Here is a 141,735-nt window from a genome sequence, read left to right as displayed (position 1 = left end):
TAATGAATCCTAATGTGTTCAGTAGTATTGCCAAATAGATAGATAATATTTCAGTATCAGAATCAGAAGCAGGTTTATTGTCACCGACATATGTCGGGATATTTGCTGTTTTGTGACAGCCATACAGTGCAAGATAGAAAAAAATTACTATGAGACAAAATAAACAAATAGTTCAAAAGAGGAAAAGCGACATGGACCTTTCACAAATCCGATGGTAGAGTGGAAGAAGCTATTCCTAAAACATTGAGTGTGCACTTTCAATAGAGTAGCTCCTTAGCAGCTAGCCAGCTAGTTTAAATGACATTAGCTATGCTAATGAATGAATGACACCTGTTAAACTCATCTCAACATGTCTTTTACATTTTAACCCACCACGGGCAATAGAAAAGTCACTGTTGCAAACAGTGCAGTGATCAACACTGTCATTATTTTTGAGGTCGACTGTAAGGCCCGCCCACAGAGAAAACTGATAGGTCTACTTAGCAGGGGTCCCCAACCCTTTTTGCACTGCAGACCGGTTTAATATTTACAATATTCTTGCAGACCAGCCGACGGGGGGGGGGGGGGGTGAGGGTGTTAATCACTACCGGAATATAGGTGATAAGTCAACTATAAGTCACTTATAAGTGGCTAATACACTCAATTTCGTTTCTAAAAGGGTTTATCTAACGAATTTAATACTAAACATACAGCACATATTTTCCTCGTATGAACATATAAAATCATTGCAACACACCAATATCGCTGTATCAGTGGGAGCTCTGGGCTTGTTTCCCTGCAACAAGACGGTCCCACCGAGGGGTGATGGGAGATAGCGATACTCGAGGGGGGTTCCTTATGTCCAGTCTATTCTGCAATTTAGTGAAAACCCCACTTGCAGAGATATGATGTTGGAAATAGAAGCAACGTTTTCAGTGCTTTCGTGGCTATCTCAGGATATTCAGCCTTGACTTTGATCCAGAAAGCCGGCAAAGATGGTATGTCAAACATACTTTTCAGCCCGCCGTCATCTACAAGCCCGAGGAGTTGAACTTCTTCCCGCGCTGACATGGATGATGCGTGGGTAATGACCTTGCGTGCGTAATGACCTCGTGTGTTTTCAAGTTCAACAGTGCGTGACAGGGAATGAGGAAAGGTGCAGCTGACTCATATCATTTCATATCGCCAAATCATACTGCTTCCTCGCAGCCCAGTGGATGGGGACCACTCTTAGCACGAAGACAGACCAATCAGGATGCCCGCTCCCCCTCTCCCTCTCAAAAAAATCAATTTCCCAGATATTGTATATAATTTCCGGGCGTCAGGGAACAACTATCAATATGCGGGAGACTCCCAGAACTTCCGGGAGAGGTGGGATGTCTGCTGCCTCTAAACAGAAAGCTGCACCATGATATAGTATCATATTTGGCTGATACAGCCTGCCATTAGCTGGAAATTTTCACCAAAGCCTAAATTGCAACATTTTAGCAACCTTTTTACTACAAGGGGTGTGTTTAACATTTTCTTCTTTTCCCTCTTTCAGTAGTTCCTTGGATAACCAGATGACTTTCTTCCATTCTGATAGTCAAGCAGGATCTGCAGATGAGGTAGGTGGTCTTTAAAGGCATATTTCAGTGCAGCCGGTTTGAAAAACTGTAGCTCCCCTCACTGCTTACACTTGGCCTTTATGTTTTCCTGTCATGGTCCTGACTCAGCCCTTTCTGCACTTCGAATGGTCTTGGGCCTGAGGGTTACATTAACTCAGGGAGGCTTTGAAAAGACCCTTCCAACATTTTCTGTTGGAAATTGTATTTTTGGATCCAACCAGCCAAAAAGTAAACCTTTTGTGATGATTAGCTTTAAGAAACGTTAAACCACAGGATGTAATAAATTACATGCAAAATAGGACATCAGGATTGTCATCTCCTGTTCCGTTGTTCCAAAAAACCAAGGAGTTGTGAAACACTTTTAACAAGTGATGAATTTTAATTATGCTTGCAAGGGTTCGAAAAGTTAGTGAGTCTTATTTCACGTTATTGTTTGCTCAGCTGCAATAGACACTCCAAAACTTTGGGCCTGTGGTCACTGGAATTTAGAAGAATGAGGGGGGATTACATTGAAACTCATCGAATGTGGAAAAGCCTAGGCAGAGTGGATGTGGAGAGAATGTCTCCCATAGTGGGGGAGTTTAGAACTAGACAGCACAACCTCAGAATAGAAGAACACCCATTTAGAATGGATATGAGGAGGAATTTCTTTTGCCAGAAGTTGGTGAATCTCCACAGGCTCATTGAGTGTATTTAAGACAGAGGTTGATAGATTCTTGATATGCCAGGGTGTGAAAGATTACGGGGAGAAGGCAGGGGAATGGGGTTGAGAAGGAAATGGATCAGCCATGATCAAATGGCGAAGCAGACTCAATGGGCCGAATGGCCTAATTCTTCTCCAGTGTCTTATGGTCTCAAATTATTTTTCTGATTGTTAGAACACATAGTGGCTTGGTAATTGTTGTGAAAGTTATTACATGCTAACCGAATGGTAGTCCAGAATGTAGCCTGATTAGAGGCCTTCTATTCAAAATTTATAGGCAATTCATTTTGAAGCAAGAGAAAACAGCTTTAATTCATATTGTGCCATTCACAACCTCAACACGTTTTAATTGATTTTCAATAAACTAAGCACCTTCAAGGGACATTCACAGTTGTGACGTGGGAATCCAATGAAAGTGTGCACCTAACAAGGCCCTGTAATGTGCTAACATTCAAATAATCTGTTGATTGAGGATAAGTATTTTTTTAGATTATGAGAACACTCAGTCCTCGTTTATTGCCATTTAGAAATACGTACATGCATTAAGAAATGATACAATGTTCCTCCAGAGTGATATCACAGAAAAACAGGACAAACCAAAGACTAACACTGACAGAACCACATAATAATAACATATAGTTACAGCAGTGCAAAGCAATACCATAATTTGATAAAGAACAGACCATGGGCAAGGTAAAAAAAAGTCTCAAGTCCCGATTGACTCCCGAATCCCCGATAGCAGGCGGCAAAAGGGAGAAACTCCCTGCCATAAACCTCCAGGCACCGACAACTGCTGATGCCTTGGAAGCACCCGACCACAGCCGACCCTGAGCCCATCCGTCCGAAAACTTCGAGCCTCCGACCAGCCCCTCTGATACAGCCTCCCAAGCACCATCCTCTGCCGAGCGCCTTTGACCTTGCCTCGGCCGCCGAAACAAGCAAAGCCGAGGATCTGGGGCTTTCTGCTCCGGAGATTCCGGACCACAGTAGCAGCGTTAGCGAAGCGGACATTTCAGTTATAAACTTCAAACTTTCTGCATAATCACTCAAAGAGTTGAACTGCACGTGCATATAATGAAAGCTGTATAACTCATCTCCTTCCAACTTAGGCCACAAACTTATCAATCACCCCGGCTGTGCACTGCTTTCTGGAGGTCCAAGACACCGACTTCTACAAAGAAGGGATCCATATGTTCCACGACCGCTGGACTAAGTGTGTAAATGTAGGAGGGGACTATGTTGAAAAATAAAAGTGCTAGGTTTTCTAAAAATTTACTTCTTCTACCTTAGGCCACGAATTTATCAATCACCCCCTGTAATTTGTCAATTTTAATGGTCTGTACCTGCAACTGTCTAGTTATAATATGTTTTAAAACTATGTAAATTGGAAATTTTTAAGGAAGTTTCTTGTTTAGTATACAATCCATATATCACTGCAACTCATGCTTTCTGTATATTAGATTGGAAAAAAAATCAAAATATGTCAAGTAATTTCATCAAAGTCAAAGTAAATTTATTATTAAGGTATGCATATGTCATCAGATTCAATTTTCTTGCAGGTATTTACAGGAAAATAAATAAACACTATAGAAATTATTAAAACTATAAATAAAGGCTGGCAACTGATCAATGTACAAAAGAAGACAAATCCTTCAATAAATAAATAATACTGAGAGCGTGTGTTGTAGAGTGAGTCTGTAGTTTGTGGAATCTGTTCAGAGTTGAGGTGAGTGAAGTTTTCCACTCTGATGATTGTAGGGTAGTAACTGTGTCTGAACCTGTGATCTAAGTCTCCTGTATCTCCTGCCCAATGGTAGTAGGAAGAAGAGTGCATGATCTCAATGGTGGGGGTCCTTGAAAATGGGTGCTACTTCTTTGTGGCAGTGCTCAATGGTGGGGGAGAGCTTTGCCTCTGATGGACTGGGCCGTATCCACCATATATACATTATGTAACCATGTATGAATAATATAGCAATTTTCTATAATGTTATATATATAGTGGAGGTCAGCAGACTAACTGAGCTGCAGAAAGTTGTGAAGATCAAAGACGCATCTCGGCTAGTAAGGAAGTACAAAAATAAGTCCATAGCCGAAGCCCTGGAAACTGCTAAGCAATGGTTAACAGCTCTGGCTACCAGACTACAAAGGTACCCTAAGGACGCAGAGGCCATGCGAATAAATGCACTCTTCTCCAAAAAACCAGGAAAAGTATTTGCACAGTTCCAGAGCAACAACATACCAGCTCCTGAACCAACCAAGACAGCAACTGAGGAGTACTGGAAGAGTATATGGGAGAAAAGAACATCACATAACACCAGTGCCCAGTGGCTGAAAGACCAACAACCAAGCCTCTGCTATCTCCCTGAGGAAGAGCCAGTCACCATCACAGCAGTAGATGTCCAGCAATGGGTAGCAAGTATGAAGAACTGGACATCACCAGGGCCTGACATGATCCCCACCGCTTGGTTGAAGAAACTAACAGCATTACGTACACAGCTGTAAGCTCAAATGAACCAGACTCCCACCCTGACTAGCTAACTCAAGGAAGGACAGTACTCATAAAGAAGGAGCAGCACCATCAAACTACCAGCCTATAACCTGCCGATCAACAACATGGAATCTCCTGTCAGATGTCATTGCCTCCAAGCTGAAGAACATATGTGTAAATTCCTGAGAGCTGCTCAGAAGGCGATTGGTAATGGAACCAGAGGTTCCAAATACCAACTACTGGTAGACGAAGCTGTCATGCGAGACTCCAAGACCAGACATATCAACCTAAGCACAGCCTAGATTGACTACCAGAAAGCATTTGACTCCGTGTCCCACACAAGGATCCTGGAATGCCTGTCTCCGTACAAGGTCAACGAGACACAAAGGACCTTCGTCAACAACTCAGTGGGCCATTGGAGGACAATGTTAGAAGTTAACTCTGATGTGGAACTTATCAGGATGATGTACTATCCTAACTGCTGTTCTCTACAGGCTTGAACCCCCTCAGCCAGATCATCTCAAAGAGTGGATATGGGTACAGGTTCAAGAGTGGAGTGACCATCAGCCACCTCCTGTACATGGATGACATCAAGCTGTATGCCAGAAATGAAAGAGACATTGACTCTCTAATCCACCTGACAAGGATGTACAGCAGAGGTATCGAGATGTCAGTTGGACTGGAAAAGTGCAGCCAAATGGTAGAGAAAAGAACCAAACTCATCAAGACTGAAGGAGACGAGTTACCTGAAGGCCACATACCAGATGTATAGGACAGCTACACATACCTGGGGATCCTGCAGGTGCATGGAAGCCACAATGAGGATGCAAGGAAGGCTGCAAGATCCAAGTACCTCCAAAGAGGTCCTAAAAAGCCAGCTGAATGGGAAGAACAAGATCAGAACCATCAACACATTTGCCCTAGCAGTCATCAATAGTGTGCTGGCCAAGGAATGAACTAGAAGTTGCTGACATTTAGACCCAGAAACTATTAACAGTAAATGCAGGATTCCTCCCGAAGTCCAACATCAAGTGACTGTAAACCCGCTGGAATAAAAGAGGTCGGGGACTTGGAAATGTCAAGGCCACCGTCATGGAAGAAATGTGAAACATTTGCCATGAACAGTTATCGACAGTTTGCAATGAAAATCCCAAATATTTTGTGTAGTCAACAATCCAAGGGAGCTCTGGAGCCCTCGGAGGTACAGTAGTGGGAAGGAGAATACTCCGGCCGTCAGGGGCCGCTGTGCGGCGGGAGCGCACTCTGACACGGCCCGGGTCTCGGGGCTTCTCTGTCCGCCGCGCACTCTCGCTGTTTAAAGGGCCCTGACGGTACGGCCGCCCCTTGGCCGGCGATGGCCGGTGTGTCTCAGAGGGAGGTTCGGAAAGCGGCAGACCGGAGACAGAAGCGAGCAGCGGAGGAGCAGAGGGCCCGGATCAAACTGGTTAGGTTCCGGCGTTTCCCTTTGGCCGGTGTCGGCTGCGGGTTGTCTTTGGAAGCTGGGGAAGGAGGGCCGCGGATCGCCGGGCCGCACCGGTTGACTAGACCCGACCCGCCCCGGACAGACCCTCTGCTCTCAGTGCCTCCCTCCCCTCCCTCAGTGATGGGCTCAGTGTTCAGTGTCAGTAACGGGTGGGGCGGAGCCGGGCGGCCAAGGCCTCCTGTTATTCAGACCGGTTCCCCAGCCTCCCAACTTACATCGGTAACCCTGGTCACATCCCCGGGTAGTCGGGGACCGGGGAGGGGGTACTGAGAGGGTGCATCAGTTCTGTAGAAAAGTGGGGAACTGATAAATGTTGTTGGCCCGGATCCCTGCATGAATATTCATTTCCTCTCTGGGGTGGAGCAACTTTGTCGCCTCAACTGCTGGTTAACGCTTGTGCTGGTGTGTTATCCCGAAAGATGAGCCCATTGAAATTATCTCCTGTTCATTTATGAACAAAATATAAAAGGGAATTTATATTTTTGAAGGGAGGAGTAGCAGCGAATGTGGGCAGTGCTCACACTACTATTGTTTATTGCTCCAAGCAATATTAAGTCATATTGAAGTGCTGGAGTTACAGTATAAGGATGTTCTCCCGATGCTGTTATTTTAGGCAGGTAATTTCCGAGATGGACAGCGGACACCAATGGAGAAAGGGATTATTATATATATATCTCCAAGTATGAATACTAATTGATTTGGAGGAAGCCTGCAAGTGATCCTGGGTGTTTCCATGTTGCTCCTTGCCCCAGTCGATGGTAGAGAGACCTGTGGTAGTGGTGTTGGTGTGTCTTAAGTGGTAATTGCAGTGCACTTGGTCGATTACCCTCCAACTGATGTGTTTGAAGGGTATCATTGTCTAGGTTTGCTGATGGTTGCTAATCAAAAATGTCGTGTGGGGATGGGATTCTTTTCCTCTTGATAGCATTGAGATGGTGTAGTTGTTGAATCCGCATTCGTCCAGGCAGGACTGAGTATTCCTGTTTGCAGGTAATACAGAAACTTCATGTTCAAGCATGAGTCTGCCTCTGCAGGATATCCAGCTCCGACTTCACCTTAGCCACAATATTTATGTCACTGTTGCAGTTTAGTTTCTGGCCATTAATGGCCAAGATACTGTGGACTTGCAAAGCCATATAGCACAGAAACAGTCCTTTTGGCCACCTAGACCCTGATGACCAAACACCAGTTTGCACTATTCTCATCACATTCTCATTACGTCAGTTCTCAAATCTTACTATCATTTACGTATGTAGGCTAATGGATCTACCTACCAGCAAATCGTTGAGATTTGAGAGGAAACTAGAGCCCTGGTTTGGGAGGGGAGAGGGGGAAAGAGAGGAGAGTGTAGCCAAAATACCACAGTCACTGGTAGAACATGCAAACTCCACAAGCAGGGTTGCAGCTGGCTCTGTGGAACAGCTCTACTACCTGAACCACCTTGGTGGCACCCCTGATGGAGCTGTGGCCTTTGGCAAGGTTTCAGAAGGTGTTGCGACCCACTTTGATTTGTACTCCAGCACAGTGCTTTCAGAAGATGAGAGAAAGCGTAAATTTTGTGTGTCTCGTTAGTATCGCATTAAGTACTTCTGGGGTGGAAGTAGTTGTATACCCAGAGGGCAATGGAGAGTGAATCTTGATTTGTCACGAGATAGCTCACCCAGAAAAGATGCTGCCTGATGGCATCTTGCTGTTCTGCTAGGTGTGCCCTCTTGGTGGTGGTATTGTTAAGCAAAGATGTATGGATGGATTGGATATGGTAATTGGCTGATTTGTCAGTTTGGATTGGCAACATCTGCACGATCTCCATCAGCACAAGGCTGTGTACTTAACCCCCTGCTCGACTCGCTTTATATTTATAACTGTGAGGCTAAGTACAGCTCAAATGCCATATTTACATTTGCTGATGTGATGACACCACGGTTGTTGGTTGAATCAAAGGTGGTGAGTCAGCATATGGGGGAGATGGAAAATCTGGCTGAGAGGTGCCACAGCAACCTCTCACTCAGTGTCAGCTAGACCAAGGAGCTGATCATTGGTTTCTGGAGGAGGAAACCAAAGGTCCATGAGCCAGTCTTCATCAGAGGACCAGAGGTGGAGAAGGAACTTTAAATGCTTCGGTGTTACAATTTTTGAGAACCTGTCTTGGGCCCAGCATGTAAGTGCAAGTATGAAGAAAGCACTGCAGCGCCCCTGCTTCCTGAGGAGTTTGCGAAGATTTGACATGACATCTAAAACTTTGATAAACTTGTATAGATGTGGTGGCAAATATATTGACTGGCTGCATCGCAGCCTGGTATGGCAGCACCAATGATCTTGAATGGAAAACTCTGCATAAAGCAGTGGATATGGCCCAGTTCACCATGAGTAAAGCCCTCCCCATCATTGATCATATTGACACGAAGCGCTGTCGCAGGAAAGCAGCATCCATCATCAGGGACTCCCCTACCATTTGGGTCGTGCTCTCTTCTCACTGCTTCTGTCAGGAAGGTAGCACAGGAGCCTCAGGACTCTCAGCACCAGGTTCAGCAACGGTTATTACCAACTCAACCATCAAGCTCTTGAACCAGTGGGGATAACTTCACTCAATTTCACTGTCATTGAAATGTTTGCACAATCTATGGACTCACTTGCAAGGAGTCTTCATTTCATGTTCTTGTGATTATTTAATTATTATTGCTTTTTTTTATATTTGCACAGTTTGCTGTCTTTTGACACATTGAATGTCCAAGCTTGTGCAGTCTTTCGTTGATTCTGTTATTAATTATTGAGTATGCTTGCATGAAAACAAATCTCAGTGTTGTATATGGTGACATATTTGTCCTGTGATAATAAATTTATTTTGAACTTTGTTGTGAATGTTATTTGTCAGACAGTCACAGTATGATACTAAATGGGTCTCCCAAAGGGTAATGCAATCATTAATGGATGTAGAATCATGGAATGGTGGTAGACTAAGGGGCCCATTTTCACACTAAGTCCCTACTGATAATCAGCTACTCTTTTACAGTAATTCTATATGAACTCCATTATATATACTGACATCATCAACTCTCCCCACATTCTACACTCCCCTCTGCCCTAGGGCCAATTCGCAATGGACAATTAACCTTCCAATCTGTATGTCAGGATGAGGGAGGGAGCCTGGAAGGTCCTAGGGCAACGTGCAAATTGCACAGGCAGTGCCCAAGGTCAAAGTACTGTAAATTTATTATCAGAATTTGTACATGTCACCATATACTGCCTTAAGCAGGCATTTACAGGAAAATGTATATAATAGAAACTATTATTACAATAGAAATACACAAGAAATAAGTGAAAAACTTACAAACATGCAAAAGAAGACAAATTGCATAATTTTTTAAAAACTTGAGGATATGAGTTGTAGAGTCTATAGGTTGTGGAGAGTAAAGTTCAGGAGGTTGCTGGTTGTAAGGTAATAACTGTTCCCGAACCATATGGTGTGGGACCCAAGGCTTCTGATGAGAGTAGTGAGAACAATATAGTCTGGCGGGGGTTTGTAATGATGAACACTGCTTTCTTGCGGCAACACCTCTTGTAAATGTACATAATGGTGGGGAGGGGACTGAACTCTATCCACCACTTTGTTATCTTTTCAATTCCCGGGCATTGTTTCCATACCAGGCAGTGATGTAACCAGTTAGGATGCTCACCACAGTGCATTTATAAAAGTTCATCAAAGTTTCAGATGACATGCAGAATCTACAAAAACTACGGAGGTCAGGATTGAATCTGGGTCTCTAGTGCTATAAGGCAGCATTTTGTATGATCTGCGCTGCCCAAGATGTCCCTGCGTGCAAGGGAGTTACTGCCCTGAAGAAGTCCATTTACAGGAGTCCATTCATCAAGTTGCATTTTACTATATATTTATTTCTGAATTTATTTATGAATTATTTATTTATGTACATGTAAAGGCAATAAATCTTCATCGTTAAGCATTTATTAAAAAAGCACCAAAATTGTATGAGTAGAATATACTGTTCTTGTACACAGAAAAATTGCGTTTGGTCTTTTATTTGTGGAACACACACATAACACTCATTCCAGGTCAATTAATAATGTTGAATTTTGTGTAAAGCATATCTGTGGCAGTGGTATTGATTACTGCATGAGTGACTTTCTGAGTAGGCAAGTTTGAACCATCTCTGTGGGTGTAAGTAATGCAAGTAACTTTGAACTGCATGAGGGCCAGTGAGAAGGGATTTTAGGAATCATCTTTGGTTAGTTTAGGAGGATTTAAGGATAAGAATTGGTAGGGCCGGCTGGTGGCACAACGACATCGGCGCCAGACCTGGGAGCGGAGATTCCTGGGTTTGAAACTAGTCGGGTCCGCGCCCAAGTACGCTTTCCATCCGTGCTGGGTTGAGTGTTGAGATCGCAACTCGACCTCGTAAAATAAAGGGAAAATACTGTGAAAATGTCTGTGTGAGGAGCGGCTCCCCACAGAGTCTCTCTCTCTCTCCGCGCCTTGTATAAGCCATGGAAAAGACATCATCATGGATACGCAGACGCGCACGCACGCAGGCACACGCCAAAAAAAAGGATAAGCGTTGGTTGTGCACGTGATATTCTCTTGTATTAATGATGGGATCTTTGGCAAGGTTTCGAAAGATTCATAGAAACCAGTCTGATTTGTGCTCCAGCACAATGCTTTCAAGGGATAATGAGAAAGAGTGTAAATGTTAGCTAGTTTATTAGTGTCACAGTTAAAATTTCCAAGGTAGAAATAGTTCTGGTCAAAAGGCTGTGGAGCATGAAATGAATGTTATGAAGCCCTACAAGAATTGTAAATAGTCACTGCTAGGCCTCCCAATTTTGCTAAAAGTATTTATTTTGGAAACAAAATACCATTTTCTAAGTTAGTAAATTGCATTTTTTTGATATTGGCATGTGTTTTATTAATTCTTCCCATCTGAAGCTTGATTATAATGTAAAGTTATTGTAGCCTACCCAGCCCAATGGGCCTGTATCTCTTAAGAGTTAAATTCAATGGAACACATTTATAATTAGGATGGAGACAATTGTGGTAAATGCCTGAGGGGGAAAATATTATGCATCAGTGATTCAATCATATCATTGTTTATACTGGAAATTTTTTTAAATCCTTCGGTGCATGATTAACACTTAAAAATAACTGTCATGTTATCCTTTAATGAGACATTTCTCCCAGCTTTATCTGAATATTGAAACATCAAATGCCTGGAGAACTGTCAATGCCACACGGTGGCAGTGCTGTCGCACAATAAATTACTTGCTATTCTCTACCACTGACTTTTTGTAATAGTGAGTTATAAAACAAACGGGTCTTTGAGCCCAGCTCGCTCATACCGACTAACATGTCTACCTGAGCTAGTCTCATTTTGTTGCATTTGGTCCATATTAGTCCAAGCCTTTCCTGTCCATCCACCAATCTAAATGTCTTTTAAACATCGTGGTTGTATCCATGTCTGTCACTTCCTTTGGCAACTTGTTCCACACACTGAAACACCCTCTGTTTTACCCCTCAGGTTTCCTTAAATCTTTTCCCCTCACACAGTAAATCTGGCTTCGTTACTCTGGGGAGAAGACTGAGACCACGCACCTTATCAATACCCCTTATTATTTATACACTTCTCTATGGTCACCCTTTATCTTACTATGCTCTGGGGGGCGGGGGGGGGGGGGAAGGAGCCTAGGCCTATCCAGTCTGTAAAGCCATCCAGGCCCAGTAATAACCTGTTCAATACCCTTTCCATCTTAATGACATCCTTCCTAGAGCTGGCTGACTAGACCTGCACACAGTATGCCAATGTCTTCTGCAGTTGTATCATTTCATCCCAGCTCTTGTTCTCAATCCACTGATCAATGAAAGCAAATTTTCTGAGATGGCCTTTTTCACCACCCTGTCTGGCTGTCTCTCTACTTTCAGGGAGCTATGTACTTCTATCTCTTGCTCTTTTTTTTAACAACATTCTCTCAGCCTCCGTAATTAACTTCAACTCCTGCCCTGGTGTAGTTGTCAAAAACTGGCCAACACATTGCACTTCCATCTGCGTATGTATGATTATGTATGGAAGGATTCCTGACACAATCTGTAGACAGGCTAACTAGAGGAGAGGCCATACTGGATCTAGTACCAGGCAATGAATCTTGTTAGCTGACAGAAATCCTGGTGGGTGGGCAGCTCGGAGACCGTAATGGGTGTGTAGGATATTCTCCAAGGGGTGGTGGTAGTGGGTACATTAGAGACATTTCAGAGACTCTTAGATGGACACATGGATGAAAGAAAAATGGAGGGCTTTGCAGGAGGGTAGCATTAGATTGATCTTGGTGTGGGCTAGAAGGTTGTACAACATCATGGGCTGAAGTGCTGAAACGTTCTATGTTCTGTACAGTACAGTGCAAATGTCTTGGGCATGTAGATACAGATAGGGTGCCTGAGACTTTTGCACAGTACTGTATATTAGTTAAAATAAAAATGTGGTTGGGAAACAGAAACGAGAGTACTTAGCTTTGTATTAGCTCAGTAGTATTGAGCGTTATTTGATAACTGGAAAGACGTAATATATAATACTGCGCAAATAGCACTCTAGCTATATATGTGTCTAAGGCAGAGTACTATATATATATTGCATAATTATATTTTCAAATTGTATTATAATCACTTGGAAATGTGGAACTTTTTGGCTTCAATATAAAGAGCCTATGTATTAAGTATTACTTATTTCTGCATAGGTACAGAATATCAGTGAAGATAGAAAGGATTCTAAACTGCACTGTCATAAATAAGATTTTAATTGTGGATTGTGATATTTGAAAGATGAAAAGAACTCAGCAGCCTAAATGTTTCTTCTTGACATGCATTAGCTTTGATGGGTATGAAAGTTTGTAAACTTTCATGATTCATTGCAAAAATTGCTCAAGGGAAGAAATTGTGACTTGTGATCTTGGAATGTTCCTTGAGGGCACATTAAGTTGTATAATTTACGTAGATTTAATACTTGTGGGAGAAACTTGACGTGAGCGATGATGAATGATGAACCAGAATTACAGCGACCCATTGATAGAAGGAACTGACTCATCCAGCATACCCTTTAATAGTTCTGTATTACAAGGGTTGAGTTTTCCAGATATGTATTTAATAGAATAAAGTATTCTTCGCATTAGGGATTTTCAAACTGTTTTCTTTGCATTTCAAATGGTATACATTTTAACCATGGCCATAAAGGACTATTGCTCACTGCATTATTAATTTTATATTTATGAAGGATATCCTCAGTCAATCACTCAGTAAGGAGTAGTGTGATTATAGACCATGTTGCACCTTTTTTCTCTGGAGTTATTTATACAGCTCTTACACATTTTTCATCATTGAGTATTTAACTAGTGTGATTGAATCAGTATCAATGGTAATTGGTGATCATGTGTTACTCGTTCTAATGCTCTCTTTTTAAAAAACATCCCTAATTTATTCCCTTGCAGGTGTCGGCAATTCTTCAAAAGCCCGAAGAGCTACGAACAAAGGATGATCTTGCCCTGCTTTCGGCATGTGTTGACACCGTGCAGGAGTTGGAAAAGCGAAAGCAGAAGACTGAGGCACGGAAGAGGAAATTGGAAGAAGTGGGTAATTTGTACAATATTGGGGAAAGAAGAACTAGAAACACATGAGTGGCCATTGACTTGAAATATTCACTGTACCACTGCTGCATGACTAGTGAGATATTTCCAACTCTGCCAGCTTTTATCTTTAGAGATCCTTCAATCTTTGGAGCAATACATGAAGGATGTCCACCTAAAATGTCATCAGTCCATTTCCGTACATAAATGTTCGACCCACTGAGTTCTTGTGTGTTGCTCCAGATTCCAGCATTCTCTTGTGTTGCCTTTCATTCACCCCTTTGTGTCTTTATTCATTCATTTCCCCGAACCTGCTATTGCCTGAATTCACTTCTTTGCCTGGCAGGCATGATCTTTACCCAGAGCCAATTTATATTAGAAGTATAGTTACACAGCTTTTGCCTGGGAAGACCAAATTAATCTGCTCTCATGAACCTTGATATGTTGATTGTTATTAGAACTGTAGTATATGAAAAGAAATGAGTGTTAATTCATTTTTAACATCATAACAATGCCCAGTGGTCAATTAATGGTGTTTGTACCCTGTGGTAGCGCTCTCATCTGTGATTCATGTTACAAATTTGTCCTCATTCAAATGAAGAATCATCTTGGATGAAATTTTGACGTTAAACAAGATTTTGTAGGCCTTTTTAAAATAGATGTCAAGATCTTCCCACATTATTTGGAGAGAGAGGATTCTCCAGGAGTCTCATCTAGTATTTATTTTTCAAGCCACATTATCAAAAACATCAGCTGATTCTTTATCTCTTGGTACTTTGTGACTATGATGTACAGTTATTGTATACCTCAGCTTTGATTGGCTGAGCCCGTGAAATATACCATAACCATTTGTAGATGCACAACCTTTCTTTGCTAGAAATTCAAACTAAAGAATTCTAGAAGGGATTACAATTGGCTCGTTGAGATGATGCATTTCAGTCACCAAACTCCTGTGCTGACAACAGGACCTGTAAAAGTTACAATACACAATCAGTGGCCACTTTATTAGGTGCAGGATTGGACCATGGTGTGGTCTTCTGCTGCTGTAGCCCATCAGCTTTAAGGGTTGTTGTATTGTGTGTTCAGAGATGCTCTTCTGCACGCTACTGTTGTAAAGCATGGTTTTTTTGAGTTACTGTCACTTTTCTGGAAATTCTCCTCTGACCTCTCTCATTAACAAGGCATTTTCTTCCACAGAACTGCTGCTCTCTGTATTTGTTTTAACACCATTCTGTGTAAACTTTAGGGACATTAAAATCCCAGAATCCCAGGAGATCAGCAATTTCTGAGATATGCAAACCACCCCATCTGGCACCAACAGTCATTTCACAATCAAGGTTACTTAAATCACATTTCCGTTCAAGGGCATTGATGTTTCCGTACTAGGCTGTGATGCAACCAGTCATCTATAGAAGCTTGTCAAAGTTTTAGGTGTTCGTCAAATCTTCGCGAACTCCTAAGGAATAGAGGCACTGCCATGCTTACATGTTGGGTCCAGGACAGGTCCTCTGAAATGTTAACACTGAGGAATTTATAGTTGCTGACCCTCTCCATCTCTGATCCTCATGGTTCAGAGGATCTGGCTCATGGACCTCTGGTTTCCTCCTACTTACAGTCGATAATCAGCTTTTGGTCTTGCTGACATTAAATGAGAGGTTATTGTTATGGCACCCCTCAGCCAGATTTTCAATCTCTCTCCTATACGCTGATTCATTACTTCCTTTAATTTGCCTACGATAGTGGTGTTGTTAGCAAACTTAAAAATGGCATTGGAGCCATGCTTAACCACATAGTCATAAGTGCAAAGCGATTTGAGCAGGGGGCTAAGCACACAGCCTTGTGGTGCATCTGTGCTGATGGAGATCATGGAGGAGATGTTATGGCAAATCCAAACTGAATGGGATCTGCACTTGAGGATCCAATTGCACAAGAAGGTATTGAGGTCAAGGTCTTGAAGCTTATTGATTAGTTCTGAGGGGATAATGGCTGTGCTGTAGTCAATAGCAACATCCTGATGTGTGCATCATTGCTGTTGCGATGTTCTAGTGTTGAGTATAGAGCTAATGAGATGGCATCTGCTGTGGGCCTGTTGCTCTGGTAGGCAAACTGGAGCTTCTCAGGCAGAAGTTGATATGTTTCTACCCTGCTGATATAAGACTTAAATAGTTCCCTAGTAAATTGGACTCTTGATCTCATAATCTACCTCATTGTGATCTTGCATCTTTTGTTTACCTCCACTGCTCTTTCTCTGTAGCTGTTACATTTTATTCTGCATTGTTACTGTAGTACCTTGTTCTACATCACTGCACTGTGTAATGATCTGATCTGTGTGAACAGTATACAAGACAATCTTTTCACTGTATCTCAGTACTTGTGACAATAATAACCAATTTGAATTCTATTTCCAAATGAAATATTAAGCCAAGCCCTCTGTGTGCCAATTGCATGAATTGTTAAGCACAAGTAAGAGTTCTCTTGCTTGTAAAAATACATCCTCCATCAACACTAATAAAACTAATTATACTAATTAAACTAATCAACACTAATAACACTAATAAAACTAGAACAAGAGGGCACAGCCTCAGGATAGAGGGGCGCACTTTCAAAACAGATGCGGAGAAATTTCTTTAGCCAAAGGGTGGTGAATTTGTCACCACCTGCAGCTGTGGAGACCAGGTCGTTGGGCGTATTTAAGGCAGAGATTGATAGTTTCTTGATTGGACACGGCTTCAAAGGTTACGGGGAGAAGGCCGGGAACTGGGGTTGAGGAGGAGAAAAACAGAAGGATCAGCCATGATTGAATGGCGGAGCAGACTTGATGGGCCAGATGGCCTAATTCTGCTCCTATGTCTTATGGTCTAATTAATCATTTTTCTCATCTGATGTGTTTTCTGATTTGAAATAGTCTTGTGGGTTTGCCTAAATTATAGAATTAACTAGATTTCTGCAGTGTCTTGGTGACATTTAAAGCCATTGGAGGTGTTAATATTGGACTTTCAAGTCTTCAGAACAAGTTACTTTAAGTGACTCTAAGCAATATGTGAAGTGCTATTCTGTAAGATACTGGTCCAGAGAAGACATGTTAATTCATTATATGTTGCATTATTTTTCTACCTAGGTCATTGATGAACCTGAAGAATTGAAGAGAAAAATTAACCTGCTGGCAGCAGCTATTCAGGCAGCGCAATATTTAGTGATCTATTCTGGCGCTGGAATCAGCACGGTAAGGCAGCAACATGACCAAGCCTGGGGAAAAAAAAGAACTTTTATTTGGAGCTCATGTGTATTGACTCTCAAAGTAATAGTTTGTAGTTATTGTAATATTTGCATGGAAAAGAAAATATCCATTCCTTGTGTGGTTCATTTGCTATCTGAAGAAACCACCAGAGGGCAGTAAAGTACACCTTTCCCCTCAGATGGATGTGACTGATTTGAAAAGGCTTCCATCAATTTAAATAGTATTGAGTATCTATGGAATAACAATACTCAGAGTGGTGTATTTTTCTTTATGATTTGCATAGACATGAAATAATGAAATGCAGGAAATGAGAGCATGACCTTTTGTACAAGAAAACAGTTTATTTTGTTTCGTAGTTCTTTGCTCTGAACAAACTTCAAATCCCTTGACACGGTTCTTATTTCTTCCACAAATTCTTTTCCAATTGCCCTTAAATGCACCATGGTATTCACATCAACAGTTTGTGGAGGTGGGTTTTATTTAATCAGGAATTATTAATGACTAACTTTCGTGGCTCCTATTTTAGGTTTTCCCCACAGATACGGACTTTGATATATCAACTCCACCAAAGCCTTTCATAAGTTTAATGATGGGTTACTGGATTGAAGGGTGCCAGAAGCTGCAACTTTTCAAATTTTCTTACGGTTGTACTTTTCAGTCGTGGAGTGATGCTGCACAAAAATAGTGTGTGCCAACTATCAACGTCGTTCACCATCCATCAGATACATTAATCTGGTATCAATCCTTTTATTTTCATTCTGTCCACTTTCTCATCAACTCAATCCACTTCTATCACTTGCTTTCACACTGGAGGCAATTTACTGTGGCCAGTTAGCCGGCCAACTTGTTTGTCTTTGGGATGTGGGAGGAAACTGGAGGCACAGGGAAAATATGCAAACACTACACAAACAACCCTGGAGCTCAGGCGACAATGGTATGTCTGTACACTAGCCTGTGAACTAGGAAATGGATCTACCAATCTTTGTCTGTATTTTCCTGCTTGGGGATTGGAGGGGAAGGTGAATAGGTCTTTCCTAAGCGGCAGGTAACTGCTTTTCAAGACTTTGTGTAACTGTGCATTTCATCTGTAACCCTCAGTTTAGAACATAGAACATTATAGCACAGTACAGGCTCCCCAGCCCATGATGTAGTGTTGACCTTTCAACTTGCTCTAAAATCAATCTAACCATTTCCTCTTACATTTTCCTCTATTTTTCTGTTCAGTAGAAAAGGTATTAAAGAGGGCATAGGTATTCTGAGATGAGTAAAGGGAAATTAAATTGCTTATTTAATCAATTTAATCCAGGGCATCAAAGGGTATGGGTTGAAAGCAGAGGAGTGGGGAGGACTGGAAGAATTGGATCAGCCCATGATTGAATGGCAGAGCAGACTGGATGGGCCGAATGGCCTACTTCTGCTCCTAAGTCTTATGGTCTTATTCTCAATCACACACTTTGATGTTTCATTGAACACTAAAAGGAAAGGCAAATTTACTTGTACCACTTCAAGCACAAGGCAGTTCAAAGTGCTTTACATAAAACAAGGTATAAAAATCAAATATTAAATTACAGGCAATATAAAGAATAAAATCACACACAAAAATAAATAAAAGTTACAGGGCAAGAGATTCTAATTAAAAGCTACACTGAAAAGGTTTTAAATATTGATTTAAAAGAGCTTAAAGTTGGGGCAGACTTCAGATCTTTTGGAAGGTTATTACAGATACATGGAGCATGGTAACTAAAAGCTGCTTCACCATGTTTAGGTTTGACCCTGGGGACGGTAAGCAGACCCACCCCAGACGACCTGAAAGCTCAGGAAGGTCCATAATGCAGCAAGAGATCAGAGATGTGTTTTGGCCCAAGACCATTCAGTGCATTATAAACCAGTAGAAATATTTTAAAGTCAATCCTCTGCTGGACAGAAAGCCAGTGTAGTGATCTGAGAACTGGAGTGATGAGTTCTACTTTCAAAAAATAGTTTTGTTTCTAAAAGTGAAACTTCTGTTAATTTTTGTTTTTAAAAAATCCAAGCCTAAAACATGGTGCATATAATCTAGGTTATGCTTAGGAGTATGATTTGCATTTGATTTTCCAATCTGGTCTTTAGTTTGAGCAATAAATTTCACTGTCTAATTTCTACCTTAATGTGTTAGTGAATGTCATTCAACCCGAGTGTTAATGATTCAGACTAAATTCTTGATCTCTCCATCTACCTCGCCATAGATCTTTCATCTCCCTGCACTTTCTCTCTAACTGTAACACTATATTTGGCACTTATTCTCTTTTTTTCTTTTTATACTACCTCGATGTATGGAGTAATCTTTCTGGATGGCATGCAAGCAAAACATTCTCACTGTATCTCAGTGCAGGTGACAGTAATAAATCAACCATCAGTTCATTCAGGTTCTACTGTGAGGGAGTTTCCATGCTCCAACCTCTGGAATTCCATCTCCTCCTCTGTTATCTATGCTCAAGTTCCTCCAAAGTTGTCTCTTTAAGCAAATTTTTGATTGTCTGCACAATTTCTCATGAAAATAATTGCTTTATTTAATGCTAAAGTACTTGGAAAATATTTCTTTATTGTAATAATAACATTGCCTTGTTTTTGCACAGGCTGCTTCGATCCCAGATTATAGGGGCCCCAATGGAGTATGGACTTTATTGCAGAGTGGTAGAACAGTGAGGTAAGAAAAATTTCTTTATGCAAGTGTATATTTAATGCCAAATAGCACAAATCAAGTAATGAAGTATGTAATGCGTAGAATATTAGGATGAAAGCATGTATTATCTAGTGTAATTAATGTTGTAATTTATTCTATTTAATGTAAAACATGTCATATTTTGGTAGTATTAGCCAAAAGAAGAATTGGACAATAATTTAGACCATTCAAAGTAAAAATATTCTCAACCTTTTGGTTTATTCAAGCCTTTGGGGTATTTCTTCCAGCACATTTGATACCAGCAGGTGCTATGGTTTAATTCGTAGTAAATTACCAAAGCTAACTCCAGTTCTCTTAACAAGATCTATTTGAACTTTTTCAGATGTGACCTTTCTTTTATTGCCTCTTTAAATCACTATAAACATAATATGTGGGTTGGCTCCAACATTGCCTGAAGTATGAGAATTGAGAGTTTCCAAAGAGTAGTTTTTTCCCTTGTTTTGAGAAGTTGAATATTTGAAGCCACATTCCATCCTATCTGTTAGTGATAATCTGATAAAATCTTCATGATTGTTAACAGTTCAAAGCGACTGAATGCATCCCAATAATGGGTTTGTGCCAATAAGTGTTTGTGTAGCTGCTATTAATTAGGTCAGATGCTGTTTGCCAATATACACTTAGTCTGAGGATTACTATAATATTTAGTGTCTACCCAGCAGCATAATCAAAAGATTTTCTTGGTCTAAACAAAAGGCAACAAAATATAATTGCTTATTATTTTGTTGTTCTGAATATTTTTTGTCTTTGTTATAAAGCACAGGAGACCTCAGTGAGGCAGAGCCCACACTGACGCACATGGGTATTGCAAAACTTTACAAAGAAAAGCTGGTAAGAGCTATAATTTTTTCTTGCATTTCAGCATCTGCTCTTTGGGTCACTTTAGTTCACCTTGATAATTTTGAAGGAGAATTTTCCACCTTACAGAAGACAATTAAGATAGAAATGTCAGTATTATGGTCACATAGGTAATTTTTAAACCTCATTGGCATAACAAGGTTCATAACTGAATTCTAAAAGTGATTATTTTAAGTGAAAGAGGAATAGAATTTTAATTTTCATATCGTGTATGGTAGATTTCAGAATCCCTGCACTGCTTTCGTGCTAGATTAGCATAAGCACCAAATTCACTAAACTAGTGAAAGAACAGCTAAAGAAATAAAGCATTAATACATTTTAGCTAAGAGATAGTCATTATTGAATCATTGAAACCATACTGCAATTACTCCAAATCTGTAGTATTGGCACCTTTCTGGATGTTGGACAACACCATTGCAATTTGCAATAAATTTTGCTTCTGAAAATAACCTTCATGAATCTGAGGACAGGTCCAAAGACATTCCATGTTTGACACAATCCAGGGCTAAGCAGCTTGCTTGATTGGTAATCTATATGCCACCCTAAGCATTTACCTCACCACAATGCCACAGTGACTGTGATGTGCAGCATCTACAAAATTCATTAATTTTTCATGAGTACTTTAGCAGTTTCCCATCCTGTGACCTTTGCCATCCAGAGGGGCAACAGCAGTATATTCATCTGCAAGTTTTCCTCGAGGTTGCACAACATCTGCACTTAAGAAATTTTTGGGTCCAATTATGTTATGTTTGGTGCATCAGTTTGAATATTACCTACAGCCCCCACTCATCCATATGCTGGAACTGGAGGGAGAGGATCAATCTCACTAACCATTCATGTCATTGACCTTGACGGTGGCTGGACCCTTGCAATGACCTCAAAGATTTCAATAGAAACCAAAGCAAAGAGGTGGAGCACATAATCTACTGTTAAACTCTGTAAATGTCCTTGACTGACACAGACTTGAAAATGTGCCTGGGTTTTTTACAAATCCAAACATAAATTTAAAATATTGAAAAAATTGTAATTATAAACACATTAAATGATATGGCAATAGTTAAATCCTTAAATGTAATTCGTCCTTTACCTCTTGATCTGCAAAGCACCAATTGCCTTTGATAAGAATGGGATTTCCAATCATTCCCCAGGTTTCCCTATTGGACTGAAGAGGTGATTTCCCCCCCCCCCCACCCCTTTTTCCTTTTTTATAATGCTGGGCAATCCTACCCAGACTGGATGCTATTTCTAGACTACTTGTGGAACCACTAAATGCAGTAACAAAAACTGTGGTATCTGTCACCTAATGGGCCTTCTCTGTAGTGGGCTAGTGTAAGTTCAGGATTTCCAATGGAGTGACTGAATAACAGTGTTTCTCTTTGAAATTTCAGGCCATAACCAAGAAGATTCACTTGGTGTTTTTCTTTGCCATTGTGTCTTCCAAACCAACAATACTATCTGATTATCCTCATCACTAGTTTTGGGAAATGTATCCTAGAAATGAATTTAGCCTTTTTCCCACCTCTCCATTTAACTGAAATTTTCATTCTTGGTGCCTTTTAACTAATTTCCACTGTGTCTTCGTTGGTCATTCTTGTATTATGATAACCAGAATTAGCCACACAACTTCAGCTACTGCCTGCCTGCTTCATAAATATTTCAATATCTTTCAATCTTCCATTTTGCACTCTACCAGAACCAATGGCTTTCTATGCCTTTTAACATTTTTTGTTATTTTACTTGTCTTTACAGATTTTTGTTTAAACACCCACATTTTAATAATTGTATTTATTTTGTTACTTATTATTTGAGTGAAATCAAAGATTCAGCTTTTCAGTGTTAATCATCACCGACCACATATCATCCCACTTCAACAATCTGTTCAATTATGAAATTTATTACTATCATCCTTTGCTCTAGATGTGGCATTGAACAATTTGAAATTGTTCCCTGTGCATCCTAGTTCTGATGTTAATATGTATTTAAAATCTGTTTTTGTGTTCATTCTGGAAGGCTGGAAAATGCCTATTTAGTTTGGTTTCCTAGTGAATTCTATACCCTTGTTGTTTATTCATGTTAGATATTATTCTAGTCTGTGGGCACAGTATCAACCAAAATGCTTTAATTGTTATTTTTGTTTTGTGAAGAATAACTCAATCAAGTTAAGCAAATCCTGATTTTATTCAGCCTTATTTTTTCTCAGATAAGGCTCCCAACTCCACCCATGGTTCATATGAACCCCAAAGCTCTGACAGTCCAGGTTTCCTGGAAGCCCTGTCAGTGAAGTTCACGTTTTCTTTTATTACTTCATTCTGTTTAGAATTTTGTAGACCTAGAGCTTTGGAAATGTGTTTAAATTTTTGTCCCAAATTAGAAAAAAAAAGAGTACTGGCAAGTTGAGAATATATGCCGATTAAATGCAGACGTCCATGTAAATTGATAGCAGGGCCCAAGTGCTCTACATTAAGGTCTAGTTGTTATAGTAATGACCTTCGTTCCATTAGAAGTGGGAATGTTTGGTCATGATTACTCAAATGTTAATTCTGTTCTCAGCTCCTCAGAAATTGAAACAGCCCAACATTCCAGAAGTTTTACCTCACTCCGTTCAATACAGCCTAGGAAATTGGGATCACATACCTAAGCATTCATTCCCTTCAGAGGAATGTGGCTGCACTCTATCTTAAGTGTAGTTATGGCTGAGCAATTAGTGCTGGTCTTACCGGCAATATCCACATCCCAAAATAATTTGTACTTAAAAATGAGTGATTTTGGTTTTGCTTCCTATTTCATGGAAAGCTGTGGTACACAAAATTAATGTGCCTGTTATAAAATGTGACATTTTACTAACTTTGAAAATTCTTTAAGATGTCAAATATTCTTAATGAAACTCTTAACAATCTATCATGTCAAAGGATTTTTAAAAAATAACATTTTCAGCGCTGGTCAGTGCTTATTAAGCAACTCGTTTTAGAACTGTTTCAGTTTTGAAATGTTAGCTAAGGCAAGTAGTGTCATGTGCAATTCAAATGGCTCCAGAGTTGGTGCTGAAATGACCTAAATTAACTGAATGGAAATGCAACTGTGCTAAAATTACTCTTTAAATTATTTTTAAAATACAAAAATAACAGTGTGCACTAGCTGAGGTTAAGAACAAATAATAAAATATAAACTGGACCCTAAAACATAGGGCATAAATCTTTTTAATTGCTGTTGAATGATTGTAACTCCCTGGTTATTGTTGACAGATGCAGTTGTTCAATGAATGAACTCTTGATAAATGCAACTGATATATCCATCAGAATTTATGAATTCTAGCCCATTTTTGGTATAGAATTAATGCAAATATCTAGTGCCCTTGCTGACTTATTCCTTTTAACATAATTTCCTTTAATTCACTGAAAACCAGCTGATTGTAAGTTAATTCATTTTCAAGATGCAGTGTAGCCATGTCCTGTGAACATGGTTCTCTCTTCCTCCTAGATAAGATCTTACAATTGGCGAGTTCACAAAGTAATCTGTATTGTAAATTTTTGACAGTTTTTAGCTATTTTATATTTTAGTCATTTGTTGCTGGTTAATCTTTCTTGGATTAGCATTTTTGGAAAACAGTTGAAGATGCTGTAGAATGTTAAATTACATTACTTAACTTGTAATTGAAGTAAGGGAAATGCATTGTAAAATAATGACCTCTTGGTTGAGAATACCCAACCAGCATCCCACCCCTGCCCCCACCCATACTGAAGACATCCTGAGACAGTTGAGAGTGATTGTGGCTTGAGCTGGTTTCATTCACTATAAATTGATGTTTTGGCGTCTACCTTTATTGAAAGTTGCACAGTTCATAAATCAATCTTTCAGAACAATATCAGGTTGACATTTGAATACCTTTTGTGTGCTTTTCCGAACCAAACCAGAATTCGTGATTGTTAACAGTTTATGTATTTCTGTTGCTGATTTCCCTTCAGGTGCAGCATGTGGTGTCTCAGAATTGTGATGGGCTACATTTACGAAGCAGTTTACCTAGAAAAGCACTTTCAGAACTGCATGGAAATATGTACATAGAGGTAAGGTAATAGAGGGTACTGAGAGCATATTCTAATGTCATTCTCTCAATCTTTACAATTTATAATTTATATTAGATATAAATGGTCTTTTGTTTATTCTCTTAAGATTAGTTACAATGATCAGTTTGTAATTGTTTTGAGCTTTTGCATGGCCTTTACCACAGCAAGAAGTCAGTTACTGCAGTAGGAAATATAATTGATTTTTTTTTTGAAAATCAGCTGTCTTCAGTGTTCACCTACTTACATTTTTATAATCTCCAGATGGTTATCTGGCTTGTGTATTCATCGTAAATCCTGAAACTGGAGCCAGTTTTTATCCTGTTATTGCTTCAGTTGAGATTAATTAACTTTGGTTACGTGGAGGGAGAAGACGATTGGCATTGAGGGGAATGCTTGTTAGAGTCGTAGGGCACTACAGTACAGAAACAGACCCTTCATCCCTTCTTGTCTATTCTGAACTATTATTCATTATCATCCCATCAACCTACACCTCGGCCATAGCCTTCCATACCCCTCCCATCCATGTACCTGTCCAAATTTCTCTTAAATGCTGAAGTCGAATTTACATCCACTTCTTCTGCTGGAAGCAGGTTCCACAGGTTCCCCTTCAGGTTCCCTTAAATATTTCACCTTTCACCTTTAACCTATTACCTCTAGTTCTAGTCTCTCACAACCTCAATGAAAAAAGTCTGCTTGCATTTACCCTAACTATGTCCCTCATAAGTTTGTATGAATCTTTCTAAATTTTACAAAGCAAGAATATAAAATAGTTTATTTTTCCGGAAAGGATAAAATTGAGTAAAAATGTCAAAAGTGCACTGAAGCAGAAATAATAACAATTTAAGTCTTGGTGATAGAATGGGCCGAACCTTTTACTTTTGAACAATCTAGGAATTACTATTAAAATATTCGCAATCTTGGTAGTTCTGTCACAGTTCCAGTGACCCGAGATTGATTCTAAGCTCCTATGTTGCCTACATGGAGTTTGTGTATTCTTCCTGTGAGCATGTATTATCCCAGGTGTTAACATTTCCTCCCATGTGCCATGCTTGTTTGGGTAGTTGGCTGATATAATTTACCTCTAACATGTATGGCTGGTGGAAGAATTGGTCAGGGTAAAGTGGGGTGGGGGGTGGTGCATCTCATATTTTCACAAAATGATGGATCTGTGCATGGTGGGGTCTATTAGATGTGCAAAGTTCAGAAGTTGCCAACAATAAATAACTGGGCCCAGAACACACTTACTCTTATGACTGGAGTCGTCTTTTTAAAATTTATTTATTGTGTTACACCATGGAATAGACCTCCCGGGCCTTCAAGTCATGCAATCCCCCAATTTAATCCTAGCCTAATCATGGAAAAATTTACAACGACCAATTAACCTACCAACCGGTACATATTTGGACTGTGGGAGGAGATTGGAGTACCCAGAGGAAGCCCACCCGGTCACAGGGAGAACATACAAACTCCTTACAGACAGTGGCAGGAATTGAACCCAAGTAGCTGGTACTGTAAAATGTTTGCTAGCCACTATGTTACCATGCCACCCACAGTGCACAAGTGGACTGGTTCTGCCCTGATCTAAACTGAAACAGATGGAGCAACATACTCACATGTTCCATTTTACCTGTACACGAGGAGAGCAGCATTATCCCTGTCACCCACACTGTTCTGAAGTCAAAACAGAAAATTGCTATTTTTATACAGAATTGGCTTATCAATTATGGATATTGACCATTTGGTAAATTTTATATGTTTAACTTCCTTACTTGCAAGATCAATCGCCATGCATAATAGAGGTGTTAAAAGTCAATCGAAACTTCAAGCTGACAACAGATGAAATTTTGAAGTTAGTAAAGCAATAATCCCTTAGTTGTTACATGTGTTTCACATTCTTCCATTATTCATATCTCACCTATCTCCAGCACCCTCTATTAAATAAAGGCAAGCTATGTTCTGGGTTGATTGCTTACTGCCATTGTCATTCTCACCTTATCTGTCTGCAATAGCCAAGATTGTCTCCGGTGGTGTCACTTCAAAGAGCTCATTTGACCACAACTGCCAGAGGCTGTGCTTGCCTGGGTATTGTCTTTAACCCTTGCCTTACTGTAACTTCCACAGATCAACAGGGGAGTAGCTGAAAAAATTGTTTTCCTTCCTTTTGAGATTTAAAGGATAATTTCAGATTATCCAGCACTGAAACAGGTCCCTCAACCCAGCTCATCCATGTTTACCAAGTGGCCTCCCTAAGCTTGTCTCATTTGTCTGCATTTGGTCCATATCCTTCTAAAACTTTCCTATCCATGCACAGTACCTGTCAATTGAGGGGTGCTTTGCCAACACCTCTCTGTTTCTTATGTGCCCATCAGTTCCATCAGCCACAGAGTATTTCAAAGTTCAAAGTAAATTTGTATCAAGGAATATATATGTCACCATATACTACCCTGAAATTCATTTTCTTGCAGGCATTCACAGTAGAACAAAGAAATAAAATCAATAAAACACTACACACGAAGACTGACAAACAATGTGCAAAAGAAGGCAAACTGCGCTAAACAAACAAATCAATAAATAATACTGGGAACATGAAATCTTCCCTGGGCAATTTTCACGAAATTTAAAAAGTTGTCTTGTAAGATACTGGCTTTTTAAATTTTATGTTCTTCCTGTGTTAAAGAGACTCTGAAACTTCAATGTTTATGGACTTCCTCTTAGCAGAGATATTGGCAAATGTCTCAATATGTTACTTCCTTTCATGGTGTGGTTTTTGCAGGTTTGCACATACTGCTCCCCTAACCGAGAATACATTCGTCTGTTTGATGTTACTGAACGCACATCACTACACAGGCACAATACTGGAAGAAAATGTCACAAATGTGACAGTGAGCTGCGAGACACAATTGTGCACTTTGGTGAAAAGGGAACGCTGGAGCAGCCACTGAACTGGAAGGGAGCAGCCGAGGCAGCCAAGAAAGCTGATGTCATCATTTGCCTTGGATCCAGTTTAAAGGTTAAGCATTGTTTTCCAGAAATTTCCTTTGTCACTTCAGATGCTGAATGAACTTTAATTGCTTTTGAACTTTTCATGCCACACCCCATTGTATATTTTGTACAAATAATTGCTACATAGCTGGTTATGAATAAGGAGCTATCCCATCAAGTCTAAACAATTAAAAATTAGACTTTAAGGATTGTAAAATTGTTTAACAAGAGTACATGCACATATCTGCACAATCTTGAATTGAGTCAGAGGAAACTGAATCAATCAGGGCCTTCAATAGTGAATTAATTAACAGAATTTTCAGAGCGACACAAAAATAGACAATGGGATTACTGAAATAGACTATAGGAAGCCAGAATAAATTCTATGTGGTAAATGGTCACTACTTGTGTCATTACAATTCTTATTAACCTCTTATTCTGGTTCTTTTAGCTAAAGGCTCAGAATCAGTATTCTATAATGTTGTGGTTTGCAACGCAGAGTGTAAGCTTGTTTAAATGACAATCATATTGCCATTTTGATTTGGACAGGACTGTTACTTAACCATCTTGATAGTGGGTCACCTCTATTCGGTTGTGATCATTCTGCATTCTTAGTAAGAGATATTGTTATGAAAGCATACAAATGTTGCCACTTGTACTAGTTTTGGCAACAACGATTGCCAGTTTATGGTAGCTGCAGACTGAATTTTTTTTCTTTTGATATGAATGGCAGTACCACATTCAGCCTTTCATTTTTCCCCCAATGCATTTGATCATGTGATCTGTGCTACCCTCTTGAGCTATTGAGACGCAAACAACAGGAGTTCTGCAGATGCTGGAAATTCAAGCAACACACATCAAAGTTGCTGGTGAACGCAGCAGGCCAGGCAGCATCTCTAGGAAGGGGTGCAGTCGACGTTTCAGTCCGAGACCCTTCGTCAGGACTAACTGAAGCAAGAGTGAGTAAGGGATTTGAAAGTTGGAGGGGGAGGGGGAGATCCAAAATGATGGGAGAAGACAGGAGGGGGAGGGATAGAGCCAAGAGCTGGACAGGTGATAGGCAAAAGGGATAGAAGAGGATCATGGGACAGGAGGTCCGGGAAGAAAGACAAAGGGGGGGGCCTAGAGGATGGGCAAGAGGTATATTCAGAGGGACAGAGGGAGAAAAAGGAGAGTGAGAGAAAGAATGTGTGCATAAAAATAAGTAACAGATGGGGTACGAGCGGGAGGTGGGGCCTAGCGGAAGTTAGAGAAGTCGATGTTCATGCCATCAGGTTGGAGGCTACCCAGACGGAATATAAGGTGTTGTTCCTCCAACCTGAGTGTGGCTTCATCTTTACAGTAGAGGAGGCTGTGGATAGACATGTCAGAATGGGAATGGGATGTGGAATTAAAATGTGTGGCCACCGGGAGATCCTGCTTTCTCTGGCGGACAGAGCGTAGATGTTCAGCAAAGCGGTCTCCCAGTCTGCGTCAGATATAAAAGGCCACATCGGGAGCACCGGACGCAGTATATCACCCCAGTCGACTCACAGTTGAAGTGTTGCCTCACCTGGAAGGACTGTTTGGGGCCCTGAATGGTGGTAAGGGAGGAAGTGTAAGGGCATGTGTAGCACTTGTTCCGCTTACACGGATAAGTGCCAGGAGGGAGATCAGTGGGGAGGGATGGGGGGGACGAATGGACAAGGGAGTTGTGTAGGGAGCGATCCCTGCGGAATGCAGAGAGAGGGGGGGAAGGAAAGATGTGCTTAGTGGTGGGATCCCGTTGGAGGTGGCGGAAGTTACGGAGAATAATATGTTGGACCCGGAGGCTGGTGGGGTGGTAGGTGAGGACCAGGGGAACCCTATTCCTAGTGGAGTGGCGGGAGGATGGAGTGAGAGCAGATGTACGTGAAATGGGGGAGATGCGTTTAAGAGCAGAGTTGATAGTGGAGGAAGGGAAGCCCCTTTCTTTAAAAAGGGAAGACATCTCCCTCGTCCTAGAATGAAAAGCCTCATCCTGAGAGCAGATGCGGCGGAGACGGAGGAATTGCGAGAAGGTGATGGTGTTTTTGCAAGAGCCAGGGTGAGAAGAGGAATAGTCCAGATAGCTGTGAGAGTCAGTAGGCTTATAGTGGACATCAGTGGATAAGCTGTCTTCAGAGACAGAGACAGAAAGATCTAGAAAGGGGAGGGACCCCACTTCCTCCAAACTAAAGGTGTAGCTATGGGCACCCGTATGGGTCCTAGCTATGCCTGCCTTTTTGTTGGGTTTGTGGAACAATCTATGTTCCGTGCCTATTCTGGTATCTGTCCCCCACTTTTCCTTCGCTACATCAACGACTGCATTGGCGCTGCTTCCTGCACGCATGCAGAACTCGTTGACTTTAATAACTTTGCCTCCAACTTTCGCCCTGCCCTCAAGTTTACCTGGTCCATTTCCGACACCTCCCTCCCCTTTCTAGATCTTTCTGTGTCTGTCTCTGGAGACAGCTTATCCACTGATGTCTACTATAAGCCTACTGACTCTCACAGCTATCTGGACTATTCCTCTTCTCACCCTGTCTCTTGCAAAAACGCCATCCCCTTCTCGCAATTCCTCCGTCTCCGCCACATCTGCTCTCAGGATGAGGCTTTTCATTCTAGGACGAGGGAGATGTCTTCCTTTTTTAAAGAAAGGGGCTTCCCTTCCTCCACTATCAACTCTGCTCTTAAACGCATCTCCCCCATTTCACGTACATCTGCTCTCACTCCATCCTTCCGCCACCCCACTAGGAATAGGGTTCCCCTGGTCCTCACCTACCACCCCACCAGCCTCCGGGTCCAACATATTATTCTCCGTAACTTCCGCCACCTCCAACGGGATCCCACCACTAAGCACATCTTTCCTTCCCCCCCCTCTCTGCATTCCGCAGGGATCGCTCCCTACACAACTCCCTTGTCCATTCGTCCCCCCCATCCCTCCCCACTGATCTCCCTCCTGGCACTTATCCGTGTAAGCGGAACAAGTGCTACACATGCCCTTACACTTCCTCCCTTACCACCATTCAGGGCCCCAAACAGTCCTTCCAGGTGAGGCAACACTTCAACTGTGAGTCGACTGGGGTGATATACTGCGTCCGGTGCTCCTGATGTGGCCTTTTATATCCGACGCAGACTGGGAGACCGCTTTGCTGAACATCTACGCTCTGTCCGCCAGAGAAAGCAGGATCTCCCGGTGGCCACACATTTTAATTCCACATCCCATTCCCATTCTGACATGTCTATCCACGGCCTCCTCTACTGTAAAGATGAAGCCACGCTCAGGTTGGAGGAACAACACCTTATATTCCGTCTGGGTAGCCTCCAACCTGATGGCATGAACATCGACTTCTCTAACTTCCGCTAGGCCCCACCTCCCCCTCGTACCCCATCTGTTACTTATTTTTATGCACACATTCTTTCTCTCACTCTCCTTTTTCTCCTTCTGTCCCTCTGAATATACCTCTTGCCCATCCTCTGGGTCCCCCCCCCTTTGTCTTTCTTCCCGGACCTCCTGTCCCATGATCCTCTCCTATCCCTTTTGCTTATCACCTGTCCAGCTCTTGGCTCTATCCCTCCCCCTCCTGTCTTCTCCTATCATTTTGGATCTCCCCCTCCCCCTCCAACTTTCAAATCCCTTGCTCACTCTTGCTTCAGTTAGTCCTGACGAAGGGTCTCGGCCTGAAATGTCGACTGCACCTCTTCCTAGAGATGCTGCCTGGCCTGCTGTGTTCACCAGCAACTTTGATGTGTGTTGCTTGAGCTATTGAGAGTTGCCTTTAATTAAGAAAACTTTTAGGTATTGGTCACAAATACTTGTTGGGTTTGTTTTTTGTCTCGCAATTCAAGTTTGTGGAGAATGAATTTTTGGATGTGTATTGAGTGTTTTGGCCCAAATGATCGTAATGTTTTTCCTTCAGTTACAGATTGAACTTTCATTCTGCAAACAATTAAAATTTAAAATGAGCCAAGTACATCAAGCTACTTTAGTTCATACTAACATTTCTTTGTTTCAGGTTCTTAAAAAGTATTCATGTCTTTGGTGTATGAGCCGAGTCCCTCACAAAAGACCGAAACTTTATATAGTAAACCTGCAGGTAAGAACTAAACTTCTTGTGTAAAGTAGATGTCAGGTTACTTTGAGTCATAAAGCTGCACAAGCTAAACTGGCTAAAGATATCTGATTTCTTCTTTAGAGGTGTGGTTTGTAACATTTTACTGATAACTAGTGTTTGTATTCCAGTGTTTGTATTCCATTAACAGGTGTAAGTTTAAATTTTAGTTTTATAGTTTGAGCACATAGTCTTACTGTCATAATCCAGAATTCTACACTGCCTAGCTAAATATAACAATTATAGTGCCATACTGTCATTTACTTTATCTCTTTAAATTGCTTTTGATTAAAGTTGACCATCACATAACATCAGTTTTCCAACAGTATTGTCGTGGACTATGTTTTTTTTTGTGTGGGATTGATTGTGTGTCCAAAATGGCTAAAAGTGTAATATGCCTTGGGAATGGTATACGTGTGATAAATATTGAAGCCAATCTGGGGGAATCCTTGAAATGGATTCTGTTTTTTTTTGGTCACCAGGTAACTGGAAGTGAACATTTATTTGCTGGTGGGAAAGAAGCAACCTTTGATAGTGACCACCCTCTTATTATTGAACATGGTATACATTTACATTTAATTCCAAGGCAATTTTTAAAAGTCATCACTTAATTTTGGCAACTGTATTTGAATACTGATTGCCACTTTCATATTGGTGAACACTGCAGTGTTAATTTCACTGCAGTTAAAAACATGCTTCAGTGTTTTATCTTTGCTGTGCTTCACCTGCTGCTTTGCCTTTGGACATGCATGCCGTGCATTGCATTGTCAAAGAATCACTTTTCAACATTAGCAGGACTTGAAGCAATGTTGGGCAAGCCCGACCATAAACGTAGAGTTATGTCCTAATTCCATCTCTAACGTTCTGAGAGCTCAGTCAGGTTGAATCAAATGATGTATGAAGTGGTGATGTGCTGGACTCTGAAATGAGTTTAATGCCACTTTCCCTCTTACCAATGCAGTACCATTATAACATGTGACCCTGTCATCAGCTCTCTCAATGTTCGAGGTTCCAGGTACATTTATTATCAAAGTATGTATGCAGTATATGACTCTGAGATTCGTCTTCTCCAGACAGACACAAAACAAAGAAAACACTAATGTATGGAAACCCTTCAAAGAAAAACATTGTGCCCTGTGCACAAAAAAAAACAAATCACATAAACAGCAACAAGAACATCAACCCCCCCACCACACACAAAAAAAACAAATCACATAAACAGCAACAAGAACATCAACCCCCCCACCACACACAAAAAAAACAAATCACATAAACAGCAACAAGAACATCAACCCCCCCACCACACACAAAAAAAAACAAATCACATAAACAGCAACAAGAACATCAACCCTCCCCACCACACACAAAAAAAACAAATCATGCAAATGGCAACAAGAACATCAAACCATCCCCCACCCTGAGCCTGATCTTGCATCAACATCCCTTATTTAGACCTCAAAACCTTATATCTCCTCTTAACAATGTGCTTATTCTCATTACCTCAACACATCACTTTAGAAAATAGCCTGAGAAAAAGTAGGCAATACAGCTGTTCAAGTCTGACTGCTGGGCCATGGCTGATCCTCTAGTTTACACCCCTGCATCCCTAAATTCTCTGACTTCCTTGATGTTCAATATTCTCTGAATGACTTTATCTTCAGAATTCTATTACCAACAGTGGACTTAATTTCAAAAGCTTTACATTTGTTTTAATGCAGTTTAACACACACAAAAAATAGTAGAGTGGATTGTTGTCTTGGTTCATTTATCCCCAGTTTAATGGTAACTTAATTTACCCCTGACAGACTCCTTCTTATTTAGGTCTAAGACACAACTGTGAAGTACCTTGTTGCTTTATATTTTAAAAACACTTTGCAAGCTGTAATTTGGTGCTTCTCTCTCATTTTTTTTTTACAGTGGACACCAAAAGATGATGTAGCTACACTCAAGATTCATGCAAAATGTGATGATGTTATGCAGCTGCTGTTGGAAGAACTCTGTCTTGAAATTCCACCCTATGATAGGTATGTTTCACTTTCACTATTTCTTCCTGCACTTGAACCGTCTCTTGCACCTTCATTTTTTCCAGACTATTTTTACGACGTTTAACTTGAATACACCCTTTCATATCCTGTATGCCCATTGACTCATTCTTAGATCAAAAGATCTCAGACCACTTCCTTTTATTCCTTACATTCCACCACTTATTCCACCATTTCATACAGTACTGTTGAAAAGTCCCATATATAAATATATATATATATAGCTATGGTCCCTGAGACTTTTGCACAGTACTGTGTTTGTCAATGTGGAGTGGAGACAAATTTGTAAATCTGGCAGGAGCAGAAGATGTGGGGAATGGCGAGGGTGGAGTGCCGCAGGAGGGATGTGGGACAGGTGGCAGAGAAGGAATGTCCAGAGTGAGTGGTGGTATAGGGGCAGACACACCCAGCCCTGAGACACCAGGCAAGGTAATTTGATTCCAAACAATTGGTTTATTCATCATTACAGAATGTTTCTCTGGTGCTCGCTGCTCCCTCCTCTCTCCCTTCCCCTTTTCCCAACTATGATTCCCCTCCCCCTGCCCCCTTCCCACTCTCAGTCCACAATAAAGACCCATATCAGAATCAGGTTTATCATCACTCACCTCTCACTGTCATGACATTTGTACAGTGCAATACATAAAATGACTACAATACTATGCAAAAGTCTTAGGCACTCTAGCTATATGTATGTGCCTAAGATTTTTGCACAGTACTGTAGATTTCTTGTCAGTTACCTCTACCAAGTTTTCCCCTTTGTTCATCAAGTGAAACGTCATGTTAGTCAGCATTCTACATTCCCTCGCTTCTTTTCTTTCTGACCTTGTACCTTGCGGTCTTGTTTATAATGAACTTGCCAACCTTCAATATCCCCACCAAATTCCTGGCTTCTATGCTAGCTATAGCCATGTTAGAGCGATTTTTGGGTTTAGGACATATACATTTAGCAATTGACTTTGAGTACCAGTCTTCATATCTGAAAATGTTTTGTGGATTTAATTTGGAGTGCAGCTCAGAGCAATGGGTTCCTAAAAGCCATGAATCTTACACCAGACAATGTTGATTAAAGTTCATTTGGACGTCTGTGGTGTGGATGCAGATGTGGAGGTGTGAAGGTTGTGTGCAGTTTAAAAAAAAAGTATTGTCCATACATTGTAAATATGGAGTTGTCCTTTGGTGTTTATCACATAAAATATCGAGCCGCATGTTGGAGATGCCAGACCTTTTGACCGAAAACGTCTCCGTATGATGGCTGCTGTACCTTGTTTTGTGGAATAAAGAAGCTGCTTTGTATCTACCAGCACTTTTCTCCAGTGACTTCATTCATGCAACAACAAGTTTAGATAGAGTATGGAGTTTCCTCTCTCATTACTGTTGTGCTGTCTTTAAAAAATGATTTAAATGGATTCCTGAAATCAAACGCCACCCTCAGGTACAAAAAACTGAATACTGGAAGAATTTAGTAGATCAAGCAGCATCTGTGAGGGCAAATTGTGTAAGTTGGCATTTTGGGTTGAGACTCTGCATCAGAGCTGTGAAGGAATGGAATAGACTGCCAGCACATACTAGTATGGGGGGGGGGGTTTGGTTGAGGCAGAGGGATGGAGCATTGTGTGGAGGGGTTGGCAGGCAAATGGAGCTGCAGGGGGAGGCAGGAAAGGAGGGAGGGGTGGTCCTGGATGATGGGGGACGGTGCTTGATCGGTAGATGAAATAAAAATGGTGGAGGGAAAGAGAAGAATGAATGGAAGAAGAGTAGGTGGACAGATGAGGGTGTGAGAGAGAAGAGCATGGAGATGTGCGTTATCTGAAACTGAAAAATTGAATACTGGTAGCGTTGGGTTGCAAGTGTGGGTAGATGTAAGATGTTATTCTTCCAATCTGTGTTTGGCTTCTTTGTAACAGTGGAAAGGCTGAGGATGGGCCGGTTGGTGTGGGAGTGGGAAGTAGAGTGAAAATGACATGCTACCGGACTCTCCAAATGCAGTCAAAATGCAGATTCTTCACAAGAAGCTCCTACATGATTTTGCCATTGTACAGGAGGCCCTATTGCGAGCTCAGAATGCAGTAGATCAGGTGTGCCTCAACTGGAAGGATTGTTTCCCGTCTCTTTTGTGTTCAAACTACCCTCAAGAATTTTGTCTTTAAATATTAGTTCCTCTTCACCAAATCTTCTTTTCTTTGATGTTTTACCTCTAAAATCCTGAACTACCTTTTTTGTAATACTTGAACTAAACAGTCACGAGAATATACAGACTTTGATATAACCAACCACAATCCTTTCCTTTGTTATGCAGCTCAATGAGACTGTCCTCAATTTGTTGCACTGTCAAATATCCAGTTACAAACAACATTATCAATGCCAATTACCTCCTCAGATGCATGAGGATGCTTCTCTTCTGCATTTATATGATACTTCTGGGATGTGTTGCCTTAATCAGCACATTCTACTTGTGGACTTTGGCCGCAATCAAAATGTATAACCCTTAGTTAAGCTTTGAACTTTTGATTCTCTCCATCACAAGGATAGCTCACTTCTACCATTATTGCCCAACATGCATCTTCCCACAGCTCACCTGTGACGAAAGTCTGTATTTGAATATGCAGTTGACACAGTACAAATATTTCTGCGGTCACTTGACATCCTGTCGCACTGCAGCCACAAATTTTATTGTTGAAACTCTGTCTATATCCTGTTAAACTCCAAATCCTGTTAACTCATCGCCTCAGTTTGTTAATCACACTGGCTTCCAAGGGTGGTATGACTCAATTTAAAACAATATCTCTGTGTTTAAATCCATTTATTGCATTGCCTCTCCTGACTTGTTACCTCTTTCAGTCTTCCACCAAACCTGATTTCTTGTGTACCATCCTCTTTTATCCCAGTAACAGCAGTGGCTGCTTCTGCTATCAAGGTTCTAACTATGGAAGTGCCTTTCTCTCCACCCCCCCCCCTTTGAGCTATTGATCATATCACCTTTGGATTTGTGATCATTATTTGCTCAAACTGAAGTGTTTCATATTGATTTAAAATAAGAATTTGAGGGCCATTGTAGGGCAACTAAATGATTAAAGGATTTGCTATTTTTAATAGTGGCATTATAAATCTTTTATCAGCTTCTTTGCCTGTATTGCTATTGAAGCCTTCCTTTCATCACTCCCCCACCCCTCACAAGTTGGGGAAGTGAGGCATCTGAATCCAAAGGCAGGAGATCCACCTCTGGTTTCTTGTTCTAATGGCCACTCTTTTGAGAGTGACTGTTAACCCTGGGATGGAGAGGACATTTTACAACTATTATTGTCACTAGACATGCACGCCTTCAGTAGGCAACTTTAGAACACACTCAGCAGCAGAAATCTGGGCCTGCTCTTCCTTCTATACCCTGAGATTGGGAGCAAATGTAGTGGCATCATTGAGGCTGGCTAACGCTGCAAAGGGGGAGCTCACTTGGACCATTCTAATTCACTTACTAGCTGTGGAACTGATGGATTGCTTTGATTTTTTGTGCATGATACTTAGAATGATTAAAACTGAGATGGTTGCCTATTAATATCTGTAAATGACTTTCACTCTTGATCTCTGTTTCTCCTCAAGGTCGAAAGATCCTATTTTCAGTCTAGCTACTCAACTGAGGCCAGGAGAAGAAAACAGTCATAGTCGTAAACTACTAACCAAGGACAGCCCAGGAAGTGTGGGCTCCACTGTCTCAGGTGGTTGGTATGGCAAAGGTTGTGCAAAAGGCAGAAGAAGGAAGAGAGTCTAATCAGGGAATCATGATGCTCAATGTTTACATCTTGAATCTTTTTCCCCTCCTTCCCCATATGAACATCTTTGGGAAGGAGCAGAATCAACAGCAGATTTCTGCAAATCCTGATGCCAGTACTGCAGGGTCAGGAGGCTCTGCTGACCAGAACATCATTCTCACATGTCCCATTGGTTCAGAATACCACCCCTACCTCTTGACATGGGTACCAGTCTGTTAACAGATGATCAGGCTGTTACCAATGCAGTTGGACCATTAAATTTCAAACCAGTGGGATACAATTTTAACATCGTGATATTTAGTTACTGACCTTTCAGTGTGATGTGGAATAAAACGTTCCCAAGAAATATCTTTCGTAACTTGCATAGGGAAGTATTACAGGATTGTGCATCACTTTTAACTTTAGACAAAGTATTGAAAATACACCATTTTTGATTATTGTCCCCTTACTATCGATGAGAATGCTTCTTCCTGTGCACCCTGATCTAAAAGCAATGTTTTTTTAAATGCATCAACACAATGGCTTGGAACAATTAATCTTCCACTGACTATCAGAGAGAACTTTGCACAATTATTTTCAAGCCATGTACTCTAGGTATGTAGCATACATCCACTCTTTTTTTCCTGCAGTAACAACACAAGGTCTAGATGAAGAAGGTGCACTTTCTATCAGTTCTGCACCCACTTTAAAAATAAAAATATCTCCAATTATTGTCCATCATTATTTGTTACAAAATGTATAAGAACTGAGAAAGAACCCAGTGATGTTCTAAAAATTTTCAATGCAGTCAGTTTATTTATTGTGCTCAAGGACCAGAATGAGCAGAAAATCTAGATCTATAATGGTAAATTGTTTTTTTAAAACATACAAAGTAGTGTAATAATGACTCTCACCAAACTCAATTAGTGACTTCCTGATATATCAGCCTGTTCTTTTATTGGAAACTAACAACTTGGTCCAACCAACTTAAACTAAAAGCACTGAAATTATAGCTGAGTGCCAAAGTAGCTTTTTTAAGTATAATAACTTGTGTCAGAAGGCATTACTTGTACAATTACAGTTTTATCTGCAGAACACAAACTTTCAACCACTTTCCATCGGTCATGGCATCAGAGCAGGTGAAGCAGAAAACCTGTTTATAGCTATTACGGTGCTCTGAAAGATTAGTTTTAAAGTTTAGAGAATAAATAAGATAAATCTTGAGTATATTTGCACTAAAATATATTTCAATTTACAATGCCATTTGTATGTCTTTGTTTACTTTTATTACACATTTGGACTACTTTGTGAATTTTCGGTCACCACTTTTACACAGGGATTTTTCTAATGATTGCTCGCTTTTCTAGTCTTACTAATATTTCTCATTGTTAGAGATCTCTGGTATGCTTCTTTATGGTTTACTGTGACGTTTCAAGCTAAGCTGTTGATGGATTGATCGATTAACAGCGACTTACCAGCCTCGCCTAATGCAATCCTTGATTTTTTTCAGCAGATAACTTGATACTAAATCATTATTATCTGTAGCTATGTAATAGGGATTGTTGTATGTATTTCATCAGGTTAAGCAAGGCACTTGCTAATGAACGCAAACTTTAAAGTAATACAATAATAAAGATAATTTGCAATGGGAGACAGGGGTATCCTTGTAAAAATGTTCTGTTAATAAGTATGAATACTGGAACATGGGAACTTTTGGATGAAGTTTTTGTTTGAGATCCCTAATTCTTCAGTTGTGTTGAATGCTTCTGTATGATTAGCCAAATCCTCGGGTCCAACAGTATGATTGTCTGGAGCAAAATAATTCTCCTTAATCATACTTTCTCTTTACAGTATGCTTTTTTATCAAAGAATCTTTGTTGCTCAGCTCTCGATTGTCCTTTTTCTTGTTCCAAATTGCAATGGAAAAATTGCTGTTTTGGGATCAATTTCTTAGCCATGAGACAACATGGAATGTTGTGGCTTATTTTTTAATACAATTTAAATCATATTTTACACCTAAACTATATGTGTAAAACGGGTATTTTTTTTGAGCTGTTAAATGGATTGAGTGTTGCTGTCCTGGCAGTTTAGGAACAAATTGAGAGTCAATATATCTAAAGTGATTTAATAGATTAAATGGTAAATAAAAAGCAAAATGCTGAAAATGCTCATCTTCTGAAATAGAAACATTAAATGCTTAAATCTCAACAGTGAGTGGATTAGATATCAATGTCCTGGAAATAAATGAACAGATAAATATAATATGTTGACTGTAGGCACTGCATTGACTGGAAATATCCTGCCAGTAATCAACTGGGAAAATGTGTATAGTATTAAAAGTTGCTGCTGTTTTTATCTGATTCTCTGGGTCATTTTTAAACACTTCCTGGTGGGTTAACCAATTCCGGCAAAACCTCAGTGTCTTCATGCATCTGATAACTTTATAGGTGAATTAACGTTATAGGTTAAAAAATGATGCGAAAGAGCTTTTGGCAAGGTTGCCAGGATGAGTTATAGGCTGATAAAGAGTTTGATAGAACCCTGGCCTCTGTCTTAAATGTGTTTCTGGGTTTGGTTTAAAAATGTTCGGCTTCCCAGCATTATCAATATATGCTTTCAAATATGCAAAAACAAAAGTAAGGTTCAAGTTAAGTTATACATTTGACAACTGAATTGCTCTACTGCTGTATCATTGGTAATGGGTTTGTCTTTCATATTTGTCAAGTGAAAAGGGTAAATATTTTCAAATGTAATATTTTCAAATGTGTGCCTACAGAATCCCTAACATAATGTGTATGATGGGATTTCATTCTCCAGAAGCACGAAAACTGAAAGTGCTGGGAAATGAACATACAATTAGTGACTTGCTGGTAGCCCAATTGTGGTTGCACTTTATTTAATACAAGTTGTTAATCATATTGCAACTGTAAGTATCATTTTTAAATAAACTAAATAGAGAGCTTGCATTTTTTTGTCCAGTGTAAATTATTTCTGTTTTCAGCTAGTGTAATCTGCATAAGTTTTTGTTTAACTACTTAAGCTGATAGCACATTCCATGTAACAAGTTGTCGCCTAGTTCGCCATTGAAGGCTGGCAGGATCCCTACTGGGAGTGTTTGATTCCTCTCCTAATTAATTAGCTTCAGATGACCCTGTAATTACAAACATGATTGCAGCCACAGATCCCTAGATGAGACCGGATGTCCACTTGGATGATTCGCTTTCTCTTATTGTTTTGTTCAAAATTAGCTGGGATGACCGTGGTGCAGAATGATCCCAAGTTCGAATCTGCCCGGCTCCTTGCACACTTTCCATCCATGCTGGGTTGAGCAACTTGGCTTCGTAAAAAAAAAAGTCAAATGCTATGGAAGTGGCAAATAAAAGCTGCCCGAAAAGGAACAATGACCACCATGCTGCAGTGGTTAGTGCTGCTACTTCATGGCTCTGACTTTGATTTAAATCTGACCTTGGCTACCGGCTGCACTGGAACTTTCCCATTGGGTTTTCCCATCATTCTTACCTGGCAAAGACATGCTGAGTGGGGGCGGGGGGGAGGGTTAATTGGCCTTGATAAATAGAAGGAAAAAGGAGTGCTACAAGATGAAGTAGATGGGAAGGCAAACATGAGGAAATCTAAGGCATCACCAGAAGAGGCTTCGCAGTTTTAATTCCATGTCCCATTCCCATTCTGATATGTCTATCCACGGCCTCCTCTACCGTAAAGATGAAGCCACACTCAGGTTGGAGGAACAACACCTTATATTCCATCTGGGTAGCCTCCAACCTGATGGCATGAACATTGACTTCTCAAACTTCCGCTAATGCCCCACCTCCCCCTCGTACCCCATCCGTTAATTATATGCACACACATTCTTTTTCTCTCTCTCCTTTTTCTCCCTCTGTCCCCCTCACTACACCCCTTGCCCATCCTCTGGTTTCCCCCTCCCCCTTTTCTTTCTCCCTGGGCCTCCTGTCCCTTGATCGTCTAGTATCCCTTTTGCCAATCACCTGTCCAGCTCTTGGCTCCATCCCTCCCCCTCCTGTCTTCTCCTATCATTTTGGATCTCCCCCTCCCCCTCCCACTTTCAAATCTCTTACTATCGCTTCCTTCATTTAGTCCTGACGAAGGGTCTCGGCCCGAAATGTCGACTGTACCTCTTCCTAGAGATTCTGCCTGGCCTGCTGCGTTCACCAGCAACTTTGATGTATGTTAGATGGAAAGGAATGGGATTCATGTAGATGGATGCCAGATGTTGGGTAGACATGGTGTGCTGAAAGACTTGTCCCATGTTGTAGCAATACAGTGCGGAGTAGGACCATCTGGCCCTTGGAGCCAGCAAACCCGCAACTCCGACTTTACCCTAACCTACTCACGGGACAAATTGCAATGACCAATTAACCTACCTGGTACGTCTTTGGAGTGTGGGAGGAAATGGACACATTCCACAGGGAGGATGTATAGAGACCTTACAGATGACACTGAAATTGAACTCCAAACTCCAGAATGCCCTGAGCTGCAGTAGCGTCTCACTAACTGCTACGCTAAGGCAAGGCCTTTTGAGGAATTGGCCCCTAATGTTTTTCAGCAGTTTTATATGGTAAGAGTAGAAGAGAAAAGCAGATGAAGAAAGTCCATTCATTCCATTAAACGTATTGCTTTACAGCATATTCTTTCTGCTGTAATACACATGATGTTCTCTCTATTTAATAGAAAAAGTTCTTTTGATGCAATGTTCAATCTTCACCAGCACAAAATATATGAGCAAATACTTCTGTCCCCATACTTGGACCTATTTGTTCTGCCACCTGCTATTTTCTTTTGCAGCAATATGCAAAAAGTTGGAGGAACTCGGTGGGTTAGGCAGTGTCTACGGATGGAAATGGACGCTGACATTTTTGGGTTAAGACCATCAAGATTGGTGGGGGTAAAGACAGGAGTTTTCCTGTATAAGAAGGTAGGGCATAGGGAGGGGGGTGTAGTGGAGCATGAGGTGATAAGTGGGGGGAGGAGCTAGAGAGAGAAAGATGCAAGAAGCTGAATGGTGATAGGTGGAATTGACAAAAGGCTGAAGATGTAATCTGATAGGAAAGGACGGTGGGTTATGGCATAAAGGGAAGGAGATGAGGGGAATTGGTGGAAGGATTGTGGAGATGGGCAGGGAGGGGAGAGAAGATTAGGTGATGGGGCTGGTGGGTTAAGGGGGAAAAAGGAGGTTGGGGGAGTGGTTACTGGAAGTTAGACAAATCAATGTTCATGCTGTCACCTTGGAGAACACCACAGTGGAGCATAAAGCTCTGTACCTCTAATCTGCCTATGCTGTCAACTTGGCAACAGAGGAGGCTGTGGACAGACATGTTGCTGTGGGCATTAGAAGTGGAATTAAAATGGCTGTCCACTAGGAGAGCCCATCTGCTATGGCAGCTGGAACAGAGGTGATCAACGAAGAGGTTTTCCCCAATCTCAATGCTGTAGATGCAGCAGTAACAGGATAATCATTTACAATATATGATGGGTTCACATGTGAAGGACTGTTCATGGCCTTGAATCGTAATACTGAGGCAGGTGTAACTAGTGTGGTTGAAGGGATTAGTACTTGTAGGGGTGGGAGGGGGATTGGCAACACACAGAAAAGGGAGTTACAGAGAGGAGGGGAAGATGTACCTTGTCATGGGATCCCATTGGAGGTGGTGGAAGGTGCAGAGAATGAAATGTTGGATGTGCAGTCTCTTGTGATGGTGGGTGAAGAACTGGGGTAGACATATAGGAAATAAGAGGCATGCAACTAAGGTATCTAATGATAAAGGGAATGTAAAAGGAGAACATATCTGATGTCATGACTAGTTGGAAGAACTGAGAAAAATTGCATCCTTGCAGGTGAGAGTGGGATGATCTGTTTTCCAAGAAGGAGACAGGAATCAAGAGGTGTTATATATGGAACAAGTGAGAGCAGGGTTGAAGTTGGCAGTAAAGTTAATGAAATTGGTGCACTCAATACAGGCGATTGAAGCAGCACCTATGACATCAATCTGATGAAATTGATGAGCTCCAAGTGTCTCTCTCTGCCATTTTGTTTCCCTTTTTCTTCCCACCCAAATTTAATTTTCCATATTATTAAGTCATCTTCTGCTCTCCTTTGAGGCAGCCTTACGATATTATTGTGAGAGTAGAAAAACAATCTCTAAACCAAATAACACACACAAAATGCTGGAGGAACTCAGCAGACCAGGCAGCATCTATGGAAAGAGGTACAGTCAACATTTCGGGCCAAAACCCTTCAGCAGGACTGGTGAAGAGTCTCGGCCTGAAACATCGTCTGTATTTTTTTTCCATAGATGTTGCCTGCCTGCTTTGTTCCTCCAGTATTTTGTGTGTGTCACTTGGATTTCCAGCATTTGCAGAATTTCACATCTCTAAACTAAGGATGTGAAAGAATGCCATGAGATGGTTGGGAACATAAACTGAAGGTTATCATCAAATCCTCATTGATCTTTCAAGTGACTGAGCAAACCCCTTGGTCACTCAATCCGGATTCATATCCACCTAGATCTAGTCATTTGATATTAACACCTTCCCACATACATGTGGTGTTTATCAGAGATCAGTTCTGCTGTGAACCCATTAGTCAATATCAGTTCTCACATGTGGCATTTTCCTTCCATAGCATTTATAACATTCATATTGAATTCCTTTTTTTTTCATTTTATTTTTATTTGGATAAGGGATTCACAAATATCATGTACTTTTTCACACAGATAACCTTTTCCATTTTTTTATATGTATAAAACTATAATTATTTATACATTCTTAAGTACACATTGAGATGATATAAAAGGAAATTAGACACTTAAATAGATAATTATGTACTGTGGTAATTCTAATCTATTAGGCTAAGTAATGGTATTAGTTGTTAAGAAAAATGGTACTAATAGTTTCCATATAACTCCTCTGGACCATTTCCACTGGTCCAAAATGTTGTATATAAGCCTATGTAACAACCATTGTAGGTGTTTATATCCTAATTTGTTCATGCTTGCTCCTGCCCGCAGACATAATTATCCAATCCCTATGTACTTATTTACTTAATTTTTTCATTTTTTATCCCTTTCCCAAATCTTTCTCTTTACTTGTGTTAATTCTCTATTTTCCAAAAGAAAACCAAAAAAAAGACATTTAGACTAGGGGTGCTTACGTTAGCAATATTACTGTGTTGATGAGAAGAGCAGTATAAATCATTAGGAGAGTCATCTAAAGTCTGCTCGCATTGGGGTTATATATTCAATCCATTTATTCCAGATTTGATAAAATTTTTCTTTTTGAATTCTCAGGGAGTAAGTCAACTTTTCCATTTTAAATATTTCCAAGATAATTTCGTGCCAATCTTCTAATGTAGGTGGTATTGGATTTAGCCACTTTCTAGTGATTGATTTCTTACTTGCCGCTAAGGGCCTGCAGCAACTTTATATCTTCCTTCTGTTCAAAAAACAATACATGCCCCAAATAGAGCGTCTCAAAGTTCAGAGGTATCTGGGACCTAAGTACCTTAACTAATGTTCTATGAATACCTTCCCAATATAGACTTAATTTAGGGCAATCCCAGAAAATATGAAAATGATTTGCCTCCTTTGAGCCGCACCTTCCCCAACACGTCATGTTTGTATCTTTATATTTTTCCTGATATGGGGTCTTGAAGTATCTTATAATGTTTTTCCAACAATGTTCTCTCCAAGTCAAAGAATTAGTCGAGGACCATTGAAAGCTGCAGATTTTCCCCCAAGCCTCCTCTGAAAGTACTAACCCCGCTTCTTTCTCCCACTTCTCTTTAATATACAGTGAATTTACATTTTTAGCATGGGAGAGTGCATTATATACTCGAGAAACTGATTAACTAGGTATTGAACTGCAAGCCGAATTCAGAATCTTGAAAAATTCTAATTCTACTGTTGATAGGTCTGTATATCTACAACTCTGGTTAACATAGTTTCGTACTTGAAGGTACCTAAAAAAGTCATTATGTTCTAGGCCATGTTTGTCCTGCAGGATTTGGAAACTTTGTAATACTCTTTTATCTATAAATGAGAGGTAGGTTGTAAGACCTTTCTTTATCCATAGCTCAAATCTTTTATCTCCTCTGTTGGGAAGGAATTCGATATCATATGCACACCATCTAAAGAGTTTTAACATGTTATTAATTCCACATGAATTAACCACCTTCTGCCATACCTTTAATGTAAGATTTATCCAACTGTTTTTAAATTTTTCCAACTGGGCCATCAATCCCTTGTCAGCTATTGAGGCCTGTAGAGGAAAATTGTCAACTAATCCAAATTCTATTTCCTTCCATCTAGCCTTATATTCCCTATTACACCAATATAACAGAGGGGTTATCTGTGAGGCATAAAAATAATTTCTCAGGCAAGGAAGAACCATACCTCCTCCTTCCTTCCCTAACTGTAAGGTGTTATCGAATTCTAGGTTTCTTTCCTTGCCAAATGAAGTGGGAAATCCATTTGTCCCATTCCCTGAATTGATTATCATCCACCTCCACTGGTAAAGTACGGAAAAGATACAATAACCGAGGAAGAATATTCATTTTTATAGTATTTATCCTTGAATTTAAACTTAAAAAGGGGATAAGATTCCATCTATGCATATCTGCTTTTATCTCTGAGATTAATGGCCCATAATTTACCTGTGACAGTGTTGTAAGATCCTTCGGCAGGGTTATTCCTAAATATTTTAATGATTTAGCTTCCCACTTAAGATCGTATGTATCCTGCAATTTTTTTGGATGGTGTATAATTTAGGGACATAACCTGCGTTTTCTTTACATTTATTTTATAACCTGATATTTTCCCAAAGTCATCCAACAGTGTAAACAATCCTATAAATGATTTTTCTGGTTCACTCAGATAGACCAAAACATCATCTGCGAATAACGCCACTTTCTGTTCAATTCCTGCCACCTTGATACCTTTTACGATTTCGCTCTGTCTTATTAGTTGGGCAAGTGGTTCAATATATAGCGCAAAAAGGAGAGGAGAAACTGGGTATCCCTGTCTAGTGCTTCTCTCTAAAATGAAGGAGTCAGAGAGGTCCCCATTTATCTTAATTCGGGCTGTAGGGCTGTCATATAGAGTCTGAATTACTTTAATAAACTTTTCTTGAAAGCCGAATCTTCCTAACACTCTGTATAGGAATGTCCAACTAACCGAATCAAAAGCTTTCTCAGCGTCCAATCCTACTACCATTGTCTCTGTCTCGTTCTTATTAACCTGTTCTAATATGTGCAGAGTTCTCCTTATGTTGTCCTGTGTTTGTCTTTGTTGAATAAATCCAGTCTGGTCTAAGTGGATTAGGCCAGCTAAAAGCTTTTCCAATCTGTGTGCTAATATAGATGTAAATAGTTTGTAATCTAAATTAAGAACACTAATTGGCTGATAATTGCCACATTCTAGTTTATCTTTACCCTCTTTAGGAATAACTGAAATAATCGCTTCTCTCCAGGAAGGTGGAGTTTCTCCTCTCTGCAAGATCCAATTAAAAGTGTTAAGTAGTAATGGGGCTAACTGTGTCTTCAGGGACTTGTACCACTCTGCGGTAAACCCATCAGAACCCGGAGACTTTCCAGCCTTTAACCTAGAGATGGCCATGTTCAGTTCTTTGACAGTTACTGGATCTAATAAACTTTCATTTTGTAAATCTGTAAGTTTAGGTAGATCTAAAAAATTCAATACACTGTCTATATAGGGCTCATTGGGGGCCCGGGGTTGGGAGTACAGCTCTCGATAATATGTTTCAAAACTCTCTTGAATTTTCCCTATTGTACTCTCCACAAGCTTTGTCTTTGGATTCTTTATTTTATGAATTGTATTGTCTGCTTGTTGTTTTCATAATTTATATGCTAATAATCTAGCTGATTTACCTCCTACTTCATAATTCTTCTGTCTCAGGTAAAGAAAATTTCTTTGAATTTCCAATGTATAAATATCGTCAATTTCACTTTGCAATTTCCTAATTTCCTGTTTTCGATTTGAATTACTTTTGTTGCTATCAACAACTTGAAGTTGTTTTAATTTTCCTTGAAGGTCTGCTAATTTTTGTGCATTGATTTTTTTTTCATGTGAGTGGTAATGGAAATAATTTTCCCTCTTAGTACAGCTTTCATTGTATCCCATAAAATCACTGGTGATGTTTCTTCCATGTCATTAAGGTCTTGATATTCTTTGATTTCTCCCCTTAATCTCTCATTACTTTCGGGTTATTGAGTATATGTGAGTTTAGCCTCCATAGTGTTTTCCTCATTTTCCTTTCCAGGATTAGAGACATAGAGACTGGGCTATGATCCGACAGATCAATTGTTGCAATATTACAGTTTTTTATCCTGAGTCTATCTGTATTAAAGATAAAGAAATAGTCTATCCTTGAAAAGGCTGAATGAGGGAAAGAGTAATGTGTACAATCTTTACTAGTAGGGTGTAATTCCCTCCAGACATCTATAATTCCCAACTCCTCCATCAATGAATTCATTTTCTGAGTCAGAGGTTTATTCTGAGTAACTATTCTTGAAGAATCTAATACAGGATTTAATCTAATATTAAAATCCCCTCCACAAATTACTACCCCTTGAGAACTGACCATTAGGTCAAAAATGTGTCTATAAAATGACCATTCACAACCTGGAGGAGCATAAACATTCAGCAATGTTATTTCTGTACCTTCTATTCTTCCTGTGATTTTTACCAAACCGTCCTTCTGTGTCTTTCGTCTCTGAAATATGTTCATAATTAAGAGTACTTGATATTAAAGTAGCTACCCCTCTTTTGTGACTCAATTTATATGATGAATAAAATACATGCTTAAAGCCCATTCTTTTTAATTTTCCATGTTCAGATTGGCTCATATGTGTTTCCTGGAGGAAAGCTATTTGTGCCCTCTCTTTTTTCAATTTAGACATAATCTTATTTCTTTTAATTGGATTCAAAACCCCATTAACATTATAGGAAATTATTTTTACCAATTCAGTTTGCATTTTTCTCTAGTAGAAAAAAAACTCTCCTTTTCTAACCAAACAGTAAGCAATCCCTTCTCAACAGTAAACCAAGACATATAACCACACCCTAGACATTTTTGAATGTGTAACATTTGAAAATTTTCCCCGACTTCCAACAGTGAGGCCTAAGCACCGACCCGCCTCAGTTCAGAGGGATAACCTCTATCTTTGGGTTAGAGGGCCCTCAGCAGTTTGAATAATCATAGAGAATTTTCTCCTATTTATGTCTCGACCAAATTGCTATCATTCAAGTTATTCCGCCTAGTTTATTTTCAGTTACCAGTTTTCATTTTACCTTTAAGTCCGATTTACTCTTTTCAGTCATTTCTCTTAATTAATCTGTATTCTCTGTACATTCGCGTCTGAATATTTGCAGCTTTTCCTTGTAGTTTGACACTCTGGTTCGTGTGGAGCGTCCTCGCCCCACTGACTGCCACGACTTCTGCCGAATCCTCTCCAGTAGCAACTCCGGTTGGGTGATAACTTTAATAGGTAGTCCCCGGTCTGCCAGGTCCAATGTTGCCTCCTCCACCGTAGCGTAAGTTTTTGTCCCTTTGTCGTAAAAGACTCTCAGCCGAGCTGGATACAGGGTCTGGAATCTGATGTTGTTTTCCTTCAGGACTCTCCGTGTTTCCGTATATTCCTTCCGTCTGGCAAGAATCCCCGGTGCGTAGTCGTGGTCTAAACTGATTTTACAGTTGTTCCACATGAAACCTTTATTTTGCCTTGCCCTTTTAAGCACCTCTTCCTTCGTTCTGTAACTGAGAAATCTGACCAGAATCGATCTGGGCTGGGCGCCTGCCGGAGGCTGTGGAGCCAACGTGCGGCGAGCTCTTTCTATCTGTCAGTCTTTTGCGGCCGGTATATCAAGGTTCTCGCTAAGCAGCTTCTCCACGAAGGGAATCATCAATCCGGGTTTACCTTCAGTTCCTTCGGGAACTCCGTAAATCCTCATATTTTCCCTTCTTGAGCGGCCTTCTTGATCTATTAGTTTCCACTGGAGCTGGTCTTGCAGCTTCAGCATTTCTGCTATCACTTCCTCGGCGTTTTGTAGCTTCTCTTCAATTCCAACAATCCTCGCTTCGGCTTCATCTATCCGCGAGTTAGTTTTTACTATTTCTCCTTTAATATCTTACAGCTGTTTGCTGTTATCTTGTCAGAACTCGCGAATCTCTCCGAGAATCAAAAACAGAGTCACCGATTCCCCCTCATTATCTCCGTCCTGGCTTGCTGTGGGGGAGCTAGGCCCGTCGCCTTGCTGCGTCTCTTTATGTTTATCAGCCTTCAGAGCAGACTTTTTAATCTTGTTCTTAGACATCATCCTTGCCCCTTTTATTAATATAGTTATGCAATATTAAGTATTTGTCTAAATTCGATTTTGGGGCAGTTTACCTTTTTTGTCGAGAGACCTTTTCCTTACGCCGCCATTCCCTTGATGACCCAGAAGTCCCCCCATATTGAATTCCAAACTGCTATATTAGTAATATATACCCACAGTGACCACTTTATTAGATACACCTTTGCACCTGCTTGATAATGCAAATATCTAATCAGCCAATCATGTGGCAGCAACTCAATGCATAAAAGCATGCAGACATGGTCAAGAGGTTCAGTTGTTGGTCAGACCAAATATTAGAATGGGGAAGAAATGTGATCTAAGTAACCTTGACTGAGGAATGATTGTTGGTGGCAGACTTAGTGGGGTTGAGTATCTGAGAAACTGCTGATCTCCTGGGATTTTCATACACAATAGTCTCTAGAGTCTGGGGTTTACAGAGAATGGTGCAAGAAACAAAAAGCATCCAGTAAGCAGCAGTGCTGTGGGCAAAAACGGCTTATTAATGAGAGACGTCAGAGAAGAACAGCCAGACCAGTTCAAGCTGACATGAAGTTGACAGTAACTCAGGTAACCATGTGTTAGAACAATGGTATGCAGGAGAACATCTCTGAACGCACAACACATCAAACCTTGCAGTGGATGGTCCACAGCAGCAGAAAGCCTCCAACGCACCCTGAGCGGCCACTTTGTGAGGTAGAGAAGGTTCCTAACAAAGTGGCCACTGAGTGTATTTGTGTCCATTTTTATTTTAACATTGATCAAAGCATCAGCTGCTTTTACAGGAGTTATTTTATTCCCAGAACTGCACCCCAAGCTTAATTTGAACGTTTGTCAACCAGCTTCCCCTTGGGCCTTTTGATCATCAACTGGATATAGTTATCTGGATCCTGTTCATTCTTCTCCTAAAGAACAGGATAATTTTTCTTCTTAATGTGTCCCTTTGGTTATTTTCTGAGAATTTATATCTGCAGCTGTCCTATTTAACAGCTTGAGACATTATATTTCCAGAGAGCTCTGCAAAACTTCTGTCTGCACGGCCATAGCTTTGTCTCAGTACAATAGGAAAAGTAATTAGACTGATTGATGACCTATAAAAATTCCGCTGTCCCAAAGAGGTAAACTAAAATTGCATTCTGTATTAGCAAAAATTCATCAAGTGGACTGCTGAAGTGTTCACCCTGTGAAATATACAAGTGGAATTTAAAGCAGAGAATTGTAATGTCATCGCCTTAGAACTGGGGATGAGAAGTTAAATGTCACAGCTTTGGGATTATGGAAGTCTGTGTGTTTGCAAAGAAGGGTGGAGGTAATTGTTAAATGCATGCGATCCATGGTTTTATATGTAAGGGGTTTCTTCTTTCATGTTACTTGCTAAGGCTAATAAAATGGCTTCTTTGTAGTGTTATAATAAAATGGCTTCTCTGTAAAGTTAACTGATGAGGTAATGTTCTCTGTAGCAGGATGTTTGGGTTATAATTAGTGATAATGAGACTTGTATTCATTTGCTAACCGATTGGGATAGACGTTATTCTTTCTTGTGTATCTGAAAGCTGTTGTTTGCTTGGGATTTGAGGGAGAAGAGAGAATACGTGGCTTGAGGACCCGCTGGGCCTGGGCTCGAGGTGGGAGCCCAGGGGTTGACGACGAGCGAATGAGGTTCAGCGAAAGGGAATCCGTGAGCTCCAACGTTTGTGCACCGGACATGTTTATGAGATTATTGGCGCCTTTTATTTGTTTTCCTTTTCTTTTATTTCTCTACTAACCTCATACTTAAATATAAAGGTTCAAGATTCAAGATTCAAAAAGCTTTATTGTCATTCTAACCGTACATCAGCTCTGCAGGGCAGAATGAGACAGCGTTTCCCAGGAGCAGTGCAATCATAACATAACAAATGCAACACTAAATAATAAACATAACAATAAATAGTAAAACACAACAGCCACCTGTCAGTTAAAATCAAGTTATAAGTGTCCAGTGCAAGTTAAAAGTGTCCAAAAGCAGAGTCAGGTGGAGCAACTATTTAGCAGTCTGACTGCCTGTGGGAGGAAGCTGTTTAGTAGCCTTGTGGTTTTAGTTTTGATGCTCCTGTAACGCTTGCCTGATGGTAGAAGAACAGCAGTTCATGGAGAGGGTGTGAGGGGTCTTTAATGATGTACCATGTCTTCTGAAGGCATCGACTCTGAAAGAGGTCTTGGACAGCAGGTAGGGAGACCCCAATAACCTTCTCTGCTCCCCTAACCACCCTCTACAAGGCTTTTTTGTTGACAGCACTGCAGCTGGAGTACCAAGTTGTGATGCAAAAGGTCAGCACACTCTCAACCATGCCTCTGTAGAATGTAGTTAAGATGTTAGTGGGGAGTGATGCTTGTTTAAGCTTCCTCAGAAAGTGCAATCTCTGCTGGGCCCGTTTCACAATCCCAGTGGTGTTCCTGGACCAGGTGAGATTGTCCGAGATCTGCACCCCAAGGAACTTGATGTTTTCCACTCTCTCCACTGTGGAGCCACTGATGCTGAGGGGTGCGTGCTCAGGCTGAGACCGTCTGAAATCGACAATCACTTCCTTGGTTTTGGTGACATTAAGCATCAAGTTGTTATCACTACACCAGCTCTCTAGGTGTTTGACCTCCTACCTGTACATTGTTTCATCATTTTTGCTGATGAGCCCCACCACTGTGGTATCATCAGCAAATTTAATGATCAGGTTCTCCTTGAATCTGTCTGCACAGTCATGTGTTAGCAGTGTAAACAGCAATGGGCTAAGCACACAGCCTTTTGGGGATCCAGTGCTCAGTGTGATGGAGTCAGAGATGTTCCTGCCAACATGGACTGACTGTGGTCTCTCTGTCAAGAAATCCAGAATCCAGCGACACATGGCAGTGCTAAGGCCAAGCAGCGACAGTTTCTCCACTAGTCTCTGCGGGATGATGGTATTGAACGCTGAACTAAAATCAATGTACAGGATTCTGGCATAAGTGTCTTTGTTGTCCAAGTGAGAGAGAACTGTGCGCAGTGTGGTGGATATTGTGTCCTCCGTAGAGCGATTTGGACGATAAGCAAACTGTGAGGATCCAGCTTTGAGGGGAGGCTGGCTGTGATATGAGGCTTGACAAGCCGTTCAAAACATTTCATCACTATGGGGGTCAGGGCAACGGGATTAAGATAAAATCTTAATCGTTTAACTGCATATTGTGACTGATTGTTATTTCAGGGTACTGATGTTACACAGGGGACACAACACGCAGACCCCACCCAAACAAGAGTGCTAAAGTTTGGCCGGGTAGGGGGCGCCACCCCCGAGATCATGCCACTAGATGCAATGAGTGTTACATATAAATAGAAGCATAAGACAATAAAAGCATAATGCTAATCTTTAAACCTGTCCTGCCTCATTTAGATTGTTTGTCCAATTCTTGAGCATGTTGAGGCCTAAAATGAAGTACAAAGGAGGTTTACAATGTGATACCAAGGATAAATGATTTAAAAGATGGCTAGTTTAGAGTAATTTGGAGTTCAGTATTGAGTGCGTTGAAATTGGCATTGGTGATTAGCCGATTCTGACTGACCAGAAGAGAAATATTGTGGAGGCAACTGAAGGACCAAGAGCTTATGCAAGGCCGCATAATTTGCAAAGAACTGCTTGAAAAAGCTGCAAGCAGTTTCAATACCAATTCTGAAAAGCTAATTTGGATAAATGCACGAAAAGGAAAAGTATTGAGTTGTGCCTAAGGAATGGTGGAATCAGACTAATTAGATCCTTTGAAAACCAAGTTTGGATTCTGCCACTACACTTTTGATGGCCAATTTACTAAAAGACCTCTAACAAGCAAACCTTCTCTAAACTTTTACTTTCGTTCTTGTGATTATGAATTTATGCCTTCATCCTTTTTAATGATTACCACAACTTCTCATCATTTTGAACCCCATTCAGAATGCATCACTTAAAATATCCAGCCTCTTGAGTCTGCTCACACCAACAATCTCAACCTACACTCAGTGTAGGGTGCGTCTTGTAGCCGCTGAGAGTATGTTTGTGGTCTTCGCTGCTGTAGATCATCCACTTCAAGGCTTGATGACATGCTGTGCATTCAAGGATGCTCCGCCACATCTGCTCTCAGGATGAGGGAGATGTCTTCCTTTTTTAAAGAAAGCGGCTTCCCTTCCTCCACTATCAACTCTGCTCTTAAACGCATCTCCCCCATTTCACGTACATCTGCTCTCACTCCATCCTCCCGCCACCCGACTAGGAATAATGTTGCCCTGGTCCTCACCTACCACCTCGCCAGCCTCCAGGTCCAACATATAATTCTCCGTAACTTCCGCCACCTCCAACGGGATCCCACCACTAAGCATATCTTTCCCTCCTCCCATCTCTCTGCTTTCTGCAGGGATCGCTCCCTACGCGACTCCCCTGTCCATTCATCCCCCCCATCCCTCCCCACCGATCTCCCTCCTGGTACTTAACCTTGTAAGTGGAACAAGTGCTACACATGCCCTTACACTTCCTCCCTTACCACCATTCAGGGCCCCATACAGTCCTTCCAGGTGAGGCAACACCTCACCTGTGAGTCGGCTGGGGTGATATACTGCATCCGGTGCTCCCGATGTGGCCTTTTATATATTGACGAGACCCGACGCAGACTGGGAGATCGTTTTGCTGAACACCTACGCTCTGTCCGCCAGGGAAAGCAGGATCTCCCAGTGGCCACACATTTTAATTCCACATCCCATTCCGATTCTGACATGTCTATCCACGGCCTCCTCTACTGTAAAGGTGAAGCACCACCCAGGTTGGAGGAACAACACCTTATATTCCATCTGGGTAGCCTCCAACCTGATAGCATGAACACTGACTTCTCAAACTTCCGCTAATGCGCCACCTCCCCCTCGTACCCCATCTGTTATTTATTTATATACACACATTCTTTTTCTCTCTCTGCTTTTTCTCCCTCTGTCCCTCTCACTACATCCCTTGCCCATCCTCTGGGCTTTTCTCCCCCCTCCCCCTTTTCTTTCTCCCTGGGCCTCCTGTCCCATGATCCTCTCATATCCCTTTTGCCAATCACCTGTCCAGCTCTTGGCTCCATCCCTCCCCCTCCTGTCTTCTCCTATCATTTCGGATCTCCCGCTCCCCTTCCCACTTTCAAATCTCTTACTAGCTCTTCTTTCAGTCAGTCCTGACGAAGAGTTTTGGCCCGAAATGTCGACTGTACCTCTTCCTATAGATGCTGCCTGGCCTGCTGCGTTCACCAGCAACTTTTATGTGTGTTGCTCGTAATTCCAGCATCTGCAGACTTCCTCGTGTTTAAGTCTCAAGTATATTTGCACTTGCATGGATATAAACTTACATTGCCATTTGTAGGTTCTTGTTCTACTTATCTTTACCGCAGATTCGGATTGCATGAATTTTCAAAACCGGAATTTTAACGAAGGTATTTTCTAGCGAATGGTTTCAATACTAGTTTCCCATCTTGCTCATTGTTAGAGCACTGTTATGTTTATTTACGATGTGCTAAGATAAACATTAGAAGGATTGATCATTTAATAGAAATTTTCCCCACCTTAATGCAATCCCTGTTCTTCTCCATTCAGCAATTCCCTGAGAAACCCAAAGTATATTATGCAGCAGCGAACAAGAATTATATCTGTATTTCATCTGATAGAGAGCTTCACTTGCTGGTCAGCAGGACATTTAAAGTAGTTTTTCTTCAAACAATTTGTCTGGACTAGTACTCAGTTATGGACTTTGACATGAGAACATGGTAGGTTTTAAAAGTGGGGAGGCTTTTTTCATTTAGTTAATTTGCCCTGGAAGAGAGCTGTCTGTCAATTGCTGAATACATAAAGCCATGAAAATGCAACTAAATGTCAGGGTCCACTGGAGTGATTGTCCAGAAGCCAAGAGTTTTCTGAAGTCGCTCTGTATGTTTACAGGATGCTGTTGACCTCGACTTTGTTCCTTGTTTAAAATCACAGTGGGGGGAAAGTGCTGTTTTGGATCAGTCCATGAAATAACATGGACTGCTGCAGCTTGCTTCTTTCGCAATTTATATCAGTTCTTACATGTACTGTATAAAAGGATTTTTTAGTGGCAATGTAAATTGAGCATTGTTGTGGCAGTTAATAAGAATCAGTGCATCAAAACCAGATGAATGGACTAAATGAACAAAAAAGCAAAGTCCTCTCAGTGCTGAAAATGGTTAATTTGTGATGGTAAATGAGTGGATTGGAGGTCAGTATTCTGTAAGTGAACAACTGAATGAATGTACTGCGTGTTCTGTTAATGATGACTGAGTAACAGCATGCTGGATGAAAGCATTTGAAACATCATACCAGTGAATGAGGGGGAGAACTGTGTGTTCTATTAAAGGATTATGATGTTTATGTCCAAATTCTTGGGATTTTTTAAAATTAAGCATTGCTGCTCTTTTATGATCTTGCCTATGACCATAAGATATAAGAGTCAAATCAGGCCACTCGGCCCACTGGGTCTGCTCTACCATTCAATTATGGCTGATTTATTGTCAACGCAAACACGAGGAAAACTGCAGATGCTGGAATTTCAAGCAACACACATGAAGGTTGCTGGTGAATACAGCAGGATGCAGCTGGTGAACCTTTCCCCCACCTCCCCCTCGTAAACAATGCCCCACCTCCCCCTCGTACCACATGCGTTATTTATTTATTTATTTATTTATTTATTTGCACACACATTCTTTCTCTCTCTCTCTCCTTTTTCTCCCTCTGACCCTCTGAATATACCCCCTGCCCATCCTCTGGGTTCCCCCCCTCCTTGTCTTTCTCCCTGGGCCTCCTGTCCCATGATCCTCTCATATCCCTTTAGCCAATCACCTGTCCAGCTCTTGGCTCCATCCCTCCCCCTCCTGTCTTCTCCTATCATTTCAGATCTCTCCCTCCCCCTCCCACTTTCAAATCTCTTATTAGCTCTTCCTTCAGTTAGTCCTGACGAAGGGTCTCGGCCCGAAACGTCGACTGTGCCTCTTCCTAGAGATGCTGCCTGGCCTGCTGTGTTCACCAGCAACTTTGATATGTGTTGATTTATTGTCAACCCCATTCTCCTGCCTTCTCCCTCTACCTTTTGGTACACTTACTAATCACAAACTTATCAAGCTGCACTTTAAATATACCCGATGTCTTTGTCTCCACAGCTTACCTGTGGCAATGAATGCCACAGATTCACCATCCTCTGTCTAAAGAAATTCCTCCTCATCTCTGTTCTAAAGGGATGCCCTTCAATTCTGCGATTGTGCTCTCTGTTCCTAGACCCTCCCTTTCCATATCCACTCTATCCAGGCCTTTCAATATTTAAAAGGTTTTAATGAGATCTCCTCTCATCCTTCTAAACTCCAGGGGGTTCCGACCCAGAGCCATTCAGTGTTCCTCATACGTTAACCCGTTCTTCCCAGGGATCCCGTAAACCTCCCCTGGACCATCTCTAATACCAGCACATCCTTCCTTAGATACGGGGCCCAAAACTACTCACAATACTACACACTGAAGCCTTGGCTTTTCTTTTATACTCTAGTCCTTTCACAATGAATCCTGCACCAGGACCCCCAAATCCTTTTGCCCTCTGATTTCTGAACCCTCTCCCCATTTAGAAAACAGTCTATGCCTTTATTCCTTCTACAAAAGTGCAAAGCCATCATTTCTCTATGCTGTATTCCATCTGCCACTTCTTTGGCTATTCTCCCAACCTATCCAAGTCCTTCTGCCTATTCTCTGCTTCCTCAACACTAAATGCCACTCCATCTAATTTTGTATCATCTGCAAACTCAGCTACAAGGCCATCAATTAATATATATCATGAAAAGTAGTGACCCCAATACCAACCCCTGGAGAACAGCATTTGTCACTGGCAGCCAATCAGAAAAGGCCGCCTTTATTCCCACCTTTTGCCTCTGACCATAAGACATTGGAGCAGAATTAGGCTATTCAGCCCACCTCGTACCAACTGAGCCTTCCTGCCTGTCTTTTCGATACAACGTATAAACTTTGATGTTAAGCTCCCAACATCGTGCCTTCTTTCAGCCACGACTCAGTGATGCCCACAGCATCATACCGACCAAACGTTAATTGCGCTGCAAGTTCGTCCACTTTATTCTGTATTCTACATGCATTTAAATACAACACCTTCAGCTCTGCATTCTTTGCCCTTCTGAATTTTGCCTCTGTAGGACAATTTAACTCTTTGCTCTGTTTGCATTTGAACCCAATCGTTGGCTTGTCCATCCTTCCATTCGTATTACAACCATCATCTACTTGTAAACCTGCTGGCTCATCCTCAGCTCTATCATACTGGTTTCCATCCCTCTGCTATATTAGTTCCACTGAGTCTGCTAGTTCTATACATGCTATTAAACTATATGTGTTCAGATACAATGGTTGGATTCCTGCATTCACCACCCCTCTTCTCAAGTTTGTCTTCATGTTGCCTGGTTAAATTCTTATCGTCTTCTAAAGTTTCAATCTTATTTTTTATTATGGAGCTTAACATACATACATGAAACCCTTTTTTTTTAGGTAATTTCTACCTTAACAGTAAGTTTTCAGTTCATTATTAAAATATAACTTTTCTGAATTAACATGGATGACCAAATAGGATATTATTTTTCATTAGGCACGCTTATTGCTACCGCCTAAGAATGCAGCTTTTAAACATGCAAGTGTAAGGCAGCCATAGCGCTCTTACTTGAACTGTAAGTTTGCTCCCTGTTGCTAGAGAGGAACAGTAAAGAGCAATCTCTCCCCAGGGTTCAACAATTAGCTTCAAACATGAACAAAATTGTGACCTAAAAGGAAGACGTATTTTGCCGTATCCTTTCATTCAAGTCTGCTTTTAAAATTACAATTGTGCTGCAAATGAACACTGTGGAGTTGGTGGTGATCAATTAGAAGGCAGGATGTCCTTCCTCACTTCCACTTTATTATCAGACTTGCACAGCGATCGCAGCTCTGAGTATGTGCTAGCAATCCCAGTGGCGGGTGTGGATCCCACGACTAACTGCCAGCACATGAGAGAAAAAGAACTATTCCATTGTCTCCGCTGTGTAGGACAAAAGACAGATGAAGTAATTTGACTTGACTTTCTAACTTTTCGTTCATTAGCAACAAAAAAAAAGAAAATGAGCGTCTTTTTCCAGCTACAATTTCTGCTCGGTGAGTCGGTTTTGCGGTTGCTATTGTCTAGTGAACAGAGAAATAATTCTGTACAGAGATAATTATTTCATTCTTTATAAAGCTCTGTATTAAGTTATGAACTGTTACAGGAAGTGAACATTGAAAATAGGAGGAATCGTAAAACTATATTTTCTTCTTTTTAGCTAAACTTTTGTAGAAGTGATATTTGCTACACTTAATACAGAGCCCTGATGGGTGCTTCGTCCTTAGTTTTGAAATTCACTTTGAGGGTACGATAGATACTGAATTACGAAGTGTGAAAAGGTTCTTATAAATATCCTTTACACTTATAAACATTTCTGATTACTCAAACTTTAATGCGTTTAGTTTAAAGAAGTTTAATGTCAACACTTCAGTTATGAGTGGGAAGAAAAATCAACCTTTATCTGCTGAGTCGTTCAGTACAAATTATTTTGTCAGCTGGACGAGGTTGCACTGAACAGATACACACAATTACAGATGGATTTTTCTTGATTGCACGTCAAAGTATTTCATGCAATTAATTGAATGCAAATTTATTCGAGGTAAAGGTTAAACATGGCCATAATTGAAACTTTGAGTGTAACCACCAGAACAATTTTGGAAGAAATAAATATATATTCCAAGTAACAGCATCTATTAGCAGTAATCCTTACAAAATAATGCTGGAATGAAATTGACGGTAGCATCAGCCACGTACATAGACATTATCTAAAGTCACTTTAGTTCTGTGCACTGCATATTACTGTGCATTAAGCTGAGAAAGATCAATTGTCAGCATTAATTATATATAAGGATATGAAGGAGCATATTCAGGCCACCATGCATACTTTTCACTTATAAAACCATGTTTGATCTTTTATCTCAACACCACTTTCCAGCATTTAACCAATATCCTGATTCCCTTAATATTTAAAAATCTGTCAGTTTGTGTCTTAAAATATAATTTAACAACTAGTCTTGCACAATCATCTTAAATGCAGAATTCACTACACCCTCACTGAAGAAATGTCTCATCTCTGTCTTGAAATGTCAACACACGTTAACTTCAGATTGCGGCTCCTGGTTCCAGACTCCCAAGCCAGAGAAGCACAAACTCCTCATCTACTTTGTCAAATCCCGCAAGAATTTTGCAGAGATCACCTCATTCTTCTTATTTGTGATAATGTGATCCTATTTTTTTTAATTTCTTATACTGAACATCAGACTCACTATTCCAGGCAGCAATCTGCTGAACCTTGGCTGCACTCTCACTATTACAAATATATCTTTTGTTCGAAGGGAAATCAGCTTGCACACAATATTTCAGACGTGGTTTCACCAGACCATTGTAGAATTGAATAAAGGTGTCTCTGCTTAACACTCAAATCCTCTTGAGTAAAGGCCAACATACTGTTTACCTTTCTAATTGCTTATTATGTCTTTGAGTGATTCATATACAAGGAGACACAGGTCCCTCTGGACCTGAATCCTTTCATCATTTAAAAAAAATTATACCTTTCTACTGTTACCAGAAAAGGAAAATTACCTTACATTTTCTCACTTTATTTTCTATTTGCTATGTCCTCAGCTGTAAACTAAACCTATCTATGTATCTATGAAGTCTCTCCATTCCTCTCATGAAGCGTACTGCCTGCTGGTGTTGTATCATCAGCAAACTTGGAGGTGTTATCCATCCGAATCATTAAACTAAATCGTAGAACAGTTGGGGTACCAGCATTGATTCCTGTATTCCCAGTATTTATAGACTCATAACACAAAATGATATTATTCCTCTGTTGTTTATCTATTAACGAGTTTTCAATCCATGCCAGTATATTATGAGATGATGATGGGACGATGGGATGATGGAACTTTTGAGAGACTTTGAGACTGTGCTGTAGTCTGTTCTTATCAAATTACGGTATTGCTTTGCACTGTTGTAACTATATGTTATAATTATGTGGTTTTTGTTAGTTTTTAAGTCAGTTTGCCATGTGTTTTCGTGATATCATTCTAGAAAAACATTTTTATCATTTCTTAATGCATGCATTACTAAATGACAATAAAAGGGAACTGCGTGTCCTCATAATCATAATATATATTACCCTCAATTAGTATACATTATCTTTAATTATCACTTGCGTGATTTTTATTGAAAATCAAAAATTCTTTTATCATATGCTTTTATACCTTCCCTCTGCTAGTTATAACCTTAAACACATCTAATCAAACATGGTTTTCCTTTCATAAATCAATGCTAATTCTGCTCAATCCCCTCATTTTTCAATTGCCCTGTTCTAAATCTGTAATAGATTCCAACTCTTTCCCAATAATGAATGTTAAGCTTCCTGGCTTATCGTTCCCGATTTTGTTTTTGTTTTCTTTCTTTCTCTTAAGTACTTGGACTATATTTGCTACAAAGGAAAATCCCAGTCACTACAGAATTTCAGGCATTGCATCACAACATAGTCAGGCATTTTCCAAGTTTGATTTCAGTCCCATTCATTTCCCAAGTACTATTTTCTTAACATAGTATTACTGCCCATTTCCTTTCAGCTTTTCACTAACTTTACACTAATGGTTTTTGATTATTGCCAAAATCTTTCTGTCATCTTTTATCCCTCCAAATAATTCCTGCTGTTTCATTCTAAAAGACTCACAATAACTTGAACACTTCATTTTAAACATATCTACAGCAGTTTTTACAATATATTTTTATGTTTCTTGCTAAAGCTTTCTACTTTCAGAAGTTATTTCAGAAGAACTGATCTCTCGTGGGTTAAAGCTTAAATTTACAATTTTATTAACCATTCTGTAAACGTGCATGGAAGTGAAACTTGCTATATTACAGGGGCAAAACTGAAGTGTATATCAATGTTCTCCTCTTACAGTGTTGGCTCTATTTGCTGCCTGCCAGCTCCAGAAAGGTGAGTACTGCATATCATATCATAGGTTATAAGCAGCTTTTAAAATTGCTCTCATTTCTTTCCTGACGCTTTGACAAATACTTGCAACTTCAGTGGTTAGTGAGACCAAATTTAAGTTGATTCATGAATTTGACATCTGTGTTACAGTTGAGTCACGTGACTTGGGAAAGTTTGAGGATCTTAGTTCTCATTGAACCTCATTGAAGCCTTGACGTGGACTAAGGAATAAGAGCACAAAAGATGCAGTACTACATTTTAGGTATCGTTAAAGACAAAGTCTAATCTTCCAATAAGAAGTGTTGCTTATTGATAGGTTGTACATCAAAAAGATATTTACTTTAATGGGAGGATCTAGAATGACGGGTCGCTGTTTAACACACAAGGGGATGCCCAGCTAAGAGAGTGATGAGACAAAGTACCTCTTCGTGAGCAAAATGCAAAAAATGGTGGAGGAACTCAGCAGGTCAGGCAGCGTCTTTAGAGAGGAATAATTAATTTAAGGCATCCGTTAGTCTTGTGAGACCGTGGATCTGCGCCTGTAAAGTCTTCACTCTCCAGGGTGCAGGCCTGGGCAAGGTTGTATGGAAGACCAGCAGTTGCCCATGCTGCAAGTCTCTCCTCTCCACGACACCAATGTTGTCCAAGGGAAGGGCATTAGGACCCATACAGCTTGGCACCAGTGTCGTCGCAGAGCAATGTGTGATTAAGGGCCTTGCTCAAGGACACAACACGTTCCCTCAGCTGGGGCTCGAACTCACGACCTTCAGATCGCCAGTCGAATGCCTTAACCACGGCCATGTGCCCACAGAGAGGAATAAACAGTGGCCATTTCAGACTGAGACCCATCAGCAGGGCCTCTTCCAGAGTCTTTCTTTATTGACTTTATCTCTTACATCCGTCACACACATGAGGATTAAAAATCTTTACATTACATCTCCGTCTAAATGTGCAATGTGCAATCATAGCAATTTATAATAATTTATAATAAATAGAACAGTCAATGTAACATAGAAATACACTCAAATCAGCATGTTAATCCGTCTGATGGCCTGGTGGAAGAAGCTGTCCCGGAGCCTGTTGGGCCTGGCTTTTATGCTGCGGTACCATTTGTCAGACGGTAGCAGCTGGAATAGACCGTGGTTGGGGTGGCTCGGGTCCCCAGTGATCCTTCGGGCCCTTTGTTCACACCTGTCTTTGTAAACCCTTTCCTCAGAGGATGATAGAAACGGAGCTTTGAATATTTTTACAGTGGCGGCAGAGAAACAGGAGAGTGACAGGGAAAGGCAGGAACGTGGAGGACCAGAGGGCTCAAAATGTCCCAGTGGCCTATTGCTGCTCATAACTAGCCTGTAATCATATGTAGTTTCATTTTCTGAGTAAGTTATGCATGACTGTGCTAGAACTGTAGTTTAGGTTCAGTTTAGATATGCTGGATAAAGAGGGAGCCAACGTAGTGAAATCACCATTGACGTCATCAAAGCGATTAGACTTGTTGTTGACCTAGATAAGAGAAAAATATTGTATATCTTCTCATTACCAGTACCCTTTCACCAGCCACAAGGGCTGTAATACGTGACATGTACATGCATCAGAGAAACATAAGGATCTTATTAATGCCTAGCTCAAAATTACGTCTGAGCAATGTATACCATTTTATTCCTTGGAGAAATAGTCAATTGCTGCATTGAGAATGTATGTAGAAGACAAGAGAAATTTGGGAACTGATAAGGCATCGTAATGAAACTGACAATATGTACAACAGTTAAAAATAACTTACACGGGAAGGAAAATACACGAAAGGAAAATTTACATTCATCATATCTTCCTGTTTGTTTTTCTGGTAGAAGGCAGGAACATGTGCTGGAAAATTCCACAATCATTTTGATGCTTTGAAAGTAATTGAGTAAAGTGCTGAGTTTCCCTATTTCAGGAGTTGTCTGTAGGCTGGGAATGCTACAAAGCTGAAGGAAAATAAACTGTCTAAGTGAAAATGTGAATGAAGTATTAAACAGATGTTTATTTACATTTAGTGGCCATGTTATTAGGTACAGGAATGGAACCCAGCGTGACCTTCTACTGCCGTAGCCCAACCGCTTCAAAGCTCGACGTGCTGTGCGTTCAGTGATGTTCTTCTGCACACCACTATTATAACACATGGTTATTTGAGTTACTGTCAGCTTGAACCGCTCTGGCCATTCTCCTCTGACTTCTCCTATTTTCGTCCACAGAGGTGCTCTCACTAGGTGTTCTTAGTTTTTTTTGCATCATTCTCTGTGTAAATGTTGTGCGAAATAAAAAAAAAATCCCAGGAGATCAGCAGTTTTTGAGATACTCGGAAAAAAAAACCAACGATCAATCCACGGTCAAAGTCACTGAGATCACATTTCTTCCCCATTCCGATGTCCGGTCTGAAAAACAATTGAACCTTTTGACCCTGTGTGCTGCTTTTGTACATTGAGTTGCTGCCACATAATGGGCTGGTTAGATATCTGCATTAACGAGCAGGTGGACAGGCGTACCTAATAAAGTGGCTTCGGCATGCGTGTATTGACAATATAACAGTTTGGGATTAAATATGAATGTTATAAATGCTTTGGTAGAAAAGTGTCACATTGTGGGAACTAATATTGAATAATGGGTTCACAGCAGAACTATCTCAATAAAAAGCAAATGTCAGGCAAGCCTGCATCATTCCCCAACCCTTCTCAATCTCCCTCGCTGCATTATTGCCTTAAACAAACCTCCTTCGGGAGAAGAGCTAATTATCCAAACTATTGGGAAGGTTTTTAGCCAATGGTGATGATATGCCATTGTGAAGGATGTAAGAAATAAAGTCAATTCAATTCAGTTCCACTGCTCAGATTGTCCAGACCTTGTTTGGGATGCAGTGTTCGGACAATATTTGCATTTCGGCACCCTCAGAAGCCAAGCTTCAAGCTCCTGTGGGCATTTTTGCAATAGTTCTTAAACTCAGCATCTGTAAGATGAGGGTCCACTGTCAACCTGTCCCCAGTGCACTTTACTGTCCTGGGACAACTGAGGTTCATGGTGAGACCGTGCAAGATGCAGACCACCTCCCAGAGCTCAGGATTCACCTCTTGGCTACGGCAGACCCACCACTACCTTTAATGTGCCAGGATAGTTTTTTTGGCTGATTATGGAGGACTTGATAATGAAGACTTTGAGCCTGATATAAAACAGAATCTGCTAGATAGCTATGATTGCAACCTTTACCATTTGCTTCTGAGAGCTGGATTACTTACAGCACTGGAAAGTTTTCACTAATGCCCTCTAAATTCTCCTGGAGGTATAGGGAACCAGAAACAATGTCTTCTTCCTGGGCAATCAGTCCAGAATTGAAAAAATAGCTGCTTATTTGTGACACTATTCCAATTAATTGGGGCAGGAAACTGTTGCTGAAGAGGTTTGAACTAGTGTCAGTCGCGTGCACTTGTGTGGCCATTAGATGCTATGCAGCTCTTAGAGCGAACAGTTTCTAAATAGTGTCAGTCGTGTGTTTTTGTGTTCATAAAGCAGTGATTTTTGTCACTGGTAGTTCACAAGAAATAAGCAATAAGGCAATTTGGAGCTGTTTTGCTCACTGAAGCTTCAAGCATTCAGGCTTGGAGATGCCAGAAACGGCCATGAGTGAAAATTAGACGATTTCACTACTTCAACAAGTTAGGAATGAGAAAGGTATCGACAATTATCATGAATGTTACAATGAAAATGAAGATTTGGAGGATGCAATCATTGACAGCATTTTATGAAGGCAGCCCATTGTCTGCACTAAGTGTCTCTGCTGATTTTGTTCATTGTGTACACTGGATGAATTCCTTCATCAGTAAATATTAGAAGCTAATACACAGTTTTATTGTACTGTAGTACTAATGGTAGTGTTCTAATTTGTTCTGTATTTCAGTTAAATGCATAATTTGTTACTCAGTTTGGGTCCTTATACCTTTTTACCTTCCACTCATTGAGATGGCTGCTTAACTGGGCCAAAATATACTGCTCCCGATTAACTGGAATCCACTGTAATAACATGTTAAAATGTCATATCTTATCTACAGCTGAACATTCCAAATCTGAGCTTGACTTATTTTAGCACAATGCAGCTTGAAGTTATTTAGATAACTTCTCTAGGCAAGTTTGATGCGAACTTTTTTCATCAAGAACCTCACCTAACATGAAGAGTAGGACATTGTTAGCAGCTTCCTGGCAGTTGAAAATAACTCTGCTAAGATAAATCCCAGTTTCCTGGACACTGGTTCATTTCTACGTGTTGCACTCTGTCCTTAGGTGGTGAAATAGTGAAAAAGATTTGGTTTGCATTGCTTAATGTAGAGAAGGCCTCCTCTCGCTCTGATTGTTATTCAGGAAGGATACAAGCTGATAAAAATTATTGTCGTTGACTGTCAGTTCTGGGTAGTTGATATTTTAGTTCCTTTTGGTCACAGTCCCATTTAAACATTGAGACCATCCTGTTCAGTGGAAAGAAAGATTTCAATTTCCTCTGTTTTGAGCATCTCTGATTGTAGGTATCATTCAGACAAACACATATCTTTGGGAATTGTAGATGAGCAATCATTGAATGTTTAAACAAAGGAAACTGATAACAGGAATGATCTATAGGACACCAATTGTCCTGCACTTTTGAACAGGATATGCCTGAGCAAGTTTCCACATTATTGGATAAAGAGAGGCCGTGTAACTGTACTGGAATAGCATAGGCAGAGGAGAGGCTTGTTCTGGAGTGCTAAAACTGGAATTTTGTCCAGTCCTGTGGTCTTTGCAACATACAGTGCTCACCACCATTTCTGGTCATCACATTGAGTGAATCAAATGAATTGAAAGTTAGCTGCTGCTCAGGAGGAAGCCAAGCCAAATCAGATCTTCATTTCTTCTTGCCAATAGTTCAGCCTTGTGTTTAGCACTCACCTTGCTGAGTTTCTTCCATAAAACTCTTTCAAAGTTTAAGGTAAATTTATCACCAAAGTGCATAGATATGTTGCCATATACTACCCTGAGATTCATTTTCCATAAGACCATAAGACATAGGAGCAGAATTAGGCCATCTGGCCCATTGAGTCTGCTCTGCCATTCAATCCTGGCTGATCATTTTTCCTTCTCCTCCTCAACCCCATTTCCCTGCCTTCTCTGCGTAACCTTTGATACCATGTCCAATCAAGAACCTATCAATCTCTGCCTTAAATACACCCAATGACCTGGCCTCCACAGCTGCATGTGGCAACAAAAACCACAAATTCACCACTCTTTGGCTAAAGAAATTTCTCTGCATCTCTGTTTTCAAAGGGTGTCCCTCTATCCTGAGGCTGTGTCCTCTTGTCCTAGATTCCCCCACCATGGGAAACATCCTTTTCACATCTACTCTGTCTAGGCCTTTCAACATTCAAAAGGTTTCAGTGAGATCCCCCCTCATCCTTCTGAAATCCAGCGAGTACAGACCCAGAGCCATCAAACGTTCCACGTATGATAACCCTTTCATTCCAGGAATCATCCTTTTGAGCCTCCTCAGGACCCTCTCCAATGCCAGCACATCTTTTCTAAGATGAGGGGTCCAAAGCTGTTCACAATACTCAAGATGAGTCCTCACCAGTGCCTTATAAAGCCTCAGTATCACATCCTTGCTCTTGTATTCTAAATTCATGAGGGCATTCACACTAGAACAAAGAGATACAATAGAATCAATGAAAAACTACCCACAAACAAAGACAGACAAACAACCAATGTGTAAAAGAAAACAAACTTTGCAAGTACAAGGAAGGACAAATAAATTACTTGCCCAGCACCATTTATGACTAGATGTAATAGTTCAGTGTAGCTTTGATCCGACTCTTGGTTTTAAGACTGCTCAGCTCTGTCTATTGAATGTTGTCTTGCAGCTTCGCGAGGCTGCTGCTTCAGAATGCTTAGAGTTATACCTGCCCTTCTACTCTTCTTATTCAACCACAGTTGTGTCCCTGATTCGATTGTCAAGTTAGAGCGAAGCAATCAGGTTACAGATTGTAGTGCTGTTGCAGATCGTCTACTGTTTCTCAAGGACGCCCAGTTTGGAACTGCCAGATTGGTTCTGAGTCTATCCTGTTTAATGTGATTATCATGCCACAAACACCAAGGAGGGTGACCTTGGTGGGAGGATAGGACTTCGCCTCCACAAGGACTCTATGGTGGCCATTTCTTCCTGTGCTATCCTGGACAGGTGTAATGGCAGCAGAATACTTATCAACATGAGAGTAAATCTACTTGAACGTAAGGCAGCTATGTTCTTCATGAATGGGCTCACCCAGTTAATGATGATGTCACCAAGCCACTATTGGAGATGGACATTGAATTCACCCACATATAGCACAGAATTTTTGTTACTGTCAATATTGCTTCCTCTGTTTCCACGTATATCTATTTCAAACATTAAATGCTGCATGAGCAAATCACCTGAAATCAAAACTTAGAGAAAGTAGTCTGTGTCAGACGTGAAATTTTAAATTTGAAATGAGTTGAGGTTGAAGTAACACAAAGCTAGATGAACTATGTAGTAAATCTCCTTTGATTGCCTTTTTCCAGTTCTGTTCCCTCCCCTGCAGCCACCGGGGCTACTCTGTGGCTGCTGTCAGTTGTGGCTGAAATATATTGACTAAAATAAGTTATTGTGAGATGTAAAAGAGACCGGAGAGATAACTTCTTCACAGAGAGAGCAGTGAGTACCTGATATGAGCTGTCAGAGGAAGTGGTCACGCTGGGCACAGTTGTAAAATGTAAGAGACATTTGGATAGGTACATGGAGGGTTAGGGCTTGAAGGGTTATTGGCAACTGGAAGGATACTATAAACAGGAGGAAATCTGCAAATGCTGGAAATCCAAAGCGATATGTGTAAAATACTGGAGGAACTCAGCCAATCAGGCATCATCTGTGTAAATGAATGAGCAGTTCACATTTTGGACAGAGACCCTTCTTCAGGATACTATGGTTGGCATGGACCATTTTAGGCAAAAGGCCTTTTTTCTGTGCTGTATGGCTCTATGACTTTACGAACAATTTGTGGGATCACCCCATTCCTATTTTATGTCCCATCTTTCAAATTCAATAGTATCTCAACATAGAGTATTTAAACCTATGGTAGCTGTCAGAGTAAGTCTCACATCCTTGTAGCCTGTACCATCCCACATGTCCATCAAATCCCCAGGATTCTCCTGCCCCTCAGGAATATAGATTATTAGCACATCGCTCTGAGATGTGGGGGAAATCAGAGTATCTAGGGTGAACACACATAGTCACAAGGGAAATGTGCAAGCTCCAACAGACCGGTATTTGTGGTTGAAATTTGATCCCTGCACCTAGGCAAAGATCGTTGAACTTCAGGAAGATGTTCCACCTTTCTTTCGAACTTCAATCACTGTTATTTCTTTGATTCCATCTGCAACAGAACAATTTAGACATCCGGGTGAGACCTCAGACTGGAAAGGTCTGTGAAGTTACAAGCAATTTTCATACTCCTAATACCGATCAGGATCGCCTTCGAAATGTGTCATCCACACGTTAAAAATAACTCTCAAAGAAAATGAATCATATGTCTAGGCATACAAAACACCAGAACTCATATGGTTAACAATGAAGGGCCCCAGAGGAAATTCAAATTGCTGTATCTGATGAGATCAAACATAGAATTTTATTGGAAGTAGTGATCACAATGAACCAGATGGAAGTTATCTGAACAATAAAAAAGGAAACAGAGCTATTATGTGACAAGGATCCTTGATCTATGACAGAAGATTTATTTTCATATACAGGATGTGAGCTACGCTGGAAACACCAGCATTTATCGCCCATCCCTCATTGCACTTGAGAAGGCAGTGGTGAGGCATCTTCTACTACTGCAGTCTATCTAATAAAGCTACTCCCACGGTGAAGGATGCGTTCTGAAATGTGGAAGGAGTGTTAGGGGAAACTATAGAAATAACTAGAAGAATACTTGAGGACAATTACACACTTGTGGATTACGTTCTTCCTCTTGTGCTCCATAAAAACTGAGAGGCAGGGATCACAAAAGTTGCATTGAGTTTGTAACAAATGTAAATACTAAATTCAGAGAAAGATCATTTCACTTTTAGTTGTGGTAGAGAAAATAGGACACTGGCTGCATCACCAGCTGGTATGCAGGGGAGGGGGGCACTGCATGGGGGTGGAATAAACTGCAGAGAGCTGTAAGCTTAGTCACCTCCCTCATGAGCACCAGCCTCAGTAGCATCCAGGAGATTTTCAAGGAACAATACCTTAAAAAGGCAGTGTCTATCATTAAGGACCCCCATCACTCAGGTCATGCCTTGTGCTCATTGCTGCCGTCAGGAAGGAGGTACAGAAGCCTGAAGGCACACACTCAATGATTCAGGAACAGCTTTTTTCCATCTGCCATCTGATTTCTGAATGGACTTTGAACCCATGAACACTGCTCGCTACTTTTTATATCTACGTTTACACTACTTATTTAATTTAACCATTTAATAAATACATAATTACTGTAATTACATTTTTAATATTATTATGTATTGCTGCTGCAAAGTCAATAAATTTCACAACATATGCCGGTGATATTAAACCTGATTCTGATTTTGATAATATTTTACTGGAGCCAATGTTAACTCAAGATTACTATTTCCGTTTGCTGCATTAATTTTGGTTTCTTGCAATTTATTTAAGAAATTTCATTTACTACCTGGCCTGTTTTCATTGGTTGATGCAGAGCTACTGCTTGTCTGTAACTTTAACTGTAACTTCCTCCCGTTCTCTCCTCAGCCATTGTCTCAGCCCGAACAAACTCTGTATCCTGTTTGGCTCTGGTCAGTTTTCACCCTCCTTTTCCCTCCATCAAAACAGTGTCAGATTTCATTTCTGTAGTTTCATGTTCACCCGCACGTTTCTCAATTCCCATCTATTCCCGGCTCTTTTGGCTGACATGTAAGTTAATTTTTCCAAAATTCTGTTCTTCCTCTCCTAACCTATATCTAGTCACACATTCCCATTTTTTAAAATGTTTTATATCAGATCCCCATGTAACTTTAGAATTATGATTTTGATTCTTGTAGTAAACAACCCCATTCCCATACCTCTGCCCTCCATCTCTCTGTAACCTCTTCCAGACCTATCACATTCTTCTTTGAAATCTCTCTTTCCTTAACATGGTCTCCATCCTTTCTTTCATTCCTTCAATCCGATGAAAACATGCCCCGTCCTCCTAGATTGCAGCTGTTGGAATTCTCTCCTTTGACTTTCTCATCTCCTTAATCTGCCTCCATCCATGCCTGTGCCGAACTTTTTGCTGAACTCTCCTAATCTTTCCTTATTTTGTTTCATCTCTACTTCTGTAATTGTGGTGCGTGGCCAAGTGGTTAAGGTGTTGGTCTAGTGATCTGTAGGTTGTTAGTTCGAGCCTCAGCTGAGGCAGCGTGTTGTGTCCTTGAGCAAGGCACTTAACCACACATTGCTCTGCAACAACACTGGTGCCAAGCTGTATGGGTCCTAGTGCCCTTCCCTTGAACAACATTGATGGTGTGGAGAGGAGAGACTTGCAACATGGGCAACTGCCGGTCTTCCATACAACCTTGCCCAGGCCTCAGTCAACATCGAAAATCGATGGAGAGCCAAAGAAGAACTTCTCCAATCAAACCCTCTGGAATCATCTTAGGATACTGACCTACATTATAGGTGATCTTCATATAAATACTGTAACACTGTTATCAGAATGTAATCAATATATGTCTTGCTCATTGAATTGAACTGACTTTATTTCTTACATCCTTCACATATATGAGGAGTAAAAATCTTCACGTTACTTCTCCATCGAAATGTGTCCTGTGCAATCATAGTAATTCAAAATAATTTATAATAAATAGAACAATCAATGTAATATAGAGTACACTCAAGTCAGCGTGAGTTCATCAGTCTGACAGTTTGGTTGGAGAAGCTGTCCCGGAGTCTGTTGGTCCTGGTTTTATGCTGAGGTACCGCTTCCCAGATAGCAGCAGCTGGAATAAATTGTGGTTGCGATGGCTTGGGTCCCCAGTGATCCTACGGGCCCTTTTTACACACCTGTCCTTGTAAATGTCCTGAATCATGGGAAGTTCTTAACTACAGATGCACTGGGTTGTCCAAACCACTCTCTGCAGAGTCCTACGATTAAGGGAGATGCAGTTCCCATACTAGGCAGTGATGCAACAATATGTAGAACTCCTTTGTGTAAAGGCATAAAACTGACTTCTAATCATTTTATTTTGTGGCTCTACAACTGGAAATTACGTTTAAGTTCAACACATGTTACTTCCGATTTGAAAATACAAAATATACTCTGTTTATCAGGATTCTGATGGTGGTTTCATCATCATCATCAGGTGCCGTGCCCAGTTTAAGCTTTGACTGCCATGGCCCACACACTCCTGTTTCGGGTAAAGTGGATCAATTCATTGGTATTCATTTCCAGTTCTCTGGCTGCTGTCTCCATCATCATTTGTCTTTGTCTTCCTCTTGCTTTCTTCCCTTCAATCTTTCCCATAATTACCGTGCATTCTAACTACTCTTTCCTAATCACATGTCCAATGAAGTTACGTTGCCTTTTCATGATCTCATACATTATTTCTCTTTTTGTGTTTGCTCTGTTCATGACATTCTTGTTAGATATTCGTTTCGTCCATGATATTCTTTGCATCCTCCTCAAAAACCACATCTCTGCTGCTTCAATTCGTTTCCTCATGTTACTAGATATTGTCCAACATTCTGAGCCATATAACATAACTGGATAAACGTAACATTTCCGTACTCTGAGGCAGGTTAGCTTAGTGTTGGTCAGTATACTCTTCATTCTCGTAAAGGTGTCTTTTGCCATCCCTATTCTTCTTTTGATGTCCATGTCACACCTGCCATCTGATGTCATCCAGCTTCCTAAGTAGCAAAAGTTCTGCACTCGTTTTATGTCTTCCCCATTTATTCTCAGCCTGCAGATAGGATTCTCCTTCTTTTTGGATATCATCATACATTCTGTCTTTTTGCAATTGATAGATAGACCCATTTTTGCACTTTCTTCAACAACTATATCGATTAAGTTTTGTAGTTCTTCCTCCGTACTTGCAATTAACACAGTGTCATCTGCATATCTGAAATTATTGATGTTTTCACCACTAACTTTGATTCCCAAGATGTCTCTTATTTTTTGTAATATTTTTTCACTGTACACATTAAATAAATCAGGGGAGAAAACATACCCTTATCTAACGCCTCTCTTGATTTTTGTAAACTGACTCACTTCTCCATCTATTCTTATAGCGGCAGTTTGTTCCCAGTACAGATTTCTGATTAGGCGGAGGTCTTTTGAATCTAGATCTAGAGTTTTCTGTAATATTTCAAATAACTAATTGTGCTTCACTTTATCAAGTGCTTTTGTGTAGTCGGTAAAACAAACAAACTAATCTTTTTGCACTTGAATAGCTCGTTCTGATAGTATCCTTACATCAATATTGCATTTCTTGTACCTTTGTCTTTCACAAAACCATATTTATTGTTCTTTACCTATTTCAGCTTGTATCTTACTTTTGGCTTTCATCCCAAGTCATCAAAATTCTTAGAAGTACCTTGCTGATATGACTCATTAAACTTATGGTCCTATGTAATTCACATTCTATTGCTCCAGGTTTCTTAGGAAGGGTGATAAATACTGATTTTTTCCCATCTCTTCTGGTATTATTCCAATTATATCATTGATTAAATCAGTAAGTTTTTCAATTCCATAATCTTCAAGAGCGATAATTTGTTCTATTACTAATTCATCAGGACCTGCTGTCTTTCCTTTCTTCATCTTAATGCACAGCAAAAAAAAAACTACATCTAAAAAAAATACATGTCCTTCAATCAAAATAATTAAATCCGGTCTGATTATTGACAATCTCAGTCAATGTGGTTATCACAGTGAAACAAAGTGTAAAGTAAATTTATTATCAAAGTACATATACATCACCGTATACTACCCTGAGATTCATTTTCCTGTGCACGTTCACAATGGATACAAAGAAACAGAGTGGAATCAATGGAAAACTACACACAAAGACAGACTAATGCGCAAAAGAAGACAAACTGCAAATGCAAAAGTAGTAAAATCTAATAACAATACATAAATAATAAACAACTTTGAGAACATGAGTTGTAGAGGCCTTGAAAGTGAGTCCATAGGTTGTGGAAACAATTCAGTTTTGAGGTGAGTGGTTATCCATATTGGTTCAGGAGCCTGATGGTTGAAGGTCAATAACTGTTCCTGAGCCTACTGGGACCTAAGACTCCTCTACCTCCTTCCTGATGGCAGCAGATGGAAGAGTGCATAGTTTTCTTTGATGATGGATGCTGTTCTCTTGTGGCAATGCTCCTTGTAGACGTGGTCAGTGATAGGAGGGCTTTTCCTGTGATGGACTGGGATGGACAAGAGATTCAGAGTGTAACTACTTAACAATTTCAAAGATAAATCTGTTAAAGTAAAGTTCTTATATCTTTATCTTGTGTTTGATAAGAGCATGAAAATGTACCATTCGCAAAATGCAAGTGCTCTCCAGTTCCAAGTGGGTGAGTGATCTGATGGGAAATAAGAGGAACCAATGATAACAAGTAGAAGAAAGGATAAGGATGGGTGACTCAATGGTTGGAATCCACAAAGAGGAAAGTATTTTAGAAATAGTACTTGGAATGTCTGGTAGATCCTAACTTTCAGCGCCAAGGTGCAAAACCCTTGGACTTATTGAAGTTATTTGTTCACAGAATTCCAGCAATGTTAGCAAGGACAGTTTTAAAATTATGCCCCTCCAAAAGTGGTAAGCACAAGGCATCCTACAGAGGCTGTGAATTTGTAGAATTCATTGCTACAGATGGCTGTGAAGGCCAGGTAATTGGGTATATATAAAACAGAGGTCGATAGGTTCTTGATTAGTAATGGTGTTAAAGGAGTAGGCAGGAGAATAGAGTTGAGAGGGACAATGCAATGACGGGACAGAGTCAATGGGCTGAACGGCCCAATTCTGCTCCTGTGTCTTATGGCCCATTGTTGGAATTCCAAAGCAACACACAAACTGCTGGAGAAACTCAGCAAGTCCGGCAGCATTTGTGGGGCCTTCCATTCGTGGGAGTCTTCGCCGTCCAGGTGATATGCATCTAGAGCGGTATGACATGGAGAGGCAGCTTTTGCCCGTGCAGCAGAATACCCCTCTCCACACAGCTAATGAATCGAAAAGAACAGCAGAAACCAGAACAGTTTGGCACCAGCGGTGTCCCAGGTGTTGCCATTCAGCATTGAGCTCCTGTGGGGCTGCTTTAGGGACTCCAGCTCCACACTTCCCCTTGAGGTTTACTCCCCAATGAGCAAGTATAGCCGCAAGGCAGTGGAGGTTGGTGATCAGAGTTTCCCTTCCCCTAGATGAACTGCCAACCATGGCTATCGACCCCATTTGCCCAACGCAACTGGTTTTAAGGTGCCAGTAAGCTAAACTTGTCACTTCTCTTGTCAGTAGGGACAGTTCTGTGAAGGCCAGGAGCAGGACCTGGTTGTCAGAAGCTACTTGAGATGCATGCCATTGGGAGTATTTAATAGGTAGTGGGCAGCACCCAGTAGACATTTCAGGCCCCACTCCAAAATTGAGCCAATTGATGTGAGAAGTATTAGGAACAAGAGTGATAAACTCAGCATGAACCAGTACATGGAACGATGACCTAGCAGCCATTACAGAAACTTTGTTGTCACAAGGGGTAGGAAAGACTGCTGGATGCTCTGGAGTTAAAATTTTTTGAAAGGGACAGGGAGGGAAGTAAGAGATGGGAGAGTGGTGTTGCTATTCAGGGATAATATCACAGCTGCAGGAAGAAAGGACATTGGGAGGCAGGGTTTGAGGGTTGGCACAACAATGTGGGCCGAAGAGCCTGTACTGTGCTGTACTGTTCTATGTTCTATGTTCACACTGAGGAAAGATTGTTTACCTCTTGGTGAGTGGGTGTCAGATACAGGAAGGAAGTATCATTCTCCCTTGGGTGTAAACCATAGACCCCCTCTCCCAATAGTAACAGGGGCACCGAGAAGCAGATCAGAGGGCAGATTTTCGAAAGGTGCAAAAGTAAGTGTTATGTCATGTGACTTCAACTTCCTTGGAATCTCATTGGTACCAAAGGTTTAGATGGGGCAAATATTGTTAGGTGTATCGAGGAAGGATTCCTGACACAATACGTAGACTGGCCAACTAGTGGAAAAGCCATACTGGATCTGGTCCTTAGCAATGAACCTGTTCAGGTGACAGATCTCCCAGTGAGTGAACATTTTGGAGACAGTGACCATAGATCCCTGGGGTGAAGGACCATGGTTGGCAAGAGGTGTGGAACATCTAGGCAAGAGAAGGAAGGAAGCATACTTACAATTTAGGAAGCAAGGATCAGACAGGACTCTTGAGAGTTATATGAAGAAGGGAATTAGGAGAGTTAGAAAGTACATGAGAAGGCCTTGGTGAGTAGGATTAAGAAAAAAAAACCCAAGACACTCTACACGTATGTACATGACGAACAAAAGGATGACTGGAGTGAGGGTGGGATAGATCAGGGATAAAAGAGGAAACATGTCTAGAGTTGGAGGAGGTAGGGAATGTCCTTACTGAATACTTTGTTCAGTATTCATTGTGAGAGGGACCTTGGCGAAAATGAGGACAGTGTAGAATAGGCTACCATGCTGGAACATGTTGTTGGAAATGTGCTGGAACTTTTGAAAAACATTCAGACAGATAAGTCTCTGAGGTTATACCACAGTTTACTTCAGGAAGTGAGGGAAGAAATTGCTGCACCTTTGCTGATCTTTACATCCTCACTGGCTAAAGGAGTAGTGCCCGAAGATTGGAGGGTGCAAAAGTTACTCCTTTGTTCCAGAAAGGCAATAGGGATAACCCAGGGAATTATAGACCAGTGACTTTTACGTCAGTGGTGGGCAGCCTTTTTCTTAGCATTTGGAGAAGAATAGTGTGATTAGGATAGTCAGTATGGCTTCATGGGGGATAGGTTGTGTCTGATGAGACTGACTGAATTCTTTGATGAAGAGTCAAAACAAATTGATGATTGATGATGTCCTCTGGTATTGGCCATTGTCTCCCCCATACCCAGCCCCCCCCCCGCCCTGGGAAAAGGGCACTGAATCTGTGCCTCTTCTCACCTTATACACCTCTATCATGTCACCTCTCATCATCTTCACTGCAAAGAGAAAAGCTCAAGCTTGCTTAATCTTTCCTCATTTGATGTGCTCTCCAATCCAGGCAGCATTCTGGTAATTCTCCTCTGTGTCCTCCCTTAAAGTTTTCCACATTCTTCCTGAAGTGAGGCATCCAGAGCTGAATGCAATGTGGTCTAATCAGCATTTCATGGAGCTGCAACACGACCTAACAACTCCTGAATTTGGGCTGATAATCCAAATGGACAACTTAAAATCTCCTCTCAGCAGCTGAGGGAAGAACTGAACTTAATTACTGTATGAGGGATACAGGGTCACCAATATAGAAAACAGCACAGGATACTGAACAAGTGTGCACTTGACCTACTGCTGTTTTGAGTTGGAAGTTTTGGAAAAGCCCAAGTCTTGCAGCACATGAGATTTAGTCACTTCTTACTAATGATTATTAACAATAGACTGGGCTGGAGGCCAAAAAATTTTCTTATACCACAATTGTGCTATTTCGGGGTCAAAATGCTCAGAAGGTCCTTTCTTGGGTTGTGAATATTGCTGGCGAAGCCTGCACTTATTACTGAGAAAACTGGGACACCGCCATGCACCTTTTGTTAGACTCCATTGTTTGTGTTGGACTGAATAAGTTATTAAGATATAGAAAAAGTCTCCCCGTGACTTCATTTTGATTCCTATGAAATGTTGAATGCATTTTGGACCGCCAAAAGATTACTCAATGAACACTGACCCTGGCACCACTCGGCACTGGGTTACTTACATCTTGTGAGGGTGTAGCTTTTAAAAGGAAGATAAACATGTTCTTTTAAATTGTTACTTATATTTTCCTTTTGTTTAAGTTCCAGTGTCCAATCCTGTGATTTCTGCAAAAATTGACCATAAGGACAAAGAAATAGTGGTCACAACTATTTGCTGTTTGTCAACTGAAGGAACCTTACCAATAAATTACACATTATATAGAAACCAAGTTATGGTGAAAAACCTTCAGGCAGTGGTTCGGAGAAAGGCAGAGTTCGTTGTGCAACTGACTGACAGTGAGTTACAGGAAACCCTCAAATGCAAAGCTGAGAATGGATTTGAACCAAAGTACAGCAGAGGGCTGGTTATAGGTATGAAAATATCAATTTTATGATTATTTTTGTTATTTTTCATGTTATTCGTTTCTCGTGGGTGTTTATTATGAAAATTGTAAAAGGTAACAGAGTCAAAGTACAACTAGAAGTGCATACCAATTACACTAAAACTGATAATCCAGCACGTCAGGATCAGGACTCTGCTACCCCACAGGCAAATTTTCTAGACTATTGCATATTACTTACAAGTAAAGTCAAATGTCAAAGTCGAGTTTATTGTCATATGCTCAAGTACATGTATGCACAGGTGCAAAGAAAAACTTACTTGCCGAAGTATTACAGGCATATAGCATTGTATAAGCAGTATTCAGAAGAAAAATAGAAATTATGTATAAATTAAACTCAGTTTTTTTCAAGTCACAATTAAAATGAAAAAATTCAATTTTAGTACTAAAATAATCAAAGTCGCCATAATGTTGCTGAACTGTAGTAATTAGGTTGTGCTAGTTAGTTCAAGAATTGAGAAGCTCCCCTGATCCACAGCTCCACTGGCTCAAATGCGTCAATATCTCCTTGTACAACAGTAGTGATAGAGTCCCTCTCATTCTTACCTACCACCCTATCAGCCTCCACATCCAACACATTATCCTCCGCAACTTCCCCCATCTCCAAAGGGACCCTACCACTAAGCATATCTTTACTTTCAACCACCCCCCCCCACCTGCCACTTTCTGCAGGGATCACTCCCTCCTTGATTCCCTTGTTCATTAGTCCCTCCCCACTAATCTTCCTCCAGGCACTTACCCATGCAACTGGCCTAAGTGCTACACCTGCCCATTCACCTCCTCCCTCACCTCCATTCAGGGCCCTAAACAGTCCTTCTAGGTGAGGTAACACTTTACCTGTGAATCTGCTGAGGTTGTCTATTGTGTCCAGTACTCCCGATGTGACCTACTCTACATTGGTGAGACCCGATGTAAATTGGGAGATGGCTTCGTCGAGCACCTCCACATCATCCTCCAGAAGCGGGACTTCCCAGTGGCCAAACATTTTAATTCCCATTCCCATTCCCTTTCTGACCTGTCAATTCACAGGAAAAAAAACAAATTAAATGTAAATTAGAATCTATTCTTTATAAGGAAGAATCTATAGTTGCATTTGTGGAGATGAAAATTCTGTTATAATTTAACTTGAAAAGTATCTTTCGATGCATTTCCACATTACCGAATGTTGAAAGGACTAGATGGAGTGGATGTGGAGAGGATGTTTCCTGTGGTGTGGGTATAAAGAACTAGAGGGCACAGCCCTGAAATTGAGGGGGTGACCTTTTAGAACAGAGGTAAGAGGGATTTTTTTTTAGCCAGAGCATAGTGAATTTGTGGAATGCTCTCCCACAGACTGCAGTGGAGACCAAGTACATGAGTATATTTAAGGCAGAGGTTGATCATTTCCTGATCAGTCAGGGTATCAAAGAATATGGTGAGAAGGCAGGTGAATGGGGTTGATTGGGATCCAGGATCAGCCATGATGGAATGACAGAGCAGACTTGATGGGCTGAATGGCCTACTTCTGCTCCTATGTTTAATGGACTTATGGTCTTATGCATCAACCCATAGTGTACCTTACAAAACCAAATAACCTGGTATTTTTGCATCCAGTAATGAATCTGACCAATATTACACGCTGCAGGACTTGTGTCCAGGAGAAAGAAGCAGACAGAATTTTTTTTTGCAGAGAGTACCCACCCTGCAAACTGCCTTTTCCAAAAGCTCCCTTCTGGAAAGTGCTACAGGATTATTAAAACAAAAACTTCATGCCATCTTCAAAGTTTCTCTTGCTAAGCGGTTAATCAGATCAACCATTTTGGTTAACCCTCCACCCAGCCCTATCAATTACCTCAGTCACCACACTGCACTGAAAGCACTTTAAACTACTTTTTATAATGTTGTTTACATTGTAAAGTTTGTATTTATGCACATTTTATTCCATATCTGTACCTTATCCTTTGACTTTTTTTATACAATTTGTTATTCTTTATAATTGTTGAAAGTTGCTGTTTTATGTTGCATGTCATACCAACACAATACAGCAAATTCCCGGCAGTTCTAATGAAGGGCCTTGGTCTGAAATGTCAACTGTTTCCTCTTTTCCACAGATGCTGCTTGGCCTACTGATTCAGTAGTCGGGAAGATGTTAGAGTCAATTGTTAAGGATGAGGTGATGGAGTACTTGGTGACACAGGACAAGATAGTACAAAGTCAGCATGGTTTCCTTCAGGGAAAATCCTTCCTGACAAACCTATTGGAATTATTTGAGGAGATTACAAGTAGGATAGATAAAGGAGATGCAGTGGATGTTGTATATCTGGATTTTCAGAAGGCCTTTGAAAAGGTGCCACACATGAGGCTGCTTACCAAGTTACCATGGTATTACAGGAAAGTTACTAACATGGTTAGAGCATTGGCTGATTGGTAGGAGGCAGCGAGTGGGAATAAAAGGATCCTTTTCTGGTTGGTAGCCAGTGACTAGTGGTGTTCCACAGGGGTCGGTGTTGGGACCACTTCTTTTCACGCTGTATATAAATGATTTAGATGATGGAATAGATGGCTTTGTTGCCAAGTTTGCAGATGATACAAAGATTGGTGGAGGGACAGGTAGTGATGAGGAAACAGGTAGGATGCAGAAGGACTTAGAGATTGGGAGAACGGGCAAGAAAATGGCAAATGAAATACAATGTTGGAAAATGCATGGCTGTGTACTTTGGTAGTAGAAATAAATGTGCACACTATTTTCTAAATAGGGAGAAAATCCAAAAATCTGAGATGCAAAGGGACTTGGGAGTCCTTGTGCAAAACACCCTAAAGGTTAACTTGCAGGTTGAGTCGGTGGTGAGGAAGACAAATGCCATGTTAGTATTCAATTCAAGAGGTCTCGAATACAAGAGCAAAGATATGATGCTAAGGCTTTATAAGGCACTGGTCAGGCCTCACCTTGAGTATTGTGAACAGTTTTGGTCCCCTCATCTTCGAAAAGATGTGCTGGCATTAGACAGAGTTCAGAGGAGGTTCACAAGGATGATTCCAGGAATGAAAAGGTTATCATGCGAGGGATGTTTGATGGCTTTGGGTCTGTACTCACTGGAATTCAGAAGGATGAGGGGGGATCTCACTGAAACTTTTCGAATGTTGAAAGGCCTAGACAGTGCAGATGTGGAAAGGATGTTTCCCATGGTAGGGAGTCTAGGACAATAGGGCACAGCCTCAGGACAGAGGGGCGCTCTTTCAAAACAGATGCAGAGAAGTTTCTTTAGCCAAAGGGTGGTGAACTTGTGGAACTTGTTGCCACATGCAGCTGTGGAGGCCAGGTTGCTGGTTGTATTTAAGACAGATTGATAGATTCTTGATTGGACATAGCATCAAAGGTTATGGGGAGAAGGCTGGAAATTGGGGTTGAGGAGAAGAAAAAAGAGTCAGCCACGAATGAATGGCGGAGCAGACTCGATGGGTCCGATGGCCTAATTCTGCTCCTACATCTTATTGTCTTATGGTCTTATTACCATTCAGTATACGATATATTAACAATGGGGTTGAAAAACTAGGCACGACACATTTTTGGAATGGTTCAATCAGTCGGTTAATTCGTAGAATTATATGACAAAACAGATTTAAGACTTTTCGACTATTTATAAAGATATGGGATTTATAATACCAGGAAATTAAACATGTTATTTTCTTGTAATTAGCCATTCACAGGTCAGATATAACCATTTAGAAAGCATAGGATTCACAGTGCTAATGCATTGTCTTATTGTCTTACATAAAACTACTTTTTTGCAATAATTTCACTATAATAAAATTTCTGTCCTGAATTTCTTTATAGATTGGTCTGTTAAATTAACCTCCGATCCAAATCCACCTATTCCGGGCCAACAGCTTACACTCAACTGCACTGTAAATTACGAAACTAAAGGAAGCTACAGTTGGTATTTTGTGTATCCGTCCAAGAATAAGACCAAAGTCACAGAGCAGAACCACATAATTATTGAAGCTGCAACATCAGGGATATATTACTGCTTGATGCACGATCAGATTAGCAACAAGATTGAAGTACCAGTACAAGGTAAAGTCATGAACTATTTAAACGTGTATTTCTTTTGTTGGAAAGATTTTGTATTTGTAAAGGAGTAAGCAACGCTGAGAAAGTAAATATCTATTGCTCACTTGAATTGCTTGCATGATTTGTATTTTTTTCTTCCTCTTGCACATCAAGTGTTGGTCTTTTATTTTTATTTTAATTCTTCTTTTTCCTTAATTGGATTCTTTGGGGTTTCTTGCTTTGTGCCTACCTGTGAGCAAGGTTGCATAATTGATCTAGGAAGAGGTACAGTCGACGTTTCCGGCCGAGACCCTTCGTCAGGACTAACTGAAGGAAGAGTTAGTAAGAGCTGCGTTCATCAGCAACTTTGATGTGTGTTGCTTGAATTTCCAGCATCTGCAGAATTCCTGTTGTTTGCATAATTTATACATTCTTTGACAATAAATGTACTTGAATCTTGAATTTTTCAGCAGTTTTTCAGTTGGGAATAACCACTTAGGAACAATAAGCCAAATGCCAAATGCCAACAGCAATACAGCTAAAGGCCCTGGTCAACACATGCAAAATGCTGGAGGAATTCAGCAGGCCAGGCAGCATCTATGGAAATAAATAAACAATCGACATTTGGAGCCGAGACCCTTCTGCAGGACTGAGAAGGAAGGGGCAAGATGCCAGAATAAAAAGGTGGTGGGAGGGTAAAGAGGCTAGCTGGAAGGTGGTAGGTGAAGCAAGGTAGGTAGGAAAGGTCAAGGGCAGGAGAAGAAAGAATCTGATTGGAGAGGAGAGTGGACCATAGGAGAAAGGGAAGGAGGAGGGGACACAGGGGGAAATGATAGGTAGGTGAGAAGAGATAAGAGACCAGAGTGGGGAATAGAGGAAGTGTGGGGGAGGGGGTAAAATTTGTTTACTGGAAAGAGAAATCGATATTCATGCCATCGGGTTGGAGAATTCCCAGATGGAATACGAAGTGTTGCTCCTTCACCCTGAGGGAGGCCTCATCTTGGCTCAAGAGGATGCCATGGATCAACAAGTTAGAACAGGAAAGAGAATCAAAATGAAGATGTTTGGCTACTGGGAAGTCCTGCTTCTAGTGGGTGGTGTGGAGATACTCGACAAAGTGGCTCCCCATTTTACGATGGGTCTCACCAGTGTAGAGGAGGCCGTATCGGGAGCACCGGGCACAATGGATGACCCCAGAGGTGAAGTGTTGCCTCGCTTGGAAGGACTGTTTGGGGCCCTGAATGGAGGTGAGGGAGGAGGTGAATGGGCAGATGTAGCACTTTGTCCGGTTCAGGGATAAGTGCCTGGAGGGAGGTTAGTGGGGAGGGATGAATGGACAAGGGAGATGCAGAGGGGGCGAGGGGGAGGTAATGAAGATCTGATTGGTGGCAGGATCCCTTCGGACACGGTGGAAATTGCGGAGTATAATGTGTTGCGTGTGGTTGCTGACGGAGTGATAGGTAGGGACGGGATGAACTCTGCCACTATTACAAAGATGGGAAGACGAAGTGAGCGCAGATGTACAGGAAATAGGGAAGGTGTGGGCAAGGGCAGCATCAATAGCAGAGGGAGGGGACCCCTGTTCTTTAAACAAGGAGCACCCCTCTGAAAGCTGGATCCTGTAAATGGATGCGGCGGAGGCGAAGAACTGGAATGGGAAGCCGCATCCTTCCCTTATTTCTGGATCCATTCTACTAACTCTTTCTTACACCCTCCCCCAGATTTCACAGACACTCAGTGGCCAATTTATTAAGGACACCCGTACTTCTGCTCGTTAATTCAAATCTCCAATCAGCCAATCATGTGGCAGCAACTCAGTGCATAAAAGCATACAGTCATGGTCAGGAGGTTCAGTTATTGTTTAGACCAAACGATGGGGGAGGGGTGGAAGAAATGTGATCTAAGTTACTTTGACCATGGAATGATCGTTGGTGCTAGACAAGTGGTTTGATACTAGAGTGCTGACCTCTTGGGATTTTCATGCATTACAGTCTCTAGAGTTCATTAAAAACAAAAAAAATCCAGTGGGCCGCAGTTCTGTGGGGAAAATAGAGGGGAATGGCCAGACTGATTCAAGCTGACAGGAAGGCATCAGTATCTCAAATAACCACACATTACAACAGTGGTGTGATACATCTTTGAGTATTTGGTGCTCAAATTTATTTTGAATCCCATGGAGCATGTGGAGACTTTCCAATATCCAGGCAGTTTTTCTTTCTTTCTTTTTTTTCTGTCTTTTTTTCTTTTTTTTTTAGGTAGTGGTATGCTGCAGGGGGAAGGCTTAAGGGGAGGGGGGAGGGTAGATATTATTCTGTGCAATCAAGTTTGAAAATTGAATTAAAATTTTTTTTAAAAAAAACAGTGGTGTGCAGAGGAGCATCTCTGAACGTACAACACGTCGGACTATAGAATTTTAAAGTGGATGGGCTTCAGCAGCAGAAGACCATTAACAAATACTCAGTGGTTGCTTTATTAAGTACCGGGGGAACCAAATAAAGTGGCCAATGAGTGCATTTCACAAGCGTGTGGTGATCAGGGCTGGACAAAACACTCCCACCATGGCCTTCCACATGGTTTATGCAGTTTCATCCTAACTTCCTTTCTGCCTGTATTCATGACCATGTTCTCAAAAATGTATCTATTCACTCATGGGATATAGAAAGTCATTGTAACGCCAGAAGTTATTGTCATTCATAGATACTAAGGCAGCAGATTTGAGTGACTATATGACAGCAGATTTCCTTCCCTGAAATCCCGGATGGGATTTTTTATGATGTCCAACAGGTTTCACCATCATGATAACTGAGACAGCTTATTTAAAATTCCAGGTTTTTTTCATTGTTTGAATTACCATGGTGAGATTCAAACTCATGTTTCATGATCAATGATTCACAATTGCTAGTTCATAGTCATTTGTATTAACAGAACACTACAGAGTATAGATTCAGGTCCCTCCACACCTGCATCCCAGTTAAAAGAGTGTGATCAAGCCACTGATGACTCTCTGTCCCTCTACCACAGGTTATCACTTGACACACATCTGCCCTGAATTTCATCTGTTCATTCACCCCTTATTTACTTGCGGTTGATTGAAATTCTCATCTATAAGCTTTGTCTCATTTACAAGTTTTTGCCTGAACACTCCTGTAATAAAGAACAGTAACCACAGTAGCTTGAATTCTGAAACAGAAGCAGAAATGCTGTCATGTAGCACCCGTTGAAAGAGAAAACAGTAAATATTTTGGGTCAGGGAAGCTTCCTCTCTATGGTCCATCAAATTAGTCACAGAGGATCTGCCCTTGACAAAGTCATGTTGGTTGTCTCTAATTAATCCCAGCTCTTCCTAGTGACCATTAATCTCTCCCTCAAAATGCTTTACCAGTATATTCCCCATACTTCTGGTAATTTATAGTTTTTTTTAATGTCTTGCTTTGTACTCTGGCACAAAACAACAAATTTCAGTGAGAATAAACCTGATACTGATTATAAGTTAGTCTGATGAAGTTTGTCTTCAACAAGTCCTTATCGGTTGTCTTTAATCACTTATCCAAGTGACTACACTTTCCTTGATAATTGCTTTTAAAACTTTCCCCACAGGAGAAGTTAAACCACCTGGCTGTATAGCAGTGTGCGTTGTAGAAAGACAGAACCTTATACTTGTTTAGTCTTGTCCTGCTTAATATTCCTTTATTCACCGCACACTTCTCAGCAACTGGAAAATTTTGACAATTATCTGAATTTTATACCCAACAGATTAAGCAAGATCTATGAAGACAGTTAACATTTCAGGTCAATGGCCTTTCATGAGAAAGCTACCTCCTTGTTAATTAACCTGTATCATCGACTTCTTAAGAAATCAGTCAAAGAAATTGACCGTAATGACCGTAAATATTTGAAGGGTTCATGTGCTAATTGCTACAACATGCATTTTCAAAGCTATAAAAACAAAATGTGCAACTTAGTACATTTAATGGTGTTTGTGGAATGGGTACATAACATAAAATTCTGGAGCACTAGGAGCACCTTGGCCCTGCTGCACAACCTAACAAGGCGATAGCTGCTCTGAGTTTGGCTACACTTCCAATTTTCTGTCTTAGTTCCACTATAGGTCAAACCTCTATCTCAGACTTGCAGGTATTCAATAACCCTTCTCTAAGAGCAAACAACAAACAACTATCTGTGTGGTTTCTACTTTCCAGATTTCAGTTTCCAGCCGGCGGTGATGGGTGTCTGTATAGCAGCCATTCTGGTGGTCATTCTGATTGTGGGGTTGATTTGTTATTACAGTGTGACTAAAGGTACGTAATTAGAAACAAAACGTTCACTAATTTCCATTGCTTTTAATTTTGTATCCATCTGATCAAAGTTCAAAGTAGATTTATTATACAAGTACATAGACATCACCATTTACAAACCTGAGTTTCATTCTCCTGCCAGCATACTCAATAAATCCATCATAGAATAATAACCATAATAGAATCAATGAAAGACTGCACCAACTCGAGTGTTCAACCAATTTGCAAAAGACAACAAATTGTGCAGATATAAAAAGAAATAAATAATACAAAAAAAATAAGCAATAAATATTGAGAACATAAGATGGAGAGTTGTTGAAAGTGAGCCCGTAGGTTGTGGGAACATTCCAATGATACAGTGAGTGAAGTTGTCCCCCTTGGTTAAAGAGCCTGGTGGTTGAGGGAGTTGTCATAAATGGATTTGGTCATAATATCAATCTTTTTTGCAATTTTTTATAGATAATATTACTCTTCAGAATGTCCAGCTTCGCAAGCTAATCTCTTGGCACTCAGATTCTTCCAGAACTTTGCTCTCTTATGTTTGCAGCACCACCCCGCGCACCCCCCCCCACCGAGAGAAGGCACTTTCTTTTCATGAAGTATGAGTTAAAAAGAGTTTGTAGGTCCCTGAAATGTTTAACTGGCTGTGTTTTACGTATCTGGCTCACTGCCATAGCACCTGCATTAACCTGATCTGGATACAGAGGAGTGGCTGAACCCTCTGATCCCGAGAGTTGGCCTACAGGATGGAGAGGACTCATTGATAGCAAGGATTTTAATAATCAGGCACTTAAAAGCTATACAAATTGGCTTAAGTAAATACAAATAATAAGTTTAATGAAAAGAATCCTTAATTTCAGAAAGTAAATTAAGTAAAAATAATACCTTCATCATAAAGAAAAATAGTTCAGCCACTTATCTGCCCTTGTGTTTTTAACACAAGGTTTGAACTCTCATTTGTGTGAACTGGGTCACATTTCTTTCACCATAGGTGTGCACGGGCTGGGTATTAAGTGTATCTAGTCCCTCAGCTTGGTACACCAGTGGTGAGCCCACCAAGAGAGCAGAAGGTAAGGTAGGTCAGACTTTGACGCCTGGCTTCCCCTTTTCAATGTGAGACTAGCTGAGCTGCAAGGAGGTCAGTGCTGATGGTTTACCTTGGAACCAGCAGCTAGAGATGAGCACGGTCCAGCCCTATAGCTGCTCAATACCTTAACTTAAAAAAATTCTAGTCAAACCAGCCTATTTTCATGAAAGAAAAGAGGAAAAATAATTTTTAGAGGCTAAAAGTAAGTATTTTGTTTCGATGCAGCTGTGTTGAGTTCATTTAACTTGATGCTTGGATTGTTGGAATTATTCTGGGTCACAGATGAATGACCTATCATAGAGACTCTTACTGGTGAGTGTTAATTTGGTGGATTGAGTGCTCCAGCCCTTATTCCATAAAACTAATACCCCAAGCAGTCCTGATGAGGGGTCTCGGCCCAAAATGATGGCTCTGTGTGCCTTTCCATAGGTGCTACCTGACCTGCTGAGTTCTACCAGCATTCTGTGTGTATGTTACTCTGGACTTCCAGCATCTTCAGAATCTCTTGCATTTACCACAAGCAATATTAAATAAACTTCACCAAATAAAGACCATAAGACAAAGGAGCAGAAGCCGGCCATTCGGCCCATCGAGTCTGCTCCGCCATTTTATCATGAGCTGATCCATTCTCCCATTTAGTCCCACTCCCCTGCCTTCTCACCATAACCTTTAATGCCCTGGCTACTCAGATACCTATCAATCCCTGTCTTAAATACACCCAATGACTTGGCCTCCACTGCTGCCCATGGCAACAAATTCCATAGATTCTCCACCCTCTGACAGAAAAAATTTCTTCGCATTTCTGTTCTGAATGGGCGCTCTTCAATCCTTAAGTCATGCCCTCTTGTACTAGACTCCCCCATCATGGGAAACAACTTTGCCACATCCACTCTGTCCATGCCTTTCAACATTCGAAATGTTTCTATGAGGTCTCCCCTCATTCTTCTAAACTCCAAGGAATACAGTCCGAGCAGACAAACGTTGCTCATATGTTAACCCTCTCATTCCTGGAATCATTCTAGTGAATCTTCTCTGTACCCTCTCCATCGTCAGCACATCCTTTCTTAAATAAGAAGACCAAAACTGCCCACAGTTCTCCAAGTGAGGTCTCACCAGCGCCTTATAGAGCCTCAACATCACATCCCTGCTCCTTACTCTATTCCTCTAGAAATGAATGCCAACATTGCATTCGCCTTCTTCACCACCAACTCAACCTGGAGGTTAACCTTAAGGGTATCCTGTATGAGGACTCCCAAGTCCCGTTGCATCTCAGAACTTTGAATTCTTTCCCCATTTAAATAATAGTCTGCCCATTTATTTCTTCTGCCAAAGTGCATAACCATACACTTTCCAACATTGTATTTCATTTGCCACTTCTTTGACCATTCTTCCAATCTATCCAAGTCTCTCTGCAGACTCTCCGTTTCCTCAGCACTACCGGCCCTCCACCTATCTTTGTATCGTCAGCAAACTTAGCCACAAAGCCACCTAGTCCATAATCCAAATCATTGATGTACAATGTAAAAAGAAGCGGCCCCAACACGGACCCCTGTGGAACACCATTGGTAACTGGCAGCCAACCAGAATAGGATCCCTTTATTCCCACTCTCTGTTTCCTGCCAATCAGCCAATGCTCTATCCACATATGTAACTTTCCCGTAATTCCATGGGCTCTTATCTTGTTAAATAGCCTCATGTGTGGCACCTTGTCAAAGGCCTTCTGAAAATCCAAATATACAACATCCACTGCATCTCCCTTGTCTAGCCTACTGATAATTTCCTCAAAAAATTGTAATAAGTTTGTCAGGCAGAATTTTCCTCTAAGGAATCCATGCTGAGTTTTGCCTATCTTAACATATGCCTCCAGGTACTCTGTAACCTCATCCTTGGCAATTGACTCCAACAACTTCCCAACCACTGATGTCAAGCTAACAGGTCTATAATTTCCTTTTTGCTTCCTTGCCCCCTTCTTAAATAGCGGAGTGACATTTGCAGTCTTCCAGTTGCCCGGAACCATGCCAGAATCTATCAACTTTTGAAAGGTCTCCCAGTGGCCACACATTTTAATTCCACATCCCATTCTCATTCTAATATGTCTATCCATGGCCTCCTCTACTGTAGAATGAAGCCACACTCAGGTTGGAGAAACAACACCTTATATTCCGTCTGGGTAGTCTCCAACCTTATGGCATGAACATTGACTTCTCGAACTTCCGCTAATGCCCCACCTCCCCCTCATACCCCATCCGTTATTTATTTATATACACACATTCTTTCTCTCTCTCTCTCCTTTTTCTCCCTCTGTCCCTCTGACTACACCCCTTGCCCATCCTCTGGGTTTCCCCCCCCCTTTTCCTTCTCCCTGGGCCTCCTGTCCCATGATCCTCTCATATCCCTTTTGCCAATCACCTGTCCAGTTCTTGGCTCCATCCCTCCCCCTCCTGTCTTCTCCTATCATTTTGGATCTCCCCCTCCCCTCCCACTTTCAAATCTCTTACTAGCTCTTCCTTCAGTTAGTCCTGACAAAGGTTCTCAGCCCGAAATGTCGACTGTACCTCTTCCTAGAGATGCTGCCTGGCCTGCTGCGTTCACCAGCAACTTTGATGTGTGTTGCTTGAATTTCCAGCATCTGCAGAATTCCTCGTGTTTAGACTTTTGAAAGATCATCGCTAATGCCTCCGCAATCTCCACAGCTACTTCCTTCAGAACATGCGGGTGCATTCCATCTGGTTCAGGAGATTTATCTACCTTTAGACTATTCAGCTTCCTGAGTACTTTCTGTCGTAATTGTGACTGCGCACACTTCTCTTCCCTGCCACCCTTGAATGTCCGGTATACTGCTGATGTCTTCCTCAGTAAAGACTGATGCAAAATACTCGTTCAGTTCCTCTTCCATCTCCTTATCTCCCATTACAATTTCTCCAGCATCGTTTTCTATCGGTCCTATATCTACTCTCACCTGTCTTTTACTCTTTATATACTTGAAAAAGCTTTTAGTATCCTCTTTGATATTATTTGCTAGCTTCCTTTCATAGTTAATCTTTTCCCTCTTAATGACCTTCTTAGTTTCCTTTTGTAAGGTTTCAAAAACTTCCCAATCCTCTGTCTTCCCACTAGTTTTTGCTTCCTTGTATGCCCTCTCCTGTGCTTCAACTTTGGCTTTGACTTCTACAATAATGTAATGAAGGGCACATTCAGTGGATGTTGGTATATGCACATTCCCTGTCACTTACCACTTTAAATAACTCTCTCATGTTCTCCGCCTTCTGTTTCTACCTTGCCACTGTGAAAGTAAAACACCCATCTCGTAATAATGGTATAAATTTATTAAAAGTGCATCTTCCTATCCTAAGAGCATTCTGACAGGCTGCATCACTGTCTGGTATGGTGGTGGGGGGGGGGGGGAGCTACTGTGCAGGACCGAAAGAAGCTGCAGAGGGTTGTAAATTTAGTCAGCTCCATCTTGGGTACTAGCCTACAAAGTACTCAGGACATGTTCAAGGAGCAGTGTCTCAGGAAGGCAGCGTCCATTATTAAGGACCTCCAGCACCCAGGGCATGCCCTTTTACCATCAGGTAGGAGGTACAGAAGCCTGAAGGCACACAATCAGTGATTCAGGAACAGCTTCTTCCCCTCTGCCATCCAATTCCTAAATGGACATTGAACCCTTGAACACCACTTCACTTTTTAAATATATATAATTTCTGGTTTTTGCACGATTTTTAATCTATTCAATATACATATACTGTAATTGATTGATTGATTTATTTTTTTTTCTTCTATATTATGCATTGCATTTGTTACGTACCCCGTAACTGGGTTGCCAAACCAGCAGAAATGGATCACTCAGTTGGAGTCTGGAGTACTAGAACTAAGAAAGTTTTATTAAAGAAACAAGCAACACATTAATCGAAAGGATAATAAATGCAACAGTTCAGTGATGATAAACACACATGTGCACAGCATTAAGATAACAGCATCAATCAAGCTCTATCGTTGTCTAGGGGTAAATGACCAATTTCAAAATGACTCAAAGTTCAGTCCAGTTAGTAGTTCAGTTCGCAGTAATCGTTGCCATGGCGGTGGACAAGGTGGGGGAAGAGAGGCATAGAATAGGAACAACTCATCATTCAGCACAGCTTCACTCACAGACCAGCGAGATGGCTCACAAACAGCATTTGGGCGGGTCCTTGGTGATGTCACCTGAGGTCACCGACTGTGACCCCTCCTCCAGATGCGGTCGATCCTCTGCAGTGAACCCGGCACCCAGGCAAGGGCGGACACACACCGGGTTCCCGCTGATCGTACCTTTCCACCCTGGCCGTTGTCTGATACTTCTCACCCACTCGTGAGAAGCGTACCGCTTCCAGGGTCTCGTCACCTCGGGTGGCGTGTGTGTGTCCTGTCTTAGCGAACCTGTCCCTTTTTATCCCCCTGCTGGGGTATCGCCTGTCCATCACTTCAAACAGTTCAAGGTTCAAAGAGGGGAGCCGCTCCAGACAGCTCTCTCTCCCACATCCCTTCATTACACATCTCCAGACGCTGCTCCATTGTTCCTTATCTCTCCTTCCCCTGAGGGCAGGTGGCAGACCAACTGCTGATGCCACTGATGCTAGCCCAGGCCAGCAAACATCTTAATTTTATGTGTATTCTCGTAACACATTGAACTGCTGATGCCAAGTTAACAAATTTCATGACGCGTGCCGGTGATAATAAACCTGATTCTGATTCTGATTTATGATTCTGCTAATCAAATAAATCTGCTGATGCTGACTTCTGATTTTGGTTGAGCTGAGGTGCTGGTTCTCTTTGGCTGCAGGAAAACCTACCACTCATCTGCACTATTTGAGTTCCAGCTGCCATATGCAGCTCCCAACGCCCCATTAACAATGGACACAAAAAGACTTGTAGCCCATGTGACCCAGGACATCTGGTGCCATGCAGGCTCCTTGGTAAAAAGTTGGAGATCCAAGAGGAAAATAAGTCCTAAAAAGGACACCTTTATTATTATTACATAGTAAGCAAGCTAAAAGATTGTTTATTTTTGCATTCATTGTTTAGACCTTGTTATGTAATGTTCCCCGCTGTAAGAATTCCACAAAGGCTGCTCCACTTCCTGCACTACAGGGTGTGTCACTGTTGGATTCTTCAGATGGGATGTTTAAACTATGAATAGGAACTTGTGGCAAGTTTAGCAGGCGCAGCTAAGGAAATGCTTGCAATAGTAGGTTCTTCTCTTTCTCAATGCACCAAGAGTGTTTTGGCCTGGAGTATGCACTTAAACGCATGCAAAATAGTACACTCCGGACGATTAAAAAAAAATTAAGTATAAATACTTCCACTGAAAAGTAATCTGAAGAACAAAACCTACTTAATCCAGGTATTAATCTCTCACATTGTCCTGGAAAAATGTACTTCATTGATGCTAATTTCCATAAAATGTGGGTTTAAGAAAGTGGAATCTTAAAACCTACTTCCATTAATGTCCTGTGAACCTCTGGGACTCAATCCCTCCACTCTTCCCCCACCCCCCCCACCTCCCCCACTGCCAGAATGTATTTTTATTGTTGCTTATCAATTTCATTTTGTTTGGGTATTAAAGAGATTCATAGTCTAATACTCCCGTGCTCTGTGCTCCAAAAATTCTTGTAAAAATAATCCCTCTAGAATTTGGGTTTCACCGTTTCTCATGCAAATCTGCCAACCACTTAAAATGTGTGTTAGATCTTTACCAGGTGAAGAGGTGTTTAAAATCTCTTTACAAGGTTACCCTTTGATATTGGGATTAAATGTAGTTGTAGTTTTCAATGTAGTTCAGGTGATTCTCCAGCTTTCTTGTGGGCCCATGAGATTCCTACACAATGTAATGAAGGGCACATTCAGTGGATGTTGGTATATGCACATTCCCTGTCACTTATCACTTTAAATAACTCTCTCAGGTTCTCCACCTTCCATTTCTACCTTGCCACTGTGAAGCTCAGAAAGTTTCCATAAGAGCATTAGACATAGGAGCAGAATGAGACCATTTGGCCCATCAGGGTTTCTCTATCATTCAATCATGGCTGATGCTGACTGAATGCCCTGCTATGTCCACCCCCAACCCCCCAACTCACAGACACATTCCCGACCTGCAATGGTCATATTTTCATCTCTTATTGCTACTGTTTCACATATTTATATGACTGCTTGTTTTATTAAACCACTGACAGTAACATTATACTGTCTTACATAAACATACTCCTTGCACTTTGTGTCAACATGTGAACCTTCAGGCCATGTCACTTAGGGACTTGAGCTAATATTATCTTGTGACTGTATGTGCTGATTCATAACTACATGTGCAGTGTGTGACCATATGTACTGTGTTTTGCCCCTTCAGAGAAACGATGTTTCTATAAGACCATAAGATATAGGCACAGAATTAGGCCATTTGGCCCATTGAGTCTGCCCTGCCATTTCATCCTGGCTGATCCAATTTTCTTCTCAGCCACAATCTCCTGCCTTCTCCCTGTATCCCTTCATGCCCTGATCAATCAAGAGTCTATCTATCCCTGCCTTAAATATTCATTAAGACTTGGCCTCCAGAGCTGCTTGTAGCAAAGAATTCCACAGATTCACCACTCTCTGGCTAAAGAAATTCCTCCTCATCTCTGTTCTAAAAGGACGCCCCTCTAGTCTAAGGCTGTGACCTCTGGTCTTAGACTCTCCCACCACAGGAGACATCCTCTCCACATCCACTCTATCAAGGTCTTTCACCATTAGATAGGTTTCAATGAAGTCACCCCCCATTCTTCTAAGTTCTAGTGAATACAGGACCAGAGCCATCAAATGCTCTTCATATGATAAGCCATTCAATCTTGGAATCATTTTCACGAACCTTCTTTGAACCTTCTCCAGTTTCAAAACTGATGGGCCCAAAAGAGCTCACAATACTCCAGGCAGAGGCCTCACCAGTGCTTTATAAAATCTCAGTATTACATCCTTGCTTTTATATTCTAGTCCTCTTGAAATGAATGCTAACATTGCATTTGCCTTTCTCATCACAGACTAAATCTGCAAATTAACCTTTAGGGAATCTTGCACAAGGACTCCCAAGTCCCCTTGTGCCTCCGTTTTTTTTTGTATTTTCTCTCCATTTAGAAAATAGTCAACCCTTTCATTTCTTCTACCAAAGTGCATGCCCATACACTTTCTTACACTGTTTTGTTTAGTTGTATACATGTGTATTGTTGAATGACAAAAATTTTGAGCTTTCAACGCTTTGTCCTGCCTTCTCCACAGAACTTTTAACACTCTTACTAATTTTGGTCCTCTGGACCAAGCATTGACCTCACTAGCCTTAGATTATATACATCTTCTGTTGTCCAGCCTTGCCAATTTAATTGTTAACCTAAATTTACAGCATGGAGTCACAAGAGATGGCCGACGCTAATATTTAGGGCAACAAACAAAATGCTGAAGGAACTCAACAATTCAGGCAGCATCCGTGGAGAGAAATGGACAGTTGCAGTTTTGGGTTGAAACTTTTATCTGGACCTAACTATATTTGTTTGTTGCCCTAAAGTTACAGCAATATTCATGTAAAAAAAACCCAGCCCGTATCAGTATTATAAATACTCATTACAAAAACCTCATGTTTTGCAAACTTGAGTCTTAAACATTCAGAATTGTAAATAATCTTTTTGATTATTTTTATAATGAATTCCAGCCTTAAAATAATCCTGAAATTGGTAGTTATGGCTTGTGTATCAATTATGTCTTTGCAAAAATATTTTCTTAAAAAAGATCTCTTTCAGCCCACAGATTCAATGCTACATAAGTTATGTGATGTGTATCCATCCGCCAACAAAATTCGGCTTTGTTATCTTCAATTACAGAACAGTTTCATCCAGGAAATTCTACACAACCATCATAACAATGCTTCATTGTTATTGACAAACAATACAGGTTAATTTAGAGTAGTGCACTGGCCTCTGATAAATCTCTCTTTCGTCACTGATGGGTCAGTCTGCTACTTTGTATCCTACTTGGAGCCTGATTGAAATGGAAGTGAAATCCAGTCCAAGTATCAATCATGACTGGAGAGTGACTCACAGAATACAATACAATGGGAGCGAATCCTGCAGGACTGAAGACTGACAAACTGGACAAGTTTGATTAACTTTTCAGATGAGTAAGGCTGCAGTTTCAGATTTTGAATTGATGCAGATATTAAAGGAGAAATTAAGATCTGATCGCCATTTGTTTCCTGCTGTTTCTGTGCAAAGTTACCAGCTGTAAAGAGATATCAAGGTATCGCACTCCACTTGCAATTATAGATATAAATCATGCTAAATGAAGGAGATTATTTAAAGAAATCAATCCATTGTCCCCAGCACTCCAAATCAACAGGGTTGGCAGGGTAGTGTAGTGGTTGGCACCACTCTTTACACAGTACAGGTAACCCATGTTCAATTCCTGCCGCTGCCTGTAAGGAGTTTGTACGTTCACCCTGTGACCGCGTGGGTTTCCTCCCACAGTTCAAAGACGTACTGGTTAGCAGGTTAATTGATCATTGTAAATTGTCCCATAATTAGGGTAGGTTTTAATTGGGGGACTGCAGGGCAGCACGGCTCAAAGGGCCAGAAAGGCCATTTCCGTGCTGTATCTCAATAAATAAATAAATTTGCAAAGTGACTAGGACCAGTTTAAACCTATTTCTTAAATTTTGTGGATGATGCAAGGACTTCCACTGTGATGCAGGCCAAACAAAAACTTTCACTTCAATACACCAATTAATGTTTCCCGAGTATTATTTTGGGAGGTATGATGACCTGAAAGACCTCTCATTGTATTTTATCATTTTATGGTTAAGAAATAGACATCCATTTTCTTTGGCCCAGAAAAGTAAAGCTCGTTGAAGCAATATAAATATTGGCAGAGCCATTCTGTTTATTAAAGAGCTCTAGTAACCCTGAACACTCATAAGGATGAAGATTGGAGTTAATTCTGGTTTTACATTTATATTTTAGGTTAGCTCCAGATCATTATTCAGAGTTCAATAGCAAGATGATGGTACCCAGCAAAATGAAGCAGATTACTACTCATACGTTCCACAGTTTTATTTATAGTTATGTAAACCTGTTGTCATGTTCATTTTCATAAGCTTTGCCATATGTTTTCAGGGTTACCATAAGATACAGGAGCAGAAAAAGGCCATTTGGCCCACTGAGTCTGCCCTGCCATTACATCATGGCTCATCCAATTTTCCTCTCAGCCCTAATCTCCTGCCTTCTCCCCGTATCCCTTCATGTCCTGACCAATCAAGAATCTATCAACCTCTGCCTTAAATATACATAAAGACTAAACTGCCACAGCTGCCTATGGCAAAGGATTCCTCAGAATTCCAAAGTATTACTTGGGTGAATTACACAGACTCTCATCACAACCTTGCTTTTTTTCTTATTACTAGACAGTCGGCGGGGGGGGGGGGTGCAAAAGGTGCATACCTTCTAGGAAAAACACCCTTTACACTGATCAACTCATGCTAATGGTACCCCCCTCATGTATGCACATATTAGATTTCAAGGGATTAGGTATTTGCCATTAAACTCTAGTTTAACAAACGAATGTTTTGTTACAAAAGTTGTATATATTTTTTAAACTATAGAGGAAAAATCTCAACTTTGTCTCCAGCCACAAATGGCAGGAGCTTAGCTCAGTCGTTATGATAGTCCAGATTTATTTATCTTTGCATGACATTCATATAAATGTTTAAGTAGAAAATCCCTCTGAAGCTTTCCAGACTGGTCATTCACAAATGTACAGTTTTATATCAGTATTATACCAATGGTATTAGACTCCATACAATTCATTTACTATTCTCTTTCTGTCTTTGTGACACTATTTGCAACGGCCCACCTATTACCCTTGAGAAGGATGTGTCGTCAAGATAGAGTGAGGCATGTAGAACTGCCTGGGATGTTACCATAGTGATCACCTTTCATTTAAGGTAGCATCAAAATGGAATTTTGCCATCACCTTTGCAATAAATATGTATGTGAAGAGTTGCAAATGTATTTTACTGATGCTAATATCAGAAATTGGCAGGAATACAGATGTTAAAGAACTGATATATACATATTCTGCACACCATTGTTCCTTTAATAGGATATTTCATTTCAGCTACTCTTTTATATTGAACCATTAATGTTGTATCTCCAAATGTAGACATTCTGTGCATATGAAAGATTTATTTTAGTCAAATATGTATTGGATTAAAGGTATTTCATAAATACAGTAGACTGTGCAGTTGCTCTAGTTTCCATATTGACTCTTGTAACTTAAGCACCTATTTGCTACAAATTGAGTTGCAGTCCCATTATAACAGCAAGACCAAAGAATCTGATTCAACAGCTGTCTTATCAATGGTTTACAGCTGTACTGATATATAAAGTAAGTCCAGTAGTTTTGCAGACGCATGTAAAAAATCTTCACTGAGATCTGCTGAAATTGACTTTATGCAGAATGTTGTCATTTAATATAGTGATTGTTTGTTTCCATTTTACTGTTAGTTAATATCTTTTGCTGCTTTACCCATTCAGAGAACAGATTCCAGATTTCATGACAGAATATTTTGGGTGAGAAATTCTGTTCGTTACCTACAGGCTAGACACTATCAATGGAAAAGAGTAAAGACTCAATGTTTCTACCCTTCATCAGGACAGGATGAAGGGTCTTGACCGGAAATGTCAGATGTTTAATCTTTTCCATATGCGTTACCTGGCTTGCTGAGTTCCTTCAACATTTTGTGTGTATTACTTTGATTTCCAGCATCTTCAGATTTTCTTTTTTTTTTCTGTTCATTACCTCTTGCCGTTAGCATTTGGCACCTAAGATCTCGAACCACTGACAAATTTTTACAGTCCATACACTGGTGGGCACAGTAGTGGCAACGGTGCTGTTAACAATTCATATTTCTGCTGCTGAACCCACCATTGGCTGAATTGAACACATAACTCAACCTAGGGAAACAGCCAGCCACTGAACAAGTTCCATGAAGGAGGAAAGAATGCAGGAACAGGATGAAATGATACTGCTCAGCAAAGCTGTTCTGCTCTCCACTTAAGGTTAAAATATTAACTCCAATAATTTGTCTTTAATCTTTAAAATGTAACAATCACAGTTTTGGAACTTTCTGTTGACCTTGCCTCAACAAAGAGTTTCGGGGACAGAATTCCAACTTTGCCTCTGTCACTTGTGGAAAGAATTGCTTTTGGATGTTATATTGGAGTGAATTACTTACCAGAGAAGTTTCTCAACAATCAAATCTCCTGGCACATTGCAGAACAAGATGCGCACACTGTGGGTAAAGCAGTGATTAAAGACCGGAAGAAGGATAGCTTTACATGCAGAGGATATCTAGGAATCTATTGACCTGGTCAGCTATTTCAGAAGTTGGATAGTCCTGGAAAGATGGGATGGGGTGGGGTTGGTGGAGGGGGTTGCAAAATGTCCTTTTGTAAAACTTGTTTTGTCTTGATGTGTTTTGTAAGTAGAACTTTCCTTATGCATTCACCTGATTAAGGTGACTCCACCCAATAATATAAAACCTTTATTTCTAACTATTTTGATGACATTTATAGTGTGCAATTTATTAAGCTATTGAGGCTAGAATGGTGATTGCCAGAAGCTGATGAAGGGCTGGTAGATCACCTTCTTTACTTCACATAAATTTTTCAGAATCAGACTTCTGGTTTAATATTACTGATAGATGTCATGAAATTTGTTGTTTTGTACAAGGCATAAAAAATTATAAATTGTAATAAGAAATATATATAAAATTAAATAAGTGGTGCAAAAAGAGCAAAAAACATAGTGAGGTAGTGTTCATAGGTTGGTTCATTGTCCGTTCCGAAACCTGATTGTGGAGGGGAACGTTTTTGTTACTCAAAATGCAATTGGGGATTTGCACGTTTGCCTATATTCTTTAGGTTGTTATTTTAATAGTTCTGATTTTCATTTGATTGACTTTTATTGGTGATAATAAATAAAGGTTAACTATATTGATTTCTGTCAAGTGATACTTTGTCAATCAAATCCTGGCAATCACTAATATTTCTAATCATACTCTGCAATTTCTCCAAAGTTCAAATTGATTTTATTGTCATTCAGCTGCACACAATAGAGAAAGCTTTGGCAAAATGAGAAGATACATTCTCCTGTAAGTTGCCTCTTGTGTCCGATAATTCAGGTCTCTCAGTGACTGTGGCAACAAAAATGTGAAAACCTCGCAGTGCATTAATTTGGTAAATTCAGAGGATAAAAAACAACTTCAGTGGTCTCACTTGTGGTCAGCAGGCATGTACTGTTATGGTCAGCAGAGGGCAACATAAATCCCCATCATTGATCTGCTCTGTTGTCCTTTGCCCTGTTTATGCCAGAGCGTTATGCTCCTGTCAAGGCAGAGCGACCAGCTGCCTTTTTCGGGTCAGTGGCAGATTCCAACCACAATGCTGGTATCAGTATTTGTGGCTCTGGGCTGCATTCAAGGCTGGACTCAGAGTTATCAGCTGGGCATCAATGAATCATCATTTGCAGCAGAACAACTGTGGTCATTGAGAAGTGGGGAAAACGTTGCCAGGAGAAGCAACAGACTCAATGGCCATTTTACTAAGTACACCTGTACACCTTCTCATTAATGCCAATATCTAATCAGCCAATCATGTGGCAGCAACTCAATGCAGAAAAGCATGCAGACATGGTCAAGTGGTTCAGATGTTGCTCAGACCAAATATGAGATTGGGGAACATAAGAAATAGGAGCAGGAGTGGGCCATCTGGCCTGTTGAACCTGCTCCACCATTCAATAAGATCATGGCTGATCTGACCATGGACTCATCTCCACCTACCTGCTTTTCCCCATAACCCTTAATTCCCCTAGTATGCAAAAATCTATCCAACCCTGTCTTAAATATATTTACTGAGGTAGCCTCTACTGCTTCATTGGGCAGAGAATTCCACAGATTCACTACTCTCCAGGAAAAGCAGTTCCTCCTCATCTCTGTCATGAAACACTCCCCCGAATCTTGAGGCTATGTCACCTAGCTCTAGTCTCACCTATAAGTGGAAACAGCTTTCCTGCTTCTATCTTATCTATCCCTTTCATAATTTTATATGTTTCTATAAAATCTCCTCTCATTCTTCTGAATTCCATCTAGTACAGTCCCAGGTAATTCAATCTCTCCTCATATTCTAAATCCTTCATCTCTGGAATCAATCTGGTGAACCTCCTCTGCACCGCCTCCGAAGCCAGTATCCTTCCTCAAGTAAGGAGACCAGAACTGCACGCAGTACTCCAGATGCGGCCTCACCAGGACCCTGTACAGTTGCAACATAACCTCCCTGCTCTTAAATTCAATTCCTCTAGCAATGAAGGCCAACATTCCATTTGCCTTCTTGATAGCCTGCTGAACCTGCAAACCAACCTTTTGTGATTCATGCACAAGCACTCCCCAGTCCCTCTGTACAGCAGCATTCTGCAAATTTTTACCATTTAAATAATAATCTGCTCTTCCATTTTTCCTTCCAAAGTAGATGACCACACATTTACCAACATTGTATTCCATCTGTCAGACCCTTGCCCACTCACTTAACCTATCTATATCTCTCTGCAGATTCTCCATATCTTCGGCACAATTTGCTTTTCCACTAAATTTAATATCACCAGGAAACAGAGATACAATACACTTGGTCCCCCCTTCCAGATCGTTAATGTATACTGTGAACAGTTGTGGGCCCAGCACTGACCCCTGCAGCACGCCACTCACCACTGACTGCCAACCAGAGTAACACCCATGTACACCAAATCTCTGCTTTCTATTAGTTAACCAAGCCCCTATCCATGCTACGAGGGGTGATTGATAATTTTGTGGCCTAAGGTAGAAGGAGTCAATTTTAGAAAACCTAGCACATTTATTTTTCAACATAGTCCCCTCCTACATTTACACACTTAGTCCAGCGGCTGTGGAGCATACGGATCTTGGACCTCCAGAAGTTGTCCACAGCAGGGGTGACTGATAAGTTTGTGGCCCAAGGTAGAAGGAAATGGGTTATACAGCTCTCGTTACCTGCACATGCAGTTCAACTCTTTGAGTGATTATGCAGAAAGTTTGAAGTTAATAACTCATCTCTTTAATCTTGAGAATGTATTAAGTCTTGTGTTCAGGTTAACAAATGTCACTGTGATGACCACCTTTCTTAATAAGATGCTTAGATCTTTTAAAATGAATGATACACAAGTGGAAGAGGTTTTCCACAGTTATGTGGCTGTGATGCATATACTGTATAAACAGGAATGTACAAAGGAGATTAAACAGGAAAAAACCATTGACGCAAAAATGGGACAAAAGTGTACTGTTATTGATCTATTATTGTTGCGTGTACCAAGATACAGCGATTAGCTAGCGTTGCAATCAGTTGATACAAATCAACTCAGTGTGAAACAATAACGATGTAGAATAAAGTGTAAAAACTACTGAAAATGTGGAGTCCTGGTAAACGATAAGAAGGTAGACTGTGTGGCTAAGCCTCCATCTTATCATACAGGAGATCTGTTAAACAGTCTGACCTTCAGTGTACTGTGCTCACATTAACCATCAAGTACCCATTTATACTAATTCCATTTCATTCTCTACACATTCCCATTAAATCTGCCTAGATTTGCCACTCAGACGCTCACTAGGGGAAACTTACAGTGGCCAGTCGACCCAAAAACTCAGTTGTCTTTGGGGCGTGAGAGGAAACCAGAATATAGAACACAGGCCAGGAACAAACTCTTTGGCCTCAGCTGTTGTGCCAACTATGGTGCCGAACCAAAACTAATCCCATCTGCCCGCATGTGGTCTGAGGAGGAAACCCACATGGTCACAGGGAGATCATGCAAATCCAGCACTAACATCACTGGAGGTCGGGACTGAGGTCAGGTCATTAGAACCATGAGGAAGCACTTCCACCAACCTCCCCTCTATTCTGCTCTGTGTTAGAGATCTGTAAAATCAATGTTTTCCCTAAATTTTAGATTATGAGAACACTCAGTCCTCATTTATCGTCGTTTAGAAATGCATGCATGCATTAAGAAATGATACAATGTTCCTCCAGAGTGATATCACAGAAAAGCAGGACAAACCAAAGACTAACACTGACAGAACCGCATAATTATAACATATAGTTACAGCAGTGCAAAGCAATGCCATAGTTTGATAAAGAGCAGACCATGGGCACGGTAAAAATAAGTCTCAAAGTCCCGATCGACTCCTGAATCCCCGATAGCAGGCGGCAAAAGGGGGAAACTCCCTGCCATAAATCTCCAGGCACCGACAACTGCCGATGCATTGGAAGCACCCGACCACAGCCGACACTGAGTCCATCCGTCCGAAAACTTCGAGCCTCCGACCAGACCCTCCGACACAGCCTCCTGAGCGCCATCCTCTGCCAAGCACCTTCGACTTCGCCCCGGCCACCAAAACAAGCAAAGCCGAGGATTTCGGGGCCTTCCGCTCCAGAGATTCCGATTACCACACAGTAGCAGCGACAGCGAAGCAGGCATTTCAGAAGTTTCTACAGATGTTCCTCTGTACTCTCACGTCTGTCTCCATCAAATCAGAATTGTGCACGGTACCCTACTTGACACATAACAAATATCATTCACCGGAGAGGCCGCACACGCTGCGTCACGTCGTCATCTTCTCCTCCTCCATTGTATATGATAACATGCAGATCAATGGATGTATACATTTCTCAGGAATTGTTTAAGAAAATGCAAGAGTCCCATCCAACAGTCCAATATTTATTCATGAACCAAAATACCTGACTATTTAACTCAGTGCTGCTCTTGAGGTGTAGTGGGCTAGAAAATCTCGCCTGTGTGTATCTGTGGTAGTATTTTTAATAAAGATTTACTGGCTGTAAAGTACTGCAGGCTGTTCTGGAGATGTGAGGTGTATGGAGTCTTCGTCATCAGAAGAATGTACGAGGAAATGGAAGATATGCTCCCCAGTAGTACCCACACCCCCATCACCCCATCACCCCAATTCCCTCAGCTGTTTCGGGAAGATGTGGAAGAGACTAGATGGGGGGGAAACAACATCTTCCTCAAGTGATGGGTCATGAATAAGAAGTCAGTTTAGGCAAAAAATTCACATGGTGATCGACAATGACAAAAGCTCTGATACAGCAACACTTCAATAAAAATGTTTAGTGAGTGGAAAGCTGAAGTAAAAAAATGCACATAATATAAAATATTAATCTTTTTTAGTGGTGTGAAATGGATGTGGTCTTGCCAGAGCCAGCTACATAATTGCAGCATATGTGGCCTATGTTTTGTGAGTATGTACCCCTTCAAGAAATGTGGCATGTGAACATGTTGCTCCAACTGTTTCAGTTCAGAACCAGTCCATTTGTGTACTGTGGCCAGCACAGTAGCGTAGTAGTTACCACAGAGCTTTACAGTACCAGTGACCCAGGTTCAATTCCCGCTGCCGTCTGTAAGGAGTGTGCACGTTCTCCCTTGTGGGTTTCCTCCGGGTGCTCCGGTTTCCTCCCGCAGTTCAAAGATGTACAGGTTGGTAGGTTAATTGGTCATTGTAAATTGTCCCGTGATTAGGCTAGAATTAAATCGGGGGGGGGGGGCTGCTGGGAGGTGTGACTCAAAGGGCTAGAAGGGCCTATTCCATACTGTATCTCAATAAATAAATAAATAAACAAACAAACAAATAAAGCAAGCAAACAAGTACATATTTGCAAGTTAGTTTGCTTAATAGAGCATTTTGTTAATTTAACTTACTGCTATCCCTCAGTTACTTAATGAACAAATGAGGTAAAGATGCTGAGGTAATGGTAAACAAATCAAAACAAAATTATTGCATAGATTATTCTTCTTTGCTTTGCTTCCTCTCTTTGCTTTAACGGTAGTTAGCATTCCAATGACTACCAGGAATCCTGTGGTAGCTCAGCTGAGAGATGATCCTTCATATCTCAACAGCTGGCAAATGGGATCATGTCAGGTGACTTCTTCTTGACCATGGTCTGCAGGTAACGTGTGGCAGAAGGGAGCCTGGGTAACTTTGGCGTTGCGTGGCCATGATCATTTTCAGACAAGTGTTGATATTCTAGCAGTGACCCCCGCCAAATCCAAACCATAGATGCGGAATCGTTGAAATTCTGTGGTTAAGCAACATCTCATCTGGTGATCCACCCTCTGAATAATGTAAGTGTTGAAATACCAATCGGAAGATTTATTTTTCTCAAAGAGGAGGATAACTGGCTTGCAATATTTTACTCTGTTAATTAATGATAGATTTCAGCAGCAAGTAAGCATTGTGCTATTATTTCACATCTCAGTTGGCAGCTTGTATTTGATATTCCCGGATTGTGTAATCCCATTAGAACCACTTGCGTTTAACACAGCTGTATTACCATGCATTACGTTAACAAGAGCTGATTAAAATGAGGTTAAGCACACACTAGCGTAATAGACACTAATAACACTGTTGATGGTCTGACCTCTGTTGTGCATTAACTATTTAATTGCTTAACAAGTGAGAAGCAAGAACTACTTTATATATATAAACCTGTTCAAGTGTTGCTGATGACTAATCAGGTTCTATTTATTAGCACTAAATGTGGTCTCCATAACAATGTGTTTCATGTGATGGCTTAATTGGTATTGAAACCAAGCAAGCTTCTGCACTGTATATTCTAGATAATTCTATGTTTCAATAGCAGTAACCAAAACAATCCATTCCAGCATTGTGTTAAGAAGGGAAAGCAAGATTATTCCACTGCTTTAAGGAAGTAAGTACTGTAATTAAATTGTTAAAGCAAAATCTGCAGATGCTGGAAATCTGAAATAAAAACAGAAACTGTTGGGAATACCTAGGAGATGAGGCAGCATTTATGGAAATTAATAAATCAAATTTATTGCAAGGGAGGAATAACTAAATAATTTATAATCTATATTTTGACCTTGAATGTCAAGACGCATGCTTGACTACGTTGAGTCTCTGTTGTGTCTATGTTTAGATTAGCAAGGAATAAATTTGTGGGCCTTGAAAAGGAAGAAGTTTGAGCTGAGAGGCTGGGGACCTGATCAATGAATGGGAACCCAGTGACTATTGGACCCACTGTATTACCAGAGTAGACACCGCTGTGATACTATTGATCTACACATTCACTGCTTACGATCAATTAATTTGATTTCAAATGCATTCTTCCTTTCTTAGAACATTTTAAGTTTAGAGGCATGTCTCTCTCTAAAAGTGTACAGCACCATAACTTTCTGTTTACTTATTGGTCCACAGAATGCGGATATAACTATCAACGTCAGCATTTATTGTCCATCCCTCAATGCCTGAACTGAACAAACAGGTAAGAGTGGGTCTGGAATCATATGTCTGACAGATCTGATGAGGATGGCAGATTGGATTCCCTGGTGGATACTAGTGAACACAATGGGCTGTATGACAATCCAGTATTTTCACAGTCACCATTCATGTTTCTGTCAGTTTAATTCCAGATCTATTTAATTAATTGAATTTAATTTCTGCAGGGGCTTTCAAGTGATTTGAACCTACTTCCCTGGATCAATGAACCAGGCCTCTAATGTAATCCAACCAGGATGCTGTTATGGTATGAGACATTATAACTCCACCCTGTGTCTCAGTATCTCTTTCACCAAATTATTGGAAAATGTATTCAGTGGCCACTTTATGAGGTACACTTTCACACCTGCTTGTTAATGCAAATATCTAATCATCCAATCAGTGGCTCCAACTCGATGTATAAAAGCATATGGACGCAGTTAAGAGGTTCAGTTGATGTTCAGACCAAACATCAGAACGATGAAGAAATGCGATCTAAGTGACTTTGACTGTGGAATGATTGTTGGTGCCAGATGGGGGGGGGAGGGGGAATGTTGACTCAGACCATGAGAGGCCTGTGTCGGGCATTTTCATGCCTTACAAGGCGCAGATTGGAAGTCTGTGTGGGGCGCCACTCCTCAAGGGCACAAACACGCTGCCACAGCTGAGGCTTGAACTAGCGACCTTGAGATAATTAGACAAATGCCTTAACCACTTGGCCACGTGCCCAACACTTGGTGGTTTGAGTATCTCAGAAACTGCTGATCTCCTGGGATTTTCACACACAACAGAGAATGGTGCGGGAAATGGAAAACATCCATTGGGTGGCAGTTTTGTGGGTGAAAATGCTTTGTTAATGAGAGGTCAGAGGAAAATGGCCAGACTGGTTCAAGCTGGCAGGAAGGTGACAGTAACTCAAGTGACCATACATTACAATAGTGGTGTGCATCACTGAATGTACAGCACATCGAACCTTGAAGTGGATGGGCTACATCAGCAGAAGACCACGGCCACTTCATTTAAGTACAGGAGGAAGACTATCAAAGCTTGCAGTGGAATTTTGACCTCTGCAAAAATGGGCTGAAAATGGCAGATGGAATTTAATGCAGTTAAGTGTGACGTGTGGCACTTTGGGAGGACAAACCAGGGTAGGTCCTTCATATGAATTGTAGGGCACTGAGGAGTGCAGTAGAACAGAGGGTTCTGGGAATACAGATCCAATAATTTATGGAAAGTCGCATCACAGGTAGATAGGGTCATAAAGAAAACTTTTGGTACATAAGACTTCAAAAATCAAAGTACTGATTACAAGAGTTGGGATGTTATGTTGAAGCTGTACAAGATGTTGATGAGGCCTAATTTGGAGTATTGTGTATAGTTTTGGTTATCTACCTACAGGAAAGATGTAAGTAAGATTAAAAGAGTGCAGAGAAAATTTACAAGAGTGTTGGAACAGATGTAGGGGAGAAGGAAGTAAAAGAAAATAGTAAAGTTGTTTGCACTGTTAGTGATAAACAGAGAGTAAGAGGTGGAAAATTTCTTAAATGCATTTATTTTAATGATAGGAGCATTGTAAGAATGTTGGATGAGCTTGCAGCATGGATTTGATACCTGGAAGTATGATGTTGTAGCTATTAGTGAAACATGGTTGCAGGAGGGGTGTGATTGGCAACTAAATATTCCTGGATTTCGTTGCTTCAGGTGCGATAGAATCCGAGGGACAAGAGGGGGAGGTGTTGCATTGCTTGTCAGAGAAAATATTACAGCGGTGCTCTGGCATGATAAATTAGAGGGCTCGTCTAGGGAGGCTATTTGGGTGGAGCTGAGGAATGGGAAAGGTGTAGTAACACTTATAGGGGTGTATTATAGACCACCTAATGGGGAGGGAGAAGTGGAGGAGCAAACGTAAGGACATAGCAGATATTTGTAGTAAGCACAAGGTTGTGATTGTGGGAGATTTTAATTTTCCACACATAGACTGGGAAGCCCATAATGTAAAAGGGCTGGATGGTTTGGAGTTTGAAAAATGTGTGCAGGATAGTTTTTTGCAGCAATACATAGAGGTACCAACTAGAGAAGGGGCAGTGTTGGATCTCCTGTTAGGGAGTGAGATAGGTCAGGTGATGGAGGTATGTGTTGGGGAGCACTTCGGGTCCAGTGATCACAATGCCATTAGTTTCAATATAATTATGGAGAAGGATAGGTATGGATCCAGCGCTGAGATTTTTGATTGGAGAAAGGCTAACTTTGAGGAGATGTGAAAGGATTTAGAAGGAGTGGATTGGGACAAATTGTTTTATGGGAAGGATGTAATAGAGAAATGGAGGTCATTTAAAGGTAAAATTTTGAGGGTACAGAATCCTTATGTTCCTGTAAGGTTGAAAGGAAAGGTTAAAAGTTTGAGAGAGCCATGGTTTTCAAGGGATATTAGAAACTTGGTTTGGAAAAAGAGAGATATCTACAATAAATATAGGCAGCATGGAGTAAATGAGGTGCTCGAGGAATATAAAGAATGTAAAAAGAATCTTGAGAAAGAAATTAGAAAAGCCAAAAGAAGATATGAGGTTGCTTTGGCAAGTAAGGTGAAAATAAATCCAAAGGGTTTCTACAGTTATATTAATAGCAAAAGGATAGTGAAGGATAAAATCGGTCCCTTAGAGAATCAGAGTGGACAGCTATGTGTGGAACCAAAAGAGATGGGGGAGATTTTGAACAATTTCTTTTCTTCGGTATTCACTAAGGAGAAGGATATTGAATTGTGTAAGGTAAGGGAAACAGGTAGGGAAGTTATGGAAACTATAATGATTAAAGAAGAGGAAGTACTGGCACTTTTAAGGAATATAAAAGTGGATAAGTCTCTGGGTCCTGACAGGATATTCCCTAGGACCTTGAGGGAAGTTAGTGTAGAAATAGCAGGGCCTCTGACAGAAATATTTCAAATGTCATTAGAAACGGAGATGGTGCTTGAGGATTGGCGTATTGCTCATGTTGTTCCATTGTTTAAAAAGGGTTCTAAGAGTAAACCTAGCAATTATCGGCCTGTAAGTTTGACATCAGTGGTGGGTAAATTGATGGGAAGTATTCTTAGAGATGGTATATATAATTACCTGGATAGACAGGGTTTGATTAGGAACAGTCAACATGGATTTGTGCGTGGACGGTCGTGTTTGACAAATCTTATTGAATTTTTTGAAGGGGTTACTAGGAAAGTTGACGAGGGTAAAGCAGTGGATGTTGTCTATGTGGACTTCAGTAAGGCCTTTGACAAGGTTCCACATGGAAGGTTAGTTAGGAAGGTTCAATTGTTAGGTATTAATATTGAAGTAGTAAAATGGATTCAACAGTGGCTGGATGGGAGATGCCAGAGAGTAGTGGTGGATAACCGTTTGTCAGATTGGAGGCCAGTGACTAGTGGTGTGCCTCTGGGATCTGTACTGGGTCCAGTGTTGTTTGTCATATACATTAATGATCTGGATGATGGGGTGGTAAATTGGATTAGTAAGTATGCAGATGATACTAAGATAGGTGGTGTTGTGGATAATGACACACATCAAAGTTGCTGGTGAATGCAGCAGGCCAGGCAACATCTCTAGGAAGAGGTACAGTTGACGTTTCGGGCCGAGACCCTTCGCCAGGACTAACTGAAAGAAGAGATAGTAAGAGATTTGAAAGTGGGAGGGGGAGGGGGAGATCCAAAATGATAGGAGAAGACAGGAGGGGGAGGGATGGAGCCAAGAGCTGGACAGTTGATTGGCAAAAGGGATATGAGAGGATCATAGGACAGGAGGCCTAAGGAGAAAGAAAACGGGGAGGGGGGGAGAACCCAGAGGATGGGCAAGGGGTATAGTGAGAGGGACAGAGGGAGAAAAAGGAGAGAGAGAAAAAGAATGTGTGTATATAAATAAATAACGGATGGGGTACGAGGGGGAGGTGGGGCATTAGCGGAAGTCCCCCTTTTACCCCATCCATTATTTATTTATATACACACATTCTTTTTCTCTCTCTCCTTTTTCTCCCTCTGTCCCTCTCACTATACCCCTTGCCCATCCTCTGGCTTCCCCCCTTCCCCCTTTTCTTTCTCCTTAGGCCTCCTGTCCTATGATCCTCTCATATCCCTTTTGCCAATCAACTGTCCAGCTCTTAGCTCCATCCCTCCCCCTCCTGTCTTCTTCTATCATTTTGGATCTCCCCCTACCCCTCCCACTTTCAAATCTCTTACTAACTCTTCTTTCAGTTAGTACTGGCGAAGGGTCTCGGCCCGAAACGTCGACTGTACCTCATCCTAGAGATGCTGCCTGGACTGCTGCGTTCACCAGAAACTTTGATGTGTGTTGATTGAATTTCCAGTATCTGCAGATTTCCTTGTGTTTGTGGATAATGAAATAGGTTTTCAAAGCTTGCAGAGAGATTTAGGCCGGTTAAAAGAGTGGGCTGAAAGATGGCAGATGGAGTTTAATGCTGATAAATGTGAGGTGCTACATTTTGGTAGGACTAATCAAAATAGGACATACATGGTAAATGGTAGGGCATTGGAGAATGCAGTAGAACAGAGGGATCTAAGAATAATGGTGCATAGTTCCCTGAAGGTCGAATCTCATGTGGATAGGGTGGCGAAGAAAGCTTTTGCTATACCGGCCTTTATAAATCAGAGCATTGAGTATAGGAGTTGGGACGTAATGTTAAAATTGTACAAGGCATTGGTGAGGCCAAATTTGGAGTATTGTGTACAGTTCTGGTCACTGAATTATAGGAAAGATGTCGATAAATAGAGAGAGTACAGAGAAGATTTACTAGAATGTTACCTGGATTTAAGCACCTAAGTTACAGAGAAAGGTTGAATAAGTTGGTTCTTCATTCTTTGGAGCATAGAAGGTAGAGGGGGGACTTAATAGAGGTATTTAAAATTATGAGGTGGATAGATAGAGTTAACGTGGATAGGCTTTTTCAATTGAGAGTAGGGGAGATTCAAACAAGAGGGCATGAGTTGAGAGTTAGGGGGCAAAAGTTTAGGGATAACATGAGGGGGAACTTCTTTACTCAGAGAGCGGTAGCTGTGTGGAACGAGCTTCCAGCAGAAGTAGTAGAGGCAGGTTCGATATTGTCATTTAAAGTAAAATTGGATAGCTCTATGGACAGGAAAGGAATGGAGGGTTATGGGCTGAGTGTAGGTCGGCGGGACTAGGTGAGAGTAAGCATTCCGCACAGACTAGACGGCCTATTTCCGTGCTGTAGTTGTTTTATGGTTATATGTTTGCTGGGATTTGAGGACCTGAGTTATAGGAAAGGTTGGAATAGTTTAGAACTTTATTCTCTAGAAAGTAGAATATTGAGGGGAGATATGAATGAGTAATACAAAATGATGAGGGCTATAGGTAGAATAAATACAAGCAGGCTTTTTCCACTGAGGTTGGGTGAAACCACAACTAAAGGCCATGAGTTAAAGGAGAAAAGTGAAATGTTTAAAAGGAACATGAGGGAACTTTTTCACTCAGTGGGTGATGAGAGTGTGGAACAAGCTGCCAGTGTAAGTGGTTTGATTTCAACATTTAAGAGAAATTTGGATAGGTACATGGATGGCAAGGATATGGTGCAGTTGTAGGTCGATGGGACTAGGCAGATTCACGGTTCGGCACAGACTAGATAGGCTGAAGGGCCTGTTTCTGTGCAGCAGTGTTCTATGACTCTATGACTGCTGCAGCCAGAGCAGAAGGTCACATTATACAAGTAGCGTGGTCCTTACCAATATGTGTTGCGTTACTGGATAGTTCCTCTCTCCATTTGGAATTGGAACTAGAAGTTGTTTATTATTGTCATGTATAACGAGGTTCAGTGAAAAGCTTGTCTTGCACACTGTACATACAGATCAAAACATGACACTGTGCACTGAGGTAGAGCAAAGCAAAACAATAACACAGTGAAGAATGTATGGAGGAGAAAAAACAGTGGATGTTTTAGGCCGAGACCCTTCATTGTCCTGATGAAGGGTTTTGGCCCAAAATTTTGACTGTTTATTCTCCTCTATAGATGCTGCCTGACCTGGTGTGTGTGTGTGTGTGTGTGTGTGTGTGTGTGTGTGTGTGTGTCCGTTTCTCTGGATTTCCAGCATCTGCAGAATCTCTTGTGTTTACAGAGTGCAGAACAGTGTGTAACAGCTGCAAAGGAAGCACAGAGTAGGTAAACAATAAGGTGCTAGGTAACAACGAGATAGATTTTGCCCCACATTTATCGGTGATTAGCTAGCAGCTTCTTCGAGGAAAAGAAACAAGATGATGCATAAAAGGTAACTGAAGAGAACAAGATGATATCTGGAAAGAAACAACAGTGTGCCTAATGCATTCCTATTCATGAAATAGCGATTACATGCAAACACTAATGCACAACAGTACCATAACATTAAATTGGTTTAGTCAATGACAGAGTGGATTTATGCAATACATCATTTTAAATTAATTCCAATTACCAAGAACTGCAGTTTGAATCAGGCTTCGCCATGCTTAATTACCTGTCTGAAAGCAGATTAGCTGGATTTAAGCTCACCAGTCACTTAGGCGTGCAGGTTGATAATCAACTCCAAGGTACCTGAAGTATGACAAACAGCAAATAGGTTAGGGGCTTGGGGTAGATATAAGTATTTGCTGCTCTTGAGAGTGAAGGCATTTCTAATGCAATTTTGCATCTGCAACATACAATCTCATTCTATATGCAAATTGTCGCCAACATGATGTTTGATATTTTGAACGGACACTCTTGTGCAGAACGATACACGGCCTGCTGAGGGGAGAGCAGAAGGAAAATAGGTCTACAGTACGTCTATGGTACTCAGAGGAGGAAATGATGATGTACCTTGGATGATTGCTTTGGCCCGGAGATCAGCAGGGTGGATTCAGCACACACAAACAAATCAGGCCCAGATTGCAGTCAACTTTTTCTTACTTCCTTCACAGGACATGGGTGCCATTGGCAAGGCTAATGTTGAAAGGCATGGACAAGGTGGATGTGGCAAAGTTGTTTCCCATGATGGGGGAGTCTAGTACGAGAGGGCATGACTTAAGGATTGAAGGGTGCCCATTCAGAACAGAGTTGCGAAGAAATTTTTTTAACCAGAGGGTGGTAAATCTATGGAATTTGTTGCCACGGGCGGCAGTGGAGGCCAAGTCATTGGGTGTATTTAAGGCAGAGATTGATAGGTATCTGAGTAGCCAGGGCATCAAAAGTTATGGTGAGAAGGCGGGGGAGTGGGACTAAATGGGAGAATGGATCAGCTCATGATAAAATGGCGGAGCAGACTCGATGGGCCGAATAGCTCCTTTGTTTTGTCTTGTCTTATGGTAATCGCTACCTCTCCTTGTCCCTGAACTCTGTATGTTGATGCACCATTTCACTGAGTGGTTAGAAGTCACCCAGTTCACCATAGGTTTGGAGAACTGATTCAGAAATTCTGATTAATAAAAATAGGTTCCCTTTCCTGAAGCATTTAATGAGCCTCATGGATTTAAATCTAGAGTATAACTCAATGGTTGTGCATTATGAATGTTGATACAAGAATTTTAATCCAGATTATTTAATTAACCAAATTTAACATCTAAAGTGAGAGGGATTAAGTTCATCTAAGATGAGAGGGGTTAAGTTCAAAGGAGATGTGCGGGGCAAGTTTGTTTTACACAGACTGGTGGGTGCCAGGAATGCTTGGCCTGGGGTGCTGTGAGGGCAAACAGATCAGAGGTGTTCAAGAGGCTCCTGTGTAGGCATGTGAAAGTACAGGCAGCGGAAGGAAATGGAGACTGTGCAGGTTGAAGCGATTAGCTTAGTTTGGGCATTTGGTTACCAATGTTTTCACAGATGGCTGTGGAGGTCAAGCCATTGGGTAAGTTTGAGGCAGAGATTGATTGACTCTGGATTATTTAGGGCATGAGGGGATGCGTGGAGAAGGTAGGAGATTGGGGCTGACGGGGAAATGGATCGGCCATGATGAAATGGTGGAGCAGACTCGATGGGCCAAATGGCCTAATTCTGCTCCTATATCTTATGGCCTTATGGCTGTTGGTTTGGCACAACTTTGTGGATCAAAGGGCCTGTTCGTATGTTCTAAATTCACCAGCTACTTGAGTCAGGAGTCAGATTGACCTCATGTCAGTAGATTATTAGTCCAGGGTTTTGAACTCCTGGTCGAGCAAAAAAGCTCGGTGTTTCTGCCAGCCAGCCAATCCACCGGCGAACAACCTCCTCTGACTGGGGAAATTTAGATGATCTGGTCAGTGCCAGGTTAGGCTGATAATTTCTTCCTGCCTATGTTAACGCTTCCCAAGTTAGCTGATGGAAAGAAGAATTCCTTGTGTTAGGCATTCCCTCAGATTTGGGGATGACTAACTTCCACTCTTTGGTTTTGTGGATTCCGAGTTGGCTCAAATGTGGGAACAGCAGACAGTTATGAACCACAGATAGGACAGTGGTAAGCAACTGGATAGGTGGTGGGTAGTTTTTGAGGGTGTTCACTCTTTCTGTCACTCATGGTCTTGAATTCAAGTTTCCAGATACAGTCCCAATTATGCCTACTTCCCTCTGGCGAGGTATTGGCGGGGGCATAGGGCGGAGGTTATGAGCTACAGATGCCCAGTAGTGAAGGGGATGTTGCATTTCTTCAATGAATCTTTGAGCACATTCTTGAGTATTTTCCTCAGTCCACCTGATAATCTCTCTCAATGACACAAACTAAAGTAGAGTTTGGTGTCAGATATGTAAATGTCCGACATGAAATGGAAGGGAATAAACAGAGTTAGCTACGGATATTGACCGCTGCCGCAGTGGTTGGTGTGACGCTATTACAGCTTGACACGTTGGAGTTCAGAGTTCAATTCTGGCATCCTCTGAAAGAAAGTTTGTACTTGCTTACAGAGCACAAGAGTCACCCACATCACCATGGGTTTGGAGAACTGAACGCCATGTGCGCGTGGATTTCTTCAAGGTGCTCTGGTTTCCTCCCACAATCCAAAGGTGTTAATAGGTTAATTGGTCATTGTAAATTCCCCCTGGGGGGTGGGGTGGAGATAAGTCTCTACCAAAGGAGGAGTAAGGTGTTCCTTCCCTTCGCTAGACTGCAGGTCGCCCTTGGGCAAGGTGTAGCACCTACTGATCTCATCCGATCAGGATCATGTGAAGCCATGGGAGCAAGTGGTGGATAGTCATATGTGCAGTTGATACATATCACAAGTCCTGGGTATGTGACCATTGACGCCAGGTAGACAATCTCTGAAGAGTATTGATTATGGCTGGGTTCACCTGTCTTGTAAAGATACTACCCAGAAGAAGACAACAGCAAACTACTTCTGTAGAAAAATTTGCCTAGAATAACCGTGGTCGCCCATGTCATACGACACGGCACATAACGTTAATGATGAAATTGCTCCATGGGCAGGCTAGGGTTAAATCGGTAGATTGCAAGGGGGTACATATTGAAGAGCCAGTAGGGCCTGTTCCACGTTGTGTCTCAATAAATAAATAAATAAATAAATAAATAACTGATGTGGCCTGTATAACTTAGCTAAAAGCGTATTACTAGGGGCTCAGTTCCAGGAATCTTGGTCTGATCATGAGATAAGACAAGCAATATCAAAGTGGTTTCCAATTAATTCAATTTTGGTGATGCATATCCATTCCTTGGTTTATAGGATGCCGGTATAAAAAAAGATCTAAATTCATTGGAACTGTCTTAAGTCTTTGGTGTGTTGCCATCAAGAAGTTTAAAACATAGTAGATTAATCAACACACATCACTGATTCCAAATTTCCCAAAGAATATTTGAACCAAGGGAAAGGTTTTCTGGTCTGGACAATACATATGTGATGCTCAGTTATATTGGCTGGTATATGTCTAGGGGAAATCCCACCCAGCTCCTGCCTCAACGCTTCCCACGGAGTCAGTTGCTGCACCAATGCCACCCGAATCAATCCCAAACACCAATCACCAGCCAGCACACACAGTACGTTTTACCAAGTACACTTTATAGATATTACTAAGTCTATGACATTAATATAAATTCGATACAGAAAAGGAAGTAATGGAAAAAAAAGCGCCAGACTTATCAAAGTCCAAGTTCTTCGAGCGCAACCGTTGGAGCTCAGTTAATTCCTGACGACTACCCGGATCCTGTCGACTCACAGCTCGGGACCACCCGAAGTGATCGACCGGAGCCTTGCCGCAAGTCCGCCGTCTTCCCCGTCTCTCGTCCGACTCCCCCCCAAAAATCCCGTCCGCCGTCCTCCCCGTCTCTCGTCCGACTCCTCGCCAAAACCCCGTTCCCAGTCATATGAGACAGCATTATCATCCAAAAACAAACTGATACATGAACACCCATTGGCTAATAGCACCCTGCTGTCTGTATTAACCCAAGCAAATGTCTAGCTAGAGACTTTCTCAGCATTTAACATAACAAAGAAGCCATTTTAAATTTAACATACAAAAAAAAGAAAGACCCCGTACACATACATGATCATAAAATGATTTAAGAAAGACATTTTATGATTTTGATGTTGGTACTGGTTTATTATTGTCACATGTACCAAGATACAATGAAAAGCCTGTCCTACATACTGTTTATACAGTGCAAATTGTTACATGGTGCATTGTGGTAGCACAAGGTAAAACAGTAATGATGCTGGATAAAAGGTAAAAGCTACAGAGAACGTGTAGCAATAAGCAATAAACTTCAAGATCACAGTGAGGTAGATTGTGAGGCCAAGAGTCCATCTTGTCGTGGAAGAGGTCCATTGAAGTGTCTGCTAACAGTGGGATAGAAGCTGTCTTTGAGCCTGCTGGTATGGCTTTCAGACTTCTGTATCTTGCACTTGATGGAAGAGGGGAGAAGAGGGAATGCCAGGGTTGGTGGGGTCTTTGACTGTGCTGGCCGCCTTACTGCAGCAGCAAGAAGCATAAAAAGAGTACACAGATGGGAGGCTGATTCCTGTGTGTGCCGAGCTGTGTCCACAACTGTAGTTTCTTGCTATCATGTGCAGAGCAGTTGCCATACCAAGATTTCTATACAGAATGATTTCTATGATGCATTGATAAAAATTGGTAGGAGTCAATGGGGAAATGTTGAATTTCTTTCGCCTCTTGAGGAAGTAGAGGCACTGATGAGCTTTCTTGGCTGGGACACATCAACGCGGTTGGAACAGGACAGACTTCGGTGAAGTTCACACCTCTAGGAAACTTTATTGCAAGTATCAGGTAGAGAAAGTGATGCACTATCAATTACTCCAAAAGACTGGAAGTAGAGTAAATACTGAAAGGCTATTATTAACAGTAAGTGGACCAACGTCCATGCTGAGTATCTGCCCTGGACTGAGGGAGGAGCAGTGACACAATCGCCTTTATTCAGGGGTCTGTAGGAGGAGCCACAGGAGCAGTCAGCAGAGGGGCATGTCCAGACAAGTATACATGGTTTACCATAGAAAGTTATCCCACTTCCTTTTGTTTCAATATACTGTATAAGTTCTTCAAGACAGCTTAAAATCTTTAATAAAACATATAACCGAACAAGCTGAGACTCAGTTTCTCCAGAAGTTACTGTTTAAGGTTTCTGCCTGCCGTTCTTCACTACTCGGAACACACACAAAATGCTGGAGGAACTCAGCAGGTCAGGCGGCATCTATGGAGCAGAATTAACCAATTGGCATTTCGGGCTGAGATTTGATCTTGTCTCAAATGTTCTTGGCCAAAATGTCCACTGTTTATTCCCCTCCATTGGTGCTGCCTAACCTGCTGACATGATGAGTGCGTCGCTCAAGACTTCCAGCATCTGCAGAATCTCTTGTGTGTTCTTCACTGTGACCTTGCTGCTCACTCTAGTCCAACGTGGAAAAGAATGTGCAGGGCAATACGTTACACAGTAATCATTCTCAAAGGTGCAAATCACAAGGTGAAGGGTAACATAATGTAAATATTGCAGTTTTGGTCTTGTTTTCTGCCCTGTCCTCTACACTTTCCAGAAATCATTGCTACTTCTGCAGTTGATTCATGGTGCATCTTTCAATGAACCAGATTTATGGATATTTATCTCTCAGTTATCTAAATATGACTGCTTTAACTATCTCCAAAAATGGCCAGGAAATTAAATAGAGGATCTGGCAGGATGGCCGTTCAATCAAAGGAGTCAAAGATGGCGGCACACTGGGACACAGTCAAAGGTGTAGTTGTTCGTCCTGTACATCTTTGTTATGATCACAAGTCATTTCTGAATACTAAGAACATCACATATAGCAGGACTATCCTATCAGTAAATTTCTCGATAGCATTGAAGCTGAACTTATTGCGTACCGCTGCTGCGTTGTCTTCTGGACTTGTGTACCATCGTGCCGAATGATTGTCTCGGACTATTTTAGTGGGATCGCAAGACCCTGTTAGGTATTAGTGATGTAGTATTCTACAAGTCCAGTTCACTCGTTCATTGCTGAGACTGAAGGCAGGGGAGCTGCATTGCCTCAGATGTGGGAAGGACTAAGCCCAGGTGGCAAGTTCTCCTGTTGCAGCCACCAAGTTGGTGTGGGAGAGCCTCCGTGGAACCTGCTAGAATCAATACTGAGTTGAGGCCTGCTCTTCCCACCAGTGCTCGGTGTTTGCTCGGTGCTGCCCTCTGGTGTTCGCTTGGTATTGCTCACTCAGTGGAAGAACAAACCAGACCAGGACTCCAGTCGTACCACTTGGGGATTTGGCCAATATTATTTTTTTCATTGTGACTGTATGTGCTATTTGTGCTAGGTGCAATGTGCTGTTGATAATGTGTGTTGCACTTTGCCCCCAGAGGAAATTCCAGCATCTGCAGATTTCCTCGTGTTTGCCCAGAGGAATGCTGTTATGTTTGGCTCTATTAATGTATGGTTGAATGGTAGTTAAACTTGAACTTGAATTTGACTGTAGCACGGAATCAAAGCCCTGCAAATGACATTTTATAATTATTTTTATTCAAAGCCCTGCCATCTGACAGCTACAGAAATAGAAAATGTATAATTATCTAGTCGTGTTTGACCTTTGGGTTGCATTTATCTGGATTCAAATGACTATTCAGACTTGACACTCATCTTCCCACACAGCCGCCTACACGTTCCCCAATGGGCTGTGTAGGCCCTATTAAATTGGCCAGCCAAACTCAGAAAGAACCCAGTCAGATGTAGCGAGGCAAAACAGTGAGTCTCTCATCCAGCCTACTGCTGAGGCCCTGCCCCTAGAGTAAGGTCTTTGATCAGTAGAAAAGCTGAGAGGCTTTGTTTTTCTAATAGAGCTCCAGTTTTTCTAACAGACTATTAAAGTTGTTGTAAATAATTTTAAGATTAAAGTCATTTATAAGGATTAAAATCATTTAATTAATTCATCATCATCATTATGTGCTATGTCATATGATGTAGACAATCATAGTCCAGACCATGAGTGTTCTTGGCAAATTTTTCTACAGAACTGGTTTGCCATTGCCTTCTTCTGGGCAATGTCTTTACATGACAGGTGACCCCAGCTATTATCAATACTCTTCAGAGATTGTCTGCCTAGCAACTTGTGATATGCACCACCTGCTCCCATGGCTTCACGTGACCCTGATCGGGGGTCTAGGCAGATGCTACACCTTGCCCAAGGGTGACCTGCAGGCTAGCAGAGGGAAGAAGAGCCTTACCCTTCCTTTTGTAGAGGTGTATCTCTACCCCACCACCTATTAAATAATTAAAAATAGACTATTAAGATTTTAGTTAGATTCTGGGTTCCCTAGCATTTTTGGGTGACTACTTGCATCCCCTTTTGTGATAGAAGAAGTGAAACAAACCAAGTGTGGAGGCTGCAGCAAATGTTACATCGGACAAACCGGGAGAAAACTATCCACAAATGTCCATGGACATCAACTGGCTGTAAAGCAGCTCGACCGACTCTCCCTAGTCACTACCTACGAAGATCGAGAGGGACACAAATTTGACTGGGCATTAATGAAAGTCACGACGCAAGCAAACACAAGAGAATTCCTAGAAGAGTGGTTTCCCGTGAACAATTCTGTGAAAAACATTGGACCTCAATCCTATTTAAGAGCCGACGCAGGTAAGATTCCAAACCACAACACACAAAGTTTGCCACACAACCAATCAGCAAGGAGACTTCCTCCACACATCAGAACTGAGTTTCTGAAATGACGTTGAATCAGTGGATTGAAAAGTATATAAAAGCCAAGCATTCAGAGGACACACCACAATCAACAGTGCACTGACAATGTCTCCTCACATGGTGATGAAATGTTTGCAAATAAATTGACGAGATTGGAGAACAACCTAACCCAACCATTGACCAGCCGAGCTACGCATCTTCTTAATTATATCTAACCAAAGCAGTTGTTTAATAGTTCTGCAATTTCTCTGTTCTTATCATGAATTCCCCTCTTTAGAATCAGAATCAGAATCCCTTATTATCGCCAAGTATGTGGACACATACAGGGAATTTGATGCCAGTTTCCCTGAGCTCTTGCTGTACAGAAACAAAAAGCAAACAAAACAATAGTGCAAACAATCGTGAACTATATACAATGAGGTATACCTGTGTATGTACAGGTGGACTTGGTTTATAATAGACTAAAATTCAAGTGTTCATAAGACTGATGGCATACGGAAAGAAACTGTTCTTGTACCTATTTGTCCTGGCATTCAGTGATCTAAAGCGCCTACCAGAAGGAAGGAGTTGGAACAGGTGATGTCCACGGTGTGATGGGTCTACAATGATGCTGCTTGCTCGCTTCCTGACTCTAGATGTATATAAGTCCTGGATCGAGGGCAGCTTCATCATTTTATCACTGCAGATGACTCCATTAATCTTTTCTTCATGGATATTGTTAGAAGCTTTCAAGGTGAAATTTTACTTTTAGTTTTTATTATATTTTTCTTGAAGGATTACTTTTATTTTCTATTTTGCTCTTTTAATTGATTTCTTTATCCTGATGAAATGAAAGTGCATTTGGAATAGCGGTTCAGTTACAGTGCTATAGTGGGTGATGGTCCATCATTCAAATGTATCACATCAAGAGTACTTGGACTGCAATGGATTTGACTTAACACTCTATGACTACAAATTACAATGGTAGATAGAAAATGCATATCAGAAGGGCAATGTTAAAATACGTATAGGGGATTCCAATACGCAGGCAGATTGGGAAAATCAGGTTGGTGCTGATTTTGGATCCAAGGAGAGAGAATTTGTAGAATGCCTACCAGATGGCTTTTTAGAGCAGCTTGTGGTTAAGCCCACTAGGGGATCAGCTGTTTTGGATTGGGTATTGTGTATAAACTAGATTTGATTAGGGAGCTTAAGGTAAAGGAACCCCTACGAGGCAGTAGAATTCAACCTGCATCTTGAGAGGGAGAAGCAAAGGTCAAATATATCAGTATTACCGTGGAGTAAAGAGAATTACAGAGGCATGACAGAAGAGCCGGTCAAAGTTGATTGCAAGGGGACACTAACAAGGATAACGACAGAGCAGCAATGTCTGGAAGTTTTGGGAGCAATTTGGAAGGCATGGGATAGATACATCCCAAAGAAAAAGTATTCTAAAGGCAAGATGACACAAACATGGTTGATAAGGGTTGACATTTATGCTTTATACTTTATTGTCGCCAAACAATTGATACTAGAACGTACAATCATCACAGCAATATTTGATTCTGCGCTATCCACTCCCTGGATTACAATTATTAAATATTAAAAATAGTAAAAATTAGTAAATATTAAAAATTTAAATTATAAATCATAAATAGAAAATAGAAAAATGGAAAGTAAGGTAGTGCAAAAAAACCGAGAGGCAGGTCCGGATATTTGGAGGGTACGGCCCTGATCCGGGTCAGGATCCGTTCAGCAGACTTATCACATTTGGAAAGAAGCTGTTCCCAAATCTGGCCGTACGAGTCTTCAAGCTCCTGAGCCTTCTCCCGGAGGGAAGAGGGACGAAAAGTGTGTTGGCTGGGTGGGTCGTGTCCTTGATTATCCTGGCAGCACTGCTCCGACAGCGTGCGGTGTAAAGTGAGTCCAGGGACAGAAGATTGGTTTGTGTGATGTGCTGGGCTGTGTTCATGATCTTCTGCAGCTTCTTCCGGTCTTGGACAGGACAACTTCCATACCAGGTTGTGATGCACCCCAGAAGAATGCTTTCTACGGTGCATCTATAAAAATTAGTGAGGGTTTTAGGGGACAGGCCAAATTTCTTTAGTTTTTTCAGGAAGTAAAGGTGCTGGTGGGCCTTCTTGGCAGTGAACTCTGCTTGGTTGGACCAAGTCAGGTCATTTGTGATATTGACCCCGAGGAACTTAAAGCTTTTGACCTGTTCCATTTGTGCACCACCGATGTAAATTGGGTTGTGAGGTCCGCTACTCCTTCTGAAGTCAACAACCAATTCCTTCGTCTGGCTGATGTTGAGGGATAGGTTATTGTCTTCGCAGCATGCCACCAGGTTCTTAATATCCTCTCCGTACTCAAACCCATCATTACCCAAGATACGGCCTACAATTGTTCTTATATATTGAATTTGATGGAAATTTGGCTACACAATCATGGGTGTACAGTGAGTACAGCAGGGGGCTGAGTACGCAGCCTTGTGGGGCACCGGTGCTCAGAGTGATTGTAGAGGAGAGCTTGTCCCCTATTTTTACAGCCTGGGTCCTGTCTGTGAGGAAGTTGAAGATCCAGCTGCAGATCTGAGTGCTAAGACCCAGGTTCCGGAGCTTAGGAATCAGTTTATTTGTGACAAAGCCAGCATAAAAGCAAAAGAGAGGGTAAGTAATATTAGTGGGAAGCTAGAGGATTAGGAAGCTCTTAAAAACCAACAGAAGGCAACTAAAAAGCATAAGTAGAGAAAAGATTAAGTATGAAGGGAACCTAGCCAAAAGTATCAAAGAGGATACCAAAAGTTTTTTCAGGTATATATAGAGTAAAACAGAGGCAAGAGTAGATATTGGACAGCTGGAAAATGACACTGGAGAGGTAGTAATGGGGGACAAGGAAATGGCAGATGAACTGAATAAGTATTTTGTGTCTTCACTGTGGAAGACACTAGCAGTATGCCAGAAGTTCAAAAATGACATGAGACAGAAGTAAACGCAGTTGCTATTACTAGGGAGTAGGTGCTTAGGAAACTGAAAGGTCTGAAGGTAGATAAGTCACCTGAACCAGATGGACCACAATGCAAGTTTCTGAAAGAGGCAGCTAAAGAGATTGTGGAGGCATCAGTAATGATCTTTCAAGAATCACTAGATTCTGGCATGGTTCCAGAGGACTGGTAAATTGTGAATGTCACTCTGCTCTTCAAGAAAGGAGGCAGGCAGAAAAAGGGACAGTTAGCCTTACCTCAGTGGTTGTTCAAATCAATTGTTAAGAATGAGGTTTCGGGGTACTTGGAGGCACATGATAAAATAGGTCAAATTCAGCATGGTTTCCTTATGGGAAAACCTTGCCTGACAAAACTGTTAGAATTCTTTGAGGAAATAATAAGCTGGATAGGCCAAGGAGAATCGGTGTATGTTCTGTGCTTAGATTTTCAGAAGGTCCTTGATGAGGTGCTGCACATGAGGCTGCTTAGCAAGATAATAGCCCATGGTGTTCCAGGAAAGAGTAATAGCATGGAGAGAGCATTGGCTGATTGGCAGGAAACAAAGAGTAGGAATAAAGGGAACCTTTGCGTTGGGCACGTGGCCAAGTGATTAAGACGTTCGTCAGTGACCTGAAGGTCGCTAGTTTGAGCCTCAGCTGTGGCAACGTGTTTTTTCCCTTGAGCAAGGCACTTAACCACACATTGCTCTAGTGTCTGTGCGAGGAGTGGTGCCCCACACAGACTTCCAATTTGCGCCTTGTAAGGCATGAAAATGCCTGACGCAGGCCTCTCATGGTCTGAGTCGACGTTCCCTCCTCCCCCTCCCTCCCCTTTCTGATTGGCTGCCGATGACTAGTGTTTCGCAGGGGGTTGGTGTCGGCACCACTTCTTGTTATGTTGTATGTCAATGATTTGTATGACAGAATTGATGGCTTTGAGGCCAAGTTTATGGATGATATAAAGAATGGTGGGTGGAGAGGTTGTGTTGAGGAAGCAGAGAGGTTGTAGAAGGAGTTAGACAGATTAGGAGAATGGGCAAAGAAGTGGCAGATGGAATATAGTGTCGGGAAGTGTATGTCATGCACTTTGATAGAAGGAACACAAGCATAGACTATTTTCTAAACAGAGAAAATTCAAAAATCCAAGGTGCAAAGGGATTTGGGAGTCCTCATGCAGGATCTCCTAAAGGTTAACTTGCAAGTTGAGTCGGTGGTGAGGAAGGCGAATACAGTGTTAGGGTTCATTTTGACTAGGATATAAAAACAAGGATGTAATCCTGAGGCTCTATAAGGAACTGGTGAGGCCTCACTTGGAGTATTGTCACCAGTTTTGGGCCCCTTATCTAAGACAAGATGTGCTGACATTGGAGAGGGTTGAAAGGAAGTTCACGAAAATGATTCCAGGAATGAAAGGCTTATCACATGAGGACCGTTTGCCGGCTCTGAACCTATACTTGCTGGAATTTAGAAGAATGAGGCGGTGATCTCTTTGATCCCTAACGAACGTTGAAAGGCCCAGATAGAGTGGATGTGCAGAGGACGTTTCCTATCGTGGGGGAGTCTAAAACCCGAGGGTACATCCTCAGAACAGTAGGATGCTCATTTAGAACAGAGATGAAGAGGAATTTTTTTACCAGTGGGTGGTAAATCTGGGGAATCTGTTGCCACAGGCGGCTTTGGAGGCCAGGTCACTGGGTGTATTTAAGGCAGAGGTTGATAAATTATTGATGTCGGGGCATGAGGGGATAAGGGGAGAAGGCAGGAGAATGGGGCTGAGAGGGAAAATGGATCAGCCATGATGAAATGGCAGAAAAGACTCAATGGGCCAAATGGCCTCATTCTGCCCCTATGTCTAATGGACTTGCGTTTGTATCTGCCAAGCAAATACAGCAAATTTACAACTTTCAATCCACTTCAATGGCGAGGGAGTCAGTGAGATTCTATTTTCACATCCTAGGGAAGATGTAACCCTGACGACACTTTTTAGATGTCTGCGTGTATCATGTAATTGTGCCTTGTTTGAAATTGCTGCGGCATTCATTTATTTATTTATCTATTTGTTTATTTGTTTGTTTGTTTATTTATTGAGATACGGCACAGAATAAGTCCTGCTGCCTAGCAACCCCTGATTTAACCCTAGCCTAATTACGCAGCAGTTTACAATGGCCGTTTGACCTAGCGACCGGCTCGCCTTTAGACTATGGGAGGAAACCCACGCAGTTACAGGGAGAACGTGAAAACTCCTCACAGACAGTGGTGGGAAACGAACCCAGGTTGCTGGTACTGTAAAGCATTGCGCTAACCACTACACTACCATGCATTTACAGTACTTGTAAAAAAGAATGCCATTAACATCCCCAGCATCTTGACAACACTCTTCCTGGATGTTGAGAGGATGTTTCCTATGGTGGGAGAATCTAAGACCAGAGGACGCAGCCTCAGAATAAAGGACTGTCCTTTTAGAACGGAGATGAGGAGGAATTTCGTTAGCCAGAGAATGGTGAATCTGTGGAATTCTTTGCCACAGGCAGCAGTGGAGGTCACATCTTTATGTATACTTAAGGCAAAGGTTAATAGGTTCTTGATTGCTCGGGGCATGAAGGGATACGGGGAGAAGGTAGGAGATTGGGGCTGAGAGGAAAATTGGATCAGCCATGATGAAATGGCGGAGCAGACTCGATGGGCCAAATGGCCTAATTCTACTCCTATATCTTATGGTCATATCCTTAAATGGATCTGTAATTTGTTTTCAAGGTTTTTGATGGCATGTCTCAGCCCTGTTTAAAGGGTTGATAGGTTCTTGATTAGAAAGGGTGTCAAAGGTTTACGGGGAGAATGGGGTTGAGAGGGATAATAAATCAGCCATGATCAAATGATGGGGAAGACTGAATGGGCTGAGTGGCCTAATTCTGCTCTTATGTCTTATCGTTTTCCAGTTTTGTCTTCTTGGCTCCCCCTCAATGCAATTTTAATATATTATCCTCTGAAGTTGTTGGCAATTAGATTATACATAAAGCACTAAAAATAAAATACTTTAATGCATTCAGCATTGTTTACTTAAGAAGCTGGAGGAAATAATTTTGTTCGGCAATAAGAAACACAAAAGGTGACATCTCCATTGAGCCTCAGCTTATCTTCATATCAGCTTTCTCTTTGAATAGTGACATCACCAGATTAAAAAGGAGACACTTCTGGCGTCGATATCCTATTATACTCTTCCCTAATAAAAGCTGGTTTCTATCTCAGTGGATCTAGAACTGCGTAGATAGAAGTACAGAAATTCCTACGAGAGCTAGTTAGAGCTCTCGCCTCTCATTGGCGAATGTTCGCCTTTGTCTCCACATAGTGGTAAGTACCTGGTCTTTTAATTCTCAGAAAAGCAGGACCAAAGTATAATAAATTTCACACAGCTAGGTTTCGAACATGAGGAAGTATAAAGCTCAAATTTTTTAAGTTAAAAAATAAAATTTAATATAAAATGATTATATTCTGAACAAGCCAATAAATGAGGAAATGTTAAGAGTAAACCTTGAATTAAGGAAAATCAATAAATATATAAATAGAGGAATTTTATTTGTCTTTGAAAATGTTAATATGACTTTAACTGGTTAATGCCGATCAGATCTTGGAATCAAATCTTATAAGAATCCATTATGTTTACTTAAAGATTGTTTGACTATTTGGTTGTGTTCTATTTATCGTATAACTGTGTTCATGATTTGGTTTTCCTGTTAGAAATTTTGCATGAAGTTCAGAATGCTAAAAAAATTAAAACTATTTTTACATCACAAAGCAGCGGCAATGATTTAGTCAGTGGAGGAAAGTCTGTGGATAGCAGAGAGGGACATGAAATAATGGCATTAGCATGTGGACATTTTTGTGACCTTTGACATTCGATTTGTACTATTTGTACTACAAACGTTTGTATTTTATGATAAATTGCTCTAATATATGGGGAAAGGTTTCACTTAAGCACATTCCACATTAGCATAACTAATAAAATTAAAGTAATGCCTTTGAAGAGAGAAAAGACATTAATATTTAGGATTTCAATGCAAATATTTAAATATAATTTCTATGAAATCACTAAACGATGTCATGTTAATTCTATCTTACCATAATAATTTTCACAATCAGAACTAGGAGGCTAATCTTAAAGGAGGCAGATTTCCACACAGTAGAATGCATAAATTAAATACAAAGAACCTAATTAATCTTATATCAACAATGTTTCAGTCAGCATGGATCAGTTTTCATTGCAATTTTATCATCTAGTCTGAAAGCAATCTGTTATAAAGCAGCAACCTTGCATTCTTTTCATAATAAAGACTGATAATTCTGCAACACTTGTCAATGATGCTTGGTAATTTGTTAACAACATTATGGCTGCCTGGTTCCTGAATTATTGCATTTGAATGTAGTATTTATTGTCGAACAAATACTTTATTGAAATATTTGAAAAATAGCTTTCTGGCAACACTCTAGCATGGGTACTGGAATATTCCTTAACAAAACAGCTTTGTTTGATAATAATTCAAGTTACTAGTAAGGGCATCAAAGGTTATACGGTACAGGCAAAGGCTGAAGAGTAGGGTTGAGAGGGAAATTAAATGAGCCATGACAAAATGGTAGAGCAGAATGGTGGAGCAAAATGGCCTAATTTGCTCCTATGTCTTCTGGTCTTATTGTCTTAATGCTCAACCAATGAAACGCGAACGTTGGGAAAATCTGACACCAGGAGAACATTTTCCCATGGATGATGGAAGCTTAATTTAATATTTTATATGAAAGATGGCACCTCTGGCACTGCTGATCTCCACAGCAACGCATTGAAGTGTGCCCAGTGCCATTAGCGAAGTCCAGTTCCAAAGCCTGACTGACTCCTTTGCATAAGAGGCAGATCTCATAAAGCAGATTGTAACTTTAATTGGATTTGGTAAAGTACACCAAAAGAATAATGTTCTTAAACTACTCGTTGTCCTACCATCTGTCATTAATTATATAGAAACTGGAAATATAATACATTTCCTAATTAGCCACTGCAAGAATATCAACCCGAGGGAAAATGTTGTTATAACCAAAAAAAAATGCTATAATTATTGGGAAAGAGATCATGATCCAAATTCAACATGTATAAGAGGAGTTAAATATTCATAAGCATGCATGCCTAAAGTGAAATGAAGTGTTAAATAAGGTTAATGAGGACCTTTAAGGGAGGTGAGTGAGACTATGGCATCTGCCTTTATTTGAAATGTCGCTTGAGCAGTTCAGCGACTGCAGAAAAGGTAGCTAAGTATCAGGGATTTGTGTGAGTAAGCCTCTTACTGATCTGTTTTTTGCATCAGCAAAAACTCGACTCAACTAATTAATGAAAATGCATTGTTAGTATGTCAGGGATGATTTGACCTTGAAACCCAGTTTCAGAGCTTTCAAAAGATTACCGCTAGCTTTCGTTGCAGCACTCTTCGGAATGAGAATATTACAGCCACAGAAATAAAACCAATTTTATTTAATTAGTTTGCTTTTCCAGAGCTTATCTGCAATTCATTGATATCAATTTATATGAAATAAAACAGCTGTATCCGACAATAATTCAAGTTGATAATCTAGCAATAGTTTTTTTTTACAAACCTAGAAAAATGTATGTTGATTTTATAAATGCATTTATAAAAAAGATAATTCTCCAACAGGGGAAAGTTTGCCCTTCGAGAATTTTTTCAAATGTTTTATAAAGGCTTCAAGTATTTTCTCAAAATCACAAGCAATGATGGTTTAACCTTCATGCAGACTTCCAAACTTGCAGTAGAAAGAGGAATTAATTATTTGGATGATAAAAGTAGAGTGTGACAGAAGGGACTGTAAACTGTGTGTCAATGTCCAGTCTTCCTAAGCTGTAAATGAAATTGAACAATTTACGTCGCAACAGTAACTTTGAACTTTTGATAAACAGTCTGTATCAGTTCATTTGCTGACATAGTCCACTGTTTACAGAATACCATTACAAATATCACTGAATGTATACTTAATTTGATAAAGACCACACTATTTGCTTACTATGAATGTAGAGAACTATTCAGCTTGTCGGATTCATGTAATAAAGCAATTCTCAGTCCCATTCTCCTGATTTTCCTGTATCCTTGCAACTTATTCTCTTTCACATACCATCAACTCCCTTTGATTATTATGTCACCTCATCAAAAGGATAACTTGCAGCAGGCAATTAACCGATGTTCACATCCTTGGGATGTGGAATGAATCTGCAGTATCTGGTGGAAACCCGTGTGGTTACAGGGAGATTGGGTGGAATTCCACATTGATAGTCCCAAGGTCAGGATAAAACCCAGATCCATTAGTTAGCAGAATTAGCAGAATTGCTGTGCACAGTGCCAGCAAACTGAAATATTTCACTTTACCACACTAAACGAAAGTTGCAGCTTCCTCTTCTGGGAGAATGTCATAGTGACTCTGTACTCTTTTGAATTATTTTGCAGAACATTTTCACCAAATCACAAAAATTTATAGATTAGGCCATTCGGACCATCATGCCTGTCCTGGTCCCTTGAAAATGCGGAAGCGTTTTGTATCACTTAAGTTCTACATTTCATACTTACATTAAAATGCAAAATGTAACAGTAAGCAACAAATCAAGTGCCAATGTAATTCTAAAATGCTTTGTAATAGTATGTAGTGTGAGATATCATTTCAATCATATCACTGCAATAAAAACTCATTCCTCAAAATCCATCTATAGGCAAACATAGAACATCAGGGGTTAATTCTCTAACAAATTCTTTTCCAAGCCACTGCTCTTCTTAAAACACTTTAGTTCTCAAAATCCTATTACAAGCAAACTACTGAGAATAATCCCATTGGTCCTGTCCTTGTTTCTTGCACCAGGGATTAGGATTAGTTTGAGACAGGTTGCATTGATTGTTCGATAATCTTGGAGATACAAAACGACATTGCTATATTATTAATTGGTTGAGGTTTTGGTTTCTTTTGAGATATAGTACCCTAGTGAAGCGTGGCTGTAGAAGAACATAAACCATGGCAGCCAACCCCTTGGAAATTCAACCCAACCTGAAAGCACAGGAGATGGCTCTGACCCTAGAACCACCGAAACACGTGGGAGAAATTAAATCAGCAACACGAGTAACTGGAGGACCAGCAACTCCTAGGAAAGGACCACCAAAGTTCAAACAGAGGCAAACAAGACAGTTTAAGAGCAAGCCGCCAAAGAAAGGAGTACAAGGGTAAGAGAGAAAGAAGATGTGACATCAGTAAATATTATATTGCAATACACTGGTGGTATTAAGGCTGGACTTAGTTAAGAATTGTAAGGTCATCAAGAACATAAATAATCAAAATAAAAGTAAATTTATTATCAAAATATGCATAGAGATTCTTTTTCATACAGACATTCACAGAAAAATAAAGAAATAGAATGGAATTTTTGAAGAATTATGAAGTAGTGCAAAACAGTATTTTTACATTTTCAACTATCCTGGGATAGTTTTTACTAACACAACATTCTCAGCTGAAAACTAAACAATAACAGCTTTCCAGTAAGTATGATAAACGTGTATTCGCCTCCCAACAAGCACACTTCCATGGAAGTGCAAGGATAGATCATTTTGCATACGTAGCTGGGTTTTGTTTAAAAAAAACCTTTAGTGGGAGAAAGGAGGTGACTAAAGCAAAATGCCAACAATATTGTTTGATTATGAGTAACATACACAAAATGCTTGAGGAATAAACAATTGACATTTTGGGCTGAACACTTCGGAGTGGGAGGACACAAATTTCAGCTTGCAATTGCTTCATGAAATTTGGTTGAGCCTTAGAAGTGGAGCAATTGAGAAATGCGCTACCTGGTACATCTGATCCCCAGACCCTACCTGAATCATCACTGCGACAGCATTTTGCCAACGCAGTTTATGTCTGGGTAACTGCACTAGGGACAGGGAAACATCGGATGTTTTCCCATCCTGCTGAAGAATGTGCTTGGAATTGGGTTCGACTGAAATGCTTCCCACAGTCAATGACTCATTGAGTGGTGCTGTTAATGTTTCACCTATGAAGATTGACATCTCAGATATTTACCCACAATGAGTTTTTTAATGGCTTGTTAAACATTGTTTCTTCTCTGCCATAGGTTTGGTGATGACATTCCTGGAATGGAAGGTTTAGGCACAGGTATAGTGACATTATTTATTAAAACTATATTATTCATTATTTGTGATTGTGCTGTGGATTAATCTTGAAAAGCCCATTATTTCATACAATACTTACATCTGATGTTAATATAGACTGGCAACTGCAGATGTACTGTGGTACCAAAGTACAAATAACCCACATTTCAAAATAGAAAACACGTGATATTAATGTATAGCCAACCTCTCATTAGTTCTATCTGTGGTAACAAGACCATAAGACATAGGAGCAGAATTAGGGTATTTGGCCCATCTAATCTGCTCTGCTACTTTATCATGGCTGACCATTTCTCTCTCAACCCCAATCTCCTGTCTTCTCCATGTAACCTTTCATGCCCTGACTAACCAAGAACCTATCAATCTCCACCTTAAATCACCCATTGACCCGACCTCCACAGCTGCCTGTGGAAACGAATTCCCCAGATTCACCACGGGCTAAAGAAATTTCTCCTCATCTCCATTTTAAGTGGATGTCTCTCTACTCTGAGAGTCAGCTTTCTGGTCTTAGACTTCATCACCACAGGAAACATCCTCTCCACAACCACTCTATCTAGGCCTTTCAACATTCCATAGGTTTCAATGAGATCCCCCCTCAAATCTCCATGTCAGCTCATCATTTCTTAAATTAGGGGCTGAAAGTTGCTCACAATATTCCAAGTGAGGCCTCACTAGTGCCCTATAAAGCCTCAATATTATATGTTGGCACGTGGCCAAGTGGTTGAGATGTCGGTCTAGTGATCTGAAGGTCACTAGTTCGAGCCTCAGCTGAGGCAGCGTGCTGTGTCCTTGAGCAAGGCACTTAACCACACATTGTTCTGCGACAACATCGGTGCCAGCTGACTCAGCCTGTAAATTAACCTTGAGGGTATTCTGCACGTTTAAAAAATAGTCTATGCTTTTATTCCCAATGTGCATGACCATACACTTTCCAACATTGTATTCCATCATCTTTGGCCACTCTCCTAATCTGTTTGTCCTGCTACAGCCTCCCTACTTCCTCAACACTACTTGCCCCTCCAGCTGTCTTCATATCTTCTGCAAACATAGTCTCAAAGCCATCAATTCTGTCCTTCAAATCATTGACATACAAGATAAAAAGCAGTCCCAACACTGACCCCTGTGGAACACATTCTTTGCCTCCTGCTAGTCAGCCATTGCTCTATCCATGCTAGTATCTTTCCCGTAATATTATGGACTCTTATCTTGTCCATCAGCCTTATGTGCGGCACCTTGTCGAAGGCCTTCTGAAAATCCAAGTACACAACATCCACCTATTCTTCTTTGTCTGTCCTGCTTGTAATTTCCTTACAGAATTCCAACAGATTTGTCAGACAAGATTTTCCCTTAATGAAACCATGCTGACCTTGGCCTATTTTATCACATGCGTCCAAGTACCCTGAAACCACATTCTTAACAACTGACTCCAACATCTTCCCAAACACTGAGGTCAGGCTAATTGGCCTATAGTTTCCTTCTTCTGCTTCCCTCCCTTTTCAAAGAGTGGAGTGACATTTGTAATTTTCCAGTCCTCCAGAACCATGCCAGAGTCCATTGATTTGTGTAAGATCATTATTAATACCTCCACAATCTCTTCAGCCACCTCCTTCAGAACCCTGTGGTGTAGTCCATCTGGTCCGGGTGACTTATCTACCTTCAGATCTTTCAGCTTTCCAAGCACCTTCTGCCTAGAAATAGAACTGCACTCACTTCTGTCCCCTAACACTCTTCTCATATCTAGCATACTGCTAGTGTCTTCCACAGTGGAGATCGATGCATAATACTTGCTAAGTTCGCCTGCCATTTCTTTGTGCCCCATTACTACCTGTCTAGCATCATTTTTCAGTGGCTCAATATCCACTCTCTCCTCTCTTCGACTCTTTATATATCTGAAAACAAACCATTCATATCCTTCTTTATGTTATTGGTTAGCTTACCTTCATATTTCATCTTTTCTCTCCTCATAGCACTTTTAGTTGCCTTCTGGTGTTTTTTAAAAGCTTCCCAACCTTCTTACTTACTCACTGCCCATTATGCTGCCCACATTTAGGGCATCAATGAGGTCCTCCATCTCTGGTGGTGTTCAGGGCTTCCTTCAACATGTCTTGGTTTTCACTACTGTCAGTCATGCAAGTCCTGGGTGGAGACTCAGGAATATCATCGCACTCAGGTGTAGAAGGAAACTTCATTGCTGTTTCTGTAACAATTTTGTTCTACCGGTCAGGGTTGTTAGCCCTGAGCTGAACCCCCAAACCTGGAGGAATGGTGGACCACTATTTGTCTGGCCTATCACTCTGGTTTGCATCCCCCTACCAAATTAGTTTCATTCTGATATGTCCATCCCATTCCCATTCTGATATGTCCGTCCCATTCCCATTCTGATATGTCAATCCACGGCCTCCTCTACTGTAAAGATGAAGCCACACTCTGGTTGGAGGAACAACACCTTATATTCCATCTGGGTAGCCTCCAACCTGATGGCATAAACATTGACTTCTCAAACTTCCGATAATGCCCCACTTCCCCCTCGTATCCCATCCGTTATTTATTTATTTACATACACACATTCTTTTTCTCTCTCTCTCCTTTTTCTCCCTCTGTCCCTCTCACTATACCCCTTGCCCATCCTCTGGGTTTTATCCCCCCTCCCCCTTTTCTTTCTCCCTGGGCCTCCTGTCCCATGATTCTCTCATATCCCTTTTGCCAATCAACTGTCCAACTCTTGGCTCCATCCCTCCCCCTCCTGTCTTCTCCTATCATTTTGGATCTCCCCCTCCCCCTCCCACTTTCAAATCTCTTACTAACTCTTCCTTCAGTTAGTCCTGACGAAGGGTCTCGACCCGAAACGTCGACTGCACCTTTTCCTAGAGATGCTGCCTGGCCTGCTGCGTTCACCAGCAACTTTGATGTATACTGCTTGAATTTCCAGCATCTGCAGAATTCCTCGTGTTTTAGTTTAAACCCTCCCTGGCAGCTCTAGTAAACCTGCCTGCAAGGATATTTGTCCCCTTCAGGCTCAGGTATAACCCATCCCTTTTGTACAGCTCATACCTTCCCCAGAAGGGATCCCGATGATCCACAAATCTGTAACCCTGACCCCTGCACCAGCTTCTCAGTCACACATTCACCTGCCAGGTCATCCTATTCTTACCCTCACAGGCACGTGAGGGTACAAGCAGCAATCCAGAGATTGCTACCCTCTGCTTATCATCTCCATATCTCTTCACATTAATGCTTATCACTGAGATGTTAATATGCTTCAGGGCAAAACTTGTTCAGTAACAATTTTTCCCTGCAAACTAATCAAATGGTGTTTTGTATTAATCATTGTAATGACTCTATGCATACAACATTGACAATTAACCAGATGAAATTAAACAACTTTTTTCATGTTAACCAAATGGAGTAAAATTCAATCTACTTGAATTACTCAAGGAGAGCATTTGAAAATATTCACCACAAGAGCCTTATAAATGTGCCTTATAAGAACGGTAGCAAAGCTTTTGGCTCTAGCCTTTATCTTTGTTGGAACATTGATCAACTGGGGAAAATATTAAACACCTCAATGAAAGTACTAGCCCAGCACTATCATCTGATTTGAGTTAATTTAGATGGTTTCCTTCTGATTCTTGTTTAAATGGATTTGAGTTGGCGGATTGATGTTTTTCTTTTATGGAAGCTTGTATGGCGTATAGCTCCGTGGTTGTGCTCCCAATGGGATTTTTTTCATTTTTTTTTTGTTAGCAGGGTTTTTTTTTGTTTTAGTTAGTAGGGGTTCTTTTTTCCTTCTTTCTTTTTTCAAAACAAAAAATAGTTTTAACACTTTATTTTTTCTTATTATTATTGATATATTGTTTAGCTTTGTCGATCAGTTATTTGGTAATTTAATTCCTCATTGTACATATTGACATGTTGACTTCATTAATTTTTTTTTGTTCATCTTCAATAATAATAAAAAAAAGATTTAAAAATGAAAGTATTAGCACAGCTCATGTAACTTGTTGCCTTTTCTTGGTTTGTAGACATCACTGTCATCTGCCCCTGGGAGGCCTTCAGTCACCTGGAACTACACGAACTTGCACAGTATGGTATCATCTGAAAATGGCAATTGTCCCAAAATTCCATGTGCATTGCTACTCTGGTCGATAGAGTTCCAGAACATTCCTGCCCTTCCCCCTTCATTTCACCAGTGGCTTCAGGATCACAAGTGAGGCCAGGCCTCAGAATTGCGGACATGACTGTAAATAATAGTACAATAAACTTTCCTATTTAAACTCACAGTTCCTTTTATCATTCTAACAAACAAAAGCAACTATCTTAAATTGACATGTCAACGGTATTGGCTCTCATCTTCAACAAAGCTGAGCACTAGATGCAATACCCAGAAGTGTGTGCGGTGAGCATTTTATATCTATGGCAATATTGAATACGTGCTATCATGCTTCCTTTAAATGCATCTCCTCCAAAACAATATGATGGCACATATACAAATTTATTCTGATCACGGTCGATTTTTTTTTTAAGCGTTGAACTTTGTAGGAGAACTATGTTTTCTGTGATACTGTGAACGTGCAGGGTTGAATTGAAAATTCTTAACTGTTCCTTATTTGTGCATCCTTCTGAATAAGAGCCTCAGCGTACACAATGCACCTCTACTGTGAATATTGAGCAAAGTCATTTTTATCCAATCTTTTGATCTAACTAGTTTCTTGTTGGTCAAAGCTTTGAGTTTTTTTTCCTGTCTCAAAATGAACCACTCAGGGATGCTTAGAAGTTGTAGTTTGCTGAGAATTGCTTGAACAAGAGTTTGTTGGTGATTTGTTTGTTGCGTGGGTGAATAACTTTAGCATTAACTTGTTATCCTTTATCCAAGTTCCGCATAGGATTTCACTGTCATACAGTACTTTCAATTCATTCATCTGCCTCTTTGTTTTTCTTCATTCGTCATTAAACTTTATCATTTTATCCTCACTGATTGTACTTCCCCGTTCCATTTTCCCTGCTTTTTTCAACAGTCCATTTTATCAACAACATATTTCATTTCTTGTGGGCTTACATTGTTCTTGCTCTGTCATATCATTTCAAGAGCCAGCATCTAACTGATTCCATTCCACTATCTATCCAGAGGATTTCACCGTCATACTTAATATCCAATAAAGTCTCATGATTGCTACGTCAATTCTATCTCTTGGGGCAGTCAACTTCGTATCTAGCTGTTGATTTTTTCAATTTCTTCCTTCGACCATCAGTTTTACATTTTCTGATTATTTTAATATCTTGTCTCATATCTTTCCGTCTTTTCTCCCAGTCTTCACTTGGTTCCACTCCAATAAACTCAGAACCCCCTCAACATTTAAACTTTCTCTGATCTCATTTTGAACACTTATTTTTCTGAATAAGTCTATTGTTCTTTGTAAACTTTACTTAATAAGTGCTAAACTGTGGAAAGTGAATGCTCCAATTTGCACTATGTTTTCAGAGCTTTTGTGTTTGATGTTTCTATTTGATACTTACCCTTTCTGTTAATATGCTAATTTTCAATTCTATTATATTTCTATTCCTAACTGTTGTTATACTCTGGATTCTGGATTATTTTTGCAATTTTGGATTATTTTTGCAATTCCCTTGGAGTACATAATTGTATCAAATCCATTAGCTTTACTTTTTAATTTTACCCTCATTTTTTAGGTTAACGTTTTGAAAATATTGCAAATCAATATACCTCATTAAATCTTCCTTCTCTTTGATTGCTGTGTTTTCTTTTTTAACTGATTTGGGTCATTCTGTTCATATAATTCTGTGGAAAAAGCCAACAGAAGGAAGCACATTTGGGGAAAATGCAAAGCATTGTGGGGAATATGATGGAAGTGCGTGATGGTTTGTAATATCTTTAAACCAAAACTTTGTCATCTGGAGATTAGGTTGTTCTCTCTACAATGTGTATCTAATAAAGCTAAAAAAAAAAGTAATCAACGTGCAATTTGGTTTCCTTTTGGGGTTCGCACTGAGTCTACGAATTAAATTCCAAACCTTTTTTCTTATTCTAAGCCAGCAGTCCTTGCAGTCTAATTCTAGTACAGGTACTATCAACCCTTCTGTTTAATGGCCTCATCTCTTATGGAAAAGTAGAAGAAAGATCTCAGCTCTCTTCCCCAAGCAACTTAGTCAAGGGAATTAGAAACCAAGAGTCAAATATACCTCATGGAAATGGTCCTTGCAGCCTACTGAGCCCACACCAACCACCAATCACCCAGATAAGTCAGCATCACAAGCAAACCACCTCATGGAGACCCTTTCTGAACCAGGTGCAACCCAACCAATTTATACAGGTCACATCTTACCCTGCAAGAGTCACAAGTCCCCCCTCCTACTCTACCCTTTACCGTCCTTTCCTTTGACTTATCCTCCTATTCCTATAACCCTCAGCACAAGCAGTAATCCAGAGTTTATCATCTTAGAGGCTGTGAAGTTTAATCTGCCACCCAGCTCCCTAAATTCATGTTGGAGGAGACTTCATCTCTCTTTTTACCAATTGTCGTCATTAGGTTGCATCTGGCATTTCCAGTTGGTGGACAATTTCCCTCCACGCTGCTCTGACATTAGAAAATTCATGTTGGAGGACTTCATCTCTCTTTTTACCAAAGTCATTAGACCTCTGGTGATTTGCTCTCCCACTTCGAACTGTCCTGCTACTGTTCCGTTCTGTAACAGCCTTGATCCTGGTCCTGGGGAGGTAACATGCCATTCTAGATTCATATTTACAATTGCGTCAGTGCCTGTCTGTTCCCCACATTCCTGAGTCTCCCACCACTCTACTGCCAATGGTTTCATGTTCTTCCCCTTGTGCAGCTGGGACCCCATGCTGCGAAGGTCTTGGCTCTGGCTGGATTTGTCAGAGATACATACATCACTGACATTTTCCAACATGGAGAAATATCTTTGGAGAGAGTTACAGCCTGAGGTTTCTCCTGCCTCCTTTCCTTTTCCTGGTGGTCACTCATTCTTCTGTTGACTGCCTTGCCTTACGCTGTAGGTTGACTACCTCTAGAAATGTGCTATTCACTAGAAACGGAGCTTATGCTGGCCAGACTGGAGACACGTCTCAACAAGGCAGGCATTCAGATCACAAGGAACTCAAACTTCCCACATGCTGTAAGCTGTACAATACAAGAAACTGATCTCACCGGCGATACTTTGAGTTTAGAAAGGGCCTCGATCTCCATTCCCACATTGTATTTAAAAAAATTAAAAAGTAAAATACAATTGATAAATACCTATTTAACTGGCACCCATGTCACACTGGTCAAACAAAGGCCAGTGTTGAGAAGATCACATTGTGCCTGCCTTTTATAGGCTTGAATCTAGTCACAATAAATGAACTATGAATGAAGTTCTATAAAGGGACTCCTTCAAAGTTAGGGAATTGTTCAAAACACTGTTGATGTTGGAAACTTGGAACTCAATCGACAATTAGTCACAGGTCAGTGGTTAGTTTTAAATCTGAAATATATAGATTTTGTTAACCAAAGATATTAAAGAATATGGCAAAAAAGTGTAATGCACTAAACCACAGCCTAGCCATGATCCCATTGGATAGCAGAACAGGGTGAAGAACAAAATTGCTTCTTCCTATTCCCATGTGATAGCACTAAGAGCTACTGAATTGTGGTGAAGGGTAAGAACAAGGAATATAAGCCAACCACTTTGAACCAAATGTACAGTATTCCTACTACTGCATGTAGGCTTATCCTTAAGAGATCAAGTTATTAACAAAAATCCTGACAAGAAAAGTGGACAGCTTCAAACCAGGTTTTTTAAAATTTTATTAAAAATTAAATGTAAGGGCTACATGAAGCACAGCTTCAAGAAGGCACCTCTATCATCAAGAAACCCCACCATCCGAGTCATGCCCTCTGCAAACTGCTACTCATGGTACAAAACCCTAAAGTTTTATAGCGGCCAAAGTCTCAAGCTCGCAGCAGCCACTCCGGTGGTGATGTCTGTTATTTGTCAAGTAGGGTGCCGTGCACAATCCTGATTTGATGGAGATGGACGTGAGAGCACAGAGGAACATCTGGTGAAACTTCTGAAATGCCTGCTTCACTGCTGCTGCTACTGTGTGGTCCAGAATCTCCGGATGAGAAGGCTCCGAGTCCTCGGCTTTGCTTGTTGCTCGGCAACTGGGGCGGGGTCGAAGCGCTTGGCAGAGGATGGTACTCGAGGGGCTGGTCGGAGGCTCGAAGTTTTCGGACGGACTCAGAATCTGCTGCGGTCAGGTGCTTCCAATGGTGATGCATCGGCAAGTTGGCGGCGCTTGGAGGTTCATGGCAGGGAAAGATTCTCCCTTCTGCCGCCTGCGTGATATGATGAGTATATCGGGACTTTGAGACTTTTTTTTTACTGTGCCCATAGTCTGCTCCTTATCAAATTATGGTATTGCTTTGCACTGTTGTAACTATATGTTATAATTATGTGGTTTTGTCAGCTTTAGTCTTGGTTTGTCCTGTGTTTTGATATCATTCTGGAGGAACGTTGTATCATTTTTCAATGCATACATTTCTAAATGACAATAAACGAGGACTGAGTGTCCTCATAATCTAAATCTAAAAATACCACCAGATTCAGAAACCATCAGGTTCTCAAATTAACCTGCACAGCTCTACCCTTACCTCAGTAATGGTGCACAACCATGGACTTGTGTTTTTTGCAGTAATGCATTGATTTGCGCAGTCTTTTCACTGTTTTGTGTAACTTATACATAATTTTTGGTCTGTGTGTTGTCTGACCTACATGTTTATGATGCTGCTCCAAGTAAGTTTTTTTTAAATCTACCTATACCTCACTGTATTTTTGTTTTCTGTATGAGAATAAACTTGACTTACCATAAATGACAAATGCCATCAGATACAGTAAAAAAATGAAAACAATTAGGAATTGCATAAATATTTAAAAATGTGACCAGAATCTGTGAAGGTCAAGAGGCTGTTGAACCACAACAACATGTTTAGTCTAGAGGAAAAGGAATTCAAAGTATCGCAAGGAAGAGGAAGCACAAATCAAACAGGTTAATCAGCCACAAGGGGTTTGCAGGAGAACATGCCAGAGGAAGGACGCCTTGTATCTTTGAGGAGCCAAAGATTCCTAGAAATATTATTGGTGAACATTTGTTTTTCAGACTGAAAGGAAGCGTGCGGCAATGTGTGCTTAAGGCCTGAGGTGGAGCAACTGCCTTGTTGATTTACATTAGTGATGTAGACTTGGGTGTATAAGGCAATATTTCAAGGCTTACAGATGAGCTGAAGTTTAGAAGTTCAATTTAATAAAGAGTGAGCGCAGTGAAAGCAAACTATAAAAAACGGCAAACATGCACAGGATGATATTAAATATAGGCAGACTGTTAATTTAGATGGGATGAATGTTGATATTTAAATAGTGTACATAGAGTCAAGAACAGAGACAACAAATAATTATTTATTCTCTCTGTATTATTTATTTCCATAATCCATAGACATAGGAGCAGAATTAGGCCATTCAGCCCATCAAGCCTGCTCTATTATTCCATCATGGTTGATTAATTATCCCTCAATCCCATTCTCCTGTTTTCTCCCCGTAACCTTTGACAGCATGACTAATCAAGAACGTATCACCCTCCACATTAAATATACTCAATGACTTGGCAATGAATTCCACAGATTTGCCCCTCTCTGGTAAAGGAAATACCTCCTCATCTCTATGTGTCTTTTTTTTAGATACTTGCACAGTTTATCTTCAGTTGCATATCGGTTGCTTGTTAGTCTTTGCGTGTAGTTTTTCATAGATCCTATTTTATTTCTTTGTTCTACTGTGAATGGCTGCAAAAAAAAATTAATCTCAGGCTGGTATTTGGTGACATATACAGTGGTATGCAGAAGTTTGGGCACCCCTGGTCAAAATTTCTGTAACTGGGAATAGCTAAGCGAGTAAAAGATAAACTGATTTCCAAAAGGCATAAAGTTAAAGATGACACATTTCTTTAATATTTTAAGCAAGAAAACTTTTTTATTTCCATCTTTTACAGTTTTAAGATAACAAAAAAGGAAAAACCCCAAAGCAAAAGTTTGGGCAAAAAGTTCTATTTTAACTTCA

General features: G+C 40.9%; 3 protein-coding genes across 8 annotated transcripts; all 3 read left to right on the top strand.

The window, feature by feature from the left end:
- The first annotated feature begins 6,041 nt into the window (after positions 1-6,041).
- Positions 6,042-40,592, top strand: sirt7 (sirtuin 7). Its single transcript, XM_063074512.1, has 10 exons — positions 6,042-6,221; positions 13,743-13,880; positions 16,996-17,100; positions 19,731-19,801; positions 20,593-20,665; positions 24,655-24,753; positions 27,527-27,763; positions 31,752-31,832; positions 33,765-33,871; positions 37,484-40,592. Exons 1-10 carry the CDS (start codon positions 6,132-6,134, stop codon positions 37,650-37,652), a joined length of 1,170 nt encoding a protein of 389 aa, XP_062930582.1. The 5' UTR covers positions 6,042-6,131; the 3' UTR covers positions 37,653-40,592.
- An 18,363-nt stretch (positions 40,593-58,955) lies between these two features.
- On the top strand, positions 58,956-99,902 carry LOC134360302 (uncharacterized). Of its 2 annotated transcripts, XM_063074511.1 has the most exons (7): positions 58,956-59,199; positions 62,073-62,108; positions 62,256-62,367; positions 78,199-78,468; positions 82,312-82,551; positions 86,727-86,825; positions 95,706-99,902. In XM_063074511.1, the coding sequence occupies exons 3-7, from the start codon at positions 62,349-62,351 to the stop codon at positions 95,726-95,728; spliced, it is 651 nt and encodes a 216-aa protein (XP_062930581.1). In that variant the 5' UTR covers positions 58,956-59,199; positions 62,073-62,108; positions 62,256-62,348; the 3' UTR covers positions 95,729-99,902. The 2 variants fall into 2 exon arrangements, with proteins under 2 accessions (XP_062930581.1, XP_062930580.1); XM_063074510.1 differs by lacking the exon at positions 62,256-62,367 and having other exon boundaries at positions 58,957-59,199.
- A 5,121-nt stretch (positions 99,903-105,023) lies between these two features.
- Positions 105,024-137,553, top strand: LOC134336530 (retinal rod rhodopsin-sensitive cGMP 3',5'-cyclic phosphodiesterase subunit gamma). 5 transcript variants are annotated; one of them, XM_063030808.1, is made up of 5 exons: positions 105,024-105,153; positions 106,247-106,313; positions 130,411-130,653; positions 131,556-131,596; positions 135,633-137,553. In XM_063030808.1, exons 3-5 carry the CDS (start codon positions 130,448-130,450, stop codon positions 135,707-135,709), a joined length of 324 nt encoding a protein of 107 aa, XP_062886878.1. In that variant the 5' UTR covers positions 105,024-105,153; positions 106,247-106,313; positions 130,411-130,447; the 3' UTR covers positions 135,710-137,553. The 5 variants fall into 5 exon arrangements, with proteins under 5 accessions (XP_062886878.1, XP_062886876.1, XP_062886877.1 ...); XM_063030806.1 differs by having other exon boundaries at positions 130,405-130,653; XM_063030807.1 differs by lacking the exon at positions 105,024-105,153 and having other exon boundaries at positions 106,139-106,313.
- The last annotated feature ends 4,182 nt before the right edge of the window (positions 137,554-141,735 follow it).

Source organism: Mobula hypostoma, chromosome 22 (genome assembly GCF_963921235.1).
Source record: "Mobula hypostoma chromosome 22, sMobHyp1.1, whole genome shotgun sequence".
Taxonomy (NCBI): domain Eukaryota; kingdom Metazoa; phylum Chordata; class Chondrichthyes; order Myliobatiformes; family Myliobatidae; genus Mobula; species Mobula hypostoma.
Note: the sequence above shows the minus strand (reverse complement) of the source record. Positions and strands in the feature narration are given on the sequence as shown.

Excerpts from the sequence above, each read along its gene's own strand:
- sirt7 (XM_063074512.1), top strand. The coding sequence starts at position 6,132 with ATGGCCGGTGTGTCTCAGAGGGAGGTTCGGAAAGCGGCAGACCGGAGA. Across the intron at positions 6,222-13,742 it reads AGAGGGCCCGGATCAAACTG|GTGTCGGCAATTCTTCAAAA; the intron begins GTTAGGTTCCGG and ends ATTCCCTTGCAG. Across the intron at positions 27,764-31,751 it reads GCCTTGGATCCAGTTTAAAG|GTTCTTAAAAAGTATTCATG; the intron begins GTTAAGCATTGT and ends TCTTTGTTTCAG.
- LOC134360302 (XM_063074510.1), top strand. The coding sequence starts at position 59,166 with ATGAGCGTCTTTTTCCAGCTACAATTTCTGCTCG. Across the intron at positions 62,109-78,198 it reads TGCCTGCCAGCTCCAGAAAG|TTCCAGTGTCCAATCCTGTG; the intron begins GTGAGTACTGCA and ends CTTTTGTTTAAG. Across the intron at positions 78,469-82,311 it reads CAGCAGAGGGCTGGTTATAG|ATTGGTCTGTTAAATTAACC; the intron begins GTATGAAAATAT and ends ATTTCTTTATAG.
- LOC134336530 (XM_063030808.1), top strand. The coding sequence starts at position 130,448 with ATGGCAGCCAACCCCTTGGAAATTCAACCCAACCTGAAAGCACAGGAG. Across the intron at positions 130,654-131,555 it reads CCAAAGAAAGGAGTACAAGG|GTTTGGTGATGACATTCCTG; the intron begins GTAAGAGAGAAA and ends TCTCTGCCATAG. Across the intron at positions 131,597-135,632 it reads AATGGAAGGTTTAGGCACAG|ACATCACTGTCATCTGCCCC; the intron begins GTATAGTGACAT and ends CTTGGTTTGTAG.